Source organism: Ascidiella aspersa, chromosome 3, assembly GCF_963924565.1.
Source record: "Ascidiella aspersa chromosome 3, kaAscAspe10.2, whole genome shotgun sequence".
NCBI lineage: Eukaryota > Metazoa > Chordata > Ascidiacea > Phlebobranchia > Ascidiidae > Ascidiella > Ascidiella aspersa.
The window spans coordinates 39,231,412-39,375,590 of NC_139449.1; the positions used below are offsets into that span (position 1 = coordinate 39,231,412).

Genomic DNA, 144,179 nt, shown 5'->3' on the forward strand with positions numbered 1-144,179 from the left:
ACTGAAATTTTTCGCACTTGCATATTTAAAATAGTCAAAGTATTTAAAATGGACTGTGTCTAGTTTGTCAAAGAGGCGGTGGTCGAATGAATTACATTGCCGACCCCTGTTTTAAATATACAAACATTTTCCCGCGTATAAAACGGTTAAGCGCAACAACAACCTTACATAAGAACAATACCCTTACATTGTTACGTCAGAAGTTAAGAATGAGAGGGGGGGGGGGAACTTCTACAAGTTGTTAGAACGAAAGTTGCCATTTAAGCTCAAATGTTACATACAGTATTACAGTGCTGTTTGTTACTATTTATATGGGAACTTTTTGTAAAGTTTTGTGGAAAGTACTTTTATGTAACGCCACTTTATGCGTGTTCAGCGCCCCCCCCAAACGAGAAAAAAACACCCCCTTGTAACTCGCCAACGCCCACAAGGGGCGGTATCGCCCACGTTGGGAACTTCTGATCTACATGAAGCAGATTACGCGCGTCAAGTACAAAATGGCGGAAACCCAGCGAAGTTTAATCCATGTTAACCGTGAACTCCCAGGCACCAATTATCGGATTTTGTTGATTGTCATCATAAATTTGTGGCGATATGTTGTGACCACATCTCTAAGGATACTCTATAACAGGGGTCGGCAACCTACGGCCCGCCGATGTAATTCATCCGGCCCGCCGCCTCTTTGACAAACTAGACACCAGTCCATTTCACATACTTTTTGACCATTTTAACTATGCAAGTGCGGAAAATTTCAATGTGCTTTATTTTCTACGCCCGGTTTGTTTATGTTTGATGCTGTCTTTTGAACTAGATCAGCGCTTCTTTGCCGTTGCGCCGTGGAAGGCTGCCAAGCGCGTCGCGGACAAACGGAAAACGTATTTAAAATAATGGACATATATTTTTTATCATTTTATTTTATTTTCGGCAATGTAACAAAAACTTGCAACAAATTTAAAACAAATGTCGGTTTACCAAAAAAAAATCGCGCTTGCTTTGCTCATCAGGTCTGCCCTAACTTAAAAGCTTAAAAAACGCTGAACTAGATTAACTATTAAGGTTATCGCGTTTCTCAAAGTAGCTTTATTAGACTTTTCATTAGTAGTATGGATGACGATACTACTAACATTAGTAGTATGGATGATGTGGACTCGAATTTTAAACCAAACAAACGCTTTTTTCTCGCTTTGCGCCAACACTTTACTGCCACTTAAATGTAATTAAACACGTTTTTAAGTGCAAAAAATATCCGAGGCCCGCCTGATTCACAGTTGTTCTAACATTTCAATCACACAATTCTTAGTTAACATTTTGTGCGGCCCGAAAAGATCTTTCTGAGTTTGGTTTTGGCCCGCGACTAGAAAAAGGTTGCCGACCCCTGCTCTATAATATGCAGTACTATTTTCAATAAACCGAATTCAAATGGTTAAGTTGTGTGGAAACGATAACTGTCTAAATATAACGATAATTATTTTGTGCAAATATTATTAAAAACACCCATTACCTAATGTGTCCAATGTCCATGTACCTATTCTAGCCTAATATGTATATATATATATTAAAATATTGGTGAAAATACATTTAATAGATGACTGTATGCAAGTAGATGAAATGTTATAATTTTAACAACAAATCGCGAAGTAAACGCCAACCCAAGAGATAGAAATTTGCTTAACACACTTATTAAGCGACTAACCTACCTCTTACAAACCACCGTCTTTAAAAAGTTACCACCGTCTTAAGACTGGCTTGTATTTTTTAAATTTTGAAAAAAAAAATTAATTTAAAAAAAATATATTAATATTCAATATTAATATTCGCCATAAAAATAAAATTAAAAATTTTAAAAATGTACACAAATTAACACGTTGTTTTTAATAGTATCAATGGGACGGGTGCACTTGCTTCTTTGCTATCAGCTCGGCTATGTTAACCTCTAACGAATCACTTTATTTGAGTGAAGCAATCACGAACAGTTTTAAAACCGTGACCGTATATAGCCCACAGTGTCAGCGCAGCAAGCTGTAAAAACGTCACTCTTATTAGCACAACGCAACACTATGACGTCACAATGGACAATTTAACTTGAAGCGTGCAATGACGTCAATGGACAACTAATAATCAACTTGGTTTGGAAAAGTAAGCTGCCTGAAAAGTTTATTAAACAAAAAAATTCTTCTTCAGGAGCGTCGTGTTGATTTTTTGTTAGGTGCTTCGCGGTCCCAGGAAATTGTCTTGCGGCCCCCAAAAGGACCGCGGACCCCAGTTTGAGAACCACTGTCTTAGGCCAAAACGTCATAAGGATTTTGAACTCCATAAAAATATAATTTAATAGATCAATGCGTTTTTGCTTAAAGCGCAATTCCTGTTTCGTCTTTGCAATACAGTTTTAATGCTTTGGAAAAAACGCTACAAACTAACATTCGTAAACCAATCGTTTAACATGTTTGTGGCCCCTGAAGTAAACTAATAAGTTGTCCCGGTAATTAATTTCATATTTATTCTGTACCTTTAAAAACAGGGGGGGGGGGGGCGATTCTGTTTTAACATGCTTCCTTATATGGGAAACCACGCTACAAGTAACTGTTAGCCAGGGTATGGCATTGAAATCTTTATATCAATAATGTAACAAATACAAATTATTCTATAAATAAATTAAACGAGACAACATGCTGATAATTACATGAAAGCACTTTACCTCGTGAGTCATTTTCCCGATTCCTTCGCAAATGTGTTCCCAACCTTGACTTGTCAGGTCGCATCTCTCCAGTTTCAACCACTCGATTGTTTTGTCGACATGCTGGAGCATCCGCCCCAAAGCGTGGCATGAACTTGTACCGATGGTTTGGCCGCCAAAATTATATCGGCGGCTAAAATCAGCCTTCACAGGGAAGTGCTTTGCGAAAGACTGGATCACTGCTTCATTGCATTCTTGCAAATCAACAATCATTCCAATATCTAAACACAGTTTTCAACAAATATTAAAAAAGCTACAAAAATAACATTGTAGGTTGAACCAGCAATTGGCACTGTGACGTCACAAGTGTGAATTGTTCTAACAATGGTTGTTTAAAGCAGAAGTTCCAAATTTTTTAGACGAACTGATTAAATAAAAATATGTTCACGGACCGGCAAAAAATCACAATAAATAAAGAGATAGTACTTGTGTAAGATATTGTAATATTTCTGCCATGTAAGCGGCTTGTTTTATGTTGTTGGGCAACTAAATTTTAAAATCGTAACTAAAAGTAAAAAGTTTACGTGAGTAGATCAACCCGGAGAAGAAGTTGTTTCTAACGAAGTCATTATTACACGAAGATATTTATTTAATGCTAGCTTATCCATAGATTGATGATTTTATATTTTTACCGCCATCTACTTAATGTGTTTCTTTAATCGCGTTCACGGCTAAAGCTTGTAGCGCCTAATATGCTCACGTGTGTTTTACTTGTTTGAATACATATGTCTAGTGAAAATATAGCACAAAGTAAAATAAATGTTGTAAACTTACCATCGGGCTTTCGTTTGAATTGCTTTAAAAGGCGTTTGTAGAACATCTTAGCCTTGCCTGGAAATATATCAGGAAAACATATTTTACAAACATGTAAGTTTTTCTGTTGACAAACTTTCACTTTTCGCACTTTTAAGTCGCCCATCAAGCTTAATTAGATGCTGAGCAGGCGCGGATCTAGGATTTCAGTTTCGGGAGGGCCATGAAATTTTTTCAGATATGACGTCACAATTTTTTCAGATATGACGTCACAAAAGTATACCATTGCGTGACGTCATAATTCAGGTAAAAATAACATCGGCTGGCCGAATAAACTAACTCCTGCAAAATAACGCGAAAAACAGACCTTTTGAAAGCACGAAAAAGTAATAAGGTTAGCCTCTACAGTGGGCCGGTTTCCTAGTTTGACCCGGTATGAAGAATATCGCTGAAAGACGCTACCATGTCTATTGTCTACACATCTTGCTTTTTCCCGAAAAGAGGACAACCGCACATGCCACCGAAAAAGCGCCGAGGCCACGTCGCAATAAAACCATAGCGTTGTCTGCTGCGGTCAGCTGTGGTTCTTTCATGACACTTTTCTCAATTTTTAAGTTACTGTAGTTGGTTTTTGCCAAATGAGGTTGCTGAAATGAGCAAAACTCTATGCAGAGTTAATCCTAACATTGGATAGGTTACACAAGGGTCGGCAACCTTTGTGTAGTAGTCGCGGGCCAAAAGCAAACTCAGAAAGGTCTCTGCGGGCCGCACAACATATGTTAAATGAGATTTGGTGTTATTACAACTTTATAACAATTGTGAATCAGGTGGGCCTCGGATTTATTTGCACTTTAAAAACGTTTTTATAATTACTTTTAAAGAGGCAGCAAAGTCTTGGCGCAAATTCGCTAAAAAAGCGTATACTTGGTTTAAAACTCGAGTCCACACGTCGTCACCCCCCTACTGCTATTAAAAAAGTGTAATAAAACTATTTTGAGAAAACGCGATAAATTTTATAGTTAATCTATTTTAGTGTTTGTTAACCATTTGGGGGCAGACCTGGCGAGCGAAGCGCGCGCGATTTTTTTGGTATACCGGTATTTCTTTTAAATTTCTTGTTTTTGTTACATTTAAAAAAAATCGTTAAAAAATATTTGTCGATTATGTTTGAATACGTTTTTCGTTTGTCCGCGACGCACTTGGCAGCTTTCCACGGCGCAACAGTAAAGAAGCGCTGATCTAGTTCAAAAAGAGCATCAAAACGTAAACACACTGGATGTACAAAGATCATTAGCGCGAAGCGCGAAAATTTTTCGCATTTACACTTAAAATAGTCAAAAGGTATTTAAAATGGACTCGTGTCTAATTTGTCAAAGAGGCGGCGGGCCGGATGAAGTATATTGGCAGGCTGGTTCTGATACAGATTTGCATTAACAACAAAAAAGCTTTTAATTGTACTTGGATATAAGTTAGTTATTATATAGTCGAGGTCAACATACGGTCACTTAAGCCGTCTCTGCAAATCTGAAAAACGCCGCTTTGCGCGAGTGCGCGAAACGAATTTTACCATTTTTTTGAAATATTCATTATATGGCGCCATAAGCTCGAACACCACTACAAAGCTTGAAAATATGGTTTATTTTGGCGAAAATAGGCCATACTACCTAGGGAACCGCGAAAATAAGCTGCCTATTAAGTAAAAAAAATGTACATATTTTTTAGTTTGGGGGGGGGCCATGGCCATATCGCCCCCCTCTAGATCCGCCCCTGATGCTGAGCATTTAATGATTTCCAAATGAAGGATAATCTGAATCATTGCCAGGTGTAAGTTCATCAAATGGTCGCTTACCTTTATTTGTTTTGTCCGTTCTGCCTTGGTCGACATAGAGTTGGTTTTGTTGATTGACAGGTGGTGTAGCTGCTTGTTGCTTGGCAACCTGCATACAAACATAGCTGGTGAACAAACAGAACAACTCTTATAATTATAAATGCGTATCAAGCTGAAGCATGGGCGCAAATTTTGTAGTTTACCTGGGGTTGGAAGGGGTGTTACTGGTGACGTCATAGTCACAGTGACGATGACAGCGCTGGAGTGTGAATAATGTTGTCTCACACAACTCATATTTAGTGCTTTAATTTGAATACTGGTTTATTTTCGTCCATTGTAAAAATCTTAACTTACGATGAGTTTGGTTTTCGATATTCGTTATGCGAAATATTGCTCAGAACTCAAGTTTAACATTTGTTCTAAAATGACAATGTTGTGACTTAAGTTTGACTTGGGCTTAAGTAACTAACGACTTATACTTGTTATTTGTTAAGAAAGACTTGAATTGGACTTAAGTTGCTTGCTAATGATTTGACTGGGATTAAAGTCATTTTAAATTGGCTTGTTTAGAACACTGGGTGTGATGCGACCCCGATGGCGTCTAGCTAAAAAACGTCCCCAGATGCCAACCAGTAGGCTATATTTATTCCATTGTATTCACATGCGATCAAACTAAACTGCTACTAATATCAATCACACCAAATTATAGAAAGAAAATAGCAACCTGTTGGTCAGTTTGTTGATGTGTCGCTTGTCCAGCAGTCGGTTGTACAGCGGAGGAATCTTGTGCCAACTGTGACTGGGCTTGCTGTGAGTGGAAGCTCCCGGGTCTCAACTGGCTACAAACAAATAAACTTTCATGTTAAGTAGTTTATTAGTAATTAGTTTTAACAAAGAACCATAATAAAGTGTTGCTACAAATCCACATAAGGGCATACTGGCCGCAATCAACTGATAATTCACGTTTGTCATAAAAGGAAACACTAGTTGGGGCATACCACAATCTGAGGCTACTTAGAAATTTAGAAGAACCAAATGCTTTATCTCTAGTGGACCCTGGTGATGATTTAGAAAACTCAGATATAGTGACAAAAGTTGTGAGTAAAAATATTTTTTCTTGATACATTCACAGTTTGTTAAATTTCATTAATAAACTTGGTGGCTTAACTTGTTGGTTGTAGTAGAGGTAAAAATCACTACAATACTGATATAGTATTGCTTGCAAGATGGGCATGGTTTTGCAAAAATTCTTATTGATAGTCAAAAAATAATTATTCTTGTTTTACAAACCATTGCACTTGAGCCAAAACGTTTGTATATTTATTTAAAGTTAAAATCAAGGCTTATTTTTACCTTCAATTGTATTTTGATAGTGTGAATAGTATTTGACCAATATTTGACCTATTTGACGAGTATTTGACCGGTCAAATGCCCAACCCTAGTTTTAACAAAGAACCGTAATAAAGTGTTGCTACAAATCCACACAAGGGCTTACTGGCCGCAATCAATACATTTGTCGCAACGTTGTTTTCATTGGGCTTAGGTTACCGACTCCTGATGTAAGCGATTAATCCAATTAAATATGAACCGAACAACTATGATTTCTATGGATAAATGGGCCATATCTTATTCGAGGTGAAATATTCTGGCACGACCAAATTCTAAATATGCTTAGCGTTACACAAAACTTGTGACAATAAACAGGTTGTTGGTGATAGCAAACCCGTAGCTTGAAGTTGATTGCGCTTCTCTTGGAGCAACACTTGGATGTTGATCGAGCAGCAAGGAGCTTCTCTGTATCTTCTCCTCACACACAGATGCCTGAAAGAATAGCATTTCAATAAATCACAAAAATATTAAAACTATTCCAAACGTCCAAAGCAATTTCTTAATGGAATGCTTTTTCACTAATTAGTTAGCTAAACTAATTTATACCAAACTTTTAAACCAAAAATTGCACTACTTAAGCAAAACAGTACAAAATGCTACTGAAATTTATTTGTTATAATATATTTAGTTTATTTGTAAACATCAACTGCAATACTTGTGGTGTGGATGGTGCGCCATCAAGTGGTTGCGGAGTTGCCAAGTGCGTCGATGAACTAGTTGATGGTTCTGACGTTCCTGGGTAAAACATAGCAGTTTGTCCTCGATATTATATTTCTATAAATATTTTATACTTTAAAGTGCCTTAAGAGAATTCATTATTCCAATTCATTAATGTGACTTTTATTAAAGTTACCGAAATATTTCCTTTCTACTTTTATTTTTAGCAAATTGAGCGAAATATGACAGACACCAAACCTGTGCACGTTTGGCAAAATCTGGTTAAATGTTGACATTACATGTGATTTAAGGAAGTGCCGTTGCTTTTTAGCATTAATTTGCCGACTTTATATTACCATTGTGTTTGTGCTTTGAACCCACTAATAAACTAATTGCGCCTGGCGTTTGCGTAATTTTGCAACGGTTTGACTTCGACTATAAAAGCGCAACGGTTTTACAACACAAGTTTTAAAATTACAAAATATACCTTAGAGTTAGACAGTGGTCCCCAACCGGGGTTCGTTCTAATGCTCAAGTATGCAGTAAAATATCTTGATTTTTTAAAGATTTTATTTATTGGTGTATTGGCAAGACTCTACGATTAGAGGTAAATAATCAAGAATAAGCTTTTTTGACGAATATAAAAGCTTTCCGAAAAGGGAATTGTAAGCAGTGACGTCATATCTTATGATTGTGACGTAACACGTGAAGTTCGATGGAACTGCTGACCAAAGTAAATTGAGAAGGTTTCACGATGATTTGCCAAAGTATAGAAGCTGTCAAACTAATTTTCAAAAAATATATACGTACGTAATTAGCATTAGCAAATAATTTCAATAAGATAGACATTTCATTCTGATAAATATGAATATTCAGTTATTATTTGAATTTTGAGCCTGCAAAAAGTGTCCCGCATAGAATAAAAGCTACGAGCGCACTCAATTAAAATAACTCTGATAATATATCTGCAGTATACACTTTTTTTTTCAGATCTCTTAGTGTAGGCGATTCAGCCAGCGGAAGTGGCTTAAATGGGCCGACGGTATGCCAAACTTTCCATCTCGTACTTAATGAAATTCTCAGTGTTTCAAATTACATAATTATAAACAAGTACAAGACCTACAAAAACGCATTTAACTTGAAAATGAAATATTGAACACAATCCAAAATTTTACATATTTCGAAATTTTCCGCAAAAATTTAATGTTTAATACTATTGCAACTAATAAACGAAACTTTGATTAATCACTGTTGTGGTTACCTCAATATTTAATACCATGCTTTGTTTAAGAAAAGAAAAAAAACAACAGACTGCAATCTCAGCAGGTCTAACGCAATTTCATTATTGTCTAAAAATAAGTGTTAGTCACAGCAAATGAATTTCACTTAAAAAAATAGATTTAACGTAACCTAAATTTTGCATTTTTTGCAAAATTTGGCAAAAAATAGACTTGATTTCCTCACACCAATACAATTTAAATTTTGTAAACAACGGTTTTAGGTGTCTGTCTATCAAAATCCATATGAGGCAGGTGGAATTGAAAAAAGTGATTTCGCGACCCGCCCTAATATACATTCAGTCACAAGCATTGTTACCTTTCAATTGCGTTGGTTGTCGCTGGACTTTTTCACGAAGGATGTTGAAGAGCCGAGCAGGAAAATCTGTAAACATTTCGTTAATTCCTGCGATGTTTGCTGCTTTTACAAATATGCCACAAGTTACAGCTATTTTCTAGTATTAATCAAATATGGGAGCAAAATAGCTATTATGGATTTTTTGGGTTTCACCTAATTTAAAACAAATCATTCAAGAATGCACCAAACGGCAATTTGTTTAAAACTTGAAAGAGCGAGCTGAAAACATAAAAGTTCAACGTACTTGTGGTTTTCTTGAAAGTTGATTCTGGAACTGTGAAGTTATCTCCGAGTAGAAGCCCACATTGGAACCTTCTCACCATCGCCCAGTGAGGATTAGCGACCAGTTTCTTGACAATCTTACTAAACTTATATAAACTCATGTTCTGGCTAATATGGAGAGCCGTAAAGAATTCTTGAAGTAACTGATGCGAAAAGTAAAACTTTTTGTCCCCGTCGAAAAGTTTCTGGTTAAAGTGAGAATACCCAGGTACTGCGATTATAATATCCTGGACTATGACATCACTTAAACCTTCTTTAGACATTTGTGGAAAGGTCATAATGACAGTTGAATTCTTTGTAGCGTTGTAAGCAATTTTGGTAAGTTTAACTTTGATTAGGTTGATGTCATGACCCTTGGCATGTTCTGAGCGTCTCAAGTTTTCGAGTAAAACTATGAAAATCTGAGTGATGTTACAAAGTTCGGTGAGATTATCTGTGCCTAATGCAGCTAAAAGGATCAATTGAAGCATGATTGGGGTAAGACAAAGCTCAAGTAACATGGGTGCAAGTTTGGTAAAGCTATCCCATATTCTCTGGGCTTCATTTTTAGCGAAAGCAAAGAATAGTGTTTTCATATTTTCTGGTGTAAGCTCATGTACCAAAACAATTTCCTTGGGGCGAAGTAATTCATGGAGGGTGATGATAGAATGTGGCCTGGAAGTCAAAACTATAGAAATGCCTGGAAAGAATTTTCCGGTGCATAAATTTGCGATTACCTCTTCAACTAACATGGGAGTATCGTACAAAGCATTTCTAGGCTTTACATTATCAAGTGACCAAGTTGCTTGATCATAACCATCAAGTATGATCCCAAATTTTTCTGGGGACTCCATCATTGCTGCAAATATGGCGTTTCGTTTTCTTTCGCTTAACCATGGATACGCATGATCAACCACAACCTGCCTTAAAGTGACTTTTTCTGACCCATAGTGCATGTTCATGCACAACAGGAGAATCCATGTTATGCAAGAGGTGATTGACAGTCGTCTGGCAATGGTTGATTTCCCAGAACCAGGAGCCCCAACTAAGGCTGTGTAGCGACGAGGTACTACACTACCATGCCATCGCTCATAACTGATCTGTTTTGAGCCAGAATCGACATACCTTTGTTGTGTGGAAGGCTTATAGTTTTCAGTTTTACCGGCTCCACCTCGATAAAAGTTTTCCTCTGTCCTTAGAACTGGATGAACACGGGGAAAGTTTTCCTGCTCGTAGTTTAGCCCGAGTGAAACAACTTCTTGCAGTGCTCTCTTGAGATCTTCCTTTATAGTTTCCAGTGAAATATTGCCAGAGGTCAAATCTAAAACAAAGTTATTTGCAAAATGTTAAATTGAGCAATGTTAATTTGAGTTGATGTTCGAGTTTTGGCCTTCAGCAGACATCTATGTCATCAGTTGTGCAAATTAATACCACCTTTAGCTTTAGTTGCCTTAAACATAAACTTATCTTATTGGACGCAATAAGAACAAAGTATTAACATTAGCTTTTGGTAAAGTGCTACCCTCGAAGAAAGGTATATTATAGCTGCAAAAAAAATTAATCAACTGTGAGAGGCAACACACAATAAGCATAATTAGCCCAGCAATATCTTTATCTTTATTTACAATGCTTTAATTAGGCTTTTATAACCCAAGGAGAGGTGCATGTATGCAAGGCCTCAAATTATTTTGTGGATGACTCTATGTATTTCTTCGCTGGGTTAAGTTGATTCTTAGGTACTGAGGAGATGCTTTAGCACTTATTTTCTTTTTGAGCGATCAACTCTGAATAACGCAATAACTTTAACTTAAAGCTGGGTGTTGTACGGTGAATATGGGACGGGTGGCTAACGTGAAATGCTAAGTGCACAGATTTCACAATTTCCTTGCACATTATCAAATAACCTTTATTTGATTTTAGTTCAATTTTATAAATTTTCTTAAATAAAGTATATTTTATCACCCCTTTCCCTTCCCGTAGTTAAACACAAAAGTAACACACTAGATTTAATATCTACATCAGTGGCCGGCAAACGTTTTTTGTCGGGGCTCAAAGTATTCTTTATAGCGCTATTGAAGGAAATCACGCTCCCAGAAGTATATTATGAATTTAATGTTGTACATCAGGGGCGGGCAACATACGGACCCGACCCACGATTTTGAGCGGCCCGCAGACAGTTTCCGGTCTTACATGATAAAAGGTGGATCATTTTCCCACATCGTCCCGCCGACTGGAGAAGTTACCCGCCCCTGGGCTACAAAGACATTAAAGTAAAAATAGTGTTCAAAGATTCTTTAATGCGCAAATAAATTCAAAGATTATTCTAATGCTTTTGGAAAAACATCCTTTCATTTAATAATTATGCAACAATTAAAAACATTTAAATATTGAAAGACTTTCTGGCAACCCTGAATAGCTAGCCCTGCTGCTCAAAACATTCCTACAGCCCTGTGGTCTCCAAACTTTTATTCACCAACGTCAATTTACATGAAATGAAAACAGCATTAGCATGCCACCCCAGTTTGTTTTCTAATAAGTATATAATGCCTGAATTAAATATCACAAGAGATTGATTATGCTTAAGTCATAAACAATTCCAGAGAACTGTGGCTACACATGTGTAATAAGATGAGAAGTTTAAATTAACACCTAGATTTACACACATAAATACAAATTAAAAAAAAAATGTTAAAAAATATATGTCTAATATTTTTGAATAGGTTTTCTGTTTGTCCGCGAAGCACTTGGCAGCGTTTCATATCAAATCATCTTTGATTTGGCAGCATTTTTATATCAAATCATCACAAAAATTGAAATTTTGTAACCACCCGTCCCAGATTTTCATAATATTTACGTTGTGCTAAATATGGATCAAAAAAATATGTTGGCAAAAAAAAACTGCAAAAATTCCAATCCGTTAGGAAGTTACAGCATTTTAAAATTTGATCACTAGAGGGGGTTTTTGGACACCCGAAAAACGCAAATGTACATTTAAACGCAATAAATTAAGTAAAAATGGAAGCAAAAGTTTGTTTCCTACCATTTTTGGGGTAAAAATTGCATTTGGATGAGTGTTAGAGGCCTTTAGGGGCACTTAAAGTGAAACAATTCTCCACGTATCAAGCTAAATTGCTTAAGTCTGCAAATATTTAGGAACCCATTTTTTTTTATATACCAAGAACTTCCAAAAAAGCTTAAAATGGAAAATTAGACTTGTGGAAAAAATTAGACAATGCACTAATTTGTCTATAAATTGAACTTAATCTTAGCGCTGCAAAACGTAATCAAACCAAATGCTGTTATACTATTCTCGCACTTACGTAGTTAAAATAGTCAAAAAGCATTTGAAATGGACTCGTGTATAGTTTGTCGAAGAGGCAGCGGGCCCGATGAATTACAGAGACTGCTTGGTTTATTGCTATTAAGACATGTGACCCAATTACATCGAAAAAAACACGCAGCTTTGACTGGTGAGTTAAACCCTGACAAAAACAAACAAAAAACGATAATGACTTATGAAAAGGGGGGTCCGAACCTCCACCCCTGGATACGCAACTGTGCAAAACTAACACCTAAAAACATTCAACAATCGTAACCCCGTCTAGTTTTACTTGGTAATTCAGTAAATGACCCAGCAAATAAAATAATTCTGTAGTTTGGGTTAATTATAGCAAAAATTTACATTGATATCAGAAAAACAGTTGTTTCGTTAAAAGAAACAAATTTGACGATAAAGGGGCATTTCCCAAAACGCAGATAGAACCAAAATGTTGTAGGGAAAATTGCACACATTGCTTGTAATCACACAAATAGAAGATATCACAAATAAGTCACTAGTTAGACATTGTTTAACGTGTTGATAAACACGAAACAGACATATTTCAGGAAACGAAAATGAATTATTAAAGTTTAAATCAAGTAAAATATTTAAGTTTTATCCACCAACCTGCTTCAGTGATGTTGTCATCTGCTTGGACGTTGCCTGGTGGAAGATGAATGTGAACATCACCGCTGGTGAGAAGTAAGTTTTCAGCTTGTACGTTATGCACATGATGCTCTTTGGTCGTATGAGTGTGAAACTCTTTCGTCTCATGAGTGTGAAACTCTTTCGTCTCATGAGTGATTTGTTGTTGAACTTGAGCACCAAGGAAAGGTTTTGCACTTGAAGTTGGTTCTGTTAATGACACAAACAAATTATATTACTATTCAGCTGAACATCAATTATTGCAACAAATTGGTGTTAAACATCTGTTGCACTTGACTTAATAAATGTGTCTTTTGCAGCTGTGAAAAATCAACTTTTGTTTTGCATTTTGTCTTATTACATCATTAGTTACAAGTGATTGCATTAACCCAGAGCTGCCAAATGTAGATGTGTAGGTTTATAATAGGGCTCAAACTACCCAGAAATTCGACAAAGTTATTTTGCAATAATTGTACAAAATCAGCTGATAAAACCACAATATAGATAATGCAACATCTGAGACCAGTAGCTAGGTTTTAGTTGAACAATACAACCCGGGTGCTTCCAAATTACTGACACATTAGTCAAACAAACATGACAAATATCTCAACACACTCTATTAGGCCCCTGCTCTAACCACTGCTTTTGTTGTGCAGTTTTATATTGGAGTGGTCCTGGTCGGCAAATTAGGGAATTCGAGCAATAAGACAGAAGTTAAAATAACATCAACGTAGGAATAACACATAGCTTGAAATAAAACCGAATTTTGTAAGAATTAAACTCAAACCACTAGAAAAAATTTAAGCAATCTTTTACCAAACCCTAACTTCATCACTAACTCCACCAATAACTCTAACCCAAGCCAATTTTTAACCCAACCTACTACCCAAACCCAACCCCAAAAATGGAAAATCAGTCCGGTAAATGTGGCGGCCAACAAACTGTGCCGGTCAAATTATGTCGTTTAGGTTTTATTCCATAATTTTTTATATTGCCTATTTATTATGTCTATTATCTTAGTACTATGGTACTATTAATAGTCCAGCTTTAGATATTGTTACTTTATAGATGAATGTGTGTTCACAAATTATGCAATTGTGAAACTCACCAATTCAATGTTCTGATCATCTGGAGATCCGTTGCCTTCTTCTTGATTATCGGCCATTCTCTTTCTTTCATGCAAACCTAAAGCAAAAGCAACTTAATGAAACAACCTACAGCAAATAAATTACTACTCACAACCCTAAATAAACCAAAACAAGTCTACACCAGTCATCTTCATTGAATAAAAGGGCAACCAGCAAAATCGTAGAATATTAAAAAATGTAGTGAAGTTAAAGAGTCATATAGAAATTTTTTTTTGGTACAGACTTTATTTCAAACATTTGGTTATATGTAAATTTAAACTAAGACGCCTGTTCAGTACAATTGAACAGCTATAACAAAACTTGGTTAAAACAGCATTTTAACATAAGTTGGTGCTATGATGAATGTTGGGTATTAGTTCAGCAGTTAAAGCCAATCAACAAAGCAAACGTAATACAAAATTATACAGGATTCTATTGAAGTTCTAATGCTTTGCAAGGCAGTGCTTATACAAGCCAAAATACTTGGAAATCCGAGTTAATCTTATTGATATATGTACCATTGTTCAGTCTAACTTCACAAAGGTTGGACATTACCATAAATATACTATTCATGTACAGCAGGGGACATTTTTGGGGCTGCGACCCCCCAACACAATTTATCAAAACTCACGCCCTTTTAAAGCCACACTGATCAGAATAAACAGGCAGTTTCTACATATAAATAGAAACATAGCTACCAACAAAGAGGGGCTTAAATGTAAAACCGGCAAATTATGTGAAATTTTAATTTAAAACCCATGTTTTTCTTCAATAAAGTTAGCTTGAAGTGTAATTATGTTGGCATCTAAAGCACATTCTAGTTGTTTAGAAGGTGAGTTGTAGATTGCTAGGTGCACATTAATTGCCAATAAGATTTTGTACAGCACAGCATGTGCGACAGTATGCATAGCACATTTTCTTTTAACAGCAAAAAAGTATTTAAACAACAAAATAGTGCACGAAATAAAACAGGAATAAAATAATGTTTTTTTAGGAATAAAATAAAGTTTGTTAGACACAACTGAAAAGTATGTTTCGGAGAGAATTGTGGTAGCAAAACGTTTTAATTTTCTTGAAGAGTCCTTTGTGCCCCCTTGCAAACCCTTCATGTGCCCGTAGGGGGGGCACATCGCCCACTTTACAACCCCTAATGTACAGTAGTGAGAGTTAAAAGTATAAGCTACTTTAAATGGTAAACGAACACACAAAACTTAGTTATTGCACACAGCCACTCACCTCACTAAATACTTTATTCGCTTCTTCTTCAGGAAATCTCGCAAATCACAAGTTTCAACAAGTACTGGTTTACTTACTACTAACAATAAGAAAAAACCTGCAATAAAATACATTTAAATCTTCATGCAATATGGGCTTCATAAGTCTGATTGTTTTAGCATTATACTTTACTGTTTTCACATTCACACTTAGGTAAGCCTGGATCCCTTGGTGCACAAAGTTGTTAGTTTGCAGTAAAGGTCAACCAAGTACGACCTATGCAGCCTGTCCGGTTAAATTATCGACCAGCGGCAACATATTATACTCAACAAACAGAACATATAGTAAGTTAATAAGTTTGACAGCTGTAACTGGCCCGAGCGTCAGGTATTACAGTTATCCAGTTCTTTGTTAAAAAGTATGGTGGCACCAGGTATAGAGGGTTATATTTGCTCAAACAGATTTTATTTCAGTAAAGACTGATGAATAAGTTTAAAGAGTGAAATGACAACATTGTTTTGTGTAGATTCCTGTATCCAGGAAAATAATGAATGAATTGTCTTTCGCTTCACTCTTGAAAATCTAAAAATAAAACTGGTTCTTGAGTAACAAACTGATGCCCGTAGGATAGCATTAAACACAACTCAACCAAACGAACAAACTTGAAAGAGCACAGTGCATGTTTCATTTCTATAGTTGGGCTTAGTAATGGTAGTACCTGTTATAACATATACTTAGTATTTGTAAAATTACAAACAAGCTTGTGAGATCTTTAAGCACCAACAGTTTAACAACGTGGTTGATAATGTTCAAGGCCAAGGGTTAGGCAATTACAAACAACTTGTGAAATGGGAAACTCACAACAGTACCTAAAGCAGAAAAATCTATAAAGCATAGTGCCAATGACATGATAAAGCCAAATACGAAGTAATATCCACGACAGAGTAATATCTAAATCGTTGGAATAAGACCTAACCTGTCGGAATAAGTATTAAATTCATCGGAATGAGGCCTAAATAAGGCCATGGGTCTGGCACCGGCTGTTTTGAAGTCGACGTTTGTGTGCCTTAGATTGAATGGCGCCTTTTTTAACAAGGGTTAGGCAAGAAATTGTGGCCCCAAAAAAAAAGAATTGTGGCCCAAATTCTTTGTTTTTTGGGGTGTTCTTAGTTCTTACTAAAGTTAAATTCTCGCCTAACGATATGCACTTCTGCTGTTCTGCATATTGTCACTAAAATGTCTGCTCGACAAAAAAAGGTTTAAATAATAGGGTAAATTGGTTTGGGGGGGATGTTATAGGGTTAAATTAAGGCCAGGTTTGTAAGGTCTAGGGGTAGGTGTTCAATTTTCAGCTTGTAACTCACTCTTCGTAACTGGTGAGGAATTTTTAGAGCAAGGAATATTTATAGGAGAGTTTACCTTTCTTTATTTGGAGATTAATGTTCAACAATTCCTTCAATTATGTCAAAAAATGTATAAGTATTAAATCTAACACACAATATTTTTGTCAACAAAAAAACAATGATAAACTGGGTAAATACATTAAAATACTGTCGCACATTTAGATGTACAAAGACAAATTTAGATGCAGAATTAGGCCATGTCTGAACAAAAGAAAATAATTATAAGCAATGCTTTTAAATGATATTAACTTGCAAACATGAGAGAAACCTAATCATTATTGAAAAAAACAAGCATGTTATTTGCAGAACTTAATGAACCGAAAATCAGTTTGTTTAGATGTTATAAAATGTTAAGTAAAAATATATATATATATTTTTTAAAACATAACACAATATAAGCATCGTTGATGCAGGTTGTGGATTGTACTGTGCGCCACTTGCCTAGAACAGTTGGTTTTTATTGTTTTTATTAGCATACTTCTTGGCTTATATTGTGTGTTAGATACTGATAACGCTTTTAGCAGCGAAATTTATCATATTATAACATATAAACAAACTGATTTTTTGAGTCTTGTATTAAGTTTTATCTTTATAATTGATGTGCAACCAGAATCGTTTGTTTTCATCATTCGGATTCAGGCAGATTCTGTTATTCGAAAGAAAATTCAGATTATTAGCATGTTACGTGATATGAAACCTTTTTACTTGATACAGTTTTATGGTTAAATTAAGATGCTCATACAGATAAAATATAATGTAAATCTACTAGATTGGGAGTTAGTAACTTTCCTCTACAACCTACAATTCTGTTTCGTTTATATTTAGGGCGGATATTCTGGGTGTATATATACGAGATAGTTAGTGTAAACTGGTGAAATACAGGCTGTAGAGTCCAGGCCGGACTCGGGACTCGACGAAATATCGCACATTTGACCGGAGTCGGACTTGGGTTTATTTTTTTTGCCGGAGTCGGACTTGGGTTTATTTTTTTTGCCGGAGTCGGACTGTTTTTTTTTTTTTTAGCTATTAAATGGAATAAGCTCGTTTTGAATGGCTATTTTTTGTGGCCAGTGAAACAATAACATAATAAATTCACCAAATAAGTAAATAGCTTTGTTTTACTTTTAGTTCATTCCTGTTTGGGATTGTGAGGTGAATTTGGCCACTTACATTTGCCGCAATAATGAACTTTACGTCATAATGAGCAGCTGGTGTTTGGATGCAAGGTGACGTCATAGTGAGCAGCTGGTGTTTGGATGTAAAGTGACGTCAAGGCGGTATGGCACGGGTTCCACAACGATGGAAAGTTGAACGCGACGCATTATTGCATTTACGCCCAAACATTCGAGCAACCGACGTTTATTCGCACATCACGTGACTATGCAGCGGACACAAAATGGCGCCCGTGCTCTTCAACCGGTGCGTACGGTGCCCAAAGCCCACCCCTAACCCCAACCCCACTAATAATTTCAACCCTAACCCAAATTCTAACCGCAACTATTGCACAGCCCTAATTCCAAACAAGGACACACAGTTTGGTGTTCAAACAGCGGCATTAAAACATGCTAAAAGAACAACCAAGTAGTGAACAGTTATAAATAGCGTTACTCATCAGGGTTGCTTTCAAATACTATTAATTTAAATTTGGTTTGTGGTTAAGTATAAACGTTAACTTGCTTCTGCAAGCAAAAACAGATATGAGCCGAAAGTTTCCAGCCTTAATTATGTCTCAGTTACGTAAGGATTAGTTGCCAGGGTTTCATTTTTTTACACGTTAGTTTGGTAAAGACTATGCAAAATTAATTTTCGAATCGTTTTGCCATCAAATATTTATTTTTTTCTCTTTCAAACAAAAATCCTATTTCCAGAGAAAGTGGCAAACTGGCAATCGACGCCTAAAGCCTTTACCTTTAAGAAAAGTTTCAAGCTTTTTTAACTTATGGTCCAATCTGGCGACATAGTTCACGAACGTCATATAAATGAAGTTTCTAGCAATGCCTCCCTGCTTTACGATGGGTGAAACTTTATTTTATACTGGCCTTGCCTCTTCATGTAATACCGCGATAATAAATTCACATACGGCAAGGTATTGGGGAATGATCGAAAAGTATATTTGATAAATAGAATTTACGTAGATAATGCGTACGGCCATGTAATTAAATTTGGGCCAGGTGGCATGTTTAAAATGCAGATATAATCATTCTCTTAACATAATTTAACGCTTGTGGTTTATGTGCCTAATTCGCCACCTATTGAATCGAAAGTTTGGCCAATTTAAACCAAATAAACGCAGTGGTCTTGAAGATTTGTTCAGTATGAAGCTATGTTATGACGTAGTTTAACGTCGTCGCTAAAAATGCATTCAAATTTAGCATTTTGCTTGCTGCGGCCCTTTTACAATTTTAATTTGTTTAGGCCTGGCGTTGATATTTTCGGTTGGAGCAACATGCACAACAGTGGCACATAGAGAGGCGTACACTGCCACCAGATTTCGCGTTTAAATTTGCGGCGGTAAAATATGTTGTGTTGTAAGAGCAATATATTTTATACTAAGACAAGCCTCTCTCTGACAGGCAAATCGCACGCGCGGCTTATTTCCCCAGTGACAATAAAACACGCAGCATGGTTCCAGGTGACTTCGTCGCTTCGCGAGCTGAACAGAACAAAGCCTTCGAATATGGACGAATTATATGGGCCGAAAATTTATTTTCGGGACATATCTTGTTTTTGCCGCTACTCTTTTTTGGTTTGCTATGGTTTGCCATGGTTTGCCATGGTTTGCTATGGTTTGCTATGGTTTGCTATGGTTTGCTATGGTTTGCTATGGTTTGCTATGGTCTGCTATGGTTTGCGATGGTTTGCTATGGTGTGTCATGGTTTGCCATGGTTTGCTATGGTTTGCTATGGTTTGCTATGGTTTGCTATGGCATGTTTCAGACCGATTTTTGTCCGAAGCTTTATGGAAAAAGTATACATCGTAGAACCTTCAAATTTTTAGACATGGCGTAGAGTGGTATGTAGGTGCTTTGTTTATGAGGCTGCACCCCCAGGGGCCTTTGCTTGGGGGGCAAAAACCTGAAATATTGCGTTTTAGCTCTCTGTAGCTAACAGAGACTGCCATCTAGCAGCAGAAAAACTGACATACAGAATTCGTTCATATTCGCTTGCTTTGTCCAGCTTGTGAAGTGACGAAGCGACTGACCGCCTGCTGCGCTTTATTGTCCCGCGCGTGAGACTTTCATTGTGCGAAGTGGCTCGTCCAAAACTGGGCTTGTGCGACTTGCATTTTGAAAAGAGGCTTCTCTTTAGTAAAATTACTTAATGCCCTCAAGAAACAACATATTTTACCGCCGCAAATTTAAATGCGAAATCTGGTGGCAGTGTACGCCTCTCTATTTGCACCTGTTGCGCATTTTACTCCAATCAAAAAAACAAACAAACAATTTGGGTCGCGGGACCATTCAGTTTGGGTCGCGAAAGCCTGATTAATAGAGGGCTTGTCAATAGAGGCCTATATTTTAAGTTTTCTAATTGTTTCCATTAGTACACTGAATTGTATACAAGAGAGCCGTCTTACTTGGAGCGTGACTAAAATTGTCATGTAAAATATTTACACTAAGCCCCGTAAAAAGTCGTGAGTGTTCGTTCAATCCAGGTGATGGCAAAGAGCGCTTGCAATCCAACACTATTTTGGCCATTACCACACCAAACTGACCTGCTTACCGCAATCTGGGTTACTTCTTGGTATATGTTTTCAAAGAAACTCTCTTTTATTTTTTATCCCGTTTCTGTAACCAAAGCGTCGTAGCACGCTGTTCTCTTTGTTACATCGTGTCTAAAACAGGGGTCGGCAACCTTCGGCCCGCAGGCCGGATCTGGCCCTCCAATGAAAATCATCCTGCCCGCAAACTCTCTCACAAACTGTACACAAGGCCAGCATATGCTCAATATTTTTAACTGTTTTAACTATACGAAATTGCACAAACTTTTCCCCGCGCGTATTAAATTTGACTTTAAATTACATCGGCGTTTTGAAGGAGTCTTCTCACACCAAAGGTGACGTGCGCATGACAACTATAAGCATAGGAACTTTTTCGTAGCATGAAACTCTCTAAAATCAATTTTTTTCAAATTAATTCGCTGATGTATTATTTAATGATAAACATTAACAAAAAGAGCATAAGAAATATGTTCGTATTTTATGTCGTGTGTGGAAAATGCGTCACGTCTCCTTGTAAATTTAAAGGTTTGCCAATTTAAACATTTTTTTCGCGCTACGCCCGTTGCTTCCTTGTTGTAGTGTAACTAGAATCATTTTCACTGCATCAAACATTTGGATTTGTCCCTGATTAAGAGTTATTATATTAAAGTGCTTAGAGGCCACACGTTTTTATAACAAAAATTTTTAGCGGATATTTAATACGCCCGCCGAGAACTTGCTGAGTTTGGTCTGGTCCGCGAATTGGTAAAGGTTGTCGACCTCTGTCTTAAAATTTATATTGCCCTCTGAAAAATCCTTAGATGTGAGCCTTATAATATTGAGTTTCCTAACACGATTACGATGAGACGTCGGACATTTTTTAGTGATTCGCGCCAAAAAAACATTACACACCTTGCCAGTAATTATTGCACTAAGAAAGCGCAATAGCGGACGCTTGTTGAAGGGGTTATGGCGGGGAATTGGTGGGGCTGCAAGCCCCATATTGGTTGCTAAATCATATTTGTCATCCGAATGAGACATCAAAAGTAGTAAAACTCAAGGCTTCTTTTCAGTTGTGTTACAGAACCCTTTTTCTTTAAAAACGCATAACATGTAGATCTGTCTTAATGAATGGAAACACAATAAATTACTGTGTTTTTTTAGCAAATCTATTTTATTAAAAAAATTCGAGGTATTTGGGTCGCGAGACCTCGGTACTAGCAATTTTGGGTCGCACCAAAAAGTATTTGCGGACCCCTGTATTAGGCACATAAACTTGTTTTATATATTGATCGAAACTACAGATTTAAACTCTGTTATAACTTTGATTGCTCGGACCACGCCATGGTAAAAAAATTACCGAGTAAAAGTTGGCAAAAGCAAACCATGGACGTCAAACCATTTTAAGAGAATGATAAAATTGGCTTTTTAAACATGTTAGTTGGCCAAAGTGTAATAACATGCTTGTACGCATTATCTACGTAAATTTATTAATCAAATATATGTTTCGATCATTTCCCAAATACTATGACGCCATATTTGAACCCCTTTCGCATCAACGCCAGAAGTTAAGTGGGGAGTTTTCGGCCCACATCTGTTTTTGCTTGCAGAAACAAGTAAAGGAAAAAAATATAAAATATATAATATATAATATAAAATATACAATACAAAATACAAAATATCAAAAAAAAAAAAAAAAGTTAAAAATTTGAAATTAAAAAAAACACCAAGCCCTAAAAATACACCCCTTGACAAAATATACAACAACCACACCCCCGTCTAGTTCTGTATTGAATCTTTTCAACCGTTAGATGGGAATCGATAGCTACAGCGAATTTAAGATATGACGTCACATTATTGTTTTTTGTCCCCTCAGTCAAAGGCACCTAGGGGTGCAGCCTCAGAAACCTCTACATAGCACTAACATACCACTCTACGTCATGTCTGAAAATTTGTAAGTTCTACCATGTCTACTTTTTCTATAAAGCTTCGGGCAAAAATCGGTTTGAAAACAAGTTCTCTCTGCCATCCCTTACGACGTAAATGCAAATATTTTTTCACAAAAAAACGCTTTTTGTTTTAACCCTCTCTCCTCCTTGTCCTCAAACCAAATAAAAAAAAAATTATTTTCCCTTAATAAAAAACCTACAATCAATTAAAAAATTATATGTTTGATGCCCCTGTAACAATAAACAGTCTCCATCCGGGAGTAAATGTTTCATTAACAAAAACAGTATTTTTAATTTTTTGTTTTCAAACCTTCTTCAAAAAAATGCACCCCCAACCCTTGGGCCCAAACCACAAAATTCTACAAGCTTTTTGATCATTTTTTGGTCTAAATTAGAATTAAGAACAACTAACAATTTTTCTTATCAATCAACATTTGTATTAATTTGCCATAAAACCACCCGATTGTTGGGTTGTTAACAAATGACAAGGGGTTCGTAATATCATTTTTATGGTTTACTAGCGATTTGATTTACATAAATAGCATATTGGCGAACACTACAAAAGAGAGATATATTGCTAGATATTACTGTCGCTAGGTAGGCGTAGAGAGCTTCAAATAACTTAAAGTCACACTTTTTTATAGCGAAAAATAAAACCCGCTCATAATTTTGAACGTAAAAACCCAATTAACATAATAAACATAAATTTTAAAGATGAAAGCCGAATATGTTAAGTTTTAAACTTTAACTTTATGAGTACCAGATTATAGACCCTCAAAACTATTTGAGGCGCAATTAACAAAATCCCTTTTTCAAATACGAACAATGAACAGAATATAAACAAAAAACATTGTCGCACTTCACTTAACTTAAGCTGCTTTTTTGCGCACTGTTATGCGTGACAGCAGCAAGGAACTTAAAAATTTAAAACTAAAACCATCATGTTGTTTATCAGAGGTTATGTAAAAAATATGGCAACCCTAGTAAATAGTATTCCACGACAGATTTTGTTTTGTTTCCTTGTGAATATAAAATCATTATATCATCTTCGTTGTATAAATAGATGACTGCTTTTACCAATATAGACAAAAAAAATTACATTTCATTCTTAAAACTGCGAGATTTTTCTCTAGAATTCATTAGACTAATTTTTTACCGTATTTCGTATTTGTTTATTCAAATAAAAAATAAATTGCGCACACAATTTCAAGGTGACGTTATACATTCCGATGAACTGGTTATACTGCGAAAGGCTTATTGAAACATATTAAACAGTTTTCTTAACTGCATATGACATCCGATGGCCAGGGAGACGCTTTGACGTAATCTGTTTCGCTGCAATCAAGGTTCCCCTTTGTCACTTATTAGCGCTAAACAGCCTCCACAACATTTTGCTTTTAACCTATTGTGGCTATTAAAATTATAGTCGAAAAAGCTGCACACAATGTTAAAATTGTATACTATACACTTATAATAATTGATATTATTGAATATTCGACTTTTGACGTAACTTATGCAAAGCCGTTTTAATGTTAATCCTGGTAATGAAGATTGTAATGTTTCTTTGAAGTGTGTGTGTTGGTTAATAGTTAAAATATTTTGCTCAGTATATTTATAAAACATTTAGTGCAGGTTTTACTTTTAAGATTGCGGCAAACTCGTTTTTTAAAACGAAATCACAGGCTTAACCCGTTAGATAGGTTCTGTTTCGTTGGGACTTGCTTATTACAGGGGCTGATTTCTGCCAGGTTTCGGCGTTAAACCTGTTGGTGCCTAACGAAATTTCTAGGACCACAAAAAATTGTAGCATTATATTCAAAGACTGATATAGCTTTATATTTGCCCATAATACTCTACCATTGCAAGCGAAAAGTTTTGCAGTTTTTGTGTAATTAATTTTTCCAGTTAAAGCTAATTCTTGCGAATAATTATGTTTTCATGGCAGTGTAGCAATAAATAAACGTTGTTGGGTAATCGCAAGCGCGTAAAAGGTTCCGGTTCTGATTAATCGTAGCCTAATTCGGTTTGATTATTATGTTTCACTATTCATTACGTATTTTCGTTGCCATGAGGTGCATTGGAGGTCACTAGAACCACATCACTGTAGTTTGTACGCGACAATAAACATAAATCAGATTGCGTTACGCGGTGTCTGTTTAGGGCGGTCAGGCAACCGTTTCAAGATAATGCAGCCAACCAAAGATCATTTCACTACAGAGCAGTAGAAACTTCCCCAGACTGCAGCTGCGAAAAATACGTCAAACGTTTGTGCGCCCAACTGTTTTCCTAAAATCCTAAGACTGCAATTGACATATTATTGTGACATTAAATTTGAAAAAATAATTTTTCAATTGAGAATCGTTTTTTAAACATTTAAACCAGAATGGGCAAGTTTGTTACAAACGGCCGCATGAGGTACAAAGTTGAATTTTGTAAATCTTATAGAATTGCGCAAGGATTCCATTAAAACGAGCTAAATCATTCTAGGGCTACAACGTTATACAATGTTAGCTTTTAGTGTAGAATCCATAACATACCGTAGTACGTGTTTTTTAGAGTGACGTTATACGTTTCAAAGAATTGATTATATTATGGTTTGCTTAATGCATTAATGAATAAAAATAAAAATACACAAATCTAAAGGCTTATAAAAGCATAATGGACAGTTTTCGTAATTTCATATAACAGCCGATGGCAGGGAAGATGTTTAGGTTTCGGCTGTAAGTATTGACATACTTATGTCTGGCGTTTCAAAGCAGAATGTACTCCCTTGGCGGAATCTGTTTCGCTGCTTTAACAGTGCCCCTTTGTCGCGTATTAACGCGAGACAGTCGGTATAACCGGTGTCGTTTTAACCAGATCATTTTTTAGGAAATATTGCCACCGCTAGGTAGAAGTACAGAGCTAAAACCAATTTTACGATGACGTCATATTTTGTTTCCAATTTCTACCCCCAGCTGAAGTCCCCTAGGTAAATTGGACAAAAAACGGTCTGAAAAAAACCAAAAAAAACATAAAAGAATTCCAGCAAAAACAAGATATGTTCCGAAAAATAAATTTTCGGCCCATATAACTAGACACCATGAGTGGGCAAACTATCAACTTAAATAACTTGACACTAAAACTGTTTTTGAACTTGAACTAGTGAGAGTATTTGGTTTGGTGCACCGCCTATCGATGCAGAAAAAAACAGTAGGTAAAAGTTGAGGCTGAAGCTGATACCTCACAGCGATAAATCGACTGTATATAAAACATAAACAAATAACTATTTACTACGAATCCGTAATGACACTACGATTAAAATTCCATTATTCGCTTCCCGCCAGCGAGGCTCGTTATAACTTGATCGCTTTGGCCATGGTATTAACTGCCGTATCGAACACAAACAAAAATGCTAGCAAACCGTTTCGCGCAGTAACTGACTGAGTTTCAACGAAATACTCAAAAGCCATTCAAAGGATAAAAAAAATGACTAAAAGTAGTAAAACTACATTAATGTATACAACAAACATAATAACTAAATCGTTTGCGACGTAACAGTGCTTGACAAATGGAGGTATGACATGCTTGCAATCGACAGTCGTGTACTGCTCATAAATGCTACAAAACAAATAATTAAGAGTAAAATATTAACAATTTCTTGGAGAGAAATAGCCCATGTGTTCCCCTGGCTACGCCTATGACCGTGGCCCCCCAATTACCGCTCCGTGGCCCCCCAGGGGGGCGAGGGCCACGGTTGAGAAACCCTGTCCTAACGTAACCGTGCAAAACTTTTTTTCAAGCGCAATTAACTGCGTGGAAATCAAAATCAAATGAAGTATATTGGCTCAATAAAAACAAATTTTTATGTTTCCAACTTGCGACTTTTGTAATTAAGAACTCCTTGAACTATGTTACCGCGCAAAACTAGGTTTATAGAGTTCGCAAAATATTGCATTTAATGCGGCGGTTTTAATAGTAACCAATTTTCAGTTTCAAACAAGATTTTACTTACGTTGGAGGCAGTATGACACCAGGATTACGTATTTGCTGAATATCACGCAATGCGAACATTGGCTGCTACAACTTAAGGTTTTACGTTTGTGGTTCCCTATTGATATATGTCACTGGTTTCCGTTACGTAAAAGATGTTTGACGTGCTTAGCCGTTGGGTATTTAGTCGTTTCAAGTAAAAAATAAGGTTTAGGCATGTTAGTGATTCCCGATCGATATACATATCACGAAATGTCGTTACATTGAAGCCGATTAGGTTAGCGCTTATTTACTAAAGCATCCCGAGAATGATGTGGCGCCGGCAGTTTTGCTAAAGTTGCAAGATTACAAATATTAACCCCGCTGTGCAATTATTTGTAAATTTTCAAAACAGTTTGTTAATTCGTAATAAGAATATCAAAGCCCATACAGAAGCAGGTATCATTTTGAACGTTTCGAATAACTCTTTATTCATTTTCAACATAGAGAGAAGTCACAGATGGTAAGTGTATATATAGTGCTAAGACAGACATGAGAAATAACACGGCACAACCCGGAAATTAACGCAGACCAAGCTTCTATACCACTCTATCTTTTCAACATCTGATCACGTGGATGGCCTTATCTGCTATCGGCGACCTACCTTCTAATCGCCGCACACCCGGTTTAGATTATGTATCTATCCACGTTTCCTTATTTCTGATGTCTGTCTTAGCACTATATATACACTTACCATCTGTGACTTCTCTCTATGTTGAAAATGAATAAAGAGTTATTCGAAACGTTCAAAATGCTACCTACTTCTGTATGGGCTTTGATATTCTTATTACGTCTTACTACAACCTCCAACCATTATGCTCCAAAGTTTGTTAATTATACTTGATTTTTGTAAAATATATTTTGTCGGATTATACTAAATTCCAAAGTAAGGTAGATCGCTGTTAAGTAACAACTGTAAAACTAAAGACAGTTATGTTTGTTAAATGCTTATCAGTTTGTATAGAAGCGCAGCTGAACTACGGGCTTTATATTGCCGTACAGTTTAAACCAGGGGTTCTCAAACTGGGGTCCATGGACCCCTTAGGGGTCCGTGAACTAGTTTTATGGGGTCCATGAAGGTCTAATTGAAATATTAGTGTATATTTAAGAAGAAATCAATTTATCAAACAAAACAGTTTAATTAAAAATAAAATGGTTTTGCACTGAATGTATTAAGACTCATTTCATTTTCACATTTTTGGACCAAAATCAGCAGATTTAAGAAGTCTATTTGTATTGTGACGTAATTTTATAACGTCATTTTGCCTACCGTGGTCCACGCGAGTCCCCAAAAACTTTTAGGGTCGGCGGTAAAAAAAGTTTAAGAACCCCTGGTTTAAACACTGCGACAGAATCTCTGTTTAAACAGGTACTTTTAAACTAAATACCGTTTTGTTTGGTAATTGCTGCTGTTTGCTAAAGTTGCGAGATTAGTGAGACCTAATACTGTTGCTGCTCTCACAAGGGCCGCATCCTACTTTAATTGTGAAAAAGTATTTACTCTATTTAAAATCGAACTAATAAACCGAAAGAGTTAGTATAGACGCATTACAAGGTCGTATGTTATACAGGCATGATTAAAAACAATTTTGCCATTTCTCAGAAAATATACAATGCGCGTATTGTGATAAGTTAATAAGATAAGTTCACTTTGTCAAACACCAGTGCTAGACAGATTTATGATGAGGGTGACATGGAATTAAAAATCCAAAGCAGCAAAGATTTTTATTATTTTATACGACAAAAACTTACTTGGTTTTGGTTTGGAGTATCGGCCATGTTATTCCTTGTGCTTGATTGGTTGATACAGTTTTTTTTACCAAATACAGTCTGTAAAATGAAACAAGATACCAAGTTAATGACAGCATGGGTATATAGCCTACTGTGATATCTGTGATCTAGCCCTGTTGAACTAGCACTGCCCAACGATTGACATACACATAATATTATACCAGGTACAGAGGTACGCAGGCTCAGTGGGAGCAAGTCGTGAGACGATAATTATAGCAGCGTTGCCTGCTGGATCTTGTTCGTACATACAAATAGTGATTGTCAACCTTTAGAACACGGACCAATGTTACGCGAACAGCTTTCTGGCTGCAATCGAAGTTTTATAGAAATGAACGCAAGTGCATTGCGGTATTGCGACAAGACGACCTATAATCTTAAATGTACGGCTAGCGCTGAAAAAATCTTTATTTGGCTTATTAAATCTAAGTAAACTTGAGTAAAAATGGTTTCTTTTGAAACCAGGTAGCTCGAAGTGACATTAAAAACACCACAGATGGGAGTGTGGCAGGAAAAGGTTGAGATCCACTGATTTAAGGTTTTGATGTTATAAACTAACCTGACATTCCTGTTCATATACCTACACAACATTACACATTTACCTCAGTACAGCAGTAAGGCGCTTGCACCAAGTTGCAGGCAACAACCAAACGCTAGCTCTTTGTTGAAGGCGGACTGGTATTTCCTTGTTCTAAAGGAAATTACGTTAGGGCTCCATCCATTTAGTTTGGCCTCCAACGCCTTCACTCATTTCCTGTCTGGAAATCACACGAGCTATTGTAAAGGTAAAAAAATCTACAGCTTCAATTTCGTTTGCATAGAAATGCGTATTCTCATCGTTCTATAGTTAGTTTAGTTGCTTCACTGGCGCAATGATAATAACTACATTAGACTTTTTTACTTGCATTTAGGATGTCCGTAATTTGGTTTAGGATTGGCGCCGATACAACCCTAGTATCGGACGAGTATCAACGATACCACCATTTGGTATCGGGTATCGGCTTTGATCCGATATTATCGGACATCCCTATACTTGCAGCATGACGAATTATTTCCCTAAAGTTCGCGCTAAACTAGGCTCAGAATCCAAACGAGGAAAAATGTGTGTTTAATTGTGGTAGCAGCGCAGTTATCAGCAGCGCAGTTTTAAGTTCCATCAACGGAACTAGCGCTAAATTGCAAGCAAGCCTTTCACCACCTGCAATACTAAACGAAGATCGTTTTTACCTGGTGTTATTATGGCACGATTGGCCCAACATCTGCGCCGAGCTGTGTGCCAAATCAGCTAAATTACAAGCTGAGGTTGAGGGGAAATAGGTCGTGTCGATTGCACAATTAGCACGTGGTCTTAGAGTATGCTTAAAGAGCATAATTTTGCGTTAACTATCATTACTTAAAAATTTATACTTTAAAACGCGCACGACAGTCACCATTATAACTCCTTTTAAGAATCTGCTTCATTTAAACAAATGTCGATGTTACACCAACATCGGATATTAGCGCAGAGACCGAACAGCGAGAAACATACTGCGTATAACTTGACGTTTTTTAGCGAGAAAAAAAGAAATAAGGTTTGACTTAGCGTTGTCAATTGTCGAATACACACTTGCTAATCAGTCAATCTAAACCAGCGCTTCTCAACCAGTGGGGGCCATAAGAACATTTAAGGTGGGCCACAAACCAATTTAAAAAGCTAGATTTAGTTTCATTTGTGTCATTATATTTCATTTTAAAGGAATAATCGTTTGGGAGGAATTAAAAAGGAATGTAAATTTATTGTTCAGCCGCAAGTATCTCACTAATGCACGGTTGATTAAATAATCTGTTTTGAAATATGTTCTGCTGTGTTTTGTTGTAAACCTATTTTACAGTTTTTTCTTTTAAAAAACTATTGGGCCACAGAATTTTTTTGCAAGGTAAATGGGCCACGAAAGAAAAAAGGTTGAGAACCACTGATTTAAATGATTGCTTTTACCATTATAGTCAAAATATTTTGCGTAGTTTCGATAATTATATTTCCTTCTTAAAACTGTGAGATTTATCCACGCAAAACTCGGGCATTGCCCGAATACGCATGATATATCGCGCTTATTGCGAAAGGCTGCATATTATTGTTACAAGTAAGTACCCTAGATTTTTATTATTTTATACGACAAAAACTTACTTGGTTTTGGTTTGGAGTATCGGCCATGTTATTCCTTGTGCTTGATTGGTTGATACAGATTTTTTACCAAATACAGTCTGTAAAATGAAACAAGATACCAAGTTAAATGACAGCATGGGTATATAGCCTACTGTGATATCTGTGATCTAGCCCTGTTGAACTAGCACTGCCCAACGATTGACACACACATAATATTATACCAGGTACAGAGGTACGCAGGCTCAGTGGGAGCAAGTCGTGAGACGATAATTATAGCAGCGTTGCCTGCTGGATCTTGTTCGTACATACAAATAGTGATTGTCAACCTTTAGCTCACGGACCAATGTTACGCGAACAGCTTTCTGGCTGCAATCGAAGTTTTATAGAAATGAACGCAAGTGCATTGCGGCATTGCGGCAAGACGACCTTTAATCTTAAATGTACGGCTAGCGCTGAAAAAATCTTTATTTGGCTTATTAAATCTAAGTAAACTTGAGTAAAAATGGTTTCTTTTGAAACCAGGTAGCTCGAAGTAACATTAAAAACACCACAGATGGGAGTGTGGCAGGAAAAGGTTGAGATCCACTGATTTAAGGTTTTGATGTTATAAACTAACCTGACATTCCTGTTCATATACCTACACAACATTACACATTTACCTCAGTACAGCAGTAAGGCGCTTGCACCAAGTTGCAGGCAACAACCAAACGCTAGCTCTTTGTTGAAGGCGGACTGGTATTTCCTTGTTCTAAAGGAAATTACGTTAGGGCTCCATCCATTTAGTTTGGCCTCCAACGCCTTCACTCATTTCCTGTCTGGAAATCACACGAGCTATTGTAAAGGTAAAAAAATCTACAGCTTCAATTTCGTTTGCATAGAAATGCGTATTCTCATCGTTCTATAGTTAGTTTAGTTGCTTCACTGGCGCAATGATAATAACTCCATTAGACTTTTTTACTTGCATTTAGGATGTCCGTAATTTGGTTTAGGATTGGCGCCGATACAACCCTAGTATCGGACGAGTATCAACGATACCACCATTTGGTATCGGGTATCGGCTTTGATCCGATATTATCGGACATCCCTATACTTGCAGCATGACGAATTATTTCCCTAAAGTTCGCGCTAAACTAGGCTCAGAATCCAAACGAGGAAAAATGTGTGTTTAATTGTGGTAGCAGCGCAGTTATCAGCAGCGCAGTTTTAAGTTCCATCAACGGAACTAGCGCTAAATTGCAAGCAAGCCTTTCACCACCTGCAATACTAAACGAAGATTGTTTTTACCTGGTGTTATTATGGCACGATTGGCCCAACATCTGCGCCGAGCTGTGTGCCAAATCATCTAAATTACAAGCTGAGGTTGAGGGGAAATAAGTCGTGTCCATTGCACAATTAGCACGTGGTCTTAGAGTATGCTTAAAGAGCATAATTTTGCGTTAACTATCATTACTTAAAAATTTATACTTTAAAACGCGCACGACAGTCACCATTATAACTCCTTTTAAGAATCTGCTTCATTTAAACAAATGTCGATGTTACACCAACATCGGATATTAGCGCAGAGACCGAACAGCGAGAAACATACTGCGTATAACTTGACGTTTTTTAGCGAGAAAAAAAGAAATAAGGTTTGACTTAGCGTTGTCAATTGTCGAATACACACTTGCTAATCAGTCAATCTAAACCAGCGCTTCTCAACCAGTGGGGGCCATAAGAACATTTAAGGTGGGCCACAAACCAATTTAAAAAGCTAGATTTAGTTTCATTTGTGTCATTATATTTCATTTTAAAGGAATAATCGTTTGGGAGGAATTAAAAAGGAATGTAAATTTATTGTTCAGCCGCAAGTATCTCACTAATGCACGGTTGATTAAATAATCTGTTTTGAAATATGTTCTGCTGTGTTTTGTTGTAAACCTATTTTACAGTTTTTTCTTTTAAAAAACTATTGGGTCACAGAATTTTTTTGCAAGGTAAATGGGCCACGAAAGAAAAAGGTTGAGAACCACTGATTTAAATGATTGCTTTTACCATTATAGTCAAAATATTTTGCGTAGTTTCGATAATTATATTTCCTTCTTAAAACTGTGAGATTTATCCACGCAAAACTCGGGCATTGCCCGAATACGCATGATATATCGCGCTTATTGCGAAAGGCTGCATATTATTGTTACAAGTAAGTACCCTAGATTTTTATTATTTTATACGACAAAAACTTACTTGGTTTTGGTTTGGAGTATCGGCCATGTTATTCCTTGTGCTTGATTGGTTGATACAGATTTTTTACCAAATACAGTCTGTAAAATGAAACAAGATACCAAGTTAAATGACAGCATGGGTATATAGCCTACTGTGATATCTGTGATCTAGCCCTGTTGAACTAGCACTGCCCAACGATTGACATACACATAATATTATACCAGGTACAGAGGTACGCAGGCTCAGTGGGAGCAAGTCGTGAGACGTTAATTATAGCAGCGTTGCCTGCTGGATCTTGTTCGTACATACAAATAGTGATTGTCAACCTTTAGCTCACGGACCAATGTTACGGGAACAGCTTTCTGGCTGCAATCGAAGTTTTATAGAAATGAACGCAAGTGCATTGCGGCATTGCGGCAAGACGACCTATAATCTTAAATGTACGGCTAGCGCTGAAAAAATCTTTATTTGGCTTATTAAATCTAAGTAAACTTGAGTAAAAATGGTTTCTTTTGAAACCAGGTAGCTCGAAGTAACATTAAAAACACCACAGATGGGAGTGTGGCAGGAAAAGGTTGAGATCCACTGATTTAAGGTTTTGATGTTATAAACTAACCTGACATTCCTGTTCATATACCTACACAACATTACACATTTACCTCAGTACAGCAGTAAGGCGCTTGCACCAAGTTGCAGGCAACAACCAAACGCTAGCTCTTTGTTGAAGGCGGACTGGTATTTCCTTGTTCTAAAGGAAATTACGTTAGGGCTCCATCCATTTAGTTTGGCCTCCAACGCCTTCACTCATTTCCTGTCTGGAAATCACGCGAGCTATTGTAAAGGTAAAAAAATCTACAGCTTCAATTTCGTTTGCATAGAAATGCGTATTCTCATCGTTCTATAGTTAGTTTAGTTGCTTCACTGGCGCAATGATAATAACTCCATTAGACTTTTTTACTTGCATTTAGGATGTCCGTAATTTGGTTTAGGATTGGCGCCGATACAACCCTAGTATCGGACGAGTATCAACGATACCACCATTTGGTATCGGGTATCGGCTTTGATCCGATATTATCGGACATCCCTATACTTGCAGCATGACGAATTATTTCCCTAAAGTTCGCGCTAAACTAGGCTCAGAATCCAAACGAGGAAAAATGTGTGTTTAATTGTGGTAGCAGCGCAGTTATCAGCAGCGCAGTTTTAAGTTCCATCAACGGAACTAGCGCTAAATTGCAAGCAAGCCTTTCACCACCTGCAATACTAAACGAAGATTGTTTTTACCTGGTGTTATTATGGCACGATTGGCCCAACATCTGCGCCGAGCTGTGTGCCAAATCAGCTAAATTACAAGCTGAGGTTGAGGGGAAATAAGTCGTGTCCATTGCACAATTAGCACGTGGTCTTAGAGTATGCTTAAAGAGCATAATTTTGCGTTAACTATCATTACTTAAAAATTTATACTTTAAAACGCGCACGACAGTCACCATTATAACTCCTTTTAAGAATCTGCTTCATTTAAACAAATGTCGATGTTACACCAACATCGGATATTAGCGCAGAGACCGAACAGCGAGAAACATACTGCGTATAACTTGACGTTTTTTAGCGAGAAAAAAAGAAATAAGGTTTGACTTAGCGTTGTCAATTGTCGAATACACACTTGCTAATCAGTCAATCTAAACCAGCGCTTCTCAACCAGTGGGGGCCATAAGAACATTTAAGGTGGGCCACAAACCAATTTAAAAAGCTAGATTTAGTTTCATTTGTGTCATTATATTTCATTTTAAAGGAATAATCGTTTGGGAGGAATTAAAAAGGAATGTAAATTTATTGTTCAGCCGCAAGTATCTCACTAATGCACGGTTGATTAAATAATCTGTTTTGAAATATGTTCTGCTTTGTTTTGTTGTAAACCTATTTTACAATTTTTTCTTTTAAAAAACTATTGGGCCACAGAATTTTTTTGCAAGGTAAATGGGCCACGAAAGAAAAAAGGTTGAGAACCACTGATTTAAATGATTGCTTTTACCATTATAGTCAAAATATTTTGCGTAGTTTCGATAATTATATTTCCTTCTTAAAACTGTGAGATTTATCCACGCAAAACTCGGGCATTGCCCGAATACGCATGATATATCGCGCTTATTGCGAAAGGCTGCATATTATTGTTACAAGTAAGTACCCTAGATTTTTATTATTTTATACGACAAAAACTTACTTGGTTTTGGTTTGGAGTATCGGCCATGTTATTCCTTGTGCTTGATTGGTTGATACAGATTTTTTACCAAATACAGTCTGTAAAATGAAACAAGATACCAAGTTAAATGACAGCATGGGTATATAGCCTACTGTGATATCTGTGATCTAGCCCTGTTGAACTAGCACTGCCCAACGATTGACACACACATAATATTATCCAGGTACAGAGGTACGCAGGCTCAGTGGGAGCAAGTCGTGAGACGATAATTATAGCAGCGTTGCCTGCTGGATCTTGTTCGTACATACAAATAGTGATTGTCAACCTTTAGCTCACGGACCAATGTTACGCGAACAGCTTTCTGGCTGCAATCGAAGTTTTATAGAAATGAACGCAAGTGCATTGCGGCATTGCGGCAAGACGACCTTTAATCTTAAATGTACGGCTAGCGCTGAAAAAATCTTTATTTGGCTTATTAAATCTAAGTAAACTTGAGTAAAAATGGTTTCTTTTGAAACCAGGTAGCTCGAAGTAACATTAAAAACACCACAGATGGGAGTGTGGCAGGAAAAGGTTGAGATCCACTGATTTAAGGTTTTGATGTTATAAACTAACCTGACATTCCTGTTCATATACCTACACAACATTACACATTTACCTCAGTACAGCAGTAAGGCGCTTGCACCAAGTTGCAGGCAACAACCAAACGCTAGCTCTTTGTTGAAGGCGGACTGGTATTTCCTTGTTCTAAAGGAAATTACGTTAGGGCTCCATCCATTTAGTTTGGCCTCCAACGCCTTCACTCATTTCCTGTCTGGAAATCACGCGAGCTATTGTAAAGGTAAAAAAATCTACAGCTTCAATTTCGTTTGCATAGAAATGCGTATTCTCATCGTTCTATAGTTAGTTTAGTTGCTTCACTGGCGCAATGATAATAACTCCATTAGACTTTTTTACTTGCATTTAGGATGTCCGTAATTTGGTTTAGGATTGGCGCCGATACAACCCTAGTATCGGACGAGTATCAACGATACCACCATTTGGTATCGGGTATCGGCTTTGATCCGATATTATCGGACATCCCTATACTTGCAGCATGACGAATTATTTCCCTAAAGTTCGCGCTAAACTAGGCTCAGAATCCAAACGAGGAAAAATGTGTGTTTAATTGTGGTAGCAGCGCAGTTATCAGCAGCGCAGTTTTAAGTTCCATCAACGGAACTAGCGCTAAATTGCAAGCAAGCCTTTCACCACCTGCAATACTAAACGAAGATCGTTTTTACCTGGTGTTATTATGGCACGATTGGCCCAACATCTGCGCCGAGCTGTGTGCCAAATCAGCTAAATTACAAGCTGAGGTTGAGGGGAAATAAGTCGTGTCCATTGCACAATTAGCACGTGGTCTTAGAGTATGCTTAAAGAGCATAATTTTGCGTTAACTATCATTACTTAAAAATTTATACTTTAAAACGCGCACGACAGTCACCATTATAACTCCTTTTAAGAATCTGCTTCATTTAAACAAATGTCGATGTTACACCAACATCGGATATTAGCGCAGAGACCGAACAGCGAGAAACATACTGCGTATAACTTGACGTTTTTTAGCGAGAAAAAAAGAAATAAGGTTTGACTTAGCGTTGTCAATTGTCGAATACACACTTGCTAATCAGTCAATCTAAACCAGCGCTTCTCAACCAGTGGGGGCCATAAGAACATTTAAGGTGGGCCACAAACCAATTTAAAAAGCTAGATTTAGTTTCATTTGTGTCATTATATTTCATTTTAAAGGAATAATCGTTTGGGAGGAATTAAAAAGGAATGTAAATTTATTGTTCAGCCGCAAGTATCTCACTAATGCACGGTTGATTAAATAATCTGTTTTGAAATATGTTCTGCTGTGTTTTGTTGTAAACCTATTTTACAGTTTTTTCTTTTAAAAAACTATTGGGCCACAGAATTTTTTTGCAAGGTAAATGGGCCACGAAAGAAAAAGGTTGAGAACCACTGATTTAAATGATTGCTTTTACCATTATAGTCAAAATATTTTGCGTAGTTTCGATAATTATATTTCCTTCTTAAAACTGTGAGATTTATCCACGCAAAACTCGGGCATTGCCCGAATACGCATGATATATCGCGCTTATTGCGAAAGGCTGCATATTATTGTTACAAGTAAGTACCCTAGATTTTTATTATTTTATACGACAAAAACTTACTTGGTTTTGGTTTGGAGTATCGGCCATGTTATTCCTTGTGCTTGATTGGTTGATACAGTTTCTTTTACCAAATACAGTCTGTAAAATGAAACAAGATACAAAGTTAATGACAGCATGGGTATATAGCCTACTGTGATATCTGTGATCTAGCCCTGTTGAACTAGCACTGCCCAACGATTGACATACACATAATATTATACCAGGTACAGAGGTACGCAGGCTCAGTGGGAGCAAGTCGTGAGACGATAATTATAGCAGCGTTGCCTGCTGGATCTTGTTCGTACATACAAATAGTGATTGTCAACCTTTAGCTCACGGACCAATGTTACGCGAACAGCTTTCTGGCTGCAATCGAAGTTTTATAGAAATGAACGCAAGTGCATTGCGGCATTGCGGCAAGACGACCTTTAATCTTAAATGTACGGCTAGCGCTGAAAAAATCTTTATTTGGCTTATTAAATCTAAGTAAACTTGAGTAAAAATGGTTTCTTTTGAAACCAGGTAGCTCGAAGTAACATTAAAAACACCACAGATGGGAGTGTGGCAGGAAAAGGTTGAGATCCACTGATTTAAGGTTTTGATGTTATAAACTAACCTGACATTCCTGTTCATATACCTACACAACATTACACATTTACCTCAGTACAGCAGTAAGGCGCTTGCACCAAGTTGCAGGCAACAACCAAACGCTAGCTCTTTGTTGAAGGCGGACTGGTATTTCCTTGTTCTAAAGGAAATTACGTTAGGGCTCCATCCATTTAGTTTGGCCTCCAACGCCTTCACTCATTTCCTGTCTGGAAATCACACGAGCTATTGTAAAGGTAAAAAAATCTACAGCTTCAATTTCGTTTGCATAGAAATGCGTATTCTCATCGTTCTATAGTTAGTTTAGTTGCTTCACTGGCGCAATGATAATAACTCCATTAGACTTTTTTACTTGCATTTAGGATGTCCGTAATTTGGTTTAGGATTGGCGCCGATACAACCCTAGTATCGGACGAGTATCAACGATACCACCATTTGGTATCGGGTATCGGCTTTGATCCGATATTATCGGACATCCCTATACTTGCAGCATGACGAATTATTTCCCTAAAGTTCGCGCTAAACTAGGCTCAGAATCCAAACGAGGAAAAATGTGTGTTTAATTGTGGTAGCAGCGCAGTTATCAGCAGCGCAGTTTTAAGTTCCATCAACGGAACTAGCGCTAAATTGCAAGCAAGCCTTTCACCACCTGCAATACTAAACGAAGATCGTTTTTACCTGGTGTTATTATGGCACGATTGGCCCAACATCTGCGCCGAGCTGTGTGCCAAATCAGCTAAATTACAAGCTGAGGTTGAGGGGAAATAGGTCGTGTCGATTGCACAATTAGCACGTGGTCTTAGAGTATGCTTAAAGAGCATAATTTTGCGTTAACTATCATTACTTAAAAATTTATACTTTAAAACGCGCACGACAGTCACCATTATAACTCCTTTTAAGAATCTGCTTCATTTAAACAAATGTCGATGTTACACCAACATCGGATATTAGCGCAGAGACCGAACAGCGAGAAACATACTGCGTATAACTTGACGTTTTTTAGCGAGAAAAAAAGAAATAAGGTTTGACTTAGCGTTGTCAATTGTCGAATACACACTTGCTAATCAGTCAATCTAAACCAGCGCTTCTCAACCAGTGGGGGCCATAAGAACATTTAAGGTGGGCCACAAACCAATTTAAAAAGCTAGATTTAGTTTCATTTGTGTCATTATATTTCATTTTAAAGGAATAATCGTTTGGGAGGAATTAAAAAGGAATGTAAATTTATTGTTCAGCCGCAAGTATCTCACTAATGCACGGTTGATTAAATAATCTGTTTTGAAATATGTTCTGCTTTGTTTTGTTGTAAACCTATTTTACAATTTTTTCTTTTAAAAAACTATTGGGCCACAGAATTTTTTTGCAAGGTAAATGGGCCACGAAAGAAAAAGGTTGAGAACCACTGATTTAAATGATTGCTTTTACCATTATAGTCAAAATATTTTGCGTAGTTTCGATAATTATATTTCCTTCTTAAAACTGTGAGATTTATCCACGCAAAACTCGGGCATTGCCCGAATACGCATGATATATCGCGCTTATTGCGAAAGGCTGCATATTATTGTTACAAGTAAGTACCCTAGATTTTTATTATTTTATACGACAAAAACTTACTTGGTTTTGGTTTGGAGTATCGGCCATGTTATTCCTTGTGCTTGATTGGTTGATACAGATTTTTTACCAAATACAGTCTGTAAAATGAAACAAGATACCAAGTTAAATGACAGCATGGGTATATAGCCTACTGTGATATCTGTGATCTAGCCCTGTTGAACTAGCACTGCCCAACGATTGACACACACATAATATTATACCAGGTACAGAGGTACGCAGGCTCAGTGGGAGCAAGTCGTGAGACGATAATTATAGCAGCGTTGCCTGCTGGATCTTGTTCGTACATACAAATAGTGATTGTCAACCTTTAGCTCACGGACCAATGTTACGCGAACAGCTTTCTGGCTGCAATCGAAGTTTTATAGAAATGAACGCAAGTGCATTGCGGCATTGCGGCAAGACGACCTTTAAACTTAAATGTACGGCTAGCGCTGAAAAAATCTTTATTTGGCTTATTAAATCTAAGTAAACTTGAGTAAAAATGGTTTCTTTTGAAACCAGGTAGCTCGAAGTAACATTAAAAACACCACAGATGGGAGTGTGGCAGGAAAAGGTTGAGATCCACTGATTTAAGGTTTTGATGTTATAAACTAACCTGACATTCCTGTTCATATACCTACACAACATTACACATTTACCTCAGTACAGCAGTAAGGCGCTTGCACCAAGTTGCAGGCAACAACCAAACGCTAGCTCTTTGTTGAAGGCGGACTGGTATTTCCTTGTTCTAAAGGAAATTACGTTAGGGCTCCATCCATTTAGTTTGGCCTCCAACGCCTTCACTCATTTCCTGTCTGGAAATCACGCGAGCTATTGTAAAGGTAAAAAAATCTACAGCTTCAATTTCGTTTGCATAGAAATGCGTATTCTCATCGTTCTATAGTTAGTTTAGTTGCTTCACTGGCGCAATGATAATAACTCCATTAGACTTTTTTACTTGCATTTAGGATGTCCGTAATTTGGTTTAGGATTGGCGCCGATACAACCCTAGTATCGGACGAGTATCAACGATACCACCATTTGGTATCGGGTATCGGCTTTGATCCGATATTATCGGACATCCCTATACTTGCAGCATGACGAATTATTTCCCTAAAGTTCGCGCTAAACTAGGCTCAGAATCCAAACGAGGAAAAATGTGTGTTTAATTGTGGTAGCAGCGCAGTTATCAGCAGCGCAGTTTTAAGTTCCATCAACGGAACTAGCGCTAAATTGCAAGCAAGCCTTTCACCACCTGCAATACTAAACGAAGATTGTTTTTACCTGGTGTTATTATGGCACGATTGGCCCAACATCTGCGCCGAGCTGTGTGCCAAATCAGCTAAATTACAAGCTGAGGTTGAGGGGAAATAAGTCGTGTCGATTGCACAATTAGCACGTGGTCTTAGAGTATGCTTAAAGAGCATAATTTTGCGTTAACTATCATTACTTAAAAATTTATACTTTAAAACGCGCACGACAGTCACCATTATAACTCCTTTTAAGAATCTGCTTCATTTAAACAAATGTCGATGTTACACCAACATCGGATATTAGCGCAGAGACCGAACAGCGAGAAACATACTGCGTATAACTTGACGTTTTTTAGCGAGAAAAAAATAAATAAGGTTTGACTTAGCGTTGTCAATTGTCGAATACACACTTGCTAATCAGTCAATCTAAACCAGCGCTTCTCAACCAGTGGGGGCCATAAGAACATTTAAGGTGGGCCACAAACCAATTTAAAAAGCTAGATTTAGTTTCATTTGTGTCATTATATTTCATTTTAAAGGAATAATCGTTTGGGAGGAATTAAAAAGGAATGTAAATTTATTGTTCAGCCGCAAGTATCTCACTAATGCACGGTTGATTAAATAATCTGTTTTGAAATATGTTCTGCTGTGTTTTGTTGTAAACCTATTTTACAGTTTTTTCTTTTAAAAAACTATTGGGCCACAGAATTTTTTTGCAAGGTAAATGGGCCACGAAAGAAAAAGGTTGAGAACCACTGATTTAAATGATTGCTTTTACCATTATAGTCAAAATATTTTGCGTAGTTTCGATAATTATATTTCCTTCTTAAAACTGTGAGATTTATCCACGCAAAACTCGGGCATTGCCCGAATACGCATGATATATCGCGCTTATTGCGAAAGGCTGCATATTATTGTTACAAGTAAGTACCCTAGATTTTTATTATTTTATACGACAAAAACTTACTTGGTTTTGGTTTGGAGTATCGGCCATGTTATTCCTTGTGCTTGATTGGTTGATACAGATTTTTTACCAAATACAGTCTGTAAAATGAAACAAGATACCAAGTTAAATGACAGCATGGGTATATAGCCTACTGTGATATCTGTGATCTAGCCCTGTTGAACTAGCACTGCCCAACGATTGACATACACATAATATTATACCAGGTACAGAGGTACGCAGGCTCAGTGGGAGCAAGTCGTGAGACGATAATTATAGCAGCGTTGCCTGCTGGATCTTGTTCGTACATACAAATAGTGATTGTCAACCTTTAGCTCACGGACCAATGTTACGCGAACAGCTTTCTGGCTGCAATCGAAGTTTTATAGAAATGAACGCAAGTGCATTGCGGCATTGCGGCAAGACGACCTTTAATCTTAAATGTACGGCTAGCGCTGAAAAAATCTTTATTTGGCTTATTAAATCTAAGTAAACTTGAGTAAAAATGGTTTCTTTTGAAACCAGGTAGCTCGAAGTAACATTAAAAACACCACAGATGGGAGTGTGGCAGGAAAAGGTTGAGATCCACTGATTTAAGGTTTTGATGTTATAAACTAACCTGACATTCCTGTTCATACCTTCACAACATTACACATTTACCTCAGTACAGCAGTAAGGCGCTTGCACCAAGTTGCAGGCAACAACCAAACGCTAGCTCTTTGTTGAAGGCGGACTGGTATTTCCTTGTTCTAAAGGAAATTACGTTAGGGCTCCATCCATTTAGTTTGGCCTCCAACGCCTTCACTCATTTCCTGTCTGGAAATCACGCGAGCTATTGTAAAGGTAAAAAAATCTACAGCTTCAATTTCGTTTGCATAGAAATGCGTATTCTCATCGTTCTATAGTTAGTTTAGTTGCTTCACTGGCGCAATGATAATAACTCCATTAGACTTTTTTACTTGCATTTAGGATGTCCGTAATTTGGTTTAGGATTGGCGCCGATACAACCCTAGTATCGGACGAGTATCAACGATACCACCATTTGGTATCGGGTATCGGCTTTGATCCGATATTATCGGACATCCCTATACTTGCAGCATGACGAATTATTTCCCTAAAGTTCGCGCTAAACTAGGCTCAGAATCCAAACGAGGAAAAATGTGTGTTTAATTGTGGTAGCAGCGCAGTTATCAGCAGCGCAGTTTTAAGTTCCATCAACGGAACTAGCGCTAAATTGCAAGCAAGCCTTTCACCACCTGCAATACTAAACGAAGATCGTTTTTACCTGGTGTTATTATGGCACGATTGGCCCAACATCTGCGCCGAGCTGTGTGCCAAATCAGCTAAATTACAAGCTGAGGTTGAGGGGAAATAAGTCGTGTCCATTGCACAATTAGCACGTGGTCTTAGAGTATGCTTAAAGAGCATAATTTTGCGTTAACTATCATTACTTAAAAATTTATACTTTAAAACGCGCACGACAGTCACCATTATAACTCCTTTTAAGAATCTGCTTCATTTAAACAAATGTCGATGTTACACCAACATCGGATATTAGCGCAGAGACCGAACAGCGAGAAACATACTGCGTATAACTTGACGTTTTTTAGCGAGAAAAAAAGAAATAAGGTTTGACTTAGCGTTGTCAATTGTCGAATACACACTTGCTAATCAGTCAATCTAAACCAGCGCTTCTCAACCAGTGGGGCCATAAGAACATTTAAGGTGGGCCACAAACCAATTTAAAAAGCTAGATTCAGTTTCATTTGTGTCATTATATTTCATTTTAAAGGAATAATCGTTTGGGAGGAATTAAAAAGGAATGTAAATTTATTGTTCAGCCGCAAGTATCTCACTAATGCACGGTTGATTAAATAATCTGTTTTGAAATATGTTCTGCTGTGTTTTGTTGTAAACCTATTTTACAGTTTTTTCTTTTAAAAAACTATTGGGCCACAGAATTTTTTTGCAAGGTAAATGGGCCACGAAAGAAAAAAGGTTGAGAACCACTGATTTAAATGATTGCTTTTACCATTATAGTCAAAATATTTTGCGTAGTTTCGATAATTATATTTCCTTCTTAAAACTGTGAGATTTATCCACGCAAAACTCGGGCATTGCCCGAATACGCATGATATATCGCGCTTATTGCGAAAGGCTGCATATTATTGTTACAAGTAAGTACCCTAGATTTTTATTATTTTATACGACAAAAACTTACTTGGTTTTGGTTTGGAGTATCGGCCATGTTATTCCTTGTGCTTGATTGGTTGATACAGATTTTTTACCAAATACAGTCTGTAAAATGAAACAAGATACCACGTTAAATGACAGCATGGGTATATAGCCTACTGTGATATCTGTGATCTAGCCCTGTTGAACTAGCACTGCCCAACGATTGACATACACATAATATTATACCAGGTACAGAGGTACGCAGGCTCAGTGGGAGCAAGTCGTGAGACGATAATTATAGCAGCGTTGCCTGCTGGATCTTGTTCGTACATACAAATAGTGATTGTCAACCTTTAGCTCACGGACCAATGTTACGCGAACAGCTTTCTGGCTGCAATCGAAGTTTTATAGAAATGAACGCAAGTGCATTGCGGCATTGCGGCAAGACGACCTTTAATCTTAAATGTACGGCTAGCGCTGAAAAAATCTTTATTTGGCTTATTAAATCTAAGTAAACTTGAGTAAAAATGGTTTCTTTTGAAACCAGGTAGCTCGAAGTAACATTAAAAACACCACAGATGGGAGTGTGGCAGGAAAAGGTTGAGATCCACTGATTTAAGGTTTTGATGTTATAAACTAACCTGACATTCCTGTTCATATACCTACACAACATTACACATTTACCTCAGTACAGCAGTAAGGCGCTTGCACCAAGTTGCAGGCAACAACCAAACGCTAGCTCTTTGTTGAAGGCGGACTGGTATTTCCTTGTTCTAAAGGAAATTACGTTAGGGCTCCATCCATTTAGTTTGGCCTCCAACGCCTTCACTCATTTCCTGTCTGGAAATCACGCGAGCTATTGTAAAGGTAAAAAAATCTACAGCTTCAATTTCGTTTGCATAGAAATGCGTATTCTCATCGTTCTATAGTTAGTTTAGTTGCTTCACTGGCGCAATGATAATAACTCCATTAGACTTTTTTACTTGCATTTAGGATGTCCGTAATTTGGTTTAGGATTGGCGCCGATAAAACCCTAGTATCGGACGAGTATCAACGATACCACCATTTGGTATCGGGTATCGGCTTTGATCCGATATTATCGGACATCCCTATACTTGCAGCATGACGAATTATTTCCCTAAAGTTCGCGCTAAACTAGGCTCAGAATCCAAACGAGGAAAAATGTGTGTTTAATTGTGGTAGCAGCGCAGTTATCAGCAGCGCAGTTTTAAGTTCCATCAACGGAACTAGCGCTAAATTGCAAGCAAGCCTTTCACCACCTGCAATACTAAACGAAGATCGTTTTTACCTGGTGTTATTATGGCACGATTGGCCCAACATCTGCGCCGAGCTGTGTGCCAAATCAGCTAAATTACAAGCTGAGGTTGAGGGGAAATAAGTCGTGTCCATTGCACAATTAGCACGTGGTCTTAGAGTATGCTTAAAGAGCATAATTTTGCGTTAACTATCATTACTTAAAAATTTATACTTTAAAACGCGCACGACAGTCACCATTATAACTCCTTTTAAGAATCTGCTTCATTTAAACAAATGTCGATGTTACACCAACATCGGATATTAGCGCAGAGACCGAACAGCGAGAAACATACTGCGTATAACTTGACGTTTTTTAGCGAGAAAAAAAGAAATAAGGTTTGACTTAGCGTTGTCAATTGTCGAATACACACTTGCTAATCAGTCAATCTAAACCAGCGCTTCTCAACCAGTGGGGGCCATAAGAACATTTAAGGTGGGCCACAAACCAATTTAAAAAGCTAGATTCAGTTTCATTTGTGTCATTATATTTCATTTTAAAGGAATAATCGTTTGGGAGGAATTAAAAAGGAATGTAAATTTATTGTTCAGCCGCAAGTATCTCACTAATGTACGGTTGATTAAATAATCTGTTTTGAAATATGTTCTGCTGTGTTTTGTTCTAAACCTATTTTAAAGTTTTTTCTTTCATAAAACTATTGGGCCACAGAATTTTTTTGCAAGGTAAATGGGCCACGAAAGAAAAAAGGTTGAGAACCACTGACCTAAACAAATAAGGAAAGAGAAAAACTATCCAGCGTTTACGGTCGACCAAACTGAAGACGAAAAACGGCGTTTTGCGTTTGATTTTGGATTCAAATTAGATTAAGACGCGTGACCCAATTACTTAAAAAGCACGCCGCTTCGAACAGTTTGCTAAACCATGAAAAAAACGAACCAAAAACGATAATATCACTTACAAAAAGGGTGGTAAGAACTCCCGCCCCACTGGATACGCCACTGGGGGCAATGGATAGTGTATATTATTTTTAACCTTCATAAGTAATACATATTACACTTACAAATAATACTAATAATCACATTTTGAAATTCCAGGGGGGCAAGTGCCCCCCCTTGCCCCCCCTGCGGGCGCCCATGGGTACCGGGATTACGCAAAAAGCACATCACATGTTATAATTTATGTTAACAAACGTGTGCAACGTTCCAGGTAAAGACTTAAGTTCAACAATGCCAAATTTAGGCAAAGTTCGCAAAATATCGCGTTTGTTGTCGCAGTTTTAACAGTAAGCAATTTATATTTTCAACGGGTTGGTTTGTCTGGCGTTGGACGCAGCTTAATTTGGCGTTTAGTGCATAGGTTTAGCAAAAAAATATCTGTTTTATTTACTTTTTTATTTTTAAATTTTTTTTAAACATAGCATAAACATCAGGAAACCTGCACGGACATCCAACAACAAACGTGTTTAGCCACGCAATACTTGGCAGAGTTCGCAAAATATTGCGTTTATTGCAGCAGTTTAACAGTAAGCATTTGTTTTTTCAATGAGGATTTTTCCCACGTTTGACGCAGTTTAGCACCGGGATTACGTATATCACGCTATTAAGCAGATCTAAACAATTGCTGCTACATTGCTACAACCTAAAGTTTTACGTCTGAAAGTTATTCTCAATTGACAAATGTTACAAGGTTTCGTTACTAAAAAAAACATGTGTGACATGCTTATCCAAGTGACGTGTGATATAGTCGATTATTTAGTCGTACCATTTCAAAAACATCACACAGCATTGTACTTTGTTTGCATGTTAAATACACAAAGGGCGCGCGTGCGACTTTACGCAAAACCTCTTGACGTAGGAGGGTAAAACGTTTCCAAACATTTATAGGGAAATAACCTGTGTGACCGTAAAAATCAAGTCAAGCACATTACCTTGTAAAAAAATCAATTTCTACTTTATGTTTAATGCCTTTTTGCAGTTTGTTTAACCACGTAAATAAAGCTTAAGCTCGCAAAACATTGCGTTTATTGCAGCGTTTTCCGTAACATTAGACATTAGGACACTTCACAGACAACGTACAGCAACCCTAACCGAGTATAAACTGCACAACATTTGGAATAAGTTTGCAAGATATCGCGTTTATTTCAGCTGTTCGAACACTAAGCAAATTTACTTTTCAAACGTTATTTTTTGTTGGATGCATGGTACCTACCAGGATTGCGTATTGCTTAAATTTCGCGCAATTTCAACAATTGGTGCTGCGGCTTTCTTACGTTTGTTAGTAATTTTTGATCGACATATGTCACGGGTTTTCGTTACGTAAAATATGCGAGACGTGTTTAGCCAAGGTTGTCTGTTTAGTAGCTTCATTTAAAAAACACACAACGTTGCATTTTGTTTGATGTTAAATGTATTTTTTTAAATAATCAGCTATAACATGCGGCTTCAGGAAAAAGGTTATACAATGCTGGTAACACGTGATTAGTAATTAAATGGTCGGAGCGCGTTCGCGCCTTTCCTTTAGTTGCCTATTTCAAACACAAAACTGATTTTTAAACGTTAATTTTTGTTTTAACCAAATGCAAAAATAATGGGAGTTGACTGAGACCAAGAATTAAATCTTTAGAGCCACGCAGATAAGTCACACAATTAAACCCGCCATTCCATTAATGCCGCGTTCACACAGGCTGTGGGGTGTTACTCTGATTGTGGGGAAGCATTAGGTTAACCTTTTATTAGACACAAGATATGACATGATTTGAAACACATCACAATCATCACATGATTTGAAATTTTTATTTAGTGACACGTAGTGCAAACGTTTCGGCATAAGCGAATTTGTTATGACATTACAAAAATATGTTTGCATTATCTAAGCCTCTTACAAAGTTCTTACGCTATCCGTAACATTACTTTTTGGGTATATTGAGATTACCACGTTTATCTTCCATAATCATTGGGTATAACATGAGGCCAGCAGTAGCAACGTAATATGCAATAGTGATAAAGAGCAACAGCATGATGGATTGTTTCATTTTGTTTAATCAGACAAAATTCAGGTAGACTTCGTACATTATGATGATTATTGTGTGGTGTAATTCATTTTTAACCAGTTAAAATAACTGATAAATATTATATTTAACCTGGGCAACGCCGGGTATTTCGTCTAGTAAATTATACTATGCAATTACTTTGGCAAACCACTTGCACATCTTAACCACCAATTACCAATTGTTTATAAAGCAATGAAAATCACTCACCAACTGATAAATCATAGACTTGCTTCACAACATAAATGTAGGACAAGACCCACGCTAACATGTACAGTTTGCATGCTTTGCCACTGTCGCCTTTAGCGAACAACACCGGCTTGAGAGGCTGACAACTTGGCGAGCTCATTAACATAACGTTAGCGCTGTCTGGAAAGCCACAGCGCAACAATTACGAGAATTTGAAATCTAATCCGGCTCCCTGTCGCCTCTAGCGAACAGCGGCGGCTTGCTTCACAGAGGCTGACAACTTGGCGAGCTCATAAGCATAACGTTAGCGCTGTCTGGAAAGCCACAGCGTAACAATTGCCAGGAATTTGGAATTCAATTCGGCTCTCTGTCGCCTCTAGCGAACAACGGCGGCTTGCTTTACAGAGGCTGACAAATTGGCGAGCTCATTAACATAACGTTAGCGTTGTCTGTAAAGCCACAGCGCAACAATTACGAGAATTTAGAATTCAATTTAGCTCTTTGTCGCCTCTAGCGAACAACGTCGGCTTGCTTTACAGAGGCTGACAAATTGGCGAGCTCATTAGCATAACGTTAGCGCTGTCTGGAAAACCACAGCGCAACAATTACCAGGAATTTGGAATCCAATTCGGCTCTCTGTCGCCTCTAGCGAACAACGGCGGCTTGCTTTACAGAGGCTGACAAATTGGCGAGCTCATTAGCATAACGTTAGCGCTGTCTGGAAAACCACAGCGCAACAATTACCAGGAATTTGGAATCCAATTCGGCTCTCTGTCGCCTCTAGCGAACAACGGCGGCTTGCTTTCCAGAGGCTGATGGAAGAGGCGTGAGGCAGGGAGAAACCCTCAGCCTCACGCTTTTCCTGATCGCCCTGGACCCTCTTTTAAAAAACATTTCTGAAAACCCACAGATAACCCCATCCCCTTCCCCCGCCCGAATTTCACCGAAATTTATTGCTTACGCTGACGATATAACTCTAACCATTTCAAAGACAAGCTCTCTCAAACCACTTTTTGACACGTTAAAACTTTTCGAACTAATATCTGGTCTGTCCCTAAACCCAAACAAAACTAAAGCCACCTTTACCCAAAATCCCCCACCACCCATTGAATCCCTTCCAATGATAACCTGGAACCCCCTCGGCATCTCTCCTTTAAACATTCCTATTGGCAACCCAAATCAAATTAAAAACCTTTGGCAAGAAGCATACGAAAAATTCAAGCACAAAATAACCCAACTCGCCCGCCCCTCTCTGACCCTTGATTTTAAAGCAGTGATAACCAAAACTCTCCTCCTCCCAAACTTTTCTTACCTGGCCAACGTCTACCCAATCCCCAACACACTTGGACAAAAAATAAATTATCAGATAACACGTTTTATTGCAGGCCCCCGTGCACCCATGCTCCCTATTGAAACACTCGCGGCCGCGCGCTTAAATGGAGGTTACGCGGTTGCCAACATTCCCCTCTACACAGATCTATACTTAACCAGACAGATAGGAGAGTATATCACACACCGCTTGACAGATACCCCATCGAACATACAACTTCAAATAATCGAATACAACATTGGCATACAACTCTCAAACATGTATAATTTGCGACTTAGGAACACCTTACCTCGCACACCCTTCCCATCCCCACATTATAAAATAATCCTGGAAAGATTACGAAAATACACCCCAACAGAAACAGAAATATCGTGTCCAAAAATCCGCCCTTTATACTTACGTCTCACCACCCCACACCGATACAGTCACCCACGCCCTAATGACAACCCCCCAAACTGGAACTTAGTACATCACAAAATGCTCCCATCATACCTGCGCAGCTTTAACTTCAAACTAGCCCACAACATTCTCCCTGTAAAATCCACACACATACCAAATAACCCGGCCTTAGACCCAAACTGTTATCTTTGCCATTCTAGGTACGAGACCAATATTCATTTATTTCACGACTGCCAACGAACCCAACCCCTTAAAACCCACGCAAAGCAATTATATACCCAGATAACAGGAGACACAACAACTTTCTTCGACCAATCCCCTCATATTATCTTCGCCACCCCACCCCAAACCCCACTACCCAACAACGACTTAATCACCATCCTCAACACAGTTTTACACCACACAATTTGGAAAATACGAATCAAAAAAGCAATAGATCAAACCCCGGCCCCATTCCCCACCCGAGCCCTAATCGCCTTCTTCAACAAGTCAATAAAAATTCGCCATAAAATTGAAAACGCACGGGAAAACCCACAACATATATCAATGTACCAAAAAATAGTAAATCTTATATAATATAACCTACCACATTCCTTTTCCCACCCCTTTTCCTCCCACCAAGACCAGCCGTGGTTACGGACCCATTTCGCAGCTAGGTGCCCCTGCTGCCCATACGTGTTTGACTGTATAAGTGCGCCCAAATTCTGTCATATTGTTTTATTTGTATTCGCCTGCGATACGCATCTGTGTTTTTTGTACGCCAACGTTCGTTTATTTTTCGTTTCGTTCGCAAAATACAATACAATAAAAGAATAAAAGGGCAATGATGCTCCCCTACCCCGGGAGGTGTCATATTGGCACCACAAAACCCCCGAGGGTCCTGAGCCCTCAAAAAGGAAAAAAAAAAGCGAACAACGGCGGCTTGCTTTACAGAGGCTGACAACTTCGCGAGCTCATTAGCATAACGTTAGCGCTGTCTGTAAAGCCACAGTGCAACAATTACCAGGAATTTGGAATCCAATTCGGCTCTTTGTCGCCTCTAGCGAACAACGGCGGCTTGCTTTACAGAGGCTGACAACTTCGCGAGCTCATTAGCATAACGTTAGCGCTGTCTGTAAAGCCACAGTGCAACAATTACCAGGAATTTGGAATCCAACCCGGCTCTCTGTCGCGTCTAGCGAACAACGGCGGTTTGAGAGGCTGACAACTTCGCGAGCTCATTAGCATAACGTTAGCGCTGTCTGGAACATTGAGACTTATGTGATAATATTGAACTCTGAAAACGTGTTAGCTTTAAAACGTTAAGTTATCAAACAACTTACTTGGAATAGTCAAATTTTTGTTGCAAACAATTTACCGATAAAGTCACTCTTACCTTTCAAAATTATTAACAGACCGCGAAGTTTAAAGCAGGGCTGCGGAGTCGGTTTAAAACAACCTGAGTCCGATGAAATAAAGTCGAGTCCCGAATCCTGCTCCACAGCCCTGATTTTAAGTCATACTTTGCACTAAATGTTGTTGGTGCAAAGGTTTTAAACATTTATAGTTGCACTCAACTTTCTAATAGTTATCGTCTCTCGTATTTTATGTAAACTACTTCAACCAGTGGTGATAGTAAGCCTCAAAAACATACTGGAAAAATATAAGTTCGCTTTAAACGTGTCGCAATCTCTTTGGATGCAATTAGATTAAGATCTCAGATGCAAATTTGCGCACGACATCAAACGATAAGCTCACTTTTGCGATCGCGATCGCGGTCATTTAATGTTCCTTACCGCGAATTTTAAACTCGTTAGCATGTTGCGCAACAAAATTCTTAAGAATACGAACTTTATACTTAATCTCTTTCTTTGACATTTTTCATTTTTCAATTTGTCAACAAAGTGATCGAGCACCACACGAACGATCAAAATTAAAAGATCCAGTCGCACTCTTTATCAATTTAATTCTATCATCCTGTACGTCACGACTCTTACTTTTCACCATGTTTTTCGCACTATCTGTACGAGACACACCCTGAACTTCAACACAGCACCACTGCTAATACCGCAACTGTCTGCACAAAACACAGCGCCACTTGTTTTATCTCATTGAACTGACAAACTCTCCTCAACCGCCAATTAATGTTTATTTAAGTTTTTAATATTTTTTTAATTTAGAAAATATAGGGCATTCTTATAGATGTGGTGAAATCTTTTTCTAAAATATTTAAGATAAATATGTTTAATTTGCCGTTAAATTTTTGTGCTGACCCTGTGTGTTGGCTAGCTTTTGGTAGGAATAGTTTATATATATGCACCCCGGTTGAGAACCACTGCTTTGCACACATGGAACAAAGTAAATTGCCTATCACTCCATTTATTACTCACTCCCACAAAGTGATCGCAGAAAGCGCGAAAAAAGTGCCTTTATTTTGTTAAATAGACAAAATTTTAATTTAGGAGACGCTACGATTGGATAAAAATACACATTTCTCAATATAATGTCCTATATACATACTACTTTGGCATATTTTTTGCGTAACTTATCTTGTTTGAAAAGTGTTACTAAAAATACAATGGCCTGAGGAAAACAATCTGAGTCGAAACCGACAATAACTTTACAAAAATTGTTTTCGAAGAAAATGAAAATATACCCAAAATTAAGTAGACCATTAACACCTAATGACTTAAATGAAAGTATTGCACCATCAACTTCTTAATTTTTTGCAAAACATGAAACTATCAGTAAACATCAACACGGATTTAGGAAATATCACTCAACCTTACTTGCCGCAACAGAATTGTATGAAAACCTAATAATTAACTAAAAAACCACAGATAGGTAGATATAGCTGTGTAGTTTTCCTTGATTTAGCCAAGGCCTTTGATGCCATAGACAACCAAATATTACTTAAAAAACTAAATCATTATGGTATCAGAGAACCACCCTTGAAACTAATAGAAACTTTTTTAAGGCCGAGAAAGCGTAGTAAAAATAGAAAGAACTCTTTCTAATCCGTCGATGCCTGTATGCGGTGTCCCACAAGGTCGTATATTAGCACAATCTCCTCTTTCAAACTTACATTAATGACTTACCAATAAACTCAAATATAAACTGTAGTTTATACGCAGATGATACTGTCATTTATATCTCCCATAATGGCATAAAAAATACAACAAATAGGCCTAATTAAATAAATATAGAAAAAATTGAGCACTGGTTTCGGGCTGACAAACTATCAATTAATCATTCTAAAACACATTAAAATTTTGGAAATAGAAGATCAATTCAGTATTAAAATACGGGATAATAAAGTAAACAGGTAAATTCCGCTAAATAATAGGCCTCATCATAAATGATAAATTGTCATTTAAAATTCATATTAAATTGATTGAACAAAATATTTTCTAGGGGAATTTGGAAATGAAAACTTATTTAGACTCTTATGCACTTCGCCTTTTATATTGTAGCTTAATCAATACTCATCTTCGATATTGTGTTGTAACCTGGGGTAGAGCTTATCCAACTAAATTAAAACATCTTGAAGTATTACAGAACAGGGCAATTCAAATTTTAAGCGGCACCCTCCTAAAACAAGATTACTTCCATTTATAACGTAATCATTCAATATTCAGATTACTCGACCTAACCAAATTGGAAATACTGCAAATAGCCCATAACTTTAAAAACAACAAATTACCAGAAACATTGGCAAATTTGTTGGCTCCTCTAGAAAACTTACATTCCCATTATACAAAGCTGCGGGATGAACAAAACTATTTCCAAGTCGGCGCCTCCACCAACCCAGGAAGAAAAACCATAGGACTTTTAGGCCAAAATATTGGGCGAATTTAGAGATAAATATTAAACTATTACCATACAAGTGATTTGTTAAGGAAGTTAAACTAATGTTGTTGAACTCTTACCACGAGGGAACGTAAACACAAAATCAAAACAAACCCTAGGCAATTGAAAAGGTTAAATCATGTAATCTTCGAAACAGGGGTAATAATGAAGTATTTTACACAAGATAAAAAAATAGTTAAAATTTTAGGTACAAAAAACACTGCGTGGGATCAGTTTTGCATCAATGATTTTATAAATCATACCCTTTATTTCTCAGACAACTCTGGATTTTACGTAAAAAAACGTTACGAAAATCAAACTGAATAAAATAAAACAATGCAGTGAAGTTGAATGTTGACAAGGCAATTACAAACAACAGAAAAGTATAAAAATATCGATTTAATAAGAACAAACAAGACGCTAAATGCGTGGGCAGCAAAGTACCGGGGCGGCACTTATTACAAGGCAACGAGCAAAACGGCAAAGCGCTTTGGGGAGACGAGCGCTCGCTCAAATAAACACGGCTGTGGTTTTGGGAAAGAGTCGGCCAAACATGAACAAAACAAAAGTAACAGCGGTCAATAAGAGGGATGACGTCATATGTTGCATTTAAACGTCCATAAGACCACACATTTCGTTAATACAAGTTTAAAGTTTTAGGTTGAGAGGTGTTAGTTTTAAAACAAAAGCTACATTAGAAAGATGTTATCGAAAAAAATCCTTTATGTATTGTTTAAGTTGCGATGAGACGCAAAGATGCCTTTCAACTAAAACCATTTTATCAAAATGGAACATACTACAACCCCAATGAAAAAAATAGAAATTACGCACAATAGGTAAATAATAAAAGGCGTGGCGTGTTGCCCCACCCCCTGGAACCGCCCCTGCCTCTCAGTTCACTTCCATCAACAGGAAAGCTGATAAATGTTTCGCATCACGGAGGGACGATTGTTGGTCGCTCGAAGCAATCCAAGATTAGTCGAACTTCAGAAGTGAAAATCCACTCTGTTCTCCTGCAAAACACAAGATGAAAATTTGAAAGCTGATAAACGTGTTTCAACTGAAAGAAGAATTCCAACCCGTCACATCTGTTTACAACAATTGTAATCTAGCCCATCTGATGTTGTTTTATTTACATCGGGGGTAAATGAAAGAAGTGTTGTTAAACTGGGTCCGTAGGTGAGTTGAGAACCAACCAGTCACATCTGCCCCCCACAGTTTATCAAGAGTTTCCATAATAATAATAACAGTTTTGTAACTGACCTTATATTAGAGCAAACATATTGCAAACCAAAACCTATTGATGCATGGTTAGAGAATGAAAATTGAACAATAGGTAAGAAGAGGCACTTTGCATAATGACATCCATTATGTAATGTATACGGAGCTAAATAATGTACATATGTAGTGAGTGATGTTACTTTTCACAACTTACATTAGAAAGGAGACAAGCGAAAAATAATTTAGGATAATATAACAAATAAAAAAAAGAAGTCGCGAAGTAACCGTGATAAGAACTGCAACGGAAAAATACACCCGCAAGGCGAAAGTAGTGAGGTCAATGGGAAGCAACAGATACACGCAAGAAGGAATTAGTAATAAAAATAAAATGAAAAAGAACTCGACGATGAAAATGCGCGAATATACCATTTATGTATTAAACAAATACAAGGGGACTGAGAGCGTGTCCACATTGAGAGCGGGTTTGTTTATATAGCAGCACAAGCCCGCTCTCAATGTGGACAAAAAAGACATCTAATTTTTATTGAGGTTGCTTCAAGCAAGATTTCTACAAAATTTAAAAAATTGGGGGAAATTATGAGTGAATTGAGGAAGCAATACAAAGACATCTAACTTGTTAACCATAATTTATTATGTTTTTTCCCTAAAAAATGTTTAGCGGGTAAAATTAGGTCGGCAAAGCTTTGCTGGTATAGCTCAGTGTTTGGGACGCTGTGAAAAAAGTTAAGAAACACTAATATTCTAAGAATACAGTTAAAGTGTTAAAACATTTTTACTCAAAAGTGTCTTAAATTGCTTGTAATTTTTTTACAAGGGATTCATTTTTGCATATCTGAGTACTGTTAGATCAATTGAGGCCAAAATAGAAAATAAAAACATGATAAAAAATATACGGTAATGTTTATAAGTTAGATTTGTTTTTGTTTAGACCTGGCATCATTCTATGGAGCATCGGTGAAGAAGTGCTGTTTAAATGCATCATCCGACTAATAAATTATAAGCCAGATAAGACCCATTTCTTCGAAATTACTGTAATTATTCTTTAAATTTTATGTACTTGTTTAACTGTGATGAGGTCTTAAGATTTTCGAAAAACCAACAGGATTGAAACAGTTTTATAATGAATGCTTTCAATAATCTTTATTAATATTCACTGTGTGGCGGTGAAATAACAAATAATTCAAACTGCTAACACTAGCCTTTGGAACAATACATTTCATACAATACCTTAGGTTTCATTGAAATGAATTTGTGGCTAATTATGTAAAGAAAGCTTAACTGTTGACAAAACACTTCAAACATAATCAATTCTTTATCAAAACACTGAAATCTAGACTCTAAAAGCATTAATGCAATACAACTAGAAGCATTTAATTCACAAAAACAAAGATAACAACAATTTAACTAATATATATCAAACTGTTGAATCCACTGTAATAGCACTAGCATAATTCAGCAAATATAATGTCATAACAAGGTGTGGGTTATTTATTAATGCCTTTGCTGGTTTTTAGTTTTATATTTTAGTGTTTTATTAAAATTATAAATGTTGCCTTGGTGTCCTTCAGATATGTTGAAATATTTATTCAATTAAGCTCGTTGAATATGTATTTGAGTTTATTAACCTTTTGGTTAAGTTTTATTTTGCATTACACAAAGTTTGAATTTTTGAAAGCAAGAACACTCATTTTAAATTCTTATGTTTTTCAACAAATTATATAAAACATATTTCAAACTATCCACGAAGAGCTACAAGAAATGGAGATTGAAGTGCCACAGGTTTTGGATGACGACTTAATTAACCGAATCTCACTTTCGAACAACAACAACAGTTTGAAACATCAGTTGCTGACAATACACACCACTGTGACATCATAATAGTAACACTTGAGAACACTTCAATAATAGCTAGAGTGAAAAGTAAGGGACTTAAAAGACTGCTTTTGTAGCAAATACGTTTCTTACGTTTCGCTATTTTTAATTTCCTTTACTACATTTTATTCGTTTTATCTTCACTTTATTTCCTTGTAATTTGATTAAGTACTGTTTTTAAAATTCTAGACTCTTTCAAATTTTTTTCAAATTAGATTAGAATTCTCAAAACTAGAAATTTCCTAAAAAAATAAGGAATTGCAATTTGTTCCCTGAGAAATGTGAATGGTAAAATTCTTAAACCAAGATTGGCAATTTTTAGGCTGTATTTTCAATTGCAGTTCAGATATTTGTTTCAAATGAGAAACTTAAAAACGCCATTGTACATTTTAAGTAGTTTGGGTCAAAATGGAAATTACATTAGAACTAGAATTTAAACATACAAGGAATCCCTAAATAACATTAGAATTAACTACAAACTAATCCAATTGATCGCAATAAAAACTATAGCTATCTAGTTATTAGCAAACGTGTTTCATGGAATCACAACACTATGATGTAATGCTTTGGAATGTGTTTGTAAAGTGGAGATATCTTGAGGTAATCATTAATCGAAATGCAGCAGCGGCTGGAAGTAGGTCACCACAGGGAAATGCAAGCATTTGCAAGCACATATCTCCACCAAATATCCCTACTCATAACTTACAACATAAGTAACTCAAATTAAGTATTTTGAGGAATAAGAGTGATTTGCTGCTGTGCCAATCTCAGTAAGAAATCAAAATTCAAATACTTTTCAAAAACTTGCAACTTGAAACTCAATTCATGTTTGCTAATTTGACGATTAAGGCCATTTGCCACTATTTAAATTTTAATTTGCGAAATGACTGTTGTGACTGTGATTTCTAAACTCTAGTTTTTACTTCCACCTAAAATGTCTATTGTCCAAAAGCATTCTGAGTTTCTCATTTGAAAAAAGTTTTTGGCCATGAAGCTGAAATGTTAGGCCTAAAAATTGCCAATCTTGGTCCAAACATTTCAAATGCGACATAAATTCAAAACTTTTCAAAGAAAAAATTTATAGTTTTTTGAAAAACCTAAATTGGATCGCTCAATAGTTTTTGAATATAATTCTAAAACAAAAGAGTTTAGATGCCGAGTTTAACACAACAGCAAATATATTTGAAAATTTGGAAAGAAATGATAATTTAAGCTGACTGACAAAATTCAAAGACAACCAAATACTTGTGGCAATTCTTATTAGCGATAATATTAACAAATCATTTATAATCTGGTAATCTTAACTTATCATGATATGCTACATGACAGTTTAATAAAATTGTAAATTATTTACCAAAGATAGTTTTAAGGAAAGCGCTATTAACACTGGATAAATGACAATACGTTTATTACTATCTAAAAAAAAAATACTATTGCTGTGCGCTTAAATTTGTCTAAATTCATTTGCTAAAAATGAGGTTTACAAATGTAAGTTGAATTTTTACTTTGACGTGATAAAGCAGCTTGTGCAAAAGCTTTTTAAGTGTTGAATACAATTTGTCGTTATAAAGTGACACCTGATCATCACAATACAATGCATGCGCCACCATACATTGCACTAGCATGTATACAAGTGAAAAAAAACAATATTAGGTTAAGCAAAATGTAAGTTTACCAAGAACATAATTATTAGGGTTGTTCAGATTTAACTTTTTTTTGAAAATTTATGCTTCCTGCTTGATTTCCCATTATGTGTCACATAAAAATCAGTTTCACAAGTTTTCAAAACAATTGGACAACATTTAGGGGCTCCGCAGGCACCCCAAAGTTACCACACTAAAATCCGGGACTTCCCCTAACACGATACTGTACGTTTTTCTTTAAAAACACAGAAGCCTCGTAATTTTTATATTAAACAAAGGCAAGAAAGCATCTCTAATCTATTTTCCAGTTTTATGTAACTTAAAATGTATTCTTAAAGCCCCCAAATCCCCACTTACCCCATTTTTAGAGTTGTCATTTGATTTATCACATATATTCAATAAAGTACATTTTATCGAATTATTTAAAACATGTTTATGATCGCCTGTGATCTTCAACAGCCTGTAGCAAGCTTGCACATTGCTGAGGATTGTCATTTAACACAGCAGTATAATCAGTGTTTAATATTTTTAACAAACACATGGTCAATAGCATACGCTGATGACTGGGCGATCTTGCATGCTGAAGGGAATTGGCGCAGTGTTGAGAGGACTCTTAGTCCACCTCAATAACAAGGAAATTAAACGTGTGTTGTCCGTCAATACCAATGGAAGAACTTTGGATTTCCATGTCTACATATCTCGCATTGCATCTGGACAGGACACTCACATTCCGACCCTGGCAGGCATCTAGCCCGCTGAGCTTCGCCCCAGAGGAGCCACAATACCAAACCAAAGGCTACTAATTGATGTTAGACCTGAAAAATTATAAAAAAATATTGCTAATGGTACAGAAAATTCTTAAAAATATTCAAAAACCTGTGGTCTAAATGTTAACTGGAAAGCCAATTGAATTGAAACTTTTAACCCATGATCTTGTAAAACCCAAGATTGCATTCTGTCATTTGTGGCCGTAAATAATTTAAACCAAAAAATATTTTTGCATAAATCTTTTTTTTAAATTCGGCATAAGTCTAGAATCTTACAAAGTTTTTTTTAAGTAACCAAAAGAGTTGTCCAAATTGAAACTGCAATAAATAAATAAATAAAGTGGTAAATACTTCGGCAAATCCAAACACTTACTCGCAACCTAGCCCAAATAATGTTAGCAATATAAACCCCCAGGATGAAAATGTGCTTCAGTTACCGTATTTAACTCCCAGTTTGCAATTTCAATTTTGACGACTGGTTTCATAATTGTACAAAAAGGTGGCAGAATTCTTAGCCTGTGTCCCAAATTCGGCGCTCTTTCACTATTGTACGTAAAAATTAATTAAAAAAACAACTTTCTTCAAATGCCGCATACCACAAGACATATTGTTTGGGTTAGGGTGCGGGTTAGCGTTTGGTTGAGGGTGGGTCAAGTTATTATTAATAATAAACATAATATTACTTGACCCACCCTCACCCAAACGCTAACCCGCACCCTAACCCAAACAATATGCGTTGTGGTATGCGGCATTACTTTGTTTTGTTTTTTGCATAACTTTTCACGTACAATAGTGAAAGAGCGCCGGATTCTAGACCAGCGCACTTAGCCTGAATAATGTGCATTGATTTAATAATGGTTTTGTTTATTTACAGTTTGAACGCTGTGGTAGAATTGTAGACCAGCGCCCAATTTTTCGCCTTTTATATTGCTGCATTCCGACATAGTTTTTTAACTGTACAATATTAAAAAGTTTGACGAAAACTTTTGCAAATGTTTTTATTTTGCTGCAAAATATTTGCTTCGCCCTTTTCATAGAATACTTAAACACAGAGTAACTTCGAGTCAAAATCAATACTGACCTCTAAACTACAACCGATTCCCGTCAAATTAAAAAACAAACGAATTAAAACTGTTGTTAAGCTTCGATTGGAATCAAAAACTTTCTAAATTGACAATTTAAATTGCCTGCAAACATAGTTGTTTGAATAATTTGCTTAAATGTGGCGATTTATCAAGTTAGGTGATTTCTCTAGCACCATCTACCGGTTACTTTTAATCCACCGATAAAAACTCAATTTTTTCTGTTGCTTTAAATCTGTGGTTTGCTGAACTTTTACTCTATCTGAGCAGGTTTGTGTGACAAAAACACACTTAAGGTATTTACCCTCAGGATCAATTAAATCTGCGTGATTGAGTATTTCTGCATCGATGAGAGGCTTCAAGTAAAATATTTGGCTTTTAAATCTATCGCTCTTTGACACCAAAACCTAGCCAACACACAGGGTGCGCACAAAATGTCACGCCAAATTAAACATATTTATCCTAAATATTTAAGAAAAAAATTTCACCGCAACTATAAGAATGTCCTATATTTTCTAAATATTCAAAAATATAAAAAATATTAATATTCAATATTTAAAAAAATATCAATATTCAATATCATATCCAGCATTAAATATGCGTATTATCGCGAATTTTCATACCACCAACATCCGACCAAAATAGAAATATTAATTTACACACCGAGAGACCAATAAATTCGTGTAGCGCTTGATCATACCGTTTTTTATCGTCGATAATCGATACTAATGTTTATAGGCGATTGCTGTCATTTAAGGTCTGTCACTTTCCCAATTCAATTCGCAATCGAGCGAAATTTTACCACGATACTTCTACAAATCGCATTGAACTGACAAACCCTCCTCAACCGCGAATTATTGTTTATTTAAGTTTTTAATATATATATTTTTTAATTAAGAAAATATAGGGTATTTTAGGATAAATATGTTTAATTTGCCGTTACATTTTTGTGTTGACCCTGTGTGTTGGCTAGCTTTTGGTAAGAATAGTTTATGTAAATGCCTTGTTGCGATATTTTGAACTGCTGGTTTGTAATTGCAACATTATTAACTTTTGACCGAAGGTTTCTAAGAATATACCTTCTTTAAAACTAAAATGTAGCAAAAACATTGCTAATTTGTGTAGGGGAAGGTTGCCCGTGATGGGACATTTTTGTTTCATATCATTGTAGCTTTAAATTATAACAATAAATTCAAAATATATCTGGTCGAACTGTTAGTTCCGTCATCCCTGCTTGTTTAACACTTTCAAGTTTTCCTCCAGCATTTGAAATTTTTTGGTAAGTGGTGATTTAAAAATCGTATTTTGTCCCGTCTCATGAAACTTTGGACAGCATGAGCCGCGAGATGGGACACATACAAAATATATTATATTTCTTAACATTTTTGATATACTTGTTTTACAACGCTTGATGTATACCATAATGATACAAAAGCTTTCAATTTACCTGCGACAAAACATGAATTTCAAAATAGTCATTTAAAAAACAGACATTTCCACTTTTTTACATTTATTAAAAACAACGAATATTAGAAGTTTAAAACTGACAATCGTAAGTTTATGTACATAAATCACATATAAAGAATGGTCCTTCTGGGTCAGCACATTTCTCAAGTGCCCATATTGGCTGCATTGTTTCCAGTCTTCTGTGGAGCTCAAATAGCTTTCACCGCACACAACGCAGGACCAATCTTTTTTGGGTGAGGTTCCTTTTTCATTTTGTGGTCTGTTTTTTCAGAATAAATTTTGCATTGTTTTGTTTTTTTTGTACTGCAGTGTAATTCTGTTGTTTCCAATTCCTTTTTCCTTCAAAGTCTTTTTATACGGTGATCCTTTTAGTAAAGTAGATGACTGCGCCCTTCCACTTCTTTTCTGGTTAGTGGCAACTGGTGGAGGGCTGACGTCATAAACCGAGATGGATTCTAACGGCACCCCTCAGAAATAATTAATAGATTGCGACACCCCTACAAGATTTTTCCGTAGGTAATTCACTAGAATGTCCCAATAAACGGAACTGAAACAACCCAAATCAACACTACACAACTTACGAAGCTTTAATTGTATTTATTCCACTCTAATCTTACACAAAAAGTTGTAGCAAAAATCAGATTCTTGAAGATTGCCAAATATGTCGCGGCACCCTTGAGGATTAGAAATGGCACACTAAGGTGCCGCGGCACCCTGGTTGAGAAACACTGCTTTACACACATGGAACAAAGTGAATAACCTATCACTCCATTTCTTGCTCACTCCCACAAAGCGATCGCACGAAGCGCGAAAAAAGTGCCTTTATTTCACTAAAATTTTAATTTAGGAGACGCGACGCATTCGGTAAAATACACATTTCTCGATATAATGTCCTATATACATATTACTTTGGCATATTTTTTGCGTAACTTATCTTGTTTGAAAAGTGTTACTAAAAATACAATGGCGAGGAAAACAGCCCGAGTCGAAACCGACAATAACTTTACCAAATTTGTTTCGAAGAAAATGAAAATATACCCAAAAATAAGTAGACCATTGACACCTAATGACTTTAGGCCAATTCCTTTTACCTCTATTTTTGAAAAAGTATTGCACCATCAACTTCTTAATTTTTTGCAAAACATGAAACTATCAGTAAACATCAACACGGATTTAGGAAATATCACTCAACCTCACTTGCCGCAACAGAATTATATAAATACCTTTTAATTAACCAAGAAAACCACAGATATAGCTGTATATGGTTTTCCTTGATTTAGCCAAGGCCTAGACAACCAAATATTACTTAAAAAAACAAAGAGTTTTAATTGAAATTCTGTGTTTCAACTGAGTGACTAAGAATGCCGTTGGACAAAGTAGCAGTTTTGGAAAAATCCGAATTAGATTAGAACTAGAGCACACGGGCAATTCATAAATTAGATTAGAATTAGAATTAGCCGCATTTTGCTCTATTTCAATGAATTAGAAAACTAGAATTATCTAGTTGTCCAAGTCTGCTGCCTACTGTTCAATTGTGGAGTCCAGATCTCGTACGTTATATGTGGTATTGAACACGCATAATACCTTCTGACTAACTAATATTCCAAAATAATTATTATTAACCTATTGTTTTGATTATATCTATTTTAACCTACGCTTTTGTAGCTATTTTAGTCCTATTTTTCCGTGTGTCATTCTTTGTAAATCGTTTTGTCGAAGAATAACTTATCTACTTTCTTTTGAAAGGTTTCAAGCAAAATTAAAGCTTGCAACGCTAAAACTTCGACTCGACTAGCTGCCATGCTAGGTAATATTAAGAAAGGTAATAGTTTTCCGGGTAATAAGGGCATGAATTCGAACGTTTCTATCAAGCTTCGTCGACCGCAATTACGTATTAGCTCTCTTCCTAAACTTGTTTTTCCGTACTCTAAAAAGAAATTTACAGAAAATGGTGTTCTAATGCCATCGGTTCAAGTTGTTCCACCGATCGCACTGCCATTCTCGTCTACTGATTCAGTTTTGCAACCTACAGCTGCTTATTCCGCTGAGCCGCAGATGGACAACGACTTACCGCATTCAACTTTCGAAGCCGAAACTCGCAACAAAGCGAGTTTACTGCATCTACGACGTTCAAAACATCTATGACGACATGCTATTTAAAGCCAGACTCTATTCGAAAGGTACTTTTAACCTATCTTTTCAACTTTTTTTTACCTAATCTTATCAGACAGGATTTCTTGCCGATCGATTGATGATTTTAAGTATCTCGATGACTGGTATCGTCCGCCTGACCTAACAGCTTGCAAGCAAATCTTGCGGGTCTGTTGCGACAGAAGCAGCACTTTCTTACGACGTTTACACCTGATGATAACCTAGTAAGCTTTCATAACTTTACTTTACCTTATCTATCTACGGCCTCTTACTATTCTAACCTTCGACTATTCTAACTTCGTTTCCCCTTATTCTCAGCCTTTTGCTAGTTTTTTTTATAGACGTTTGGTTAACATTTTTGGGTAATTTTTAGCGCCTATGGTTTTTAGTTATCGCTAACGCAGGGATGGGCCTTGCATAATCAAATTGAAATATATCAATAGGCTCACGTAGGATGGCAGCTATAGTTATTCGTTATTTTTGTGCGCGCTATGCATTGTCAGTTATTGATACATGCCTTGTTTACCTTTTTACGCAACACGCCTGTTTTTCTCTCTAAGCCGCCGCCATTGTAAGTATGTTGTTGCGTAATTATGCGCACGTTTTTTATGTTGTCATATCGGTCGAACAATGCAGATTTAAAACCGCGTTTGAGCTAAACTAAATTTACGGCATAGCTGTTCGGTCATTTGCAAAATTACGTCTCTTTTTGTTAAGTTAAAGGTGAAACTTTACGTAAGAGAATATTCTTCTCTCGTAAACTAATCTCTAAGCCTATAAACAGATATATTCATCTCTCACATTTAAGTTGCGCCTTTCTGAAGTGCATTTCCGTTTGCAGCTAACCTGCAGTCTGGTCCTATATGGTTTACGGTGTTTGATCAGAGATATCATACCTAAAATAACCTGACCATTTTGTTTGTATTCCGGGCAAAGCTCCCGATGATTTTAAGGCCACGTGATGCCGTGATGCCTTTTTACCTTACTGACTGCTGAGGTACCGTCACATGTTTATTTGGGTTACAAGCTTGCAATAGTGTAACTTTTTAGTTTAACCTTTACGCCAAGGTTGTCATGTGTGTCACTTAGGGATTACTTTAAAAATGGACAAGGCGTTAATTTTGTTTTCGAGTTTCAGAGTTTAGCACCTTTTGACTTTCTTGATTTCGGTATTCTAGAACGATAGATTCTAGGCATTGGACTGACGGTTTTGTCTTTTCACATTAAATTACGATTTTTACGGCTCTATTTCTGCATTGTAGGCTAGGCTGTACATTTCTTGTATTCGCATGTTGTTAATCGCCGGTGTAAGTATTTTTACACAGATCGTTCAGCTACAACGAACCAGCTCGATAACGGAGCGATTCTCGTACACAAAAGGAGCAGTTCAGTTTCAGCTCTTTGACCACCAACGCGCTTTGTACGAAGCGAGCTTTTTCATCGTTGGACAACAGTCATCTATGCCTTGACGGTTGGCACCGCTCCTGACTTGTTCTACAAAGAGCCGGCCGACAAGGAGGACACCATTATCCAATGAACAATGTTTGACATGCAGGAGGAACACCACGAAGATGAAGTTTCTCCAGACCTCTTGTCTTAAAGGCAGGAAAAGTGAAATGTAGAGGTTTTGGACTTTGGAACTGTGATCCCGTAAACTCTGTGCTTTCTGTGAACAGCCTGCCGGCTGAATCGCTCATGCTGTCACTTTAATTTCCCGTCGCGTGTTGTATAAATTGGTTCGTGTCTAGTCGATTTCCTAAGTCGTGTTATGTGTCATGTTTCTAACGAATTAGTAACTACTAACATCTGTCCAATGTAGGCTATATAAGAAATGTTGTAAATCGTTAATTCAGCATGGTCTACTGTTCAATTGTGGAGTCCAGATCGCGTACGTTATACGGAGGTAGCTATTGTACGTATATCGTAAGAACCTGTAAGTACTGTTTGTCGTTTGTTTATTGGCAATAAATATTCTTTTATTGTGTTTGAAACCCACACTGTAATTTATATCTCCCATAATGACATAAAACAGCTTCAAAAAATAATTAAAATAAATATAGAAAAAATTGAGCACTGGTTTCGGGCTGACAAACTATCAATTAATCATTCTAAAACACATTACTTGGTAACCAATTCAAATTTGGAAATAGAAAATCAATTCAGTATTAAAATAAGGGATAATAAAGTAAACAGGTAAATTCCGCTAAATAATAGGCCTCATCATAGATGATAAATTGTCATTTGAACTTCATATTAAAATGATTGAACAAAAGATTCTATGGGAGTTGGACTTTTATCAAAAATTAAATACTATTTAGACTCTCATGCACTTCGCCTTTTATATTATAGCTTAATCAATACTCATCTTCGATATTGTGTTGTAACCTGGGGAGAGCTTATCCAACTAAATTAAAACATCTTGAAGTATTACGGAACAGGGCAATCCACATTTTAGAAACATAAATCCGGGACGCATATTGAAAACTGCAAATAAACTTAATGTAGATGTAATACAAAATAATTTAATGCAACTAATTAACTTAACGGGCTTGCGGTTGTTTTATATTTTGTCGAGGGTATTTTCAGGGCCCTATTTTTAAGTGCGGTTTGTCTAAGTACTTTAAATTGCAATCGGATGTAATGTTCTGTATTGTGAAAAAAATGAGTCGGGTAATTCGTGTTCCCCGGACCAAATCATTCTCAAGCATAAGTTAAACAAAATGTAAGATTCCATCAAGCTGGCCTCTTAAAACTATACTACATAATATGTTGTACGTCATTTGTTTGAGCCGCGTGTTTTTGCCGATGATTTAAAAAGATAATTTATCATGTTACTGAAAATTAATGTTAAGGATAGCGTAATATCCTGGCTTGAGTGCTAAATAGTGTGTAATGTCGTAAACATTTTAATTTTTTCTAAATAAAACTTATTTCTCTTATGGTTAATTGTTATACAGCATATATGTTGGTCGCCCTTGACTATTTTTTTGGCTTATTGTTCCTGAAATGGGTTAACTAAATGATTCCCCACAAATGGGACACATACTTTAGCCTTTGTGGAAGCAGCATTTAATCGAATGGCGTGTTATAAATTAACGCATTTATCTTCGTGACTGTGAAACATCTAATTGTTCGTCTGCGCAAACTAACATTTTACATTTTGTTGAAACAACATTGAAAATAATGTGTGCTTATTTGAAATGAAACGACTTAATACCCAACGGCTAAGCACGTCAAACATATTTTACGTAACGGAAACCAGTGACATATATCAATAGGGAACCACAAACGTAAAACCTTAAGTTGTAGCAGCCAATGTTCGCATTGCGTGATATTCAGCAAATACATAATCCTGGTGTCATACTGCCTCCAACGTAAGTAAAATCTTGTTTGAAACTAAAAATTGGTTACTATTAAAACCGCCGCATTAAATGCGATGTTTTGCGAACTCTACCTAAGATTTGCGCGGTAACATACTTTAAGAAGTCTTAAACCTAAAAGTAATTAATTTTACCTAATTAATTTTAATGAAGGCAAAATACGTAATTTAATTTTTATTTCCACGCAGGCAATTGCGATTAAAGTTTTTTATACAACGCAACAAAGTGGGTAACCAAAAGCAACTAGACGGGGGTGCGGTTGTTGTATATTTTGTCAGGGGATATATTTTCAGGGCTTAGTGTTTATTTTCAATTTTTACTTTATTTTAATTTTTTTTTTTTAATTTTTTTTTAATATTTTGTATTGTGTACTTTATATTATATATTTTGTTTTTTCCTTAACTTGTTTCTGCAAGCAAAAACAGATATGGGCCGAAAACTTCCCCACTTAAAATATGCCTTTGATGCGAAAGGGGTTCAAATATGGCGTAGAATTTGGGGAATGATCGAAACATATATTTGATAAATAGAATTTACTTAGATAATGCATATGGCTATTTTATTAAATTTTGACCAGCTTACGTGTTTGAAAATCAAATATTATCATTCTCTTAAAGACTAAAAATGGTTTAACGCCTATGGTTTGCTATACTTTTGCAAACTTTCACTAGGTAATTTTTTACCATAGCTTGGTCCGAGCAATCACTGTTAAAACAGGCTTTAAATCTGTCGTTTCAAACAATATGAAAAACACTATTACGTGCCTAATACGCAAACTATTAAATCGAAAGTTTTGCTAGATAAGTTTAGGTCTGATGTTGGTATGCTGGTTGGAGCAAGATGCACAACAGAGAGGCGTAGACTGCCTTAAGATTTCGCATTTAAACTTGCGGCGGTAAATACACCCTATTGACACTTAATTATTACGCGAAGCTTATCGCGAAGTAATTGGTCGCCCCAAAAAATGCTGACGCCGCATTTAAAGCAAGCATTATAAATGTGTCGCCGATATTCTGCCTTGAACATCCCTACTCGAAATGCTTCCCTCCGTTAATTGTACGGTGGGTGAAACTTTATTTACGGCCTTACCTCTTTGTGTATTACCGCGACAATACGATGAAATACGATTTGGAGAATATTGGAAACATCGTATTTGGAGAATATTTGCTATTTGCACCTGTTCTGTATGTTACTCCAATCCAACATATCTACACACAATTATGAGTTGTGTATAATAATATAATAACTTATGGCTTTGAAGCGAAGGGGGTTCAAATATGGCGTAGATTTTGGCAAATGATCGAAACATACATTTGATCAATAAAAATTTACGTAGATAATGCTTACGGCCATGTTATTACATTTTGGTCAGCTAGCATGTTTAAAAAGTCAATATTTTCATTCTCTCTAAATGATTTAACGTCTATGGTTTGCTATACTTTTTCCAACTTTTACTGTGTAAATTTTTACCATGCCTTGGTCTGAGCAATCACTGTTGAAACAGAGTTTAAATCTGTAGTTTTGAGCAATATGCAAACACGTTTATGTGCCTAATAAGCCACGTTTTATATTGAAAGTTTTGCCAATTTAAATCCAATAAACGCAAGATTTATTTATTTATGACGCCATGTTATGACGTAGCTTTGTAACGTCGTCGTTAAGAATGCGTTAAACTTAAGCTTTTTGTTGTTGCGGCCCTTGTATAATTATATTTGCTTAGACCTGGTGTTGATATGTTTGAATGGTGCAACAATTACAACATGTGCTAACAGAGATGTGTACACTGCCTGTAGGATTCGCATTTAAATTTGCGGTGGTAAAATATTTTGTGTTGTAAGAGCAATAGTTTTTTTTACTTAGAGAGGCCTCTTTATGAAAGGCAAGTCGCATGTGCATAGTTTTACTAGGCAAGCCACTTCCAACACAGATGTTGCACGCGCGGGACAATAGGGCGCAGCAGGGATGCCAGTAGCCGCCTCGTCGCGACGCGAGCTGGACAAAGCAAGCGAATATGAACGAATTCTGTATGAAAGTTTTTCTGCTGCTAGATGGCTGTCGTTAGCTACAAAGTGCTAAAACGCAATATTTCAGGTTTTTACCCCCCAAGCAAAGGCCCCTGGGAGTGCAGCCTCATAAACTTTTACAAAGCACCTTCATACCACTCTACGCCATGTCTGAAAATTTGAAGGTTCTACGATGTCTACTTTTTCTATAAAGCTTCGGACAAAACTCGGTCTGAAACAAACCATAGGAAACCAAAAAAGAATAGCGGCAAAAACAAGATATGTCCCGAAAATAAATTTTCGGCCCATATAATTTGGGAAGCACTCACAAACGTAAATCCTTTAAGCAGATACGTACTCCCTATAACATGTTGTGTCGAACGTTAAGCAAAATCTTGTATAAACTGAAAATTGGTTAATATTAAAACCGCCGCATTAAATGCGATATTTTGCGAACTCAACCTGACTTTTGCGCGGCAACAGACATCAAAAAGCTTTTAAACATTTAAGTCTTTTTTTATATTTATCGATCCAGAATTACTAACAAACATTAAACTTCAAGTTATAACAGCGATTGTTTAGATTTGCGTAACAATCAAGCAAATAATACCGGCACCAAACTGCATCTTACGTCAAAAAAATCCTTGAAAACAAAAATTGCCTAAGGCTGACCGGTTTGCGACGGCGCTCTTTTACCTTCCTCGAAAAGATATCTCCAAGCACCCGCCGGATAATATCCATTTACATTTTTTTACTCACCACACACGAAAACGAAACTACCGGTAGCCCCAGCAACCTCACCCCCATAAAAATATTTCACCCGCTGGAAAAATAATTAATTTATGTTAAAAAATTTTTTTGACAACCTTACCAACCGAAAATGAAAAGTAAAAAGTATTATTTATAGTTGTAAGAAAGAGTTGCTAAGCGGGCAAGAGTTTTTACATTTTTTAAAGTTTTTTATAAATCTCAAAGTGAAAAATCCGGGACAAATTGATTAACCGGCCGGGGCACCGGGACAAGGCCTTAAAACCGGGACGCATGGCAAGCCTACGAATAGGGCAATTCAAATTTTAAGCAGCACCCCTCCCCAAATACTTACATTCCCATAATACAAGGCTGCGGGGTAAGCAAAACTATTTTCAAGTCGGCGCCTCCACCAATTCAGGAAGAAAAACCATAGGATATTTAAGGCCAAAATATTGGGCGAATTTAGAGATAAATATTAAACTACTACCATACAAGTGATTTGTTAAGGCAATTAAACTAATGTTGTTGAACTCTTACCACGAGGGAACGTAAACACAAAATCAAAACAAGCCCTAGGCAATTGAAAAGGTTAAATCAGCTGATCTGCGAAACAGGCGCAATAATGAAGTATTTTATACAAGATAAAAAACACTAGTTAAAATTTTAGGTACAAAAATACTGCGTGCAATCAGTTCTGCATCAATAGTTGTTATAAATCATACCATTTATTTCTCAAGCAACTTTGGATTTTACGTGAAAATAAAACGTTACGAAAATCAAACTGAATAAAATAAAACAATGCAGTGAACTTTAATGTTGACAAGGTAATTACAAACAATAGTAAAGTATAAAAATATCGACTTTGCAAGAACAAACAAGACGCTAAAATGCGTGGACAGCAAAGTACCGGGGCGGCACTTATTACAAGGCAACGAGCAAAACGGCAAAGCGCTTTGGGGAGACGAGCGCTCGCTCAAATAAACACGGCTGTGGTTTGGGAAAGAGTCAGCCAAACATGAACAAAACAAAAGTAACAGCGGTCAATAAAAGGGATGACGTCATATGTTGCATTTAAACGTCGATTAGAACACTAATTTCGTTTATATAAGTTTTAGGTTGAGAGGTGTTAGTTTTGAAACAAAAGCGACGTTAGAAAGATGTTATCGAAAAAACTCCTTTATGTATTGTTTAAGTTGCGATGAGACGCAAAGATGCCTTTCAACTAAAACCATTTTATCAAAATGGAACATACTAGAAACCCAATGAAAAAAACTAAAATTACGCACAATAGGAAAATAATACAAGGCGTGGCGTGTTGCCCCATCCCCTGGAACCGCCCCTGCCTCTCAGTTCGCTTCCATCAACAGGAAAGCTGATAAATGTTTCGCATCACGGAGGGACGATTGTTGGTCGCTCGAAGCAATCCAAGATCAGTCGAACTTCAGTTGTAAAAATTCACTCTTCTCCTCTGCAAAACACAAGCCGAAAATTTAAAAGCTGATAAAAGTGTTTTCAACTAAAAGAAGAATTCCAACCCGTCACATCTGTTTACAACAATTGTAATCTAGCCCATCTGATGTTGTTTTATTTACATCGGGGGTAAATTAAAGAAGTGTTGTTAAACTGGGTCCGTAGGTGAGTTGAGACCCAACCCTTAACATCTGTCCCCCACAGTTTATCAAGAGTTTCCATAATAATAACAACTGTTTTGTAACTGACCTTAAATTAGCGCAAATCTATTAATTAACTTATTTTCCTGGCTGAGAATGTTACTTCTCATACATTAAGGCTATTATGTCACACTGTTCGTAATTGTGGTTTTATGCTGATTTGCATATTAACCATATTTCCAAAGTACCCTTAGAAGAGACCACCGATCAGTGTTTCTTAAGTTTTTACGTCATGGTGCACCTGTAGACCTCTAAACACGTGGTGGCGCACCTTGCGAGCGATATCAATTGAGTATACTAGAGCTTATATGTATAGTTTCAACGTTACAAATGCAAAATGCACAAAACAATCTATTTACATCACAGCGCCAAGTTGCACACAATATTGATAATCGCCACTAACATGCTTAATTTAGTGCCATACATTTGCTCAGGGATGCAAGCGTCAGGTTTTTAGAACTAAATCTAGTTTTTTATAGTTCATCTAATATTTCTATTTTTTTTTGTTCAAAATAAAGAAAACCGTTTTTTATTGACAAATATAGCTTTGTATCTAAAATAATTACAATATCGAAGGACATCTAAAAAAGTGACAACATTTTAAACATTTTTTAAGTTATAATTATATTTCACAGTCCTACAAACTTGTACTAAACATCAATGTAGCTAAGTACACTACAGTTATATTTTTGAAGGTAGTTGCAGGGTTTGCCAAATAATTTAAACAATAGCTAAGAAGAGGCACGGTGAATAATTACATTCAATACGTAATGTATACTGAGCAAAATCTACATGATAAAAGAAAAAGTTTTTGAGATGTGTGTGGCAACATGTTCTCCCAGTCATTTTACAATATATTTGTGTTACATCACAATGGAAGTGTTACGTCACACTCAATGCGATTTACAACATGGTACAAAGCTACCAAGATTGTGTTCAAGCATGTATCCCAAGCCCCAGCGTTAGTTAATTTAATATAGGTATATTTAGAAGTTTTTGTGGACCCCCGGTTGAGAACCACTGTTATAAACTATGCCAACAAACGTGTGCAACGTTCCAAGTAAAGACTTAAGTTTAACAATGCCAAATTTTGGCAGAGTTCGCAAAATATCGCGTTTGTTGTCGCAGTAAGTAAAAGATAGTCCAAGTTTAATTTACCTTCCGGGAAATAAAAAAATAAAACTAAGTAAATTTCCTTCATAAAGTAAAATTTTAACTAAGACTATTATGTTTAGGAACTTATTGATGCCTGTTTACGCGTAAAATTTAGCTAGAGTTCGCAAATTTACGAAGAATTGATTTTTTATTCTTAAGCCGTTTGTTAGCGATAGTGATTGAGGCCAAAGCCTAATGACCTCTTACAACGTGTTTACCCACGCAATACTTAGCAGAGTTCGCGAAAGAAGCTTTATTGCAGCAGTTAACAGTAAGCATTTGTTTTTTCAATGAGCATTTTTCTCACGTTTGACGCAGTTTAGCACCGGGATTACGTATTTGCTTGAACATGACGCTATCAAGCAAGTCTAAGCAATTGCAGCTGCAACCTAAAGTTTTACGTTGGAGTTATTCTCAATTGACAAACGTCACGGGTTTTCGTTACTTAAAAGATGTATTGCATGCTTAGCCAAGTGTTGTGCGCTATAGTTAACCGACTTCACATCACATGATTTGAAATTTCTATGTAGTGACACTCAGTTCAAACGTTTAGGCATAAGCAAATTTGTTATGACATTTAAAAAAATATGGTTGCATTATTTATGTCATTTACAAAGATCTTACGAATAACCGGTATACATTCTATTTAACCTGGGCAACGCCGGGTATTTCGTCTAGTGTTAAATATTTTTTTAAGTTGAAATTGTATTTCACGGTTGTAGAAAGCTTGTACTAAACAGTAATTTAGTTGCAGGGTTGCCAAATTAGACATTAAAAGCATTGTATGTAAAATCATTTAAAGATGCATGGTTACAGAATGAAAATTTAAACCAGTGGTTCTCAACATTTTATGCTTCGTGGCCCCCTTTGAAAGACTCTCGACCCTCGTGCCCCCCCACTAATAAAAATACCAAGTATTGTGTTTAATGTATTTTTACTTGTTTTACTTCTTCACGTCAATAACAATTACAGCCATTATTCAACAAATAAATGCACTTACTTTTAAAAATTGTACAAATAAGGCATTTTAATTTAAACTAACTTAGTCATTACAAAGTTTGTTCTTCGACGCCGCCAAGTTTTTTTTTACATTCGGCTCTGTTTTGTACTGAGCCAAGCGATGTCACTACATTCGTCGAGATGATTTCTCAATTTTCCTTTTATTAACGCGTTACTATTAGCCTACTTGAATGTTGGCCTAAAAATGACCTTGAATATTTGAATAACCCTGTAGCGTACTTTATGCGTTTTACGATGAAATGTTTATTTTGCAACTGAACGCTCTTAAAGGAAATTGCAAACCAAATACACATTAGTTGCTCGCTTAACAGCATTTGTTGGACACTTTATGATTATAGGCAAAAGGGTATCGGTAAGTAAAAATGGCCGGCCCGAAAAAACGCTGACGCCGCACTGCATGGCTATGTATGAAGCAGCACAGTAATTACAGCGACAGGCCTTTAACCAAACTTGCCACACGCGAACGGCCAATTAGGCATAACTTTCCACGATAAAACGATTAAAAATGATCTAATATTCTACTTTTAAACATCCCTATACTGACGAGTCAGGCACGTGTCAGAAAATGGGTTACAAAACGCTACAAGAAAGGTTTACAGTAATAATAAAAAACACAAAATTAAGTTAGCAGTAAAATTTTAAAAATAGTGACACTTTGGTTTTTGTAATGTCTAGCTAGAGAGTTATGCCTGTGGCCCCTCAATGACCGCTCCGTGGCCCCCCAGGGGGGCCGAGGGCCACGGTTGAGAAAATTTGTTTAAACAATAGCTAAGAAGAGGCACAGTGAATAATTATATTCAATACGTAATGTATACTGAGCTAAATGATGTAAATATGTAGTGAGTGATGTTACTTTTCACAATTTACATAAGAAAGGTGACAATCGAAAAATAATTTAAGATAAGATAATAAATATGTATTCTAGGTTTATTCCGCAAACTCTATTTTTTTTGTAATGAAGGCTTTTTATAATTTTTCACTGGCAACCCCACATTGAGTGACTTTATAAAAAGTGCTACCAGACGAATTGTGTGTCAAGATGCATTTTAACTTAGGCCGTTGTTATTAAAAGTACATGATTATGAAAATATATTACTTTCGCATTATATTTCTATGTTTTGTTGCTTAACTTCCAAATATATATTTTAGCGTATTTGCTGTAACCTCCTAATCACCATTGTAATAGTTTATTCGCATTATTACTAGTTTACTTCGGATATTCAACAACTTGTCAAAAAAATATTTTTTAAATTTGTTTCTAATATCAACGCAAATAATATCCCGGATGTTATTAACATGAACTCGCAATATTTTATTCAAGTTGTTTCGTCTCATCAATGGACCTACTGTTACGTCATAAGCACACAATGCACATTTTGTCCGAGGTACAAACATCATAAATGACGCGAATTGAGCCGAAACCGTGTTTTTATTTAGTTGCGCATAGTTTTGTGTTAATCCTGATATTCTGGGCGAATTTGGTAAAAAAACGTCAATAAAGTGCGGCGCTGTGTTAAAATAATAAGCTTTACTTTCAAGTAAGATTTCTTTTATAAACGCCGAAAACAAAAAAAGTTTATTTCCTTGACTTCTGTTGAAACATTAATTTGTTGTTGTTACTCACGTCAAGTCCAAGTTCTCTCAGTTTCGATCTGATCACCTCCTCGCCTTCCTCAGTGATGTCACAATCACCGACCCACAACTCCTCGATGTTTGGGAGGACGCGAGAAAGCTCAAGAGCTTCTTCGTCCCCGATGCTGTTCCCTCTCAGATACAGCTCCTTGATCTGAAACAACAAATTGACGAGCGAGGTTAGATTTTGAAAGTGAGCCACAAATGGCGTCAAGGCACCAAATAGCTCCAGGTGATAATGTTCAGCACCTTAATGTCGGATTTCATCACTTACCGAAATGGCAACTAACTGATAATTTTGTTTTTTAGATATGGCAGTGAATGTTAATATATCGGGGAAAGAGATGTGGAATATGATTCAAAACAAAATAAATATTCAAACAACTAAGTAGATAGTTTAAATATCATGAATGTGAAGTGACATACCGAGTGGTTATAATATGTTACAGACAAAAACAGGTTTTGTGTGGCCACGTAAAAATAAACACTGTTGTATGATATTTGTTTTATCAGTTTGGTGGCTTTGGCAAATTATAATTTTTGTGTTTGTTGCAAACTTAAATGGCCTCGAAAGATCACAATTTGACAACAGCAACATTTTCTTACTGTGTTCCCACCTAAGCATTTCAGCAAATAATTTTTTTATTGAGACATAAAACTTCAGCAACTGCGTAGTTCCTATTTTTATAGTTGTTGGTCTTAATACTATAGTGTTATAGAGAATCCGGCTTTAAATATTGTTACTTTATAGGTCTTATTGTGTGTTTCCACTCTTACTTCACTGGGCAGTGCTTAAATTGGTCGAAATCAGTTTCGGAATCCTGTGTTCCCATAATTATGCCAACCTTGAAATATTCGCATGAAACACTAAATCATTTCACATTGGCAACAATTAGGTTGTAAGCGGTATGTTCGCATGACACTTTGCTTAAACATGAAAAGTTAAACAGACTTCGGCAAAGTGAGAACAAAAACATGTTATTTTATTGGCGCGATGGTGGGTAAAGTAGCAAGTTTGGGTATAAGAAATAAGCTTATTCCTCTTCAAGAATTTTCTGGAATTAAAAACGTTTTTTATCCCCATATGAATTTTAACAAAAATGGTAGTAATAAATTAATTTTCGATAGGTTAGTCACAGAAATCTTTTAATTAGTTAATGCAGTAGTTATAAACTTCACAGCTTTAAGATTATAAAGTTGTTACCCTTGGGCCACACAGCAACGGATATATATTATTGGTGAATTTGACTCATTAATTAATTAATATTATTTACTTAGGACGGTCTATTTATTTAGTGAGATGGTTTAGCACAGCTGACACTTTGAGGGTGAATCGGTCGACACAAACACATTTACAATTAAGGTACAGTTTGAACTATTATCCGCCTGCTGAAGGTGCAGTAGCTAAAATCAAAATTGTGACATTAAAAAAATAAAACCAAACAAAATTTCAAAAATTTTGCTGGAAAGGTAAAGTAGCAAAACGTTTCAATGTTTGATTTAAAGTGACATAATTGTAGGTAGAGTTTAAAATCATTACCCACGTATCAAAGGTGCAGTAGCAAAACACGAATGTATGCAATCTTTGATAAAAATTAACAATATTATCCTTCCAAATTATAAATTTATTATTTTTATTAAATTTCACGAATTTGCTTGTTTGGAAACTGTAGCAAAAAATGGATTTAATGTTTGAATGCACAACAAAAAATCTGTGGAATTAGTCATTCACTCGGCTAATAAAGTAGTTTACTGTTTAACAACTAATGAGTGTACGTGTACTAGAGCAAGCCGCGAAAAAAACATTTTATTTTTACTTTTTGCTAAATTTTTAATGGAAAATTTTTCAAGTATTACGAACTTGCTTGTTTGCTACTGTACCTCCGACTGCTTATCGAGAATCAACTTTAAAAAACACCTACTTTGCAATCTTTGTTCTTGATGGCGTCGGTGAGTGGACTGATGTCTGTGATGCCACAATTGATCAACCCCAACACCTCCAACTTGTGAACAATCTCCGACAAACTTTTCACTCCGGCGTTTTGGATTTGGTTGACGCTGAGGTTAAGCTCCTTCAACTAATTCATAGAAACATAACGTCGTGAGTTTAAACATTTCTCTTCAATGTTTCGTTGAAATAAATTTTGTATTACAAAAAAACGATTGTTTAAACGATGACTTACTATAACTCAGGGGTTTTTAAACTGGGGTCCATGTACCCCTTGGCGGTACGTGAACTAGTTTTAGGGGGTCCATGACGGCCTATTTAAAATATTAGTATATTATTCGAAAAGTGATGAATTTAAAAAAAAAGAGTTTTAGCCTCCATTTCAGTTTCACATTTTAGAGACCGAAAACAGCAGGTTTTCCCAGGTCTACTTTTTACGTCAATTCATGAAGTCAGCTCTACAAAACTCATGTCGGTCCTGGTCAATGCTGACAAAAAAATCATTATAAGAAGTCCGCGTAAAAAAAGTTAAAGAACCTGGTTCAAACAATGACGCGATTTTATCGAAAAATTTTAGACGTTTAAAGGTAAAGTAGCAAAACATTGCAATGTTTGATTTACTGCAGAGGTGTGCGACCTGCAAGCGTTCACATGTTTGAGACCTTTCGGTTGGATAATAGCAGTGTGGAAATTGATGCAGGCCACAATTTGCTTTAGTGCTCAGACGAAGAAACAATTAATGGTGAAGCAGCAAAACCGCAGTAAAACATAGCAATGTTTGATTTACTGCAGAGGTGTACAGACGGCAGGCTTGCACATGTTTGAGAAACACAAGTGTGGGCGGCCGTACGTTGATACTGATTTTGTCCACTTAATAAGTAGGCTTGTGAAACTGATCTAACAGTACACATGTTTTTATGTTATGCAGACACCAGCCTTCAGTTGCTGGTCTTCGTTGGGTAAGATCAGCGTGGAAATTGATGCAAAAAGCTTTTAGGCACATTGTGTGAAACGTTGCTTGCCACATTGTAAAGAGTTTATTAAAAGGCAATACGTGGTTTGGATAAGAAGGTGTTTAACGGACGTATATAGTCTTGACTAGGTTTCCAAATGGAACTGATGGATTTCAAAGAAAAATTACATTGAACAGTTTGTGATTAGTTTAAAAACAGATCTGCTGGGCCTGCGGAAAGGGAAGTTTTATATCACGATTCACGAGAATAGGTTAAAAAAATGTAAAAACAACGCAGCCTATTTTCTGCATTAAATAAAACGACGGTTTGTATTTTTGTTTCAATTTAATTTAACAAAAAGTTTAATATTTTGTTCCATTTAGAGTGTAAACAAATGTACGGATATTAACATAATTTATTTTAACATAAAGTATAATAAAAACTTACGAGTTGCTATGGGTAATATTTTACAGGCAGTTATAGGGATGCGCGATATCGATATTTTAAACAGAATGTAAACCGGGACCAAATGAATAATACCAGGGTTGGAACCAAAAAGTAATGCCCACAAACTATATGTTATACTAACTTTAATTCCCTAAATATGAAGAAGTTTTCAGCTTTTCTGTCATCCACAACCTAGCGCTGTGTGGACTTACTACAAAATGCAAAACCTGCCAAGATATCCGAGATAACGCAATCTTTACTGTTTGTGCAAATATATAACGTCGTTGTGGTCATTCTATCGTGAGTAACACCATCAAACTTCTCAAACAAGATGAACGTAAGGTATACTTTTTTCGAACCGTGCGAACTTTTACGTGATTTCGTTGCAGACATTTAGTTGGACAGTTAATTAGTCTTAAGCTTTTCCTTTGCCTAATGCGTCAAGTCTCTAATAAACCTCTTGCCATTTTGAAACCCTTTTTTAGCTTCGCGCGATTGACGTTAATCAGTTGCAAATGCAAAGGCGTTCACTTTGGTCGCGACAATCTTAAAATTTATGTATAGCGGCGTATTTTTGTTACGATTTATGGTTTGCATAAGCACACAAAAGAAATGTGACATCGCTGCCTCTGGTTTTTATTTCAGCGCTAGTATTGTCACACAATATTTTTTGTCAATGTTTATTAGAACGTCACACAGGTCCAGGATTGGGCTTGTACCTTTAAGACAGTGGTCGGCAAACTGTGGCCCGATGTGCACCTTTTTGCAATTTTTAGTGGCCACGAGTTATTTTTTAATATTTCGGTCATATCATGTAGTTGTTGGGCCGCGTAATAACCGAACATTCATTGTACTGTATTATATTACGGGTGGTTAAGAGTTTTTGTTTTGGCTCATTGTTGCATCACAGGGCAACCAGGCCATCCACCACCCGTGCTGATTGACACCAACTTGACCGACTGTGGCTTCGGCGAGAAATATAATTAGTTGGTGTAAGACAACTTGTGTCAAGCACCACTACTAAGCGAAATATTACTTAGCGCCAGTTATTTCCTTAAACACTAAGACGCAAATACATTCAACACTACACAAATAATAAGGTTAATCGAAGTCACATTTGAACTCGTAATAATGACTCTTTGTCCCGTTTTAAAAACATCGCCATTGCTGCAGTGGTAAATAGTTATGAGGTTTATTTTTTAACCTAAACGTTGTAAATTAAAAAAAATGTTTAACCCAGTCGTTGACGCCTTTGAAAAGTTTATTGGACTTGTGATGTACCCAGCGATAAAAATTTAAGTTTTTTGTGTTTATTTAATTGTTTGTATTCGAAAATTACAAGCAATTACTGCAGTTTTTGGTAACAATAAGTTCAATTGCAAATGTCTTATAATAATAAAGCAGTGTTTTTTAAGATGTTTTCAGGGAGCGCAACGGTCCAATGAAGTTTAGATACGAAACGAAACCATTGCGGACGCCCTTGGAAAATAGAAACGACCCACTATGGGCGTCACGCAGCACACAACCTCTGGTGCATATGGTTAACTTTGTAAATGGTTTAGTTGAAAATTTACAATTATTGTGTCATTATTTGCGGTTCAACCATATAACTGAACAAGTCAGCAAAAATTGTGTGTGGAAAAAGTAATTTATGCTCTACAAAAAAGATTTTCTGTTGGAACTGACAGCTTCGTATCAGCCACAGCGATTGCAAGCTTCCCAAGATGGCCTTCATTTGACAAAGAAGAATTAAAAGTAACTGGTTATGGAATAACTACAGTTTTAAGTTTGATTATTTGTCATATTTTGCAGTATTTGGAGATAAAGAAGTGCAAATGATCTGTACACACTATTCCACATTGCTCGTAAGCGCTGGAATATATAGTGTTAGCGTGACAGAAAAATGGCAGCTGCTAAAGATGCATTTATGCAGACGGTATCAGCGTCAATCTAAAATTATAATGTATTTTAGTAATTGCAGTATTTTATTTAGATTCAAGGAATCGGTCGCGAAACTATCTTGGGATGAGGTTGGTCGTTCATTTGGTGACGATTACAGCAACATTTTTGCTCTTATTGATTTACTGATTTGTTCGGCTAGTTCTTCCGAAAACGAGCGTGGATTTAGCAACATGAAATTGACGAAAACTTGTTTGAGGAACCGTCTAGCCCAGTGGTTCTCAAAAGGAGCCACTTGGCTCACTTTGGGGGAATTTAAAATTTTTGGGAGGAAAACTATAAGACTTAAATTAAAGTATACGTGAAGACTAAATGCTGCTTTAACTGTGACGCCATAAGGAGTCTGTCTAGTTTACAATATCTATATTGTTTCGTCACAGTAACCCACTGTATATTGATTGCTTGACATTTGCTAAACGCGGAGAATTTCGTGCATAACTGAAATATTGTGAATATTCCTTTTTTGACTTTTGTCGGGGAGGAATTAACAGTGTTTGAGTCTTTAAGGGAGGAATATGAAAAAAACTTGGAGAAGCACTGGTCTAGCCACTGATAAGATGAACGACTTGACGGTGGTGCAAATGCGCTCCACTAATCTTACACAATTCGACCCACAACCAGCCATTAACGTGTGGCTAAATGGAGCTAAACGCCGCAGAAAAGTAACACAAAAAGAATCGCCATCAAGATCTGTGGTCGTTGACGCTGATTGCAGATCGGATGAATACGACAAGGACAGTGATTGTGACCAAGCTACAATTGACAAATGTTGAAATGAAAAATGCTCTCATTAGCTCGTGTAGCTGTCATATCAGCTTGCAAATATTGTCAGTGTTATTTTTTCACTAAAGATTGTTAAAAAAATATATCTAAGGAATTGTTTACATTCTTTACATTGATGTTTTATCGCTTTAATCTTCACTTGATTTTTACACTGATGATCGCATGCGTTATTGCTGAAACGTCTGTAAATTGCGAAATGTTGATTTTATCGAATATTATGGCTTTGATATTTTTATTAAAATTACTAAAAAAAAACGTGTATTGTATTCCAAATGTTTACATTGTGTTAAACGTAAACTGCTTTATGGTTCATTAATTTGTTTATCCATGCTTGGAAATAAACGAACAGACTTTTACTAATGTTTACGCATAGAAACCACAAGGCAGGTTAACGATAACCCAAGAAATGACCGCGCTAGGACGGAAATTTGCAGACGGCTTGCCAACAAATTTGGCGAGTGGTATTTCGGCAGGCGGGCGAGTGCTGATTGATAGCCGCTACCCAGACTGGCGAGTGTAAATTTTTGCTCATGAACAACCCTAAAGAACTATACTTTTTTCGCGTCAAGAGCGAACTTTTATCCGTTTTAATTAAGTTCAATGAGCAGTTGAGCACCAAAGCGCTATGCATACTTTCGCATGTTGCGCCGCGGTGATTCAAAAATGCTACAATTGCAATTTCAGTTAAATTACACTATTAATGGCGTTATTTCGAGCAAAATTCGAATCGCTTCTTATACGTCACGTACATAGGCGCCGAACTTTTAAATTCCAGGGCGTTTTTTCAAATCAGTGCGAAATTCTTACAAAACAAAACGTAACTTGGGAAAGTGATTTAGCGCTTCCACGTGTTAGCTGAATCGTACAAAAGAGCGGGGAAACGGATTGAACTACATCAGTGTTTCCCAACCTTTTTTACACTAGTGCCCCCTTGCGCTCCATATTGTTTCATATCGCCCCCCCCCCCCATCTTGCTTTACAGTAAAGTATTATTTCAATCGTTTTCTGACATTATACTGTCTGTACTTTTGTTTCGATGAGCTGTCAGTCATGTTTTAGGTTGACTAACATGCACTATAGGAATTTACGTGAGCATGTGTATAAATTGAACTAAATTAATGGCGTAACTTCAAAAATAAGGCATGTATGTAACAGGACAAGAGGACATAAAATTTACATACAACAATATTTCAGGGAGTCGAACCGGTACCGAACCGGAACTTTATGAACCGGGTTTGGGTCGATTTTTTCCGAACCGTAACCGGTTTTTATAAGATTTTAAGGAGCTGAACGGGAACTGAACCAAATAGTTTAAAAGAACATAAACCTTAGCCGAACCCGGACCTGTAAGCACTCCAGCATGACGTAACAACTTCTATTTTACAGAGTCAAGTTACGCCATGTTCGAAATTTTATAAAAAAAATATAAATATTGATTAAATAAAAGGTTGATTTTTTATTTTTTTAGATATTTCAATATTGAGTTGCTGTTTTTTTAATAAGTCGCGTAACTTAGATAAAATGACTTACAATTCAAAGATTATTCTCTACATTTATTGACCCACATTTTGAGATTTAACGCAACTTATATTATATCCGAACCGGAACTTACGAACCGGTTTTGAAATAACGATGGTCGAACCGGAGCTGAACCGGAACTTTTAAATTGCTCGAAACCGAAACCGGAACTGAACCGGATTCCGAAAAAATCCTTAAACCCGAACCGAACCTGAACCGGAAAAGTCAAACGGTTCGACTCCCTGCAATAATTGCGTTAAGCTTTAAACACACTGGTGAATACTTCTTTGCGCTATTGCAATAAAAATGGCTGACAATTCAACATATAGTTTCATAATGCAATCCAGCTTGGCGCTAGCTGAACATAAAAGATTAATTCCTACTAGACATACATTATTTCACAAGGTTATGTTATTATCACGAAAAATTCAACTTTCTGCACCAAGACTTAAATCAGAGGTCGGCAACCTTTTTCCAGTCGCGTGCAAAACCAAACTCAGAAAGATCTTTGCGGGCCGCACAAAATGTTAACTAAGAATTGTGTGATTGAAATGTTAGAACAACTGTGAGTCAGGCGGGCCTCGGATATTTTTTGCGCTTAAAAACGTGTTTAATTACATTTAAGGAGGAAGTAAAGTGTTGGCGCAAAGCGAGAAAAAAGCGTTTGTTTGGTTTTAAATTCGAGTCCACATCATCCATACTACTAATGTTAGTGTAATAAAACTACTTTGAGGAAACGCGACAACCTTTATAGTTTATCTAGTTGAGTGTTTGTTAACCTTTTTAAGTCCGGGCGCACCTGGCGAGCGAAGTGTGCGTGATTTTTTTTGGTACCGGCATTTCTTTTAAATTTCTTGAAAGTTTTTGCTACAATCCCGAAAATAAAAAATAAAAAAATGTTAAAAAATATATGCATAACATTTTTGAATAGGTTTACCGTTTGTCCGCGACGCACTTGACAGCCTTCCACGGCGCAACGGTAAAGAAGCGCTGATATATGACAGCATCAAAACGTAAACAAACCGGAGGTAGAAAATAAAGCACATTGAAATTTTTCGCACTTGCACAACCTCACATAAGAACAATACCCTTACATTGTTACGTCAGAAGTTAAGAATGGGAGGGGGGGGGAACTTCTACAAGTTCTTAGAACGAAAGTTGCCATTTAAGCTCAAATGTTACATACAGTATTACAGTGCTGTTTGTTACTGTTTATATGGGAACTTTTTGTAAAGTTTTGTGGAAAGTACATTTATGTAACGCCACTTTATGCGTGTTCGGCGCCCCCCCACACGAGAAAAAAAAAACACCCCCCTTGTAACTCGCCAACGCCCACAAGGGGCGGTACCGCCCACGTTGGGAACTTCTGATCTACATGAAGCACATGATGCGCGTCAAGTACAAAATGGCGGAAACCCAGCGAAGTTTAATCCATGTTAACCGTGAACTCCTTATAGGCACCAATTATCGGATTTTGTTGATTGTCATCATAAATTTGTGGCGATATGTTGTGACCACATCTCTAAGGATACTCTATAACAGGGGTCGGCAACCTACAGCCCGCCGATGTAATTCATCCGGCCCGCCGCCTCTTTGACAAACTAGACACCAGTCCATTTCACATACTTTTTGACCATTTTAACTACGCAAGTGCGAAAAATTTCTATGTGCTTTATTTTCTACGCCCGGTTTGTTTATGTTTTGATGCTGTCTTTTGAACTAGATCAGCGCTTCTTTGCCGTTGCGCCGTGGAAGGCTGCCAAGCGCGTCGCGGACAAACGGAAAACGTATTTAAAATAATGGACATATATTTTTATCATTTTTTTTTATTTTCGGCAATGTAACAAAAACTTGCAACAAATTTAAAGGAAATGTCGGTTTACCAAAAAAAAAAATCGCGCTTGCTTTGCTCATCAGGTCTGCCCTAACTTAAAAGCTTAAAAAACGCTGAACTAGATTAACTATTAAGGTTATCGCGTTTCTCAAAGTAGATTTATTAGACTTTTCATTAGTAGTATGGATGACGATACTACTAACATTAGTAGTATGGATGATGTGGACTCGAATTTTAAACCAAACAAACGCTTTTTTCTCGCTTTGCGCCAACACTTTACTGCCACTTAAATATAATTAAACACGTTTTTAAGCGCAAAAAATATCCGAGGCCCGCCTGATTCACAGTTGTTCTAACATTTCAATCAAACAATTCTTAGTTAACATTTTGTGCGGCCCGCAAAGATCTTTCTGAGTTCTAGCTTAATATGTATATATATATATAAAAATATTGGTGAAAATATATTTAATAGATAACTGTATGCAAGTAGATGAAATGTTATCATTTTAACAACAAATCGCGAAGTAAACGCCAACCCAAGAGATAGAAATTTGCTTAACACACTTATTAAGCGACTAACCTACCTCTTACAAACCACCGTCTTTAAAAAGTTACCACCGTCTTAAGACTGGCTTGTATTTTTTAAATTTAAAAAAAAAATTAATTTAAAAAAAATATATTAATATTCAATATTAATATTCGCCATAAAAATAAAATAAAAAATTTTAAAAATATACACAAAATAACACGTTCTTTTTAATGGTATCAATGGGATGGGTGCACTTGCTTCTTTGCTATCAGCTCGGCTATGTTAACCTCTAACGAATCACTTTATTTGAGTGAAGCAATCACGAACAGTTTTAAAACCGTGACCGTATATAGCCCACAGTGTCAGCGCAGCAAGCTGTAAAAACGTAACTCTTATTAGCACAACGCAACAATTTAACTTGAAGCGTGCAATGACGTCAATAGACAACTAATAATCAACTTGGTTTGGAAAAGTAAGCTGCCTGAAAAGTTTATTAAACAAAAAAAATTCTTCTTCAGGAGCGTCGTGTTGATTTTTTGTTGCTTCGCGGTCCCAGGAAATTGTCTTGCGGCCCCCAAAAGGACCGCGGACCCCAGTTTGAGAACCACTGAGGCCAAAGCGTCATAAGGATTTTGAACTCCATAAAAATATAATTTAATAGATCAATGCGTTTTTGCTTAAAGCGCAATCCCTGTTTAGTCTTTGCAATACAGTTTTAATGTTTTCGAAAAAAATGCTGCAAACTAACATTCGTAAACCAATGGTTTAACATGTTTGTGGCCCCTGAAGTAAACTAATAAGTTGTCCCGGTAATTAATTTCACATTTATTCTGAACCTTTAAAAACAGGGGGGGGGGGGGGGCGCGATTCTGTTTTAACATGCTTCCTTATATGGGAAACCACGCTACAAGTAACTGTTAGCCAGGGTATGGCATTGAAATCTTTATATCAATAATGTAACAAATACAAATTATTCTATAAATAAATTAAATGAGACAACATGCTGATAATTACATGAAAGCACTTTACCTTGTGAGTCATTTTCCCGATTGCTTCGCAAATGTGTTCGCAACCTTGACTTGTCAGGTCGCAGTTGTCCAGATCCAACTTCTCGATTGTTTTGTCGACATGCTGGAGCATCCGCCCCAAAGCGTGGCATGAACTTGTTCCGATGGGTTGGTTGCTAAAATCAGCCACCACAGGGAAGTGCTTTGCGAAAGACTGGAGCACTGCTTCATTGCATTCTTGCAAATCAACAATCATTCCAATATCTAAACACAGTTTTCAACAAATATTAAAAAAGCAACAAAAATAACATTGTAGGTTGAACCAGCAATTGGCACTGTGACGTCACAAGTGTGAATTGTTCTAACAATGGTTGTTTAAAGCAGAAGTTTCCAAATTTTTTAGACGAACTGATTAAATAAAAATATGTTCACGGACCGGCAAAAAATCACAATAAATAAAAAAGATAGTACTTGTGTAAGATATTGTAATATTTCTGCCATGTAAGCGGCTTGTTTTATGTTGTTGGACAACTAACTTTCAAAATCGTAACTAATAGTAAAAAGTTTACGTAAGTAGATCAACCCGGAGAAGAACTTGTTTCTAACGAAGTCATTTTTACACGAAGATATTTATTTAATGCTAGGTTATCCATAGATTGATAATTTTATATTTTTACCGCCATCTACTTAATGTGTTTTTTTAATCGCGTTCACGGCTAAAGCTTGTAGCAGCTAATATGCTCACGTGTGTTTTACTTGTTTGAATACATATGTCCAGTGAAAATATAGCACAAAGTAAAATAAATGTTGTAAACTTACCAGTGGGCTCTCGTTTGAATTGCTTTGAAAGGCGTTTGTAGAACATCTCAGCCTTGCCTGGAAATATATCAGGAAAACATATTTTACAAACATGTAAGTTTTTCTGTTGACAAACTTTCACTTTTCGCACTTTTAAGTCGCCCATTAAGCTTAATTAGATGCTGAGCAGGCGCGGATCTAGGATTTCAGTTTGGGGAGGGCCATGAATTTTTTTCAGATATGACGTCACAAAAGTATACCATTGCGTGACGTCATAATTTAGGTAAAAATAACATCGGCTGGCCGAATAAACTAACTCCTGCAAAATAACGCGAAAAACAGACCTTTTGAAAGCACGAAAAAGTAATAAGGTTAGCCTCTACAGTGGGCCGGTTTCCTAGTTTGGCCCGGTATGAAGAATATCGCTGAAAGACGCTACCATGTCTATTGTCTACACATCTTGCTTTTTCCCGAAAAGGCGAGAGCAACCGCACATGCCATGGAAAAAGCGCCGAGGCCACGTCGCAATAAAACCATAGCCTTGTCTGCTGCGGTCAGCTGTGGTTCTTTCATGACACTTCTCTCAATTTTTAAGTTACTGTAGTTGGTTTTTGCCAGTAAGGTTGCTGAAATGATCAAAACTCTATGCAGAGTTAATCCTAACATTAGATAGGTTATTCAAATCCTTACACAAGGGTCGGCAACCTTTGTGTAGTAGTCGCGGGCCAAAAGCAAACTCAGAAAGGTCTCTGCGGGCCGCACAACATATGTTAAATGAGATTTGGTGTTATTACAACTTTATAACAATTGTGAATCAGGTGGGCCTCGGATTTATTTGCACTTTGAAAACGTGTTTATAATTACTTTTAAAGAGGCAGTAAAGTCTTGGCGCAAATTCGCTAAAAAAAGCGTATACTTGGTTTAAAACTCGAGTCCACACGTCGCCATCCCCCTACTGCTATTAAAAAAGTGTAATAAAACTACTTTGAGAAAACGCGATAAATTTATAGTTAATCTATTTTAGTGTTTGTTAACCATTTGGGGCACACCTGGCGAGCGAAGCTAGCGAGCGCGATTTTTTTGGTACACCGGTATTTCTTTTAAATTTCTTGTTTTTGTTACAAATTTTTCGCATTTACACTTAAAATAGTCAAAAAGTATTTAAAATGGACTCGCGTCTAATTTGTCAAAGAGGCGGCGGGCCGGATGAAGTATATTGGCAGGCTGGTTCTGATACAGATTTGCATTAACAACAAAAAAGCTTTTAATTGTACTTGGATATAAGTTAGTTATTATATACTCGAGGTCAGCGTACGGCAGGCTGGCAGAATCTTGCCAGACTTCTGGTGACAAGCATTTTTGGCGAAAATTCTTCGGTTTTTGGTCGCGCCCCTTAAATGATGTGTTCGCCAAAGGAATGTATGAACCTTGCCATGTTTTGGCGATAAACTATTATAATTAATTTTGTGACATTATTAACAAGAGTACACAAGGGACATGTGAAGGTACAACCTGGGGCCTGGGGGTGTACGTACATGTCTGTTTTTCTTGCTTTAAAAGTGGTACATAGATAGCTGTTTTCAGGCAAACCTGTGTGAAAACGTGCTGCTCAAAACGAAAAAATATTCTTTGGATAAATTTTCAATTTATATTGCTCGAAATAATGATATTTATAATAAATTTAATAGAAATGGTCACAGTCACAGTGCCATATTACCTTTGGGATAGATTTGCTGAAAAAAAAGACACAGAAACGTAGCAAAACCAGGCTAAAGAAAACTTTTAGCATTTGCGTAATTAAACAACCAAAAATATACTTTAGGCCTTAGGTGGAAAGCATAGCCTGGTACATCCTTAATATGCCGATGCGAATGTTATACCAGTACATTTAACAGGAATGGGGAATTCAACTCAATATACAGGAAATCAACTCAATGTAGAAGTACTTGCCAATTCAATGTAAAACTGCCAACACGTAACAATTGTATGATCAAAAGTGTGTAATTTTTAAAATAATAAACAGTCTATGGGCCTTACACTACCATAACTTTTTTCAAAATGACACAAACAAAATTAATTTCTGCCAATTGTAGTATGTAATGTTATTACATATTTCCGCTGTTCAAAAATATATGTGTGGAAACAACCACAAGGTATTTTGTAAATTGGATTTTTGAAAAAGAAATAAATTTTTTTTTTCAATTTTTTTTTTGCTTAATTTTTTTGAACCACTTTCTTCGGTTTTCTGGCTGATTCTTTGGCCGACATAGTCGCCAAGTCGCCAGCATTCTGCTATACTGGCGTACGGTCACTTAAGCCGTCTCTGCAAATCTGAAAAACGCCGCTTTGCGCGAGTGCGCGAAACGAATTTTACCATTTTTTTGAAATATTCATTATATGGCGCCATAAGCTCGTACACCACTACAAAGCTTAAAAATATGTCTTATTTTGGCGAAAATAGGCCATACTACCTAGGGAACCGCGAACCCCCCCCCACCCCCTAGATCCGCCCCTGATGCTGAGCATTTAATGATTTCTAAATGAAGGATAATCTGAATCATTGCTAGGTGTAAGTTCATCAAATGGTCGCTTACCTTCATTTGTTGGTTTCTGCGGATTGTCCGTTCTGCTTTGGTCGACATTTGGTTGGTTTGGTTGATTGACAGGTGGTGTAGCTGCTTGTTGCTTGGCAACCTGCATACAAACATAGCTGGTGAACAAACAGAACAACTCTTATAATTATAAATGCGTATCAAGCAGAAGCATGGGCGCAAAGTTTGAAGTTTACCTGGGATTGGGAGGGGTGTTATTGGTGACGTCATAGTCACAGTGACGATTACAGCGCTGGAGTGTGAATAATGTTGTCTCACACAACTGATATTTAGTGCTTTAATTTGAATACTGGTTTATTTTCGTCCATTGTAGAAATCTTAACTTACGATGAGTTGGGTTTTCGATATTTGTTATGCGAAATATTGCTCAGAACTCAAGTTTAACATTTGTTTTAAAATGATAATGTTGTGACTTAAGTTTGACTTGGGCTTAAGTAACTAACGACTTATACTTGTTATTTGTTAAGAAAGACTTGACTTGGACATTAGTTGCTTGCTAATGATTTGACTGGGATTTAGCCATTTTAAATTATCTTGTTTAGAACACTGGGTGTGATGCGACCCCGATGGCGTCCAGCTACAAAACGTTCCCAGATGCCAACCAGTAGGCTATATTTATCCCATTGTATTCACATGCGATCAAACTAAACTGCTACTGATATCAATCACACCAAATTATAGAAAAAATAGCAACCTGTTGGTCAGTTTGTTGATGTGTCGCTTGTACAGAAGGTGCTTGTCCAGCAGTCGCTTGTACAGCAGAGGAATCTTGTGCCAACTGTGACTGGGCTTGCTGTGGGTGGAAGCTTCCGGGTCTCAACTGGCTACAAACAAATAAACTTTCATGTTAAGTAGTTTATTAGTAATTAGTTTTAACAAAGAACCATAACAAAGTGTTGCTATAAATCTACACAAGGGCATACTGGCCGCAATCAATACATTTGTCGCAACGTTGTTTTCATTGGGCTTAGGTTACCGACTCCTGATGTAAGCGATTAATCCAATTAAATATTACCTGAACAACTATGATTTCTATGGATAAATGGGCCATGTCTTAAGTCGAGGTGAAACATTCTGGCACGACCAAATCCTAAATTTGTTTAGCGTTACACAAAACTTGTGGCAATAAACAGGTTGGTGGTGATAGCAAACCCGTAGCTTGAAGTTGATTGCGCTTCTCTTGGAGCAACGCTTGGATGTTGATCGAGCAGCAAGGAGCTTCTCTGTATCTTCTCCTCACACACAGATGCCTGAAAAAATTGCATTTCAACAAATCACAAAAATATTAAAAGCTATTCCAAACGTCCAAAGCAATTTCTTAATGGAATGCTTTTTCACTAATTAGTTAGCAAAACTAATTTATATAAAACTTTTAAACCAAAAATTGCACTACTTGAGCAAAACAGTACAAAATGCTACTGAAAATTATTTGTTATAATATATTTAGTTTATTTGTGAACATCAACTGCAATACTTGTGGTGTGGATGGTGCGCCATCAAGTGGTTGCGGAGTTGCCAAGTGCGTCGATGAACTAGTTGATGGTTCTGACGTTCCTGGGTAAAACATAACATCAAACTTTTCACACATGACAACCTTACATGGATATTTTTCAAACAGCTTCCCAGGATCTATCAAATTATGCTTAGGGCGCAACACCACCAAAAGGTTGCAACAAACAGAAGCTTTAAGCACCAAGAATTGATTTTCAAATTTAACCTAACTTTTGCATGTTTTGAAATATGGGGGTAACTAAAGGTAATATTGATAAAAAGGAAAACTTAGCTTGGTTGGTAGAGTGGCGGTCCCGTTAGGCCGAGGTCGTGAGTTCGAATCTCACCACATACAGTTTTCTAAAATACCTAATTGAGTGACTAGTTCAGTTCGCCAATAAACTTGGGATGTAATATTTATTTTTTCACGTTTAAGCTTTTCAGAGTGAAATATTGTTTGTTCCAGTTGACATCTGACTTTTTACAGAGTTAAGCAAAAATATGTTTATGATATCTATTTGTACAAGCTATAGTCTAACAAGTTTGTGTAGTGTAATAGTTTTTGTTAAAAAGAGATTCATGAGCACAAAGTAATTTCAGAAAAATAATGAAACAAATTTGATTTACATTTCCAACCAAACGAACCGAAACAAACAAAGAGATAAAATTGTCTTGTTTTTCCCGGGTGTTATTATGCCACGATTAGCACAATATCTGCGCAGAGCTGTTTGCCAAAGTCAGCAAAGTGATAGAAAAATAAGATGTGTCAATTATACACTAAACATGTGGTCTTAGGATATGGTTATAGAGAATAATTTTGCGCTAACAATCATTAAATGCCATGGTTACACCAACATCAGATATTAGCGCGAACAGCACTAGCTGCGCCTAACTCGACGTTTTTGACGATAAGTAAGACGGCTTGACTTTGCGTTGCCAATTGTCGAATACTAAACCAGAACAAATAACAAAAGGCGAAAGAGAAAAACATCCTGCGTTTACAGTCCACCAAACAGGAGACGAAAAACGGCGTTTTTAACGATTTTAGGTAAAAAAGCGCCTTACATATCGATACAATACATTTCATACTAGCGTAGTTTGTACTACACGGTGTACTTTGCTCATGTCACCAAACCAAAATATAATCTAAGAAATCACGGTTAGAAATGGTGTACATACCTTTTCTTTTATCGGATTCTGCATCACTGGAGGATTCGTCGCATTCTGGAACCGTGAATTTATCTCCGAGTAGAAGTCCACATCCGAATCTTTTCACCATCGCCCAGTGAGGACGAGCAACCAATTTATCGACAATCTGACTAAACTCATCTAAACTCATGTTCTGGCTAATATGGACAGCGGTATAGAATTCTTGAAGTAACTGATGCGAAAAATAAAACTTTTTGTCCCCGTCGAAAAGTTTCTGGTTAAAGTGAGAATACCCAGGTACTGCGATTATAATATCCTGGACTATGACATCACTTAAACCTTGCTCAGCCATTTGTGGATAGGTCATAATGACAGTTGAATTCTTTGTAGCGTTGTAAGCAATTTTTGTAAGTTTGACTTTGATTAGGTTGATGTCATGACCCTTGGCATGTTCTGAGCGTCTCAAGTTTTCAAGTAAAACTATGAAAATCTGAGTGATGTTACAAAGTTCGATGAGATTATCTGTGCCCAAAGCAGCCAAAAGGATCAATTGAAGCATGATTGGGGTAAGACAAAGGTCAAGTAACACAGGTGCGAGTTTGGTAAAGCTTTTCCATATTCTCTGGGCTTCATTTTTAGCGAAGGCAAAGAACAGTATTTTCATGTCGACTGGTGTAAACTCATGTACTAAAACGATTTCCTTTGGGCGAAGTAATTCATGGAGGGTGACTATAGAATGTGGTCTGGAAGTCAAAACTATAGAAATGCCTGGAAAGAATTTTCTGGTGCATAAATTAGCAACTACCTCTTCAACTAACATGGGAGTATCGTATGACGCATTTCTAGGCTTTACATTATCAAGTGACCAAGTTGCCTGATCATAACCATCAAGTATGATACCAAATTTTTCTGGGGACTCCATCATTGCTGCAAATATGGCGTTTCGTTTTCTTTCGCTTAACCATGGATACGCATGATCAACCACAACCTGCCTTAGAGTGACTTTTTCTGACCCATAGTGCATGTTCATGCACAACAGGAGAATCCAGATTATGGACGAGGTGTTCGACAGTCGTCTGGCAATAGTTGATTTTCCAGAACCAGGAGCCCCAACTAAGGCTGTGTAGCGATGAGGTACTACACTATCATGCAATTGCTCATAACTGACCTCTTTTGAACCAGAATCGACATACCTTTGTTGTGTGGAAGGCTTATAATTTCCAGTTTTACCTGATGAACCTCGATAAAAGTTTTCCTCTGTCCTTAGAACTGGATGAACACGGGGAAATTTTTCCTGCTCGTAGTTTAGCCCGAGCGAAACAACTTCTTGCTGTGGCCTCTTGAGATCTTCCTTTATGGTTTCAAGTGAAATATCGCCGGAGGTGGAATCTAAAACAGAGTTTATTTGTGAAATAGGTTACATGTTTATTTGGGTTGATGTTCGAGTTTTATCTCTTAGCAGACATCAACGTCATCGGTTGAACAAATTAATACCACATTTAGCTTTAGTTGCCTTAAACATAAACTTATCTTATTGGACGCAATATGAACAAAGTATTAACATTAGCTTTTGGTAAAGTAACACCCTCGAAGAAAGGTATTTTATAGCTGCAAAAATAAGTGTGGGAGGTAACACACAATAAGTAGAATCAGCCCAGCAATATCTTTATTTACAATGCTTTAATTAGGCTTTTATAACCCAAGGAGAGGTGCATGTATGCAAGGCCTTAAATTATTTTGGCTCATTCCATCTTTAATTTAAAGTTTTTCAAAATTTGTCCACCCATGTTCTCAGATTTTTTTTATATTTTAAACCATTAAAAACCTCAAAGAAAAAATAAGATTGCAACAAATTTGAGCGTTCTGTGATGAGTGGTTACAAAGACATGACGTTTTGAAATGTTTGACCACTAGGTGGAAATAGGTATTTTTTTGGTTCCGCTTGAGTGCTTTTATGTAACTGAAGGCTTTATTTTGCAGCAGAAGCCTGTAGCAAAATGCTATCCCCAATTTATTGGGGTGCTGGTTTCAAAAATGATGCTTAAACAACTATGTGGTATTTCTTCTATATGAAAATTGCATTTTAAGTTTTATGACTTCCAAAGAGTTTTCCGAAGCTCTCTGCTTTTTTTTTCAATTTTTATGTTGGCAAAATAATCTTTAGACAACATAGTATTTGGACTTTGTAAAGTGGTTCTTGGTATTTTACAATTAGTAATTGGTTAAGTTTCAAATTTAAGCCTCTTGTAATAAAATAAAAAGTGACCAAACTTTAAAATGCGTTAATACGCTGACTTTTGCAGCTTCTCATACAACTATTGTACAGACATAACTACAATAACAAATTGGCTTAAATAATTCTATTCAACATTTTGTATAAGATTCCAGAAAAAGAAGTGCAAACAATGAGACAATGTACAAAACTTTGCAGATATTTTGTTATGTGTAGATCTGTATTCCATGACATACTGTGTAAATTTAAAAGCAGAAATGCAACTATGTGTAGAGCTGTTTGACATCAAAGCAGATTATATCTTCTAAGCTACAAATATCTCCTAGTGATGGAGTAGGTGACCCTGTTAAAGACTTATTAAAAAAATGCTCACATTTCAATCAAATACTGTATTGTACAATGTTTTTTATTACTGTAAAATTAGCATTGGTGGAATTAGCCAAGACTCCAGCAAAATACTTAAAGCAACATGAAAGGAGCTAGCAAAAAGGTTTAACCATGGAAATACTTTTTTTAAAACAAGATCCTATTATTAGTATATCGCTTCGGCCCCAGACAAACCAGATGACAATACATAATTTTGGACTCCAGCTATAGTAGCACCAAAGTGGTTAATTTTTATGGCTTGTCTAACTTTGACAAAGTAAATTAATGGGTTCGTCAATACGACTCTCTATGTTGGATAGGTATGATTTCAAGTGGATGAGAATGTAATAGGTGCTTGTATAGTAATACTTTTTCAACAGTTAATATCTTGAATTTAAAGAAATTATATTTAGAAATAGCTGGATAGTTTACAGGAATTCTAGAAAGTAATTAATGAATATATTTGTACAAAATAAAAATATTATTTGGCATATTGCCAGATAAAGTTGTTTAAAGGGTCTTGCTTGATGCCTTAGACCAGTGGTTCTTAACCTTATAAGTGTCGTGGCTACCTTCCATTAGCGCTAAACACTTTGTGATCCCTTTGCCCACAAATTCTAAAAACATCTCTGGACAAAACGCAAACCAAAACAAAATGGTTTAACTGGCTAAAAATTAAAATACAACATGCCTGTTGTCCCCCTGGGGTCCAAAGGACACCGTTGAAAAATTTTGCCTTTTATATTCTTCTTTTTATTTCATGAAACAAAACCATTTATTCGAAATTTGTTTATACCTTGTTCATAAATTTTCAATTGGTGAAAATTTGAAATTTATAAAATTAATAAAAAAATGTATCCAGTTGTCATATTTTTGTAAAATTAAGGCAATTCTTATCAGCGAAAACTAAAATAATAGTAATCTAAAACAGATATTTATCTTGTAAATTGTAGAATATTACATCTAGAATTATACCACAACATTTAAATCTAGATGAAAATAATCTAAAATAGCAACTATGTGCTCTGGTCAAATTTATGCGGCCATTCCTGGTTTTATTAGCTTCGATACAATGGTATTTGCTATAATCAATTTTATGACGTACTGTGTAAATTGAAACCTCACAAGTAACAGGCAGTGGTATGATCACACACTATTATCAAACATAGTTAACAAATACTTTGTCTTATTACTTGTATGTATTTGTTTTTCTAGAACTTTATACAATCTGTTGAATAGAAATATTTCAGCTAATGTGTTATTGTACGTCTGTACTATAGTTGTATGTAAAGTTGAACGCATTTGAAAGTTTGGTCACTTTTTACTTTATTACAAGAGTCTCACTTTGTAACATCACAAAAACAGCTCCTCTGGTAATTGTAATTGTTAACCAACGTTTCGGCTTGTATAGGTTGTCCAAATACTATGTTGTCTAAAGACTATTTTGCCAACAAAAAAATGAAAAAAAAAATGCAGAGAGCTTCGGGAAAGTCTTCGGAAGTCATAAAACTTCAAATGCAATTTTCATATAAAAAAATAACCACATAGTGTTTTAAGCATCATTTTTAAAACCCGCACTAGGGATGTTCAAAGTAGAATCCCAAGGTATTCTAGAATAATAGGTTTCGAATCTAGAATAACGAATCCAGAAAAGCGAATCCTAGTATATTTTTATTAAATTATCTAACCTAGGTTTTGTTTGGGGAAGGGATTAATCTTTATCTACCCCACAGGGCCCACAATCACAGCAATAAATCGCCCAAACAATTCGCTAACATGTGTACATTATAATAAAAAATTCTCCCATATGTTTAACATTCTCAACAACTGTCATTTGAAGTAGTTGTGTAAACTGTATTATGTCCACTGTCCAGGTTGTCGCCAAAACTTATATTTTTGCCAATAGTGAGTACAATGAAACACTGCGCACAGAAGTCTTAAGCAATTCGGTCCTGTATTTTAAAGCATTATTGGGTTTTAGTGCTTCTTTATTGACTAACATGATCTGTTATGCAGTCAAATAATGTACTGCAAAGAATACAAAGTTACTATTGACATAACGAATTCTTGACAATTACCCCGTGCATAACTGCATAATCTCGCTGAATATTGGCCTAAAGTTGACCTTAAGTAACCCTATTTAGCGCATTTTGTAGACGGCCAGCACGTTTTACAACGTAATATTACTTTTGCAACTTAACGCATTTAGGGCAATTGCGAACTCCACACCAGACATTACAAGTTAGTCGCTCGCCCAATAACACTTGATTGACACTTAATTATTAGACGAACGTTATCGCGAGACGCGGTAATTGGTCGCCCGAAAAAACGCTGACACTGCACTACGAGGTTACATTTAAAGCAAGCACTATAAATTGGTCGACCTATTTCCACCTAGTGGTCAAATATTTTAAAGCGTCATATCTTCGGAACTGCTCATCACAGAACGCTCAAAATTGTTGCAATCTTTTTTCTTTGAGATCTTTAACTGTTTAAAATATAAAGAAACTCAAGAAACATGGGTTCCGCCCCTTTAAATTAAGCATGGAATGGCCTTTTGTGAATGACTCTATATACTACTTCACTGGGTTAAGGTTGATTCTTAGGTACTGAGGAGATGCTTTAGCACTTATTTTCTTTTTGAGCGATCAACTCTGTATAACGCAACAACCTTAACTTAAAACCGGGTGTAGTACGGTCATTATTGGACGAGCGACTAACGTAAACTGCCAAGTGTACTGATTTCACAATTTCCATGCACATTATCAAATAACCTTTATTGATTTTGAATCAATTTTATCTTACATAAAGTATATTTTATCACCCCTTTCCCTTCCCGTAGTTAAACACAAAAGTAATTCACTGGATTTAATTTCTACATCAGTGATCGGCAAACTTTTTGTCGCGCTGTTGAAGGAAATCACGCTCCCAGAAGTATATTATCAATTTATTGTTGTACATCAGGGGCGGGCAACATACGGACCCGACCCACGATTTTGAGCGGCCCGCAGACAGTTTCCGGTCTTACATGATAAAAGGTGGATCATTTTCCCACATCGTCCCGCCGACTGGAGAAGTTACCCGCCCCTGGGCTACATAGACATTCAAGTAAAAATAGTGTTCAAAGATTCTTTAATGCGCAAATAAATTCAAAGATTATTCTAATGCTTTTGGAAAAACATCCTTTCATTTAAAGAGTATGCAACAATTAAAAACATTTAAATATTGAAAGACTTTCTGGCAACCCTGGATAGCTAGCCAAGCTGCTCAAAACATTCCTATAGCCCAGTGGTCTCCAAACTTTTATTCACCAACGTCAACTTACATGAAATGAAAACAGCATTAATAGGCGACCCCAGTTTGTTTTCTAATAAGTAATGCCTGAATTAAATATCACAAGGGATTGATTATGCTTAAGTTATACACAATTCAAGAGAACTGTGGCTACACATGTGTAGCACAATGAGAAGTTCAAATTAACGCGTGGTTTTACACACATGAAAAAAAAATTAAAAATAAATGTTAAAAAATATATGTCTAATATTTTTGAATAGGTTTTCTGTTTGTCCGCAAAGCACTTGGCAGCGTTTTATATCAAATCATCTTTGATTTGGCAGCATTTTCATATCAAATCATCACAAAAATTGAAATTTTGTAACCACCTGTCCCAGATTTTCATAATATTTACGTTGTGCAAAATATGGATCAAAAAAATAAGTTGGCAAAAAAAAAAACTGCAAAAATTCCAATCCGTTAGGAAGTTACAGCATTTTGAAATTTGATCACTAGAGGGGGTTTTTGGACACCCGAAAAACGCAAATGCACATTAAAATGCAATAAATTAAGTAAAAATGGAAGCAAAAGTTTGTTTCCTATCATTTTTGGGTCAAAATTGCATTTGTATGAGTTTTAGAGGCCTTTAGGGGCACTTAAAGAGAAAAAAATCTCCACGTATTAAGCTAAATTGCTTAAGTCTGCAAATATTTAGGAACCCATTTTTTTTTATATACCAAGAACTTCCAAAAAAGCTTAAAATGGAAAATTAGACTTGTGGAAAAAATTAGACAATGCACTAATTTGTCTATAAATTGAACTTAATCTTAGCGCTGCAAAACGTAAACAAACCAAATGCTGTTATACTATTCTCGCACTTACGTAGTTAAAATAGTCAAAAAGCATTTGAAATGGACTCGTGTATAGTTTGTCGAAGAGGCAGCGGGCCCGATGAATTACAAAGACTACTTGGTTTATTGCTATTAAGACACGTGACCCAATTACATCGAAAAAACACGCAGCTTTGACTGGTGAGTTAAACCCTGACAAAAACGAACAAAAATCGATAATGACTTGGGGGTCCGAACCCCCACCCCTGTATACGCCACCATGCAAAACTAACACCTGAAAATATTCAACAATCGTAACCCCGTCTAGTTTTACTTGGTAATTCAGTAAATGACCCAGCAAATAAATAATTCTGTAGTTTGGGTTAATTATAGCAAAAATTTACATTGATATCAGAAAAACAGTTGTTTCGTTAAAAGAAACAAATTTGACGATAAAGGGGCATTTCCCAAAACGCAGATAGATCCAAAATGTTGTGAGGAAAATTGCGCACATTGCTTGTAATCACACAAATAGAAGATATCACAAATAAGTCACTAGTTAGACATTGTTTAACGTGTTGATAAACACGTAACAGACATATTTCAGGAAACGAAAAATGAATTATTAAAGTTTAAATGAAGTAAAATATTCAAGTTTTATCCACAAACCTGCTTCAGTGATGTTGTCATCTGGTTGTGGAAGATGAATGTGAACATCACCGCTGGTGAGAAGTAAGTTTTCAGCTTGTACGTTATGCACATGATGCTCTTTGGTCGTATGAGTGTGAAACTCTTTCGTCTCATGAGTGTGAAACTCTTTTGTCTCATGAGTGTGAAACTCTTTTGTCTCATGAGTGTGAAACTCTTTCGTCTCATGAATGTGAAACTCTTTTGTCTCATGAGTGTGAAACTCTTTCGTCTCATGAGTGTGAAACTCTTTCGTCTCATGAGTGATTTGTTGTTGAACTTGAGCACCAAGGAAAAGGTTTTGCACTTGAAGTTGGTTCTGTTAATGACACAAACAAATTATATTACTATTGAGCTGAACATCAATTGTTGCAACAAATTGGTGTTAAACATCTGTTGCACTTGACTCAAAAAAAGTGTCTTTTGCAGCTGTGAAAAATCAACTTTTGTTTTGCATTTTGTCTTATTACATTATTAGTTACAAGTGATTGTATTAACCCAAAGCTGCCAAATGTAGGTGTGTAGGTTTATAATAGGGCTCAAACTGCCCAGAAATTCGACAAAGTTATTTTGCAATAATTGTACAAAATCAGCTGATAAAACCACAATATAGATAATGCAACATCTGAGGCCAGTAGCTAGGTTTTAGTTGAACAATACAACCCGGGTGCTTCCAAATTACTTACACATTAGTCAAACAAACATGACAAATATCTCAACACACTCTATTAGGGCACGTCAAATGATTTAACGCGCATCTTATATCACCTTAAGAAAGGACAACCGTTAAATCACTACCACATCATTAACATTATTATTATATCACTAACACTAGCGCCAACTAAACGGTTGCACAGTGCACACATTTTGTTTGGCTAAACGAAAGTCACAGATATCAAATATATTTTGCACAATATTACATTTTTACAACTAACCATTCTTTTTCACTGAGCATGTTGATATTAATATGAACAAAATGCTTCTATGATATAGATCAGGGGTTCCCAACACCTTTTAAAGGCGACCCATTTTTGAAAAAAAAATCAGTTAGGTAAAATCTTGCGACCCAAGCAATTTGTCACATTTATAAGCCATACAAGATTGCATTGCATGCAAACAGCACTGCAAAATCAGTGCCTTTTCAGAAAATAACATGTTTAACCTTTCCCGAATATAATGTGTTTAAACCCCTGCTCTAACCATTGTTTTATATTGGAGTGGTCCCGGTCGGCAAATTAGGGAATTCCCGTAAAAAGACAGAAATCAAAATAACATCAACGTAGAAATAACACATAGTTTGAAATAAAACCGAATTTTGTCAGAATTAAACTTACACCACGAGAAAAAATTTAAGCAATCTTTTACCAAACCCTAACTTCATCACTAACTCCACCAATAACTCTAACCCGAAGCCAATTTTTAACCCAACCTATTACCCAAACCCAACCCCAAACATGGAAAATCAGTCCGGTAAATGTGGCGGCCCACAAACTGTGCCGGTCAAATTATGTCGTTTAGGTTTTATTCCATAATTTTATATTATTGCCTATTTATTATGTCTATTATCTTAGTGCCATGGACGGTACTATTTATAATTCCGCTTTAACGATTGCTACTTTATAGATGAATGTGTGTTCACAAATTATGCAATTGTGAAACTCACCAAGTCAATGTTCTGATCATCTGGAGCTCCGTTGCCTTCTTCTTGATTATCGGCCATTCTCTTTCTTTCAAGCAAACCCTAAGCAAAAGCAACTTAATGTAACACCCTACAGCAAATAAATTACTACTCACAACTCTAAATAAGCCAAAAAAAGTCTACACCAGTCATCTTCATTGAATAAAAGGCCAACCAGCAAAATTGCGGAATATTACATATGGTGTAAAATGTAGTGAAGTTAATAAGTTTTAAATACAAAATCATATACAAGTAGATTTTTTGGTACAGACCTTGTATTAAACATCTATTGTATGTAAATTTAAAGTTACACGCCTTTTCAGTTGTACAAACGACCAGCTATAAGTTGTTAAAACAGCTTTCTAACATAAGTTGGTGCTATGAGAATGTTGGGTTTTAGTTCAGCACTTAAAGCCAAACAACAAAGCAAATGCAATACAAAATTATACAGGATTCTATTGAAGTTCTAATGCTTTGCAAGGCAGTGCTTATACAAGCCAAAATACTTGGAAATCCGAGTTAATCTTATTGATATATGTACCATTGTTCAGTCTAACTTCACAAAGGTTGGACATTACCATAAATATACTATTCATGTACAGCAGGGGACATTTTGGTGCTGCGACCCCTCAACACAATTTATCAAAACTCGTGCCCTTTTTATAGCCACACTGATAATCAAGCAGTTTTCTTTCATATAAATAGAAACATAGCTACCAACAAAGAGGGGCTTAAATGGAAAATCGGCAAATTATGTGAAATTTTAATTTAAAACCCATGATTTTCTTCAGTAAAGTTATCTTGAAGTGTAATTATGTTGGCATCTAAGGCACATTCTAGTTGTTTAGAAGGTGAGTTGTAGATTGCTAAATGCACATTAATTGCCAATAATGTTTTGTACAGCACAGCATGTGCGACAGTCTGCATGGCACATTTTCTTTTAACGGCAAAAAATATTTAAACAACCAAGTAGTGCCTGAAATAAAACAGGAATAAAATAATGTGCTTTTTGGAATAAAACACAGTTTGTTAGACATGACTGAAAAGTATGTTTCGGAGAGAATTGTGGTAGCAAAACGTTTTAATTTTCTTGAAGAGTCATTTGTGCCCCCTTGCAAACCCTTCATGTGCCCGTAGGGGGGGCGCTTCCCCCACTTTAAAAGCCCTGATGTACAGTAGTGAGAGTTAAAAGTATAAGCTATTTTAAGTGGTAAACGAACCTACAAAACTTAGTTATTGCACACAGCCACTCACCTCACTAAATACTTTATTCGCTTCTTCTTCAGGAAATCTCACAAATCACAAGTTTCAACAAGTACTGGTTTACTTACTACTAACAATAAGAAAAAACCTGCAACAAAATACATTTAAATCTTCATGCAATATGAGCTTCATAAGTCTGATTGTTTTAGCATTATACTTTATTGTTTTCACATTCACACTTAGGTAAGCCTGGATGCCTTGGTGCGCAAAGTTGTTAGTTTACAGTAAAGGTCAACTAAGTACGACCTATGCAGCCTGTCCGGTTGATTTTATCGACCAGCGGCAACATATTATACTCAACAAACAGAACATATAGTAAGTTAATAAGTTTGACAGCTGTAACTGGCCCGAGCGTCAGGTATTACAGTTATCCAGTTCTTTGTTAAAAAGTATGGTGGCACCAGGTATAGAGGGTTATATTTACTCAAACAGATTTTATTTCAGTAAAGACTGACGAATAAGTTTAAAGAGTGAAACGACAACATTGTTTTGTGTAGATTCCTGTATCCAGGAAAATAATGAATGAATTGTTTTTCGCTTCACTCTAGAAAATCTAAAAATAAAACTGGTTCTTGAGTAACAAACTGATGCCCTTAGGTTAGCATTAAACACAACTCAACCAAACGAACAAACTTGAAAGAGCACAGTGCATGTTTCATTTCTATAGTTGGGCTTAGTAAAGGTAGTACCTGTTATAACAAATATACTTAGTATTTGTAAAATTACAAACAAGCTTGTGAGATCTTTAAGCACCAACAGTTTAACAACATAGTTGATAATGTTCAAGGCCAAGGGTTAGGCAATTACAAACTTGTAAAATGGGAAACTCACAACAGACCTAAAGCAGAAAAATATATAAAGCATAGTGCCAATGACATGATAAAGCCAAATGCGAAGTAATATCCACGACAGAGTAATATCTAAATCGTCGGAATAAGTATTAAATTCATCGGAATGATGCCTAAATGGCCTAAATAAAGTTTAAAACTGTAGGAAGAGGGTAGGGGACCGGGGCCATGGGTCTGGCACCGGCCGTTTTGAAGTCGATGTTTGTGCGCCTTAGATTGAATGGCGCCTTTTTTTAACAATGGTTAGGCAATTACATAACTGGATCCGTCCCTGGAAAGAGTGGTGTGTATATAAATCTTCAAACATATAGAAAGTCATGCTTGTTTCCTGAGGTTTGAGTTGCAGATTCCAAAATAAGTGTTTTAAACAAAATAAGCCGGACTGCATTTGCCCAGGTCTGTTCCAGACAGCCAAGACAAATTTAGATGCAGAATTAGGCCATGTCTGAACAAAAGAAAATAATTATAAGCAAAGCTTTTAAATGATATTAGCTTGCAAACATGAGAGAAACCTAATCATTATTGAAAAAAACCTAATCATTATTAAAAAAGCATGTTATTTGCAGAACTTAATGAACCGAAAATCATTTGTTTAGATGTTATAAAATGTTAAGTAAAAAAATATATATATATTTTTTAAAACATAACACAATATAAGCATCGTTGATCCAGGTTGTGGATTGTACAGTGCACCACTTGCCTAGAACAATTGGTTTTTATTATTTTTTATTAGCGTACTTCTTGACTTATATTGTGTTATGTTTTTAGATACTGATGATGCTTTTAGTAGCGAAATATATTTATCATATTATAACATATAAACAAACTGATTTTTTGAGTCTTGTATTAAGTTTTATCTTTATAATTGATGTTCAACCAGAATCGTTTGTTTCCAGCATTCGGATTCAGGAAGATTCTGTTATTCGAAAGAAAATTCTGATTATTAGCATATAACTTGATATGAAACCCTTTTCTTGTTACAGTTTACGGTTAAATTAAGATGCTCATACAGATAAAATATAATGTAAATCTACTAGATTGGGAGTTAGTAACTTTCCCTTACAACCTACATTTCTGTTTCGTTTATATTTTAATAGTTTACTCAATTATTACTCAACTTCGCTTTGTTCAACCAAGGTTGGTTCAGATATTAATATTTCTAGTATCTGGATAATGGATATATCTGCATATTTGTACTTTAACCCAGTGTTTCTTAATCAGGTGAATGGGTCACCCAGGGTGAATAATATTTTTGCAGGGGTGAACCAACCAAAAGGGGTGAATAAGAATGAACCGGCCAAAATGGACGACAGCTTGTGAGTAGGGCGGATATTCCGGGTGCACTGTTACATATATACGAGATAGTTTTATCATATCATTGGACAAGGGTGAATAAATATGGAGATAAATGCTACGAGTGAACAAAACTAAAAAAGTTTAAGAAGCACTGCTTTAACCTGAAAAATCGATAATTATCAGACTATTAATCTTTCGCAATTTACGTCAAAACACAATTGTTAAATAACCTGACAGTTACACAGTTTGTTATAAACATTATTACATGCCATAGAAATAAATATATCGCCCATTTTGAATATTTACTTTCTTATAAAGAACATAATGATTGGATTAAGTTAACCGCTAACGGTAGGTCAGTCATGAATCAATTCTATCGCTGTTAATTAATTGCAAAATTTTAGTAGACCTAGGCCTCCAGTATCTGACAGTAAGCGATACTTCTCGACTGCATTCTATAATTGTTGCACCATAACTGGCGGATTTTTGGCAAACATTCACCTACAGGAACTTTGGTAAAACAGACTGAAAAGATATAAAAACAAACTGAAAACGTTACATATGCTATTCAAAAACGACAGATTGCAAAATAGAATAGCACAGTAGGTCACCTTATTAATAAAAAAGGGGCTGATGACCGGATAAATCTGCTTGGTGAGCTAGATCTGACCCACAGGTTACCAAACAATGTGCTGCAATTAAAACCCAGCATTGCCTTGTTAAATATGGTATTTACAGATTTAATGCTTAAATGGGCTGCTATTCAACCGGGTAGTACAACTTGTTGCATAGCGAAATAAAACTGAGGTATACAACCAAGAATGGTTTGCAAGGGTGGATGGTATACAGGGAATAACAACAGAAACCTTGGTTCTCAAACATTTTTAGCTTGTGGCACAGTAAAAAACTAGTTTACTGAACAAAAATCACAGGTAAAGCCATTTTTTGGTTAAATAATAACCCACTAAGGAAACTCTTGCAGCAATAACTGTACATTAATCCAATGGGCTTCAACAAGTATATTGCATACCCAAGTGTATAGCAGAACTAGGGTGCACAGCTGACAAAAGGTATACAAAGGCTATACAGATTAGGTGATAGTTACGTGAGTTTGGACAAATTGTGTCAAGGAGGGTGCGTCCCAAAAGTTTAAGAACACCTATTTTAAGCAATAGTGTTACCACCAGGGCTGCGGAGTCGGACTCGAGACTCAGTTTGTTTTTGCTGAAGTCGGACTCGGGACTCGGATAAGACCTTGTAAAACTACCAGAGTCCCGAGTCCGACATGCGCATGTGCAGTACCACATTTTAAAACTGATATGGCCGCCAAATGGAAATTGTAAAGGTGGAATATTATATGGCGGAATATTTTCTAACCATGTATTGTGAGTGAATGAATTATAGAACATCCCTGGCACTGTAAGTGAATTGCTGAATATCCACGTTATTTTAGTTAGTGTAAACTGGTGAAATACAGGCTGTAGAGTCCAGGCCGGCTCGGGACTCGACGAAATCGCACATTTGGCCGGAGTCGGACTCTCGTTTATTTTTGGCCGGAGTCGGACTCGGGTTATTTTTAACCGACTCCGCAGCCCTGGTTAGTTTTATTTAAAGAATCGCCCGAATTTATAGAGAATAAATATTCAAACTTGAGCTAAATCCACATTATGCCCAATTGACATAATATTCCAAACGCAATTAGCTATTAAATTAAAAGCTTGTTACCATTTTGAATGGCCTATTTTTGTGGCCAGTGGAACAATAACATAATAAATTCACCAAATAAGTAAATAGCTTTGTTTTATTTTTAGTTCATTCCTGTTTGGGATTGTGAGGTGAATTTAGCCACTTACCTTTGCCGCAATAATTGACTTTACGTCATAATGAGCAGCTGGTGTTTGGATGCAAAGTGACGTCATAATGAGCAGCTGGTGTTTGGATGCAAAGTGACGTCATAATGAGCAGCTGGTGTTTGGATGTAAAGTGACGTCATTATGAGCAGCTGGTGTTTGGATGCAAAGTGACGTCATAATGAGCAGCTGGTGTTTGGATGTAAAGTGACGTCATAATGAGCAGCTGGTGTTTGGATGTAAAGTGACGTCAAGGCGGTATGGCACGGATTCCACAACGATGGAAAGTTGAACGCGACGAATTATTGCATTTACGCCCAAACATTCGAGCAACCGACGTTTATTCGCACATCACGTGACTATGCAGCGGACACAAAATGGCGCCCGTGCTCTTCAACCGGTGTGTACGGTGCACTGTAGGGTGCATCAAAATATACATGGGTTGCAGCAGAACGAAAAGGTATACAGGGGTGCATCACAAACTTTTAATGAAATATGAACATTCACGACAGGACTCTAGTAACAGATCGAAATTGAAACAACATCAAAGATCTAACCTTTACCCAAAGCCCACCCCTAACCCCAAACCCACTAATAATTTCACCCCTAACCCAAATTCTAACCGCAACTGCAACTATTGCACAGCCCTAATTACAAACAAGGACACACAGTTTGGTGTCCAAACAGCGGCATTAAAACATGATAAAAGAACAACCTAGTAGTGAACAGTTATAAATAGCGTTATTCATCAGGGTTGCTTTCCAATACTATTAATTTAAGTTTGGTTTGTGGTTAAGTATAAACGTTAACTTGCTTCTGCAAGCAAAAACAGATATGGGCCGAAAGTTTCCAGTCTTAATTATGTCTCAGTTACGTAAGGATTAGTTGCCAGGGTTTCATTTTTTTACACGTTAGTTTGGTAAAGACTATGCAAAATTAATTTTCGAATCGTTTTGCAATCAAATATTTTATTTTTTCTCTTCCAAAAAAAATCCTATTTCCAGAGAAAGTGGCAAACTGGCAATCGACGCCTAAAGCCTTTACCTTTGAGAAAAGTTTCAAGCTTTTTTAACTTATGGTCCAATCTGGCGACATAGTTCACGAACGTCATATAAATGAAGCTTCTAGCATTGCCTCCTGCTTTACGATGGGTGAAACTTTATTTTATACTGGCCTTGCCTCTTCATGTATTACCGCGATAATAAATTCACATACGGCAAGGTATTTGGGAAATGATCGAGAAATATATTCAATAAATAGAATTTACGTAGATAATGCGTGCGGCCATGTTATTGAATTTTGACGAGGTAACTTGTTTAAACAGCAAATATAATAATTCTCTAAAAAATTATTTAACGCCTATAGTTTGCTATGATATTTAACGCCTATAGTTTGCTACCAATTTTGCTCGGTAATATTTTACCCTGGCTTGGTCCGCATTCAGCTTTATGTTTTGCTTGCTGCGGCCCTTGGACAATTTCAATTTGTTAAGGCCTGGTGTTGATATGTTTGATTGGAGTAAAATGCGCAACAGGTGCAAATTGAGAGGCGTACACTGCCACCGGATTTCGCATTTATATTTGCGGCGGTAAAATATGTTGTATTTTACAAAGTGAAGCCTCTTTCTTAAATGCAAGTCGCACGCGCCTAGTTTTACTAACGCAGCCAACAATAAACATTGCGCTGGCGGGTCAATGAAGCGCAGCGTGATGTCAGCAGCCACTCAGTCGCTTCGCGAGTTGAGCCAAGGAAGCGATATAAACGAATTCTGTATCGAGTTTTTCTGCCGCTAGGTAGGAGTAGATAGCTACAAAGAGCTAAAACGATAACGTCACAATATTTTGGGTTTTTGGTCCCCCAGTCAGAGGCCCCTAGGGGTACAGCCTCAGAAACCTCTACATAGCACCAACATACCACTCTACGCCATGTCTGAACATTTGAAAGTTCTACCATGTATACTTTTTCTACAAAGCTTCGGACAAAAATCGGTCTGAAACATTTTCGGGCAAAAACAAAATATGTCCCGAAAATAAATTTTCGGCCAATATAATTAGACACCCTGAGTAGGCAAACTATCAACTTAAATAATTTGACACTAAAACTGTTACCTCACAGCGATAAATCGACTTTATATAATACATAAACAAATAACTATTTACTACGAATCCGTTATGACACTACGATTAAAATTCCATTATTCGTTTCCCGCCCGCGAGGCTCGTTACAACTTGATTACTTTGGCGATGGTATTAACTGCCGTATCGAAGACAAACGAAAATGCTAGCAAACCGTTTCGAGCAGCAACTGACTGAGTTTCAACGAAATACTCAAAAGCTATTGAAAGGAAAAAAAACAAAATGACTAAAAGTAGTAAAACTACATTAATGTATACAACAAACATAATAACTAAATCGTTTGCGACGTAACAGTGCTTGACAAATGGAGGTGTGACATGCTTGTAATCGACAGTCGTGTACTGCTCATAAATGCTACAAAACAAATAATTAAGAGTAAAATATTAATAATTTCTTGGAGAGAAATAGCCCCTGTGTTCCCCTGGCTACGCCTATGACCGTGGCCCTCCAATTACCGCTCCGTGGCCCCCCAGGGGGCCGAGGGCCACGGTTGAGAAACCCTGGTCCAAACCATAGCGTGTTGTGTTTGACTGTCACACAATAACCCAGGCCCCAGGGTTAATATTAAATTTCAATCAGCACTCGCCCAGACGAAATAACACTCGCAAAAAATATCTTCACATCGTCTGCGAATTTCCTTTTTACCAAATTGTTTTACACAAATAGTTTAACTTGCCTTTCTATTTCCTAACGTTTACACATTTATTGTATGAGACTCACAACGTTCGAACTTAAAGTTTGCAAATAACGGTATTTGATGTTCAAAGATAGAAAACCTTTCGTACGAATTAAATTTAAGAACAGAACTTGCTTCTGTTTAGACAAACTTCCAATATAAATAATAAGAAAAAACAAAACGTATTTCACAACAAACTACATTCTCTATATTAGAACCGAGTTTTTACAGCAAATCGTAAATATTTATCGTGCCATAGATACAAGTAGGAAACTCAATCAACGTAAATTAAACCAACATACAGGCGAGTTAGGGCTGACAAATATAAAGTTTCTCTGCCACAGAACAGTTCCTCATTTCATTCTCTGCATATTATCTTATAACAAGCCCAGACGAAAAATCGGGTTCCTCTTTGTCACAGTAAAGTTTTCGGCTGTGCTTGGCTGCCACACAATAATGTAGCCAACTATAGCTCACCTCAATGACGTCTGGCTGGTTTAAGGTAGGCCATAAACCTCAAGCCATTCAACCATAGCGTTAACTGAACAAGTCAGGTTGTGCTTGACTGCCGTAAATCCCCTAAACTCCCAGCATTTCACCAAACAGACTAACTCGTTGACTTGTTAATCAAAAAGCCCAAATGTTAAAAAAGAACAGAAATGCTCTGCTAAAGTGACTTGTATTGCCTATCAAGATGCAACAACATTCACTGTTAAATAAATGAAATTCGCAAAACTGCTAACTGCTGACGTTTCTCTATGAATTTTAATGATTTGAAATAAATAAATTGTGACTAAAAACTACTTAATATTATTAGTTTTTATTTGTGGGAAACGTTTATATAGAGATGACGTCACAAGGTTACACTTTAACGTGACGTAATAAAAAGTAACTTTTGTTTGCAGTTACGTTGTTGTAATAGGCAACAAATGCACTTTAGGTGAAATGGCCTCGTGGCCCGCCCCTGGCTTCCACACGTTTGCTGCGCTACAACGCTCAACACAAAGCTCTGTAACAAAACACTTCGCGCTAAATGTGTCAGGCATAACAACGCAGATTCACACCGGTTCGCACCACAGCAAGCTTGGATTACATGAAGCGGTGTGCAGATGTGTAACGTACACTCGTAGAAGCTACATTGGCTAGAGACGACTTTTTGTGAATAAAGCGCGCTTCTGTATTCGCTTAACAACCTCTGAATTCGTCAAGCTAAACGCCCTTCATCCAATGTCATCATAAAATAGTACAGGGGCAACATTTTTCAAGTCACGGGCCAAATCCAAACTTAAAAATGTCTCGGCGGGTCGGAATGCTTAAACGGAATATTTTGTTGTAAAAATATAGTTTTTAGGCTTTTAAATATAACAACAATCAATCAGGGGTGAATTTAGAATTGATTTGCGATCAAAAATGAGTCTAATTATATTTAGAAAAAGCGTTCGCGCAAAGTTGCGTTTGTTTGGTGTAAAGTTTAAGTCCACACAGCGTCGTCAAAAACACAATGAAAAGGTGTCAAAAAAATAAAAAAATACCTTTGGGAAACGCAATAAATGAAATCCTTAATCTAGTTTGTGGTGTTATTATAATAGGATCGTTAAACTGTTAGTGTTATGTCCAGATTTGACCGCCGACCATAGTTTAAAGCAGGGGTCGGCAAACTTTTTTGCACTGCGGACCGGTTTAAAAATAAAACTTTGTCGCGGACCGGCCTTAAAAACAACAAATGCCCAGGAAAGGAAATTTATTGCAACTTTCAATGTGAACGTTAAGGTTGTTTTGCCGCAAAGAGATGCTCCCGTCTAAGAATTATTGAACTTACTGAAACCCGCGAGCGGCATCCGGCCAGCCAAACAATTTAGTTTAACCCGCAGCCCGCGGCTCATTTCAATAAAACTTTTAGGCCTTCACGTTTTCATTCTTAAATTACACTTGTATACCATTATTGCCAATTCCTATGTTCTTACCAGCTTGTCAAATTAAGGATATTTAAAGCATTCTTTTTTTGACCAGGTCCTACAAGACACTTTCGATAGTTAAGCCGTACCTTACAGCGTTAAAACAATTAGTAAATCAACGCGCAATATTTGGGTTAGGGTGTCGGTTAGTGTTTGGGTGAGGGTGGCCAAGTATTACTATATTTATTATTTAATAATACTGCTTAACCTACCCTAACCCAAAATCTAACCCTCATCCCAACCCAAATAATGTTGGTTATGGTATGTCAACTAAATAACCTCTGGCTGATTTACGGCAACACTTATGGCTCAACCAATTTAAGTAAAGCGTTAACTGAACAAGTCGGGTTGTGTTCCACTGCCGCGCAATAACCCAGGGTTAATATTAAATTTCAACCAACGCTCGCAAAAAATATCTGCACATCGTCTACAAATTTTAATTCTACAATATGTTTTAGACCCGGCCAGCCAATGTAATTCACCCAGCCCGCCGCCTGTTTGACAAACTAGACACGAGTCCATTTCAAATACTTTTGACTATTTCAACTACGTAGGCTAAGTGCGAATTTTTCGCGCTTCACGTGAATGATCTTTCAGCGTCCGGTTTGTTTACATTTTGATGCTGTGTATTCAATAAGATCAGCGCTTCTTTTTAGCGTTGCGCCGTGGAAGGCTGCCAAGTGCGTCGCGGACAAACGGAAAACTTATTCAAAGATGTTGAACATATCATTTTATCCACTTTATTTTTGGCAATGTAACAAAAACTTGCAATTTAAATGAAATGAAATTTAAAGAAAATGCCGATATACCAAAAAAATCGCGCTCGTTTCTCTTGCCAGGTGTGCCCTGACTTTAAAAGGTTAACAAACGCTCAACTAGATTAACTTTAAATGTTATCGCGTTTTTTCAATTAGTTTTATTACACTTTTCATTAGTAGTATGGGTGAAAACGTGAGGACTTGAATTTATCCAAACAAGCGCTTGTTTTCTCGCTTTGCGCCAACACTTTACTTCCTCCTCAAATGTAATTAAACACGTTTTTAAGTGCATTGAAAGATCCAAAGCCCGCCTGATTCACAGTTGTTCTAACATCTTAATAACAAAACTTTCAGTTGATTTGCTGCTTAAAGAGCAATAGAAATTTTCGTGCGAAATAAATTTACGAACAGAACTCACTTCTGTTAAGACAAACCTCCAATATAAACAATAATAAGAAACAAATTGTATTCTAAAGCAAACTACATTGAGTAAAATTAAACCAACATACAGGCGAGTTAGGGCTGACAAATATAAAGTTTCTCTGCCACAAAACAGTTCCGCATTCCATTCTCTACAGAAGCGAACAAAATATCTAAGCGTCGCGAGAGACAAACATAACTTAAGACAAAGACAAGCCCAGATGAAATAACCTGTACTCTTTGTTACAATAAAGGGCGCTGGTGTAGAATCCTACCACAGCGTTTAAGCAATTTAAATCAAAGCACAATATTTAGGTTAGAGTGTCGGTTAGTCTTCAGGTGAGGGTGGGCCGAGTATTATTCTATTTATAATTGAATAATAATGCTTAACCCCAACAAACCCAAACACTAACTCCCTGTAAGTGCGCGAGGTTATAAATGCAGGTTTACTTTACGCTGTTTACAGTAGATTTGTTTTGACATTCATTCGCTTGTGATGCAATCAACATTTTGGTCGAGGAGGCTGATAAGGTTAGGGAAACGTACCTGTATGTTTTTTTGATCGCGCCGCTTTCCACGAGAAACCTTCTGTCATGGCATTTCATACAAGTCATACCAGACATACACGAAGCCTTACTAGTTTCCGACCCCCTTCCCAATTTAAAAGTGTGTACTCGCGGTTAGCGGATCAGGTTGTTTAACAATGAGCCGGTCCCGGAAGTTGAATAAACGGCTATAGCGTTAGTTTGAGGAAGTACCTCCTTGTAATAAGCCTTACCTTACAGCGTTGAAACAATTAGTAAATCAACGCGCAATATTTGGGTTAGGGTGTCGGTTAGTGTTTGGGTGAGGGTGGGTCAAGTATTACTATATTTATTATTTAATAATACTGCTTATCCTAACCTAACCCAAAAGCTATCCCTCATCCTAACCCAAATAATGTTCGTTATTGTATGTCAACTAAATAACGTCTGGCTGATTTAAGGCAACATTTAAGGCTCCACCCATTTAAGTATAGCGTTAACTGAACAGGTGGGGTTGTGTTCCACTGCCGCACAATAACCCAGGGTTAATATTAAATTTCAATCAACGCTCGCAAAAAATATCTGCACATCGTCTGCCAATTGTTTTCCACATTTGATTGAACCTGCCCTCATATTTCTTAGGGTTTACATAGTTATTGTATGTAACTCACAACGTTCGAACTTAAAGTTTGCAAATAAAGTTAGTTTTTGTTTACAGATAACTGACAAATATAAAGTTGTTTTGCCACAAAAAAGTTCCTCATTCCTTTCACTACAGAAGCGAACAAAATGTCCGAGCGTGGCGAGAGACAAACATTTCCTAAGACAAAGACAAGCCCAGATGAACTAACCTGTACTCTTTGTTACAGTAAAGGACGCTGGTGTGGAATCCTACCACAGCGTTCAAGCAATTATTAAATCAACGAACATTATTTGACATTCAGTGCACATTGCACCTTTACTGCACATAAATCGCAAATTTTGTGCAGATAAACCTCAACTCATTTAAGTGTAGCGTTAACTAAATTTGTGGGGAAACGTTTATATAGATGACGTCACAAAGTTACATCTAAACGTGACGTCATAAAAAGTAACTTAAGAACACCACACAGTTCTTTATTTGGTTAATTTTAAAGTTTGAGAGGTGTAAGCCTACTTTCAATCCAAAAGCTATAACATTGTTATCGATTGGCGCAAATCGAAAAAACAGCATTACAACGTTTAAGTTGCCAAAACTTTTACGTTCGAAGTTGCGATGAGACGCACAACGCCTTTGGGCTGAAACCATTGAATGAAAATATAGGTTAAGACAGACTAGAAATGTGATTTAATTTTGTTTGTAGTTAAGTTCTCATAATTGGCAAAATGCAGTTTTCTCATATACACTTGATTAATGTAAGTCATTTGATTAAACAATCTTTGGTCAAGTATTTTATCCATAAGTCTTACGCCAAGTTATTTGAAAAAAATGAAGTGCAAAAAACATCTTACAAACTATGATTAAATATATAAAGTGGAAATTTTGATGAAATTATATTTACAGCAGCAATTGCATGAAAGGTACATTTATTTGACGAAACTATAGTAATACCTTGTGCATTTTGCTTTTGCATCTCGCAAAAATAAAATATGGCAAATATTCAAATAAATTACAATAAAAAATAAATGAATAATATAAATTGTAGATAAAAACATAAAAAAAATATTTTGCATGATCAGTATTCTTGCTAAACCGTCCGTAGAACATTTTGTGTTCAATATAGTATCGGTAATAGGCAACGAATGAGTTGGGGTGAGGGAAATGGCCTCGTGCCCGCCCCTGGCTTCCACACGTTTTCTGCGCTACAACGCTCAACACAAAGCTCTGTAACAAAACACTTGCGTCGCGCTAAATGTTGCAGACATAACAACGCCGATTCACACCGGTTCGCACCGCAGCAACCTTAGATTACATGAAGCGGTGTGTAGACTGAAACGTACACTCGTAGAAGCTACATTGGCTAGAGAAGACCTTTTGTGAATAAAGCGCGCTTCTGTATTCGCTTAACAACCTCTGAATTCGTCAAGCTAAACGTCCTTCATCCAATGTCATCATAAAATAGTACAGGGGCAACATTTTTCAAGTCACGGGCCAAATCCAAACTCAAAATGTCTTGGCGGCCCGTAATGGACCAAACTGAATATTTTTTTGTAAAAACATGCAGTTTTTAGGCTTTTTTAAATAACAACCGTTAATCAGGGGCGGATTTAGAATTGTTTTGCGGTTAAAAATGTGTCCAAATACATGCAAAAAAGCGTTCGCGCAAAGTTATGTTTGTTTGGTGAAAAGTTTGAGTCCACACATGATCACAATGAAAAGGTGTCATAAATATTTTTTGTGAAGCGCAATAAATGAAATCCTTAATCTAGTTTGTCGTGTTATTACAATAGGACCGTTAAACTTTCAATGTTATGTCCAGATCCGACCGCCGACCGTAGTTTGAAGTATGTGTACGAAAATCATGTAAGTTTTTACAATAAAGCATAACAATTATTGGTGTAAAGGCTGAAAAACTGCAATCTTCTCACAAAAAATATAGTCTGCCTTCAGTGTCAAATATGAACAGCTTTAAGCAGCAACATTTTAACAACAAGAACTCAAAATGTTATCTGTTAGCGTTTTAGTTACGCATTTGGCATTCCGTACTTCGTTAAGCAGTGGCCATAATGATGCATTGCGTATTTCCGCACGAAGTTGGGAGCCTTTAGTTCTTTTGGTGTCTCGTTTAGCCATTATGAAACTGACTAAATAGAACAACAGTCGCGGTTAATAGGTTAAACCAGGGGTTCTTAACTTTTTCGCATGTTTTACCCTTTTAACAGAGGTCGATATCAGAATTACCACCAATATATAAAATGGTGCCAAATTATCAAAAAACGAAAGGAGAAATTACATCAGTTATATTCAATGCGATGACTGGCCTGCTCTTTGGCATTGACCAACTAAGAGACAGCGATGTTTTCAATAAACTAAAAAAATTATCAATAATAGCGAATTATCACGTTACCGACACTAGACGATAAAAACTCAATAGGCTACTAGGCTAGCCTCGAATTAGCAGTTAGTCTGAACTAGGAAAGTAGGCTACCTACAGTTTGCACAATTCCTCTGTCCAGTCAACTGATGCGGATAATTTGGTGGAAACCTCATTTACCCCCTAAAACGAAGAAATTCGCCACCTGGGACAAATTTACCTTTAAAAAAAGTTAAAAAGGCTGAGTTAGACATAAGTGCAGGTTTCGTTAACTAAATATATTGGTGTAATAATTTTAGGGATTATTATATGTAGTTGCTATGGGTAAGTAGGCACTGGCTTATAACTTTAAAATGACATATCAATTACAATAGCCTACTTATCTTGCAAATTCTTTTACGCCAGGTATGTAGGTTAGAATACTAACTTAGATATATTCCTCATAAACACCTTAACCGGAAGACAAGTAATCATTTAGTTCGGCATATAAAACTCAAAATAATTCATTTTCTAATGCTTTTTAAAAGTATTTAATGTTTTTAATTAAAATAAACTTGATATCAGTTGATTTTATTTGTCCAAATTGAAACAATTTGTGATGTCGCTTAGCTTTAGCTAATTGGTAAAATACCAGTACTGCATTAAAAGTTAGGCAACGTTTAGCGCGGAAAAATTACATATGTATATACTTAAAAATTAGGGTTAGGGTTACGTTTGACGTGTAGATCGCAGCTGCAGTCTGGGGGAGTTTCTACTGCTCCATTGTGAAATCATCTTTGGTTCGCTGCATTATCTTGAAACTGATGCCTGACCGCCCTAGACATAAAAAGGCACGTTTAGTCATTGGCGAAAAACAAATTAGTAGAACGAAAATTCGCCGACGGTGAGCTATGTATTTGGCATATGTTATTATTATGTGGCCCGAAAAAAAATTTTTTTTTGGACACATGTTGTTTTTGTCCGAATTATTATGTGGCCCGAAAAAAAAATTTTTTTTTGGACACATGTTGTTTTTGTCTGAATTATTTATTTTTTTTTTTCAGTCAATTTTTTTGTGGCACACTTTTGACAAGGAAAAAAACATAGTTTGAACATGAAAATTTCACAACTGTTAAATACCCTCCCAAAGTTGTTTCTAATATAAAAAAATTTTGCCCAGGTTATAAGGGGTGGTTTTTAGGGGGGCAAAACTGTCATTTTTTGTTAATTTTGGTTTTGAGCACTTTTCAGAGATAAAAAAATGTAAAAAAAATCTGATATCATTATGGATGATGGATACATCACATATACAATGCTAAGTAACAAAATTTTAAACTTTACCCCTGAACTGATCATGCGGGGGGTCAAAATGTAAAACACTTTAGAAAATTTCAATGATATATTTACACTACAAGGAACTGACATAAACATCTTAAAATTTCACAAATGTTAAAGAACCATTTGAAGCTGATGTGAAAATAAACATTTTACCTCTTGAAAAAAGGGGAGTAATTTAGGGGGGGCAAAATTAAAATTCGACCGTTTTTGTGTTTAGAGGTGTCTAAAAAACTAAAGAAAACATTGTTAAATAGTTTTCAATTATAAAGACAAATTATAGATTGCTCCTCAGGCCAATTTTGAACTTCAATTTAAAATAATTAACCTATGGGGAAAATAACTAAACAAAACTAGACAGGGTGTGCGGTTTTTGTATATTTTTCCAGGGGGTATAGCGCGGTTCTACTATATTATATCAGGGGGTATGGTGCGGTTCTACTATATTATACCAGGGGGGTACAGCGCAGTTCTACTATACTTTACCAGGGTGTCATTCCTTAGTTATTCTATATTCTTTAAACGGGTCTTATTTGTCAGTGTCCATATACTCCCAATGTTGTGCTTCCAGTTTCGGTGCTTTAGCAGGCAAAAGCGGATGTGGCCCGAAGTTGCGTGGTATAGGTTGGAAATGGTGCACTTTTACAAGAATGATTGTCAGTGGTCTTAATATAAATTTGGCTGCGAAGCAAACCTATAACTTGTCTTTATAATTAAAAAATATTTGACAATTTTTTCTTGCACCCCTGTACGCCTCTCATTGGGGACAAAAGTCAATAGTGTGATGTGTTCGATTTAGTTCTTTACAGGTATATACTCTAACCTAGCGGCAGAAAACCTTCAATGCTGAATTTGTTCATATCACTTGCTTTATTCTGGCCGCGAAGCGTCTGGCTGCCTACTGTGCTTTTTTTGTCCAGCGCGTGCAACATTCATTGTGCGAAGTGGCTTGTCTCAGGGAAACTAAGCGCGTGCGACTTGCCTTTTAAAAAGAGGCTTCTCTTAGTAAATTAACTTATTGCTTTTACAAAACAACATATTTTACCGCCGCAGATTGAAATGAAAAATTGTGGAGGCAGTGTACACCACTCTGTTTCCAGTTTTTATTCTATGAATGAAATCACTTTAATTTCTATATTTTTGTTTAGTTGTTTTCCCCCATAGGTTAATTATTTTAAATTGAAGTTCAAAATTGGCCTGAGGAGCAATCTATAATTTGTCTTTATAATTGAAAACTATTTAACAATGTTTTCTTTAGTTTTTTAGACACCTCTAAACACAAAAACGGCCGAATTTTAATTTTACCCCCCTAAATTACTCCCCTTTTTTTCAAGAGGTAAAATGTTTATTTTAACATCAGCTTTAAATGGTTCTCTAACATTTGTGAAATTTTCAGATTTTTATGTCATTTCCTTCTAGTGTAAATATATCATTAAAATTTCCTAAAGTGTTGTGCATTTTGACCCCCCGGATGAAAAGTTCAGGGGTAAGGTTTAAAATTTTGTTACTTAGCATTGTATATGTCATGTATCCATCATCCATAAATATATCAGATTTTTTTTACATTTTTTTATCTCTGAAAAGTGCTTAAAACCAAAATTAACAAAAAATGACAGTTTTGCCCCCCTAAAAACCACCCCTTAGAACCTAGGCAATTTTTTTTTATATTAGAAACAACTTTGGGAGGGTATTTAACAGTTGTGAAAATTTCATGTTCCAACTATGTTTTTTTCCTTGTCAAAAGTGAGCCATAAAAATTGACTGAAAAAAAAAAAAAAAAAAAAAAAAAAAAAAAAAAAAAAAAAAATAATTCGGACAAAAACAACATGTGTCCAAAAAAAAATTTTTTTTTTCGGGCCACATAAATATAGAAATTAAAGTGATTTTATTCATAGAATAAAAACTGGAAACAGAGTGGTGTACACTGCCTGGCAGATTTTTTCATTTAAACTTGCGTCGGTAAAATATGTTGTTTTGTAAAAGCAATAAGTTAATTTATTAAGAGAAGCCTCTTTCTAAAAGGCAAGTCGCACGCGCTTAGTTTCACTAAGACGAGACACTTTGCACAATGAATGTTGCACGCGCTGGACAAAAAAAGCACAGTAGGCAGCCAGACGCTTCGCGGCCAGAATAAAGCAAGCGATATGAAGGAATTCTGTATTGAAGGTTTTCTTCCGCTAGATTAGAGTAGATAGCTGTAAAGAACTAAATCGAACACATCACACTATTGATTTTTGTCCCCAATTAGAGGCGTATAGGGGTGCAAGAAAAAATTGTCAAATATTTTTCAATTATAAAGACAAGTTATAGGTATGCTTCGCAGCCAAATTTATATTAAGACCACTGGCAATCAATCTTGTAAAAGTGCACCATGTCCAACCTATAACACGCAACTTCGGGCCACATCCGCTTTTGCCTGCTAAAGCACCGAAACTGGAAGCACAACATTGGGAGTATATGGACACTGACAAATAAGACCCGTTGAAAGAATATAGAATAACCAAGGAATAACACCCTGGTAAAGTATAGTGGAACTGCGCTATACCCCCCTGGTATAATATAGTAGAACCGCGCTATAACCCCCTAGCAAAATATACAAAAACCGCACACCCTGTCTAGTTTTATTTATTTTTTTTTTTCAGTATTTTTTTTTGTGGCTCACTTTTGACAAGGAAAAAAACTTAGTTGGAACATGAAAATTTCACAACTGTTAAATACCCTCCCAAAGTTGTTTCTAATATAAAAAAAGTTTGCCCAGGTTCTAAGGGGTGGTTTTTAGGGGGGTAAAACTGTCATTTTTTGTTAATTTTGGTTTTCGGCACTTTTCAGAGATGAAAAAATGTAAAAAAAATCTGATATATTTATGGATGATGGATACATGACATATACAATGCTAAGTAACAAAATTTTAAACATTAGTCCTGAACTGTTTATCCGGGGGGTCAAAATGCACAACACTTTAGGAAATTTCAATGATATATTTACACTAGAAGGAAATGACATAAAAATCTGAAAATTTCACAAATGTTAGAGACCCATTTAAAGCTGATGTTAAAATAAACATTTTACCTCTGGAAAATAGGGGAGTATTTTAGGGGGGCAAAATTAAAATTCGGCCATTTTTGTGTTTAGAGGTGTCTAAAAAACTAAAGAAAACATTGTTAAATAGTTTTCAATTATAAAGACAAATTATAGGTTGCTTCACAGCAAACTTTTGACCTTCAACTCAAAATAATTAACCCATGGGGGAAAATAATTAACCAAAAATATAGAAATTAAAGTGATTTTTTGATGGAAAAAAAATTGCAAACAAAGTGGTGTACACTGCCTGGCAGATATTTATTTAGACTTGCGGCGTTAAAATATGTTGTTTTGTAAGAGCAATAAGTTAATTCACTAAGACGAGACACTTTGCACAATGGATGTTGCACGCGCTGGACAAAAAAAGCACAGCAGGGAGCCAGCCGCTTCGCGGCCAGAATAAAGCAAGCGATATGAACAAATTCTGTATTGAAGGTTTTCTGCCGCTAGATTAGTAGATAGCTGTAAAGAACTAAATCGAACACATTACACTATTGATTTTTGTCCCCAATTAAAGGCGTATAGGGGTGCAAGAAAAAATTGTCAAATATTTTTCAATTATAAAGACAAGTTATAGGTTTGCTTCGCAGCCAAATTTATATTAAGACCACTGGCAATCAATCTTGTAAAAGTGCACCATGTCCAACCTATAACACGCAACTTCGGGCCACATCCGCTTTTGCCTGCTAAAGCACCGAAACTGGAAGCACAACATTGGGAGTATATGGACACTGACAAATAAGGCCCGTTGAAAGAATATAGAATAACCAAGAAATAACACCCTGGTAAAGTATAGTGGAACTGCGGTATAACCCCCCTGGTATAATATAGTACAACCGCGCTTTTTTACCCTAGCAAAATATACAAAAACCGCACACCCTGTCTAGTTTTTTTTTTTTTTTTTTTTTTTTTTTTCAGTCACTTTTTTATGGCTCACTTTTGACAAGGAAAAAAACATAGTTGGAACATGAAATTTTCACAACTGTTAAATACCCTCCAAAAGTTGTTTCTAATATAAAAAAAAATTGCCTAGGTTCTAAGGGGTGGTGTTCAGGGGGGTAAAACTGTCATTTTTGGTTAATTTTGGTTTTCGGCACTTTTCAGAGAAGAAAAAATGTAAAAAAAATCTGATATATTTATGGATGATGGATACATGACATATACAATGCTAAGTAACAAAATTTTAAACATTAGCCCTGAACTGTTTATCCGGGGGGTCAAAATGCACAACACTTTAGGAAATTTCATGGTATATTTACACTAGAAGGAAATGACATAAAAATCTGAAAATTTCACAAATCTTAGAGAACCATTTAAAGCTGATGTTAAAATAAACATTTTACCTCTTGAAAATAGAGGAGTATTTTAGGGGGGCAAAATTAAAATTCGGCCATTTTTGTGTTTAGAGGTGTCTAAAAAACTAAAGAAAACATTGTTAAATAGTTTTCAATTATAAAGACAAATTATAGGTTGCTTCACAGCAAAATTTTGACCTTCAACTCAAAATAATTAACCCATGGGGGAAAATAATTAACCAAAAATATAGAAATTAAAGTGATTTTTTGATGGAAAAAAAATTGCAAACAAAGTGGTGTACACTGCCTGGCAGATTTTTTATTTAAACTTGCGGCGGTAAAATATCTTGTTTTGTAAGAGCAATAAGTTAATTCACTAAGACGAGACACTTTGCACAATGGATGTTGCACGCGCTGGACAAAAAAAGCACAGCAGGGAGCCAGCCGCTTCGCGGCCAGAATAAGGCAAGCGATATGAACAAATTCTGTATTGAAGGTTTTATGCCGCTAGATTAGAGTAGATAGCTGTAAAGAACTAAATCGAACACATCACACTATTGATTTTTGTCCCCAATTAGAGGCGTATAGGGGTGCAAGAAAAAATTGTCAAATATTTTTCAATTATAAAGACAAGTTATAGGTTTGCTTCGCAGCCAAATTTATATTAAGACCACTGGCAATCAATCTTGTAACAGTGCACCATGTCCAACCTATAACACGCAACTTCGGGCCACATCCGCTTTTGCCTGCTAAAGCACCGAAACTGGAAGCACAACATTGGGAGTATATGGACACTGACAAATAAGACCCGTTGAAAGAATATAGAATAACCAAGGAATAACACCCTGGTAAAGTATAGTGGAACTGCGCTATACCCCCCCTGGAATAATATAGTAGAACCGCGCTATAACCCCCTAGCAAATTATACAAAAACCGCACACCCTGTCTAGTTATTTATTTATTTTTTCCAGTCAATTTTTTTGTGGCTCACTTTTGACAAGGAAAAGAACTTAGTTGGAACATGAAAATTTCACAAGTGTTAAATACCCTCCCAAAGTTGTTTCTAATTAAAAAAAAAATTTGCCCAGGTTCTAAGGGGTGGTTTTTAGGGGGGCAAAACTGTCATTTTTTGTTAATTTTGGTTTAAAGCACTTTTCAGAGATAAAAAAATGTAAAAAAAATCTGATATATTTATGGATGATGGATACATGACATATACAATGCTAAGTAACAAAATTTTAAACCTTACCCCTGAACTGTTCATCCGGGGGGGTCAAAATGCAAAACACTTTAGGAAATTTCAATAATATATTTACACTGGAAGGAAATGACATAAAATCTGAAAATTTCACAAATGTTAGAGAACCATTTAAAGCTGATGTTAAAATAAACATTTTACCTCTTGAAAAAGGGGGAGTTGTTAGGGGGGCAAAATTAAAATTCGGCCGTTTTTGTGTTTAGAGGTGTCTAAAAAACGTTTGGGAAGTAACCATCTAATGAAAATAGGTTAAGACAGACTAGGGCGCTGGGCTAGAATCCGTTACAAATTATTAAAGCAACGCACATTATTTGGGTTAGGGTGTGAGTTAGCGTTTGGGTAAGGGTGGGTCAAGTATTATTATTTAATAACATTGCTTAACCTACCCAAAACCAAACGTTAACCCGCTCCCTAACCCAAATATTGTTTGTTGTGGTAGGATTCCAGAACAGCGCCCAGACTAGAAATGTAATTCCATTTTATTTGCGTTCCGTTGTTATAATAGGCAGCAAATGAGCTTTTGTGAGGGAAAATGGCCTCGTGGCCCGCCCTGGCTTCCACACATTTGCTGCGCTACAACGCGTCATACAAAGCTCTGTAACAAAACACTTCGCGCTAAATGTAGCAGGCCTAACAAAGCAGACTCACACCGGTTCGCACCGCAGCAACCTTGGATTACATGAAGCGGTGTGCAGATGTGTAACGTACACTCGTAAAAGCTACATTGGCTAGAGACGACCTTTTGTGAATAAAGCACGCTTTTGTATTCGCTTAACAACCTCTGAATTCGTCAAGCTAACCGCCTTTCATCCAACGGCATCATAAAATAGTACAGGGGCAACATTTTTCAAGTCACAGTTAAAATCCAAACTCAAAATGTCTCGGCGGACCGTAATGGACCAAACTGAATATTTTGTTGTAAAAACATATAGTTTTTAGGCTTTCAAATATAATAACAATCAATCAGGGGTGAATTTAGAATTATTTTGCGATTAAAAATGGGTCTAATTATATTGAAATAAGCGTTCGCGCAAAGTTATGTTTGTTTGGTGAAAAGTTTAAGTCCACACAGCGTCGTCAAAATCACAATGAAAAGGTGTCATAAATATTTTTTGTGAAGCGCAATTAATGAAATTGTTAATCTAGTTTGTCGTGTTATTATAATAGGATCGTTAAACTTTCAATGTTATGTCTAGATTTGACCGCCGACCATAGTTTGAAGTATGTGTACGAAAATCATGTAATTTTCTACAATAAAGCATAACTTTTTATCGGTGTAATGTTTGAAAAAACAATCTTCTCACAAAACATAATCGACCTTAAGTGTGAAATATGAACAGCTTTATCTCACGCAGCAATATTTTAACAAAATGAACTCAAAATGTTATATGTTGGAATAGTAAAACAATAAGGACACTCCTAACGCAAATACCGCTCATCTTATATCAGGTGTGCACCTGCCACAGAATGCAGACTGACCTACAACCATGGTTTAACGTGCAACTACAGGGCGAATAAATACCAGGCTGCAAGCCTCCTATCTTTATTAAAATACTGTGAGGGTTTAGAAATTGAAATGGCTATTTATCGGGATCCCTCAGGTACACATACACCCATTAATGATTAAGCATTGATTTTGAGTTGGGGTTTGCAGTTGGGATTAATTGCGAGTTTTGCAATATTTCCATGATTTGTTGCCGTACCATCTGCATTGGAAAATCCAGCTATTATATCAATATTTATTAAAACGTTCAAAATGCTACCTACTTCTTTAGTGGCTTTACTATTAGTTATACATCTAACTAAAACCTCCAGCCATTATGCTACAAAGTTGTATTATCTAATTATCTGTAACCGTCTTAACACATTCCTTCCTAGGAAAGTTCCAGGGCCGACTCACTCGTCTCATCTGCTTATTAATATATGCAGTGTAAACAGAACTCGCTTCTGTTAAGACAAACCTTCAATATAAATAATAACAAGAAGAAACAAATTGTATTATAAAGCAAACTACATTGAGTAGAATTAAACCGAGTTTACAGCAAATCGTAAATGTTTATCCTGCTTCAGCTGAAAGTAGGAAACTCGATCAACGTAAATTAAACCAACATACAGGCGAGTCAGGGTTTACAAATACAGAACAGTTCTTTATTTCACTCACTACAGAAGCGAACGAAATATCCTAACGTCGCGAGAGGCAAACATAACTTAAGACAAAGACAAGCCCAGATGAAATAACCTGTACTCTTTGTTACAATAAAGGGCGCTGGTGTAGAATTCCACCACAGCGTTCAAGCAATTTAAATCAACCCACATTATTTGGGTTAGGGTGTCGGTTAGTGTTTGGGTGAGTCAATTATTATGATACTTATAATTTAATAATAATGCTTAACCCCACCAAACACAAACGCTAACCCCCAAATAATATGCAGTGTGGTGGGATTCTAGACCAGCGTCCACTAAAGTCCGTTCGGCTGTGCTTGACTGCTATACAACACAACAGGACTCAAAACCTAAACAAGCATCGCCATATATACAATGTGCACTCTCCATATGTGCACCTAACAGTTGACATTGGAAGGTGCACTACGGTGAAATATGCACCTTAGGGCAGGGTTTCCCAAACTGTGGTCCGCGGACCATCGGTTGTCGGCGACGACTGCACAGGTGGTTTGCGGCGATATGACAAGGAATTAAAAAGTCACACATATAGTTAGAGTTGCCATACCTTCCTTATTTCTAAGATTTGTCCTAAAGAGCCAGGTTTTAGAAAACTTAAATGTCCTTATTTTTAAGAGATTTTCTTATTTTTGACTTGCGTTCTTATTTTGTCTTATTTTCAACAACTAACTTAAATCGTTTTCCTCTTGTAACATGTGTTGAATAATATTCTAAAATTGTGCTTTAGCGCCGAGATTTTAGGACATCATAAATGTAAAGCTACTCCCGTGGCGTATAAGTTTCACGATTTTACTTCTAAGTGGTAAGATAGGTAGGCCAGTGGTCCAGCAGTTTTGGCTGATACAGCAGAATAGGGAGCGGTGAAAGCTGCATTTTTTTGCGAAGTGGTTGGTAATGGGGAAATGGGTGCAGTGAAGTCGTGATCGCGATCGACCATTTGATCGCCACATTTTACCTGGTCGATCGCGTTATGATGCATTTCCAAAAACGTTTTTAAATACTAATCTAATTTTTCGGTTGTCCTTATTTTGGGGTCCATGTCGATGGCAAACCCTGCATATAATTGTACAGTACGTACCCCCGCAGTTATTTCACAACTCTAGGATTTCGAAAGCTTTTGCTATACAGTATCGTGAATCTTACTTATTGCGCCTTCATTGTAACAAGTTGTTTACGAAAAATTCTCGTATTCCTCGTCTATGACGTAATAATATATATTCTTATAGCCATTCGGAATTTACAGTTTTGTTGATATCTTCCAACCGTTTGCCTACGCAAAAGTTAGTGAAAAAAATTGTTGTGAGGCAGAGATGAGAAACAAACTGTCCCATTGATGTTGCCAGTTTTGTAAATAAATAAAATTCTGTTTTTTATGTTTTGCTTTGTATTGCGGTCCGTGAAGAAACAGATTCACTAATAGTGGTCCGTGGTTCAAAAAAGTTTGGGAAACCCTGCCTTAGAGCACATCAGTAAGCTGCAAAACATCTGCTAATATTACGATGAAAACGGAAGTGTGTCCGCAAAGCTATACCAGTTAATAGCGGTGTAGCATCATTAACAGAAGCTGTAAATAAGCGAATAGGCTGTAATCAACTTTTAAGCCTAAATAAATTCACAGCCGATCGCAGTTGCTTTTAAACGACTCTGACTTGAAGCTAAATCCAGCTTAGTATATTCCGGTGTCGTTTAAAAGCTAGTCTTTGCCGAAATTGTTGGTTTGATTGAAATTGTGAGCCGCAGAGCCTTTTTTAGTGGACAGCGAGTCACTTTTAAATATTTTAGCGTTATCATAGAATTATTGTGTGATAGCCGTACAATACATTCATTGCACATAGCCGTACATTCATTTGATTTATAGCCGTACATTCATTTGCATTTATAGCCGTACTTTCATTTGATTTTGATTTTAGAATTGTTATTTCAACTCAAATTTGAGGTTTCGACTCAGATTCGAGCGAAAGATTTTTGCTTATAGACCAAAGACTACCAAAATACAGTTTTGGGGGGTGCATGGCCACGCCCCCCTGGATTTTCCTTAGAGCACAGTAGTATATTTTGGAAAAGGCTATTCGCCCGGCAACCGGTTACCCAACTTCGAAGTAAGGTAACCGACCCATTTGTCATATATGTAACAATGAGCCGGTCCCGGAAGTTCGGTAAACGGCTATAGCGTTAGTTTGAGGAAGTACCTCCTTGTAATAAGCCTTAGCTTACAGCGTTGAAACAATTATTAAATCAACGCACAGTATCGGTTATGGTTGGAGGTCAAGTGTTATTATATTTATTATTTATTAAGATTTCTTAACATACCCAAACGCTTACCCTCACCCTAACCAAATTATTATTCGTTGTGGTAGGATTCTAGACCACCTGCTAGTTCGAACGCACATTCCGTGCACATTGCACTTTCGGTGAACATAAATTGCACATTTCGCCGATGCACATTTTGTGCACATAAACCTCAACACATTTAAGTGTAGCGTCAACCAAATTTACCTTTTCAACGATAGAGCCAACTGAACAGGTCGGGATGTTCCGCACAATCACCCCCAGCCTTCCACTAGCCAACAAACTCGTTGGCTTGTTAATAAAAAACAAGCCCCAAAGTTGAAAGAGGGACGAAATTCTCTTCTATAGTGGCTTGTAATAATGAACCTTTTGCAACTAGTAAATCCACATATATACACCAAGGTGAACAACATAAACTGTTAAATAAATGCAATTCGCAAAACTGGCGACTGCTGACGTTTCTCTGTGAATTTTAACAATTGCAATAAATAAATTGTGACTAAATACTACTTCTTATTTTTAAATTTCGTTTGTGGGGAAACGTTTATATAGATGACGTCACAAAGTTACATCTAAACGCGACGTCATAAAAAGTAACTTAGATCACCACACAGTTCGTTTATTTTGTTAATTTTAAAGTTTGAGAGGTGTAAGCCTACTTTCAATCCAAAAGCTATAACAATGTTATCGATTGGCGCAAATCGAAAAAACAGCATTACAACGATTAAGTTGCCAAAACTTTTATTTTCGAAGTTGCGATGAGACGCAGACGCCTTTGGGCTGAAACTATTGAATAAAAATATAGGTTAAGACAGACTAGAAATGTAATTCAATTTTCTTTGTAGTTACTTTTTCATAATTGGCAAAATGCAGTTTTCTCATATACACTTGATTAATGTAAGTCATTTGATTGAATAATCTTTGGTCACGTCTTTTATCCATAAGACTTACGTCAAGTTATTTGAAAAAAGTGAAGTGCAAAAAACACCTTACAAACTATGATTAAATATATAAAGTGGAAATTTTGATTAAATTATATTTACAGCAGCAATTGCATGAAAGGTACATTTATTTGACGAAACTATTGTAATATCTTGTGTATTTTGCTTTAACATCTGGCAAAAAAAAAATGGTAAATATTCAAATAAATTACAATAAAAAATAAATGAACAATATAAATTGTAGATAAAAACATAAAAAAATGTATTGATTGATCAGTATTCTTGCTAAACCGTCCGTAGAACATTTTGTGTTCAATATGGTATCGATAATAGGCAACCAATGAGTTTGGTGAGGGAAATGGCCTTGTGGCCCGCCCCTGGCTTCCACACGTTTGCTGCGCTACAACGCTTAACACAAAGCTCTGTAACAAAACACTTGCGTCGCGCTAAATGTTGCAGACCTAACAAAGCAGACTCACACCGGTTCGCACCGCAGCAACCTTATATTACATGAAGCGGTGTGCAGACTGAAACGTACACTCGTAGAAGCTACATTGGTTAAAGACGACCTTTTGTGAATAAAGCGCGCTTCTGTATTCGCTTAACAACCTCTGAATTCGTCAAGCTAAACGTCCTTCATCCAATGTCATCATAAAATAGTACAGGGGCAACATTTTTCAAGTCACAGGCCAAATCCAAACTCAAAATGTCTCGGCGACCCGTAATGGACCAAACTGAATATTTTGTTGTAAAAACATATAGTTTTTAGGCTTTCAAATATAATAACAATCAATCGTGGGCGGTTTAGAATTGTTTTGCGATTAAAAATGGGTCTAATTATATTGAAATAAGCGTTCGCGCAAAGTTGCGTTTGTTTGGTTTAAAGTTAAAGTCCACATAGCTTCGTCAAAAGCACAATGAAAAGGTGTCAAAAAAATAAAAAAATACCTTTGGGAAACGCAATAAATGAAATCCTTAATCTAGTTTGTCGTGTTATTATAATAGGATCGTTGAACTTTCAATGTTATGTCTAGATTTGACCGCCGACCATAGTTTGAAGTATGTGTACGAAAATCATGTAAGTTTTTACAATAAAGCATAACAATTATTGGTGTAAAGGCTGAAAAACTGCAATCTTCTCACAAAAAATAGTCTGCCCTAGGTGTCAAATATGAACAGCTTTAAGCAGCAATATTTTAACAACAAGAACTCAAAGTGTTATCTGTTAGCGTTTTAGGTCCGCATTTGGCATTCCGTACTTCGTGAAGCAGTGGCCATAATGATGCTTTGCGTATTTCCGCACGAAGTTGGGAGCCTTTAGTTCTTTTGGCGTCTCGTTTAGCCGTTATGAAACTGACTAAATAGAACAACAGTCGCGGTTAATAGGTTGAACCAGGGGTTCTTAACTTTTTCGCATGTTTTACCCTTTTTACAGAGGTCGATATCAGAATTACCACCAATATATAAAATGGTGCCAAATTATTAAAAAACGAAAGTAGAAATTACATCAGTTATATTCAATGCGACGTCTGGCCTTGCTCTTTCGCATTGACCAACTAAGAGACAGCGATGTTTTCAATAAACTAAAAAAATTATCAATAATGGCGAATTATCACGTTACCGACACTAGACGATAAAACTCAATAGGCTACTAGGCTAGCCTCGAATTAGCAGTTAATCTGAACTAGGAAAGTAGGCTACCTACAGCTTGCACAATTTCTCTGTCCAGTCAACTGATGCGGATAATTTGGCAGAAACCTCATTTACCCCCTAAAACGAAGAAATTCGCCACCTGGGACAAATTTACCTTAAAAAAAAGTTAAAAAGGCTGAGTTAGACATAAGTGCAGGTGTCGTTAACTAAATATATTGGTGTAATAATTTTAGGGATTATTATATGTAGTTGCTATGGGTAACTAGGCACTGGCTTATAACTTTAAAATGACATATCAATTACAATAGCCTACTTATTTTGCAAATTCTTTTACGCCAGGTATGTAGGTTAGAATACTAACTTCGATATATTCCTCATAAACACCTTAACCGGAAGACAAGTAATCATTTAGTTCGGCATATAAAACTCAAAATAATTCAATTTCTAATTTTTTTTAAAGTGTTTAATGTTTTTAATTAAAATAACCTTGATATCAGTTGATTTTATTTGCTTTAGCTAATTGGTAAAATACCAGTACTGCATTAAAAGTTAGGCAACGTTTAGCGCGGAAAAATTACATATGTATATACTTAAAAATTAGGGTTAGGGTTACGTTTGACGTGTAGATCGCAGCTGCAGTCTGGGGGAGCTTCTACTGCTCCATTGTGAAATGATCTTTGGTTGGCTGCATTATCTTGAAACTGATGCCTGGCCGCCCTAGACATAAAAAGGCACGTTTAGTCATTGGCGAAAAACAAATGGTAGAACGAAAATTCGCCGACGGTGAGCAATGTCTTTGGCATATGTTATTATGTGGCCCGAAAAAAAAATTTTTTTTTTGGACACATGTTGTTTTTGTCCGAATTATTATGTGGCCCGAAAAAAAAAATTTTTTTTTGGACACATGTTGTTTTTGTCCGAATTATTTTTTTTTTTTTTTTTTTTTTTTTTTTTTTTTTTCAGTCAATTTTTATGGCTCACTTTTGACAAGGAAAAAAACATAGTTGGAACATGAAATTTTCACAACTGTTAAATACCCTCCAAAAGTTGTTTCTAATATAAAAAAAAATTGCCTAGGTTCTAAGGGGTGGTTTTTAGGGGGGTAAAACTGTCATTTTTTGTTAATTTTGGTTTTCGGCACTTTTCAGAGATGAAAAAATTAAAAAAAAAATCTGATATATTTATGGATGATGGATACATGACATATACAATGCTAAGTAACAAAATTTTAAACATTAGCCCTGAACTGTTTATCCGGGGGGTCAAAATGCACAACACTTTAAGAAATTTCAATGATATATTTACACTAGAAGGAAATGACATAAACATCTGAAAATTTCACAAATGTTAGAGAACCATTTAAAGCTGATGTTAAAATAAACATTTTACCTCTTGAAAATAGGGGAGTATTTTAGGGGGGAAAAATTAAAATTCGGCCATTTTTGTGTTTAGAGGTATCTTAAAAACTAAAGAAAACATTGTTAAATAGTTTTCAATTATAAAGACAAATTATAGGTTGCTTCACAGCAAAATTTTGAACTTCAATTTAAAATAATTAACCTATGAGGGAAAATAACTAAACAAACATATAAAAATTAAAGTGATTTCATTCATAGCATAAAAACTGGAAACAGAGTGGTGTACACTGCCTGGCAGATTTTTTCATTTAAACTTGCGGCGGTAAAATATGTTGTTTTGTAAAAGCAATAAGTTAATTTACTAAGAAAAGCCTCTTTTTAAAAGGCAAGTCGCACGCGCCTAGTTTAATTGAGACAAGCCACTTCGCACAATGAATGTTGCACGCGCTGGACAAAAAAGCACAGCAGGGAGCTAGCCTCTTCGCGGCCAGGATAAAGCAAGCGATATGAACGGATTCTGTATCGAAGGTTTTCTGCCGCTAGATTGGAGTTGATAGCTGTAAATAACTAAATCGAATACATCACACTATTGGCTTTTGTCCCCAATTAGAGGCGTATAGGGGTGCAGGAAAAAAATTTCAAATATTTTTTAACTATAAAGACAATTAATAGGTTTGCTTCGCCGCAAATTTTGACTTTTAACTCAAAGTAATTAACTTTTGGTGGCAAAAAAATGGAAATTGATGTAAATTTTATTAATAGAATAAAAATCCCCCGATAAATGGGTAAACTTTGCAAAGAAAAATATATTACAATGCATGCACAACAGGACATTATTAAAAAAAAATTAGAATGCACAACTGGACGTTAATATATTTCATAAGCAACAGTTATCCAATGGTCACCACCCAGTTCATCAGAGAAGCTAGCTCGCCGTGTAGTATTAATAATCGCGACGCGTTTGATTGGTAAGTTGTTTTTCAAATCATCTCGAATTGCGATTTCGGCCTGTATAATTGAATAAGGTCCAGATATCCAATCGACTCCTTTGTTGGATCGGTTCAGTTTATGCAAAATCAATAATATTTCCTCATCGGTCAATTCCTGCCCCAACTGTGAATTAATTTCTAACCAGTCGTTGTACGTTGGTATGAGATTGTCAGCTGTTAACAATGGTAGGATATCACCATAACACCAGTCATGTGATTCGTGCATAAACATTGCTGCCCTAGCTGCAATATATCCGCATGCGTTCGCCGATTGTAAATATTGATGAATGGTGCATTCCACTTCAAAACCTTGTTTGAGCAGGAGGTTCTTTAACTGATTAGTAACTAAATTCCCTGCCCAAAGATCTACAATTCTTGCAATTCCACCTGAAGGTTGATATGGTGAAGTTTTAACAGATGTAGTGTCTGTTGGGCACAGCTTTGAATATTTATTATACGGTATTCTATTTAGTAAAATATCACATTATTACGTTTCTCAATAATTGGTTGAGCTACGACATTCGTATTACTTGAACCTAAAATATACATTAAAAATGATATGTTGGCGTTTGAATATTCATAATTTGCCAGTCTATTTAGTGAAATATTACATAACTTACGTTTCTCAATACCTGGTTGGGCTGCGGCCTTCAGGGCACTTTCATTCATGGAACCTATAATATACATTACAAATTTACACATTTATAAATTTGTACTTTAACAATAAATTCTGCTTGATGTAAACATGCTATCGTCAAAAACATTTACCCTAGGGTCAAAAAACAATTATACCTTTCTGCATACAGTTTTCCTCGCAAACTGTCAGATATACTGGATCATGATAACTGTAGAAAGAGGATAATACCCCACTGTGTAACCCTTCAACGTTGTAGGTGTAAATGTGATCAAGCAAGCTGCCATTCGTTGTTGTTGGTCCGTTTATGCGTTGCTTGAATCCATAATCAATAAATGAATTATATAATTGACGTGAATCTGATCTATGCAAAAGATTTTCATTGAAGTCGCCCAAAACTAATATTTTCGTTGAAGTTGTGTCCATCTGAAAAAGCAAATTTTGCGGGAGTTGCTTGTTGGTGAGGCTAATTGGAGTCCCTGGACAATAAACAGCACAAACAATGTAAGAGTTAACCCTAATACAAACCACTTCCATATCTGGGTCCATTACTGTGAACAAAACATTGGACAAAAGACAGTCTTTCACGTACATAGTTACTCCGCCGCCTCTGGTCGGCCTTGATACCGAATGCTGTCGATAGCCTAACAACGATTCTTGCTTTTCGCAAGGCATCCATGTTTCTGTCAAACATATTATATCACACGCAAAAAAATTGCTATTTGTAAATGCCTCGAAGTGTTTTACAAGTGATTGGGTGTTGTGATGGACCACCTTTAAATGCTTACCTTTATCATCACTGAAAGGGTTTTTAATATCTAGAACAGGCATGCGTGATATTCCATCACAGGTTTCACTGCTTGTGTAAATGGATGAAGGTTGGAAATGTTTTATGTACAAACCGCCAATGTTTGTTACTCTACTGAGCGCCACATAACCCATGCCTTCACGAAATATGTTTCTCATGTCTACAACAATTTCACTTACCGTACCCCCTTGGATTTTATGTACAGTACAAGCCCATGCCAATTTGAGGGGAAATTGGTGCCGAACAAAGGTTTTAGTGCCTTTTGTAATTGGATGGGTTGCAAAGGGCTCAATTCGTACGACATCAGATGCTACCCCCGTTAGTCTGCGTTTTCGCAGTAACCCAACTTTTATGTTATCAAATTTAACACCAACATATTTTGGCAAGCCTAATTCGTTCTTCGATTTAGAAATGTCAGTTACTTCGCCCATGACGCCGTTAACAAGACCATCTTCAATGTCAATGTTACACACTACCATAACACGAGCGCCAACAGCAAGACTTAAACTGTTTAAAAGTGGTGGCTTTTCATTTTTGTAAAATTTAACGGGCTGCTTGCTCTTGTAGTGTTGGCCTTTGTTATTTTTTACAATGTCTACAGCTGTTATTGTAATAGCTGGTTGATCTAACCTCTCCAACATTTTCTGATTGTGGAAATCAACACTTGCGTTTCTGCTGAAAACATGAAGGCAATGTTTTGGGAATGTTGGATGGTGTGCTATCAACCGTTGCTCTAAAATACACTGGTCATCAGTAGACAACCTATCGTCTTTTTGTTTAATGCGCAATCTGTTTAAAAGCTGAGCAAACGGTTGGTCATCCTTTTGCCTCATGATTTCAGTCAACTCAATCATAGAAAATTCAGACCATAAATCAGGGGCCAATGTTGCAGCATCTAAAATAAGGAGTGATTTGCCAAACACTGGGGGAATTTGATGGAAGTCACCAACGGCGATGATGGTTAGTCCACCAAATGTCGCGTCCGGATTCGATGGTCTCAATATTTGATTAAGACGTTGGCTTACAAACATCATCAAATTTTTATCAACCATGGATATCTGCAAATAAAAGTATGTATGTCAATATACAAACCCACAAAAATGGTATGTTGATGTTATTAAACACACCTAATTAGCAACATTTAATTACGATTTTCTTTGTTTTGTTTTTTTTCAGTAGAAAAATACCTCATCAATGATCATAATTTGCAGTGACGACAATTTGCTTCTCAATGTTGTTAACATGTTTTCTCCCAGGCTTCGGTACTGTGGACCGTACCTGACGATCTTCAATGCCGAATGTATTGTGGTTCCACCTAGGTTTAAATCATATAATATATATATAAATCACTAATTTCAACGATTTAAAACAAATTAGAACATAAACGATGTAGAGGGGCTTTAACAAACCTATATTGAATGCTGCAGTTCCTGTGAAGGCAGACAAAAGAACAGTAATTTTCTCTGTCGAGTCCGAAGTATCTTCAAGCAACAGATTACATTCGTGGTAAATACACCTAATGAGTTGACTTTTTCCAGAACCTGTGCAAGTGTTGTCTATTTTATCTGATGTATTTTTGTCTAGAACATTTCTAAAAATATGTGCCAGCCAAGTGGTCTATTTATTTAGATAACCAGCTTACCGTATTTGATATTTCATTAACTATTTACTTTACTATTGGCTTTTTTACCTAGAACAATCTAAAAATACAAACAAAAATTATAAAAATGGATTACGAAATTATAAATGGATTACGAACAAACCTGCTCCACCAGTAATAAACAGCTTCAACGGCTTTGGAGAGTGTCCATGACGTTTTTGCATTGCCCAGGATCTCACAAATTCGAATATTTCTCTTTGTTTCTTATTGAGATTTGACTTTAAAGTATACGCGTCATGGGAAGACAAAACATGTTTCGACGGTTGAATGGAAAATGCAGGAGATTCGCCATCTTGATTGAAGTCGTTTGCGGCATGAAGCTCGGGGATGTCGACCGCTTCCAGCTCCAGCTCTTCTGGATCAATCTCCTCAACCAACTTTGACTCTTCGTCCCGCTGCTCCTCACTAACCGGTGCCATTTGCGCCCAAGCATCTTCCAATGTTCCGTCGTCTGGCATGTCTTCCCAAACTTCCTCCACGTCTGCAATAAGGTTGTATTTTTTAATTTCTTCATGAATATAACTTAAGATGGCCATTTTGTGAAGACCAACTACTACATAACCAGTCTGGTAATAACTTTCAAAAGAATTAAAATCGCTCGGCAATGAAAGGCCACGGTGAGGAAGATAAAGGCGCAACAGATTTTCAAAGTACCGTTCCGCGTCTTTATCGCGCTGGAACTTTGGAAATCTGATTACTGCAGGAGTTTTTCTTTTTCTCACTGTGCCCTTATTGTTTTGGAGCTTAAACTTTTTTGCCTCCCAGTTTTCGTTGTTTTCTTCTATTAAGTCGGTTGATCCAATTGGGGTAAAATTAGCAGCGAAGAAAGCCAGGTTCATTTCTTCGAATTGGTTGGTTTTCGGTCGGCTCTCATAACGTTCGACGATGTTCGTCATCCAGATTTGAGAGCCGGGTTTATTTTGTAGGACCGAAATTGGGATACTCATCCTTAAATAAATCAAATCAAGAAATAATTAGAGTTTATTTAAATTAATATATCTTCAGTTTGACAATTTTTACCTTGTGCATTTGGGATCCGTAGGTACAAAGACCACAACGCGGGAAGATCGCTTTAGTTGCAAACCGATACCTCGATATACAGCTTCCATAATGCTCACTTCCCGGTGGGTCAAATATTTGTTTCCCAAAGTTCGAAGTTCCGAAATTGCATCAAGGTTTTCTTCCCTGGCTTCCTTCTGCGCATGTTTGATTAATTGCCCAAGCTCCCTCTCAGACTTAGTAATGTATGATACAATGTACATCACGCAGCTGAAAGGGTCCGTTATGTACTGAATATCCATATTGGCATTCCAAGCTCGGAGCAGCTGAGGGTTGTATGCGTTCACCCAACATTCGTCTGGTTTACGTTCCAAAATAACGGTTTCCTTTTTAGCCAAAACGTTCATGGCATCAACAAAATCGCAAAATGCGAAGCCTGCCTTCTGTACAAGTATAAAGGAAAATTAGCATTTTTTAACAGTTTTCAACTATATCAACTTACCGATAATATATCATCAGAAGTTGCAAACTGCTTTTGCAAATTTAAACTTTCGTATGCATCCAAAGCATTGCGGACCGCCAACAAAACTTCCTTTGACTTCTGTATTTCGTTTTTCTCCGGTTTTTCAGCGGGTGGTGTGCAAATAAAGGTTTTTGAACTGACAGGACGAGGGAAGTTGAATCTAAACAAAATAAACCATTTACATTACATAACATTTCTGGATAAATTGTTCACTTACCTGCAAACTTTTCCACCCTTTCTGCAAGAAGCGGAATGTCGCTTGCTGTGCATTTGTAAGGATGTCACCATTTCGTGCAGCTCTGGGTCCTCTTCGCTGTCTGGAATTTGGCAGGTTATGTACTTGTTTATAAAGTTGCTGACAACCTCATTAGGCACAACTTTATGGTTTGGAGCACCTTCCACCCAAAGCAAACAATGTATATGGGGCCAACCTTAAAATAGATTAGTTTGGACCGAGCTAGGTATAACATGAAAAAAAAATTTAAAACGCTGTTTACCTCTCATTTGAAATTCCGTGCGATAGAAAAAATCCACAACTTTTCCGATAGGTTCTGATTGAGATTTTAGAATATTATTAAAAAAGTGCCTAAACCGTTGGTCGAACATCCTCGCTGCGGTCACTGGATTGCTTGCAATTAATTTACAATATGATTCCCAGTTCAAATCTTTAGGGACTTCTTTTCCTTGTTGCTTGCAAATAGCCTCTGCAAACTCTGGCCATCGACGATCTGCTGCAGAAAAACTAGCAAAAAAAGTTGGTATTCCTAGCTGTCTAATCATGGCGAACAGGTCACGCAAGGTTTTCTCCCAATAGGGAGGGCTTCCCCTTACGTTTTGGAGTGACCTGTAGGCCTCGTTTCGCAATGTAAGATTTTTAATAAATGACTCATTAAGTAACAATTCCCTCGTAATCGAGTTATCAGACCCCCCATGTTTTCGCATAGTGATTGAAACCGATGATGCTACCGCCAAAATCTCCTTTCCGCATTGTGCCCAGAAGACGTATTCCGGCGTGGAAGCAAACCGAGGGTCAGCAGACATCAGACGGTTATTAACGTAATGTCCGAATGTCAGTCTCGCGTTCCTATCTTCTGAAAATGTGTTGTTGCCATCTGGAAAAAGAGTGGGAAAGCACTCTCCCTCATTTTCTACTATTTTTGTCGGCCGATTGTGTTCGCCCGGCGCTAAACATAAAATTTGGTCGTCCGTGTCCAACAAATGCTGAGCAGGATCGACCGGTTGCAAACACGTTACCAAGGGAGCTGTTGTTTGCGGAATATAATCTGAAAATTGAAACAAAGTTTACACGAGCATAGGGTAAGAAACATTACTAATAAATATGACAACATCAGTAACAAAAATTACCATTATTGTTTTCGGTCGTACCAATGTCTTGACAATCATCAATTTCAATATGATTATCACCTAAACAGAATTTAAACAAAAATGTTTTTTGAGAAACTTAATTTAGTAATCACCTAGCATTACGTACCTGAATCTGATAGAGGTGTTTCATTGTCATCAAACAGAAAATTATCAGATGAATTTCGATCTGTTTTTTCATAACATATTTCTATATCTGAAAAAAATCATATCATTGTTTGAAAACTTATTAAAATGCCTAACAAAACAAATGACTTACCCGAATATTTTTTATTGTTTTGCTTAAGATATTCCACTGCCGATAGAACTTTGAGTGTTGATATCTTTTGGTAGAGGTGATGACCTTTGTATCCAATTTTTCTTTTCAACTTTACTTGAATGAATTCTTCGCCAAATGAACGAGGCAATATCGAAGATGTTTTATTTATGTCAGATTTTACGCAAATTACTGGCCCGTGTATTCCTTTTTGGGATCCTTTTGGTAGCGCTACAATCTTCATAAAAGGCAGGACTTTTGCTATTAAATGCCGTTCAAGTGTATTCATGTTTTGCAGGTGTGATGGAACGTCTTGCGGTTTTAAGTTATTGTTGTAATTGTGCGGCGGTACTTTACCCAGCTTAAGATGTCTACAGCATGTGTGGCAAATCCATTGGGCATCCACCCCGGATACAATTGAAGCCTTTACCACTGACTGTTGCTTGTATTTTAAAGGGTCGAATTTTTTGATTTGTCCTTTAAATAAAATTCGAAAACAAACACAGCAAATGTATTCCGGGTACAGCATGCAGTTAGCTCGAAATAGTTGCAGACTTGCCTCGAATTTTCGAAATGCTATTTTGCGCCGACGTGATTGTGTGATGCTGGATTTTTTAGCCCGTTCTTTAAACGTTGCGTTATTTCGATATAATCGTTTAACGCGATCTTTCGAGGCTGACATCATTTTACGACGTTGCAGAGGTTCATCGTGGTAAGCTTCAAGCGTTCGTTTCGATGAGGAGGCTATAAGGTTTTGGCGAAATTCAGGGTTTTCATGATACTCCGAAAGTACTCGTTTCGATGATGAGTCTATAAGGTTTTGGCGAAATTCAGGGTTTTCATGATACTCCGAAAGTACTCGTTTCGATGATGAGTCTATAAGGTTTTGGCGAAATTCAGGGTTTTCATGATACTCCGAAAGTACTCGTTTCGATGATGAGTCTATAAGGTTTTGGCGAAATTCAGGGTTTTCATGATACTCCGAAAGTACTCGTTTCGATGATGAGTCTATAAGGTTTTGGCGAAATTCAGGGTTTTCATGATACTCCGAAAGTACTCGTTTCGATGATGAGTCTATAAGGTTTTGGCGAAATTCAGGGTTTCCATGATACTCCGAAAGTACTCGTTTTGATGAGGAGTCTATAACGTTTTGGCGAAATTTAGGGTTTATATGATACTCCGATTGTACGCGTTTTGATGAGGACGCTATAATTTTTTCTTTATTTTTTCTGTAGTATTTTGCGTTGGCAGTTTTCTTTTTCAGTTTTCGTATTACTTGTTTTTCTAACTGTAGTTGAGATAACGTTGTGATATCTTCTGTCGAAGGTTTAGGTTCTGCTAACTGAAAACAGAAAAAATGAGTAACTAACGAGAATAATATAATACGATTTTAAGACGGTGCCTACCTTGTTTTCCCTCGCGACGCGCATACGCAGCTTTTTCTCCGCGCGAAGTTTGGCAAGGTTTTTTCGTTTTTTGGCCATTGATATTATCACTATTGACTGAAAAAAATATAAGAATAAAATTATCGTTAATAAGAGGTTTGCATAATACTGATTTACGCTGAGGTGCATTCGTTATCCAAATTTTGGCGAACGATTATAAACCTACAAAATACCTCAACTTTCTGTTCTGTTCCAGTTATAAACGTCAATTGTTGACAGTGCTGCAAAAGAGAATCATATAAAAACATTTAAACTCGCACACACATTTAGATTTTGAAATTGGAGCTCGCCATAGTGCGATGAAATATATTTGTTTTTACATAATAGCAAATTACAGCAGCCTGTGGTTTTCGAGAATTATTAATCGCCGCACAAATATAATACGTTTTCATCAATAAGAACGATACTTCACAAAACCAATTATTTCAACTAAGTTTTTACGAAGTTTACATATAGCAAGAATAATATTGTTTTTACTGATACATAATTCTGCTAACAGTATTACACTTACCGTTTGTCGGATATTCAGATATGCTCTTCTGTAATAAAACTTCAACTTTTTGCTCTTTGATCTTAGTTTTATTATTTGGTCTTGTGACTTTAGTTCGTTTGCTTTATAGGGCTTTTGGCAAAGCAGTTTTGAGCGCATTTTTACGCTTTCAATGAATGTTGCCGATTCCTTGTCTGCGACGATAACCGGGTTCCAGTTTCCGCTGTGGCATTGTCCTAACGCATTGTCGGAGGTGTCAGTCTCCGCGCGATTAACAGCCCTATTTCGCAACTTGACACTATTCAAACTGATCTTAAATGATGCGCGGGTCTAAAAACTTCAGTTGATATTCCTTATATCCTTAAATTAACCCTTCAGACACTATTTATATCAGAATGAAGTTGTTTGACAAAGACCACTGGCATGTTGTAAAAGTCCACCACGCCCAACTAATAACGCGCAACTTCGGGCCACATCCGCTTTTGCCTGCTAAAGCACCGAAACTGGAATCACAACATTGGGAGAGTATATGGACACTGACAAATAAGACCCGTTGAAAGAATATAGAATAACTAGGGAATAACACCTGGTAAAGTATAGTGGAACTGCGCTATACCCCCCTGGTATAATATAGTAGAACCGCGCTATACCCCCTGGAAAAATATACAAAAACCGCACACCCTGTCTAGTTTTTTTTTTTTTTTTTTTTTTTTTTTTTTTTTCAGTCAATTTTTTATGGCTCACTTTTGACAAGGAAAAAAACATAGTTGGAACATGAAATTTTCACAACTTGTAAATACCCTCCCAAAGTTGTTTCTAATATAAAAAAAAATTGCCTAGGTTCTAAGGGGTGGTTTTTAGGGGGGCAAAACTGTCATTTTTTGTTAATTTTGGTTTTAAGCACTTTTCAGAGATAAAAAAATGTAAAAAAAATCTGATATATTTATGGATGATGGATACATGACATATACAATGCTAAGTAACAAAATTTTAAACCTTACCCCTGAACTTTTCATCCGGGGGGTCAAAATGCACAACACTTTAGGAAATTTTAATGATATATTTACACTAGAAGGAAATGACATAAACATCTGAAAATTTCACAAATGTTAGAGAAACATTTAAAGCTGATGTTAAAATAAACATTTTACCTCTTGAAAAAAAGGGGAGTAATTTAGGGGGGTAAAATTAAAATTCGGCCGTTTTTGTGTTTAGAGGTGTCTAAAAAACTAAAGAAAACATTGTTAAATAGTTTTCAATTATAAAGACAAATTATAGATTGCTCCTCAGGCCAATTTTGAACTTCAATTTAAAATAATTAACCTATGGGGGAAAACAACTAAACAAAAATATAGAAATTAAAGTGATTTCATTCATAGAATAAAAACTGGAAACAGAGTGGTGTACACTGCCTCCACAATTTTTCATTTCAATCTGCGGCGGTAAAATATGTTGTTTTGTAAAAGCAATAAGTTAATTTACTAAGAGAAGCCTCTTTTTAAAAGGCAAGTTGCACGCGCTTAGTTTCCCTGAGACAAGCCACTTCGCACAATGAATGTTGCACGCGCTGGACAAAAAAAGCACAGTGGGCAGCCAGACGCTTCGCGGCCAGAATAAAGCAAGCGATATGAACAAATTCAGCATTAAAGGTTTTCTGCCGCTAGGTTAGAGTAGATAGCTGTAAAGAACTTAATCGAACACATCACACTATTGATTTTTGTCCCCAATTAGAGGCGTATAGGGGTGCAAGAAAAAATTGTCAAATATTTTTCAATTATAAAGACAAGTTATAGGTTTGCTTCGCAGCCAAATTTATATTAAGACCACTGGCAATCAATCTTGTAAAAGTGCACCATGTCCAACCTATAACACTCAACTTCGGGCCACATCCGCTTTTGCCTGCTAAAGCACCGAAACTGGAAGCACAACATTGGGAGTATATGGACACTGACAAATAAGACTTGAAAGAATATAGAATAACTAGGGAATAACACCTGGTAAAGTATAGTGGAACTGCGCTATACCCCCCCTGGTATAATATAGTAGAACCGCGCTATAACCCCCTAGCAAAATATACAAAAACCGCACACCCCGTCTAGTTATTATTTTTTTTTTTCAGTCAATTTTTTATGGCTCACTTTTGACAAGGAAAAAAACTTAGTTGGAACATGAAATTTTCACAAGTGTTAAATACCCTCCCAAAGTTGTTTCTAATATAAAAAAAATTGCCTAGGTTCTAAGGGGTGGTTTTTAGGGGGGCAAAACTGTCATTTTTTGTTAATTTTGGTTTTCGGCACTTTTCAGAGATGAAAAAATGTAAAAAAAATCTGATATATTTATGGATGATGGATACATGACATATACAATGCTAAGTAACAAAATTTTAAACATTAGACCTGAACTGTTTATCCGGGGGGTCAAAATGCACAACACTTTAGGAAATTTCAATGATATATTTACACTAGAAGGAAATGACATAAACATCTGAAAATTTCACAAATGTTAGAGAACCATTTAAAGCTGATGTTAAAATAAACATTTTACCTCTTGAAAATAGGGGAGTATTTTAGGGGGGCAAAATTAAAATTCGGCCATTTTTGTGTTTAGAGGTGTCTAAAAAACTAAAGAAAACATTGTTAAATAGTTTTCAATTATAAAGACAAATTATAGGTTGCTTCACAGCAAAATTTTGACCTTCAACTCAAAATAATTAACCCATGGGTGAAAATAATTAACCAAAAATATAGAAATTAAAGTGATTTTTTGATGGAAAAAAAATTGCAAACAAAGTGGTGTACACTGCCTGGCAGATTTTTTATTTAAACTTGCGGTGGTAAAATATGTTGTTTTGTAAGAGCAATAAGTTAATTCACTAAGACGAGACACTTTGCACAATGGATGTTGCACGCGCTGGACAAAAAAAGCACAGCAGGGAGCCAGACGCTTCGCGGCCAGAATAAGGCAAGCGATATGAACAAATTCTGTATTGAAGGTTTTATGCCGCTAGGTTAGAATAGCTGTAAAGAACTAAATCGAATACATCACACTATTAACTTTTGTCCCCAATGAGAGGCGTACAGGGGTGCAAGAAAAAATTGTCAAATATTTTTCAATTATAAAGACAAGTTATAGGTTTGCTTCGCAGCCAAATTTATATTAAGA

General features: G+C 36.5%; 2 protein-coding genes and 1 long non-coding RNA gene across 4 annotated transcripts; all 3 read right to left on the minus strand.

Moving 5' to 3' along the window:
* Positions 1-5,004: 5,004 nt before the first annotated feature.
* On the minus strand, positions 5,005-103,097 carry LOC146162946 (NACHT, LRR and PYD domains-containing protein 3-like). 2 transcript variants are annotated; one of them, XM_083384579.1, is made up of 10 exons: positions 102,976-103,097; positions 101,707-101,784; positions 100,212-100,362; positions 13,204-13,266; positions 9,241-10,578; positions 8,958-9,023; positions 7,360-7,430; positions 7,039-7,136; positions 6,040-6,154; positions 5,005-5,424 (listed from the first exon to the last, which is right to left on the minus strand). In XM_083384579.1, the coding sequence occupies exons 2-10, from the start codon at positions 101,761-101,763 to the stop codon at positions 5,269-5,271; spliced, it is 2,115 nt and encodes a 704-aa protein (XP_083240705.1). In that variant the 5' UTR covers positions 101,764-101,784; positions 102,976-103,097; the 3' UTR covers positions 5,005-5,268. The 2 variants fall into 2 exon arrangements, with proteins under 2 accessions (XP_083240705.1, XP_083240704.1); XM_083384578.1 differs by having other exon boundaries at positions 7,360-7,439.
* LOC146162947 (uncharacterized) lies at positions 32,568-37,955 on the minus strand. The gene is made up of 3 exons (XR_014494663.1): positions 35,615-37,955; positions 33,416-35,054; positions 32,568-32,854 (listed from the first exon to the last, which is right to left on the minus strand). It is a non-coding gene; the product is annotated as an uncharacterized LOC146162947 (long non-coding RNA).
* On the minus strand, positions 75,571-94,441 carry LOC146162948 (uncharacterized). The gene is made up of 10 exons (XM_083383582.1): positions 94,438-94,441; positions 92,685-94,043; positions 91,489-91,568; positions 91,167-91,264; positions 90,709-90,838; positions 89,997-90,096; positions 87,424-87,480; positions 86,627-86,868; positions 77,549-77,704; positions 75,571-75,780 (listed from the first exon to the last, which is right to left on the minus strand). Exons 1-10 carry the CDS (start codon positions 94,439-94,441, stop codon positions 75,571-75,573), a joined length of 2,436 nt encoding a protein of 811 aa, XP_083239708.1.
* Positions 103,098-144,179: the final 41,082 nt, after the last annotated feature.

Bases quoted from the DNA above. Each gene is read 5' to 3' on its own strand.
- LOC146162948 (XM_083383582.1), bottom strand. The intron at 87,481-89,996 runs GTAAGCGACCAT...ATATATTTCCAG, and splicing joins GCAGAAACCAACAAATGAAG to GCAAGGCTGAGATGTTCTAC. The intron at 77,705-86,626 runs GTAAAGTGCTTT...TCTATGAATTAG, and splicing joins TCGGGAAAATGACTCACAAG to TTGAAGGAGCTTAACCTCAG.
- LOC146162946 (XM_083384578.1), bottom strand. From the start codon at position 101,763: ATGGCCGATAATCAAGAAGAAGGCAACGGAGCTCCAGATGATCAGAAC. The intron at 13,267-100,211 runs CTCATGAGACAA...TTCTCACCAGCG, and splicing joins TGAGACGAAAGAGTTTCACA to GTGATGTTCACATTCATCTT. The intron at 7,137-7,359 runs GTATTGCAGTTG...CTATTCTTTCAG, and splicing joins GCGCACCATCCACACCACAA to GCATCTGTGTGTGAGGAGAA.